General features: G+C 42.4%; 2 protein-coding genes across 8 annotated transcripts; one reads left to right on the top strand and one right to left on the bottom strand.

The window, feature by feature from the left end:
• The first annotated feature begins 23,736 nt into the window (after positions 1–23,736).
• LOC147603983 (pentatricopeptide repeat-containing protein At3g03580-like) lies at positions 23,737–109,031 on the top strand. 7 transcript variants are annotated; one of them, XM_086795901.1, is made up of 6 exons: positions 23,886–24,161; positions 24,295–24,565; positions 24,658–24,704; positions 70,656–70,718; positions 106,188–106,250; positions 106,427–109,031. In XM_086795901.1, exons 5-6 carry the CDS (start codon positions 106,231–106,233, stop codon positions 108,648–108,650), a joined length of 2,244 nt encoding a protein of 747 aa, XP_086652027.1. In that variant the 5' UTR covers positions 23,886–24,161; positions 24,295–24,565; positions 24,658–24,704; positions 70,656–70,718; positions 106,188–106,230; the 3' UTR covers positions 108,651–109,031. The 7 variants fall into 7 exon arrangements, with proteins under 7 accessions (XP_086652025.1, XP_086652027.1, XP_086652028.1 ...); XM_086795899.1 differs by lacking the exon at positions 106,188–106,250 and adding an exon at positions 23,737–23,876 and having other exon boundaries at positions 24,060–24,161; positions 24,295–24,704; XM_086795902.1 differs by lacking the exon at positions 106,188–106,250.
• On the bottom strand, positions 55,687–56,975 carry LOC147603984 (uncharacterized). The gene has a single exon (XM_086795997.1). It carries the CDS (start codon positions 56,670–56,672, stop codon positions 55,896–55,898), a length of 777 nt encoding a protein of 258 aa, XP_086652123.1. The 5' UTR covers positions 56,673–56,975; the 3' UTR covers positions 55,687–55,895.
• Positions 109,032–144,179: the final 35,148 nt, after the last annotated feature.

Below are 144,179 nucleotides of genomic sequence, written 5' to 3'. Positions count from 1 at the left end.
CAGGAGTGAATATGGACCAATGGGTAGGAAAACAACAAGGAAAGCCACCACCAGAGGTGATGGGTGACAACATCACAATGACTTATCAAGATGGTGATAGGCAAGAATTTCGAGCTAGAATAGAAGCAGAAACCAAAACAGTGGGCAGAGCTATAGAGAGTCCATGAGAAAATCACCAACAAGTTTGTTCAAAGTGCGCAAGGGAAGTATGGACAATGCAGGAAAGTCCGCTCCTGGGAGAGCATGCTAATGAGAATTTGGATAGGACAAGCGTGGTCAAGAAGAGGGAAGAAATTACAGCAGGCAAGAAGCCGCTATACAATGATAAAGCAACCAAAGAAAGGATGCTGAAGTGCCAACTTGGGCCCATTATAGCCCAGAGCAGTGGAAGTTTACCGAAAAAGGAAATGGAAAGAAATCTGGAGGAAGTCTAGACATGAAAATTGACAAGGGAAGGTCAAGAAAATGAAAGATAAGAAAAGGAGGAAGAATGTACAAAGGCCAAAGTACGCCCACTGACAAAGGAGAAAAGTAGTAACTCCATGAAGGAATATGACATGTGGGATCTCAACAAGATGAAGCTGAACCTCACACTGGACAAAGTGCTAAATCCGATTCCCAATTACAGGCAAAAGCTTCTCCAGGCCATAGTGCCAAATGAAAGACCATATCCATTTGAGAGGTGACCATAAAGATCACAGGAGAAATAGTGTGAAGGGTCATTATGGATGGAGGATTAGGAGTAAACATAATATCAGACAGCCTGGCCAAAAATGTACGAATCATGAATATGTAGCCTGCTCCATTCCAGATCTGGACAGCTAACCAAAGAAGAGTCCGACCAATTCGAATCATCAGGGGAGAACAAATAGAGGTGGGAAGGATGCATGTTCGTTGCCATGTTCAGAGTCCTAAAAATGTGACTGAAATAGCAGGTGCATATCCCATGTTGTTAGGAAGTCAATGGCTTAGAAGTGGAAGAATCAAGCACAAATGGGATACGGATAGAATAATGATCCGCAGGGGGAAAATAAGGTATGTATCTTGGTTGTAGGAAAAGATGTTAAATCTGGCCAGTAGATCATTGTTGAAATCTAGATCTGTTGTCACTCTTTGAGGTGCACATTACAGAGATACAATCCATAAGTCATGGTCGCTCATCCTGAGGTGTCATGAATAAAAAAAGTACAAAGGAAGATGAGCAGGCCACTCAAGACAGTATAGTAGAATTAATGGCCGAGCAAGAGAAGGCCATGGTTTCTCTCACAAGAAGGAGGAAGACTAACTGAGGAGGCAGAACGTTAGAGTCTCGTTAGAGTTCAGAAAGATGAGCTTGAGGAAGTAAACCTAGGAGATGATCAAGAGCCCAGAAAAGTCAGAGTCAGCGCAAAACTGAATCAAGAATTCAGAGAAAGACTCATGGAGCTGTTGAGATCATACAAGGATGTGTTCGTATGGAACTACTCAGACATGAAAGAAATTGATCCTAGCTTTTAACAGCGCAAGATCATCCTAACGAAGGATGAAATTCCTATGAAGCATAGCATGTATAGAATGAACCCTAGCTACGCCAAACAGGTTAAAGAAGAGATTGATAAGCTATTAAGGGTGGGGTTCATCTATCCAATGGACAGAGCAGAATGGCTATCACCCATAGTCATTGTCCCAAAGAAGAATAGGAAGCTCAGAGTCTATATAGACTACCACAGACTGAACGCATCCACTATATCGGATATGTTCCTGCTACCATATATATTCTCTACTGGATGCGGTAGTCGGGCATGATACATACTCCTTTCTGGATGGGTTCAGTGGGTACAACTAGGTGTAGATGGGTCCAAAGGACAAGGATAGAATAGCCTTTGTGACAGAATGGGGGGATTTTGCCTCCAATGTAATGACTTTTGGGCTAAAGAATGCTCTAGCCACGTTCCAAAGGATGGTTCAAGAAATATTCTACAAATATTGACCACCTTCATGAGGGCCTTCATGGATGATTTCAGTGTGTTCGAAAAGAAAGAAGACCACATGACGCACCTCATGCCTAGAGAATTTCAAAAAAGCTAGGCTGAGCCTCAATCCAACCAAGTGCACCTTTGTTGTATCACGATTAGATCCCTAGAGAATTTCAAAAAATCTAGGTTGCCAACCAAGTGCACCTTTGCTGTATCATGAGTAGATCCCTATTGGGGCACATAGTATTTGTGCAGGACTAGTAGCAGTAGATCCGGCCAAGGTCGAGATTATTATAAAACTACAGCCCATCAAAGAACACTAAAGAACTTGCCAAATTCCTGGACTGATCAAACAGCATATCAGATTCATGAGGTTCTTGGCAAATGTGGCAATACCCCTGTATAGCCTGATTGTGAAAGATGTAGAAAATGTCTATTCAGGAACCTGTCAGGAGGCATTCTGGAATCTAAAGCGGAAACTATCATCGACACCAATTTTTCAACGCCGAATTTTGATTTGGTGTTCCATGTATTCTTATTGATGCTTCCAATTTCACCATTGGAAGTGCCTTGTTTTATTCAAGAAGTTGTCTACTTTTCAAGTAACATTTTGTAAAAAAATCTCAAAATTTTGAGTTTATTTATCATTTTGTATCATGTCAAATTTGTAAATGCCCAAAATTTTGTCATTTTTTTGACATGCTTTACTTATGAGTATAATGTTTTCAAAAAAAAGGGCCTTTTTTGGAAGGAATCTTTGGAAGATGCCAAATGTTTTTTTAAGAAAATATTACCTATTTTACTCACAAACGTGTTATACACCAAAATACCATGTGACATTGGGGATACGAGCATCCGGTCTTTAAGTTTATAGCCAACTTAGTGTGAACAGCCTCTTAGCTAGAGTCAAAAGATAGGGTTTAATGCCTATAAAAGTGTATTGTACATGGTGGTTCATTCATCTCTCATATCATTCATAATACAATCACCTTCTGCTCTATGCCCAACTTGCTCTCTCTTTTCTCTAATCTTCTTCCTGCACAACCATGGAGATATTTTCATCCTCCATAGCTCCATGGTTGGACCTATGAGATTTCCGACACACACTACAGAAACGTGTTACTACAATACTCGAAATAGGAACTCAAGCGTGATGGAAAGGCAAAAGAAGTAAGCTCTGCATTGACTACCACAAGCTGAACACCTCCACCATATTGAATTTGTTCCCGCCCGCTGCCATTCATAGATTCCTTACTAGATGCAGTAGCCCTGGACACGAGACATACTCCTTCCTAGATGGGTTCAGCAAGTACAACTAGGTACCGATGGCCACATGAAAGATAAAGACAAAATAGAGTTTGTGATAGAATGGGAGGCATGTAATGATGTTTGGGCTAAAAAATGCTCCTTCTACATTCTAAAGGATGGTTTAGGAAATATTATATGAATATCTGACCACCTTCATAAGGGTGTTTGTGGATGATTTTAATGTGTTTGGAAAGAAACAAGACCACATAACACACCTCATAATGTGCCTGGAGAATTGCAGGAAGGCCAGATTTAGCATGAATGTAGCAAAGTGTGCCTTTGTTGTAGCAAATGGATTCCTTTTAAGGCATATAGTGTCTGCAAAAGGGCTAGCTGTGGATTCGACCAAGGTTGCAATCATTGTAAAGATGCAGCCGCCTAAGAATGCCAAAGAACTTGCAAGATTCCTCGGGCTTATCAAGTAGCATAGCAAATTCATGAGGTTCCTGGCGAATGTGGCAGTGCCCCTGTACAATTTGACAGGTGAAAGATGCAAAATATGTCTGGTTCGGATCCTCTCATGAGACATTCAGGAATCTCAAGAGAATACTGTCAGCAGCACACATTCTTCAGCAGAGCAACCAAACTACGACCTGGTATTTCATGTATTTTTGGATGCCTCTAATGTTGCCATTGATAGTGCTCTAATACAGGAAGCATAAGAAGGCTGGTATATACCAATTTACTAAGCAAGCAGGAGGTTGTCCAGACTAGAGAAGAACTACTCCACTACAGAAAAGGATCGCTTGGAATGATCTACTCCATCAAGAAGTTTAGGCACTACCTATTGGGGAAAATGTTTGAATTTCATGTAGATCACAAAGCTCTCTTGTACCTAATAACTAAACCAGACCTGGCAAGAAAATTGGCCAGATGGATGCTATTTACAAGAGTTTGAGTTCAACATAAAGGACACCCCTGGGAACAAGCACGCAGTAGTAGACTTCTTATCAAGAGTGGAATCAGGAGAGAAGAACCAAAGGGGGTGGTGGAAGATGATTTCCTGGATGCGCAGTTATTCCCCAAGGGATTCACTCTTAGAAAACTTATGATAACACATGAGTGTACAAGAAGGAGGGGGGGGTTTGAATGAGGCATAAGCGTATAAAGTAGGGGTAAGGCCATGTATTTAGATGAATACTAAATCTTAAATTTAAGTTAGGGAGAGAGGTATAGCAACATTAAGGATATGTCATAAGTACTTTTGATGAACATAGTTGTACAAAATTCTTGCAATGCTCTAGTATACTTTTAGCAATGAAATTCTTTGAGAACAACCATTCACTCTAGAGAAAAAACATAGTTATACAAAATGCTTGCAATGTTTTGGTAGCATTCAACAATACTTTTAGCAATGCAGTTCTTTGAGAACAACCATTCACTCTAGAGAAAAAACATAGATATAAGGGGGGTGACATAGTCATGTTTAAAGGTATCCTTGTTATAAGCTTTAATAGGGGGGTGTTATCATATTATGAGCATCATATATAGGGGGTATCCTTATTATTATAAGGATAGGTATCCTTTAAATTACCGCGGTGTTAAAATAAAGCTTCGCCACTCTATTTCGAATCGTCGAGATAATTTCCTTTACTATTATCAGCTTAAATAGGGCGGTGTTATCATATTATGAGCATCATATATAGAGGGTTTTCTTGAGGTTCATGCATGCAAGTGGCATCCCCCTTTATTTTGAGTAAATACACTAGAGCTATTCCTCACTAACGGAGAATAACCCAACTGCTTCTGGTATGACGAAATGATGCAATTCCTGTCTGACTTGTCATTTCCGACTGGAGTACATGTCCAAAGATCAGAGAAAGAAGCTGACTCTCCGAAGCAAGTCATTCATAGTGGTAGCTCAACATCTCTACAAGATGGAAATTGATCAGATATTGAGAATATGCATCCTCGAACATGAGCAACAAGCTATGTTGTCAAAAGCGCACCAAGGGATATGCAGTGGGTACTTTTCCTCCGGAGAAGTCACGGCATGGGAGGTGTTCCAGATAGGATTGTGGTGGCCAATTGCATTAAAATATGCACACAAGTTTGCAAAGGAGTGCCATATGTGCCAGAGGCTAGGGAAACCAAACAATGCAGATAGAATGCCATACACCCCAATGTTGCCCCTAGAGCCATTCAAAAATTGGAGTTTGGATTTTGTCAGCCCATTCAAGCCAACAATGCAAAGAACAAGAAACAAATACATCTTCATGGCCATGGGGATTAATGCACTAAATGGGTAGAGGCCAAGGCCCTGAAAGACTGTAAGGAATCATCAGTGGTGGCGAAGTTTCTCTATAAGACCATAATGATAAGGTTTGGATGCCCAATTGAGATAGGCAGTGACCAAGGGACCCACTTCCTTAATGAAGTGATCAGGAGGAAACTAACAGAACAACACATGATAATACATAACAAGTCAACAGTCTACTACCCACAAGAAAATGGTCAAGAAAAATCCACAAATGAAATCTTGAAGGGAATACTTGTGAAGAAAGTGAATGAGAATAGGACCGATTGGGACACAACGTTGCACTCAGCATTGTGGGATTTCAGAAGCATATAAGAATGCAACAAGACTTACACCTTTTAACATGGTGGTATGGACTGGAGACAGTGGTGCCCATGGAGTTCCTAACAGAAAACCTCAAGATAGCTATAACAGAAAGGCTCTCTCCGAAAGAATCAAAGGTGCACAAGATCGAACAGCTCCTTAAGCTAGATGAAAGGAGACTACACATTGCATGGATAGCTGATTGTGTAGAAAAAGAGAAAGTTACAAGTGGACAGGAATGCTAAATTCAAGATCTTCAAAGAAGGAGATGCAGTTTTGCTGTTCTCATCAAGAATGGGACCCCACCCACGAAAACTAAAAATGAGATGGACGGGCCCATTCAGAATTATCAAGAAAATGGGGATAGGAACATTCGAGCTTGCAAGTCTGGATGGAGAAAGCCTAAGGAAACTAGAGAATGGGTACATGCTAAATCCTTATTATGGAAAAATGCCAGAAATAGCAAGATAAGTATGTCCTGAAGGAAAATTGTATCCAGATCCAGATCCAAATCTAGAGAACCTAAGGAAAGTGTGTCAAAATCTAGATTCAGATCTAGATCGTGTCCAACAAGCAAAAGATTATCCAGATTAAGATTCAAATTTAGAAAACCCAAGGAAAGTATGTCAAAATCCAGATCCAGATCTAGAGAATGTCCAACAAATAGAAGCGTCCAATCAGGATCTACCCAACAAGAAGAGTATGAGCCCTGTGTGAGGATTGGAAATCAAAATAGGATTCTGGAGTAAACAAAAATAGAAGAAAACAAAATCCAAAATTAGGATGTACATATGTAAACATGATTTCAGTATGCATAGAAATAGAGGAGCCAGTTGGTACTGGTGTGGAGGTGGCGAGAAAATCAAAGTTGCCATCCCAAAAAAGGTCACATGAATCGAAAGGGACACATGTCGTGTCACCCCGTTGCCTATTCCTAGCCTAGTCATTAATGACCTTGCAAAGGGGCTACAGGCACTCATGGCCAGATTGTGAAAGTGATCTGAGGAAATCATGGAGGTGTCGAGCAGTTATGGCCATACCCAAGGAAGGCGTGCAACGACAATGGTCGGCTACCTCTCGAGCGAAAGCCTAATTCGAAAATCACTATGTAAAACTTTCTCACTACCCTATGCTCTAAGTTATTCTATTTCTAAGCTTTGTTTCTACCCTTGCCTTCTGTTTGGACCCTGTCAAGGCTTGACAACACATTTACTACTTCCCCGTCATTTTATTATTTCTGACAAAAAACATAAAAGTACATGAAAATGGTTAAAAATTATGCCATATGTCCTAAAAATAGGGAAACATTACCTAAATTATAAGAAAGAGAGAGAAATACCTTATTTTGCTAATTTTTCCTCCCAAAATAGCTAAAATAACCCATTTTTGCTCAAAAAATAGGCAAATTAAGTTCTAAAATAAGGTGTTATCAAGCTGTGCCAACAAGTTGAGCATTTACATGTACAAAGTGTGGAGTGGACAACCTAATTAAACATTGTCCATATAAAACAAAGCATTTACGTGTACAAAGTGTGGACTGGACCACGTAATCAAAGATTGTCCATATAAAACAAAGCATTTACGTGTACAAAGTGTGGACTGGACCATGTAATCAAAGATTGTCCATATACAACAAGCATCGAGGAGTGACAGCTTCCACCAATCCATATACAACAAGCATCGAGGAGTGACAGCTTCCACCAATCCAACAAGCCTCCTCTTGATTAATGTACAAGAAGGTCGTATATTTTAGCACCATTAAATGTGCTAATACGTGCCCAAACCCACCAGATGAATAAAGATAAGGTGGATGTCACCAATCATTGGTTCCTAGCTCTTCAAAAGGTAGGAGAAGATGACAAAAAATGGTAGGCAAGGGTGAGTCAATGGTCCTGATCTAGGATGGTTTTAACAAAGGGAAAATATAGACAAAGTTATTCTCGAGTCTCAAAAGAGCATCCCTATACAAATAGTCCCTAAACAAACCACTCTAGAAACCCCCAAAGGCATGTGAGTCAAAGAGCATCCCTATACAAACAATCCCTAAACAAACCACCGTAGAAACCCCCAAAGGCATGTGAGAATATCATAATACAAAAAAAAAACAACCAAGGGCTTGCTAAGAAAAGCCCAATGAAAAATTGAGCAAAAGCTAAAAGTAATAAAAACCCTGAGAGAGTGTACCCCAGAGAAGATTTGAGACTGAAAAGAGAATTGAACATGTTAGTGCCAATTTGAAAGTAGGGGAATCTCGACTCCATGAATAATGAGTCGAAGAATGACCTCATAAACATAATTTTTGAAACAACAAAAGAGGTGTATACTTCTAGATCCAAACATGGGATCGAATACCTGGTAAGGGATAGCAAGGTAGTATACAGACCATTAGATGTAGCCCCCAGCATGAAAGCATTCTTGTCATTAGAGGTAAAAATACCTATTGGAGCCTTGCTTTGTAGCATCCTACCATGCGGAGAGATATAAAAGAATGGGTTGAAGGAAATAGATATGAACCAATGATCAAAAATGGTTCCTTGGGGTGTAATTTTAGAAACTCTATATAGACCTTTTCTAGTATATTTGAGATTTTTCTTTCATTGTGCACCCTATACATGGGCACTTTATCCCCAACATGAATGTTTTTCTCTTTTAAATGGTTATCAAACCATTTTGTCCTTCGATCTTTCTCAACTAGGGTGAATTGCACTGCTAGTTACCGCTCTTCCCGTAATCTTTCCAAGATTGCTAATTGTTTGGCCAACAAGTTACCATCCAAATCTTCATTTACAGCCACGGGAAGACTAGGGATTACAAAATCCCAAGGCATTACTGCTTCGTGACCATACACCATCTTGAAAGTGTGCAATTGTTAGCAAATTTGTATGCGGTGCAGTAGGCCCACGATGGGCCCATAAAGCTGCAGTTAGCTTTAAATCCTAGTCTGTGCAATGACCTCAACAGTCTTAGTCAAGATGTTGATCAAAACCTTGTTAGTTCTCTTGGCTTGGCCATTTTCCTATGGGGATAGTAAGGTGTTGACTTTCGATGAGAAATCATAAAAGATGTGAGCTCTCTGATGATATCATTTATAAAAGATGTGAGCTCTCTGATGATATCATTTATAAAAGGAGTCCCATTGTCACTCAAAATTTCAAAGGGACATCCAAAGGGGGAGATTATGTTTTCATAAAGAAATTGAGCTATTGTTAAGGCATATGCCTTTCTCGTGGCCTTTACTTTTGCCCACTTGATCATCAGTGGGCAACAATAATGAATCCTGATTGAGATTTCCTAGCAGCTAGGCTAATTGGTCCTACAAAATCAACTCCCTACTTTTCAAAAGGTTGGTCAACTCAAACAAGATGCAAGGGCATCATGTCCTTTCTTTGTGGTTTGGCACAGCACTGACATTCATCACAACCTCTTACAAAGATTGATGCATCCTTGAAGAGTGTAGGCCACTCGTACCTTGATTGAAGTACCTTGCATGGTATGGTCTCTCTTGAAAAGTGTCCTCTTGCAACCCCCATGTGTGCCTCTTGTAAAATAAAAAGATATTCATCTGCACAAGCGAAGAGTCTTAAAGAATGTCATCCTTACCCCTTCTATAAAGAGTTCCAATAATCAATTAGTAATGTTCACATTTTTTCACAAGTTTTCGAGCTAGATCTTTTCTTAGCTCCTTTTTCGAAAAGCGGTTAACTAAAAAGTTAACAATACTGTAAACAGTGAAGCGTCAAGTAAACCATGATCAACTCCGATAGGAGCGTCACCATTTGGTATGCGTGATAGTTGATCAACCACCATGACATTTTTTTTCTGCCAAGCCTCACATCAACTGGAAAGTCAAATTCTAGAAGGCTTCACAACCAACGTGATATCCTTCCAGTGGAGCATGGTTTGTTGACAAGATATAACAAGGCTTAATGATCCACATAAAACACAAATAACCATCATGCCAAAAACTTAGAAAATGAAGGTTCTTTATGAGTCTTCTAGCCTTGCCTTTCCATGGGGAGTCCATGGGCTTGTTAGTAAAGGAGGAAATCTTAACTTCATTACTTTTCCTCAATCTTCCCACTTTTGGCGACTTGAACATCTGAATCATGTAAAATCTCAACCCTCAATGTATGGACCCTAGTCAATTTTCTCAATTTCTTACCCCAAAAATTATACAAAGGGTAAATATTTTGAAACAAATTTCTAGTGGAGTCTTTGGTTAATGGCCCAATGCTATTATTTGTATTTCTGTAGACATGTGGATTGGCTTTGTGAGGGTGTCGAATAAAAACATCTATGACTCCTTAATGCCAGCTTAATGTGACCTTGGGGAGTGGGTGTCATAGGCATGTAAATGCCTATTGTAGTCTCTCTACAGGGCTACATAAATTGAGATTCTAGGAATTGATCATCCTATGAATAGTTTAGTGTATTCCTTGCAAACCTTAAGGAGCTTAATGTCCGTGACTTTTTAGGTTTAAAACTTGTTATCGCAGTAAGCGACTGGCCACATTGGCTCCCTCTCCCAGACACTGGTGGACACCCATCAGACTCATACCCAAGACCGCCCAGCTTAGACCCTAGACACACCCTATGCTTAGACCCTAGACACACCCTATGCTTAGGACTATTGACCCTATAACGTGGACGTAACACACTTCTCCCCCCCTTTAGGATCATTGATGTCCTCATCAATGAAATGGGGAAATTAAGACTTCAAGTTTTTGACAGATTCCCATGTTGTGAACCTTTATGGTGTGCCCTTCTGCTTGATTAAGTTCTCGCCATAGGCACACTACCTGGAATGACAAGTGCATTGATCCAATACAATTTTTGGTTCCCAAGGAATGTAGTGAGTTTGAACTTCTTCCCAAACATCTTCCTCAATAAAAACTATATCATCAAAGTCGCCTAATTTTTCTTTAAGGTGGCACTAATATGGAAAACTAGATGTACACTCACATATCCAAAGGAAGAGCTAGCTAATAAGCAATGGAACCTAAAGATAATTTATATTGTTACCGGTTCACATTGTTTGAAATCTTTAGGTATCTTCATTGTCCAACTTCAAGAGTCCTGGGAGATATATTTTAATTGGCATAAGTCGTAACTCGATCACAAGCATTCTTTACGCTATCTTTTGCCAATTCAAGCATCTCTTGCAGATCATACAAGAAATCACGAGCTTGGTGATCCTAGACTTTTTCCAAGCCCACAGCAAATCACATATTTTGGCTTAAATCCATAAATCAGCATGAATGGACTAAATCTAATTGTAGCCAAATGCTTACTACTATTATAGGCAAATTCCAAGTGTGGGGAAGGTATTGTTCCCAATTAGATTGCCTATGAAAGACATATGCTCTCAACATGTCTTCCAAGGTTTGGTTTGTCCTCTCACTTTCTCCATTGGACTCTGGATGATCAGAAGAGGACATTCTCAACATGGTCCCAAGCTGAGCAAAAGACATCATGCCAAAAATGTGCAGTGAACTTAGAGTGTCGTTCACTAACAATATCTTTTTGGCAATCCATATAATCTACATAGATTATCAACAAATAAGACTGCCAACTCTAGGTTATTCACTGTTAATTTGGTTAATTTGGTGGGTATAAATTTTGCCATCTTGGTAAGTCTATCCAATGACTACCCAAATGGCATCATTCCCACGATTAATACGTGGTAAACCAACAATAAAATCCATTGAGATACTTTACCACTTGGCATCACGGATCTCAAATGGGTGAAGTAAACCAACCTTTCTAAGGCATGCTACCTTATTCACTTGGCATTGGCTATAGTTTTTTACAAAGTTCTTTATATGTATGCTTGCATCTTTTGCCAATAGAAAAATATTTTAGCCAATACGAGGGTTCTTTGGATGCTTGGGTCCAGTGCTAGGAATGTTGTGGCATTTGAACAAAATATTTTGTCGAACTTCATCGACTTCCAACACATAGACTTTCCCATTATGAAACAGTAATCCCCCATAAATGGAATAATGGCTCTGTCTCATCTCTTCTGCATGGCTCACTAGGGTTCATGGACTACCCAATCCTGTGCAAGTCACATCCATTTTTGACCTCGTTCCAAATCTTGCCAAATTGGTGATCAGAACAACATAGCCCCCACAGAGAGAGAGAGAGAGAGAGAGAGAGAGAGAGAGAGAGAGAGAGAGAGAGAGAGAGAGAAATCCATCGAGAAGGCATTTACTTTATGAATCCGACTAAGTGCATCATCAACTCTATTGCGTGATCCTTTCATGTATCGGATCTCAAAGTCAAACTCTTGCATAAGTTTAACCCATCTGAATTTTCAACCTTTGAGATCATCTTTATCATAGTAATCCCCCATAAATGGAATAGTGGCTCTGTCTCATCTCTTCTACATGGCTCACTAGGGTTCACGGACTACCCAAGCTTGTATGCAAGTCACATCCATTTTTGACCTCGTTCCAAATCTTGCCAAATTGGTGATCAGAACAACATAGCCCCCAAAGAGAGAGAGAGAGAGAGAGAGAGAGAGAGAGAGAAATCCATCGAGAAGGCATTTACTTTATGAATCTGACTAAGTGCATCAGCAACTCTATTGCTTGATCCTTTCATGTATCGGATCTCAAAGTCAAACTCTTGCATAAGTTTAACCCACCTGGATTTTTAACCTTTGAGATCATCTTGATCACACAGATATAATGCAACAAATGGTCATCCGTCCATGCCACAAATTTAGAGCCATACAAATAGTGCCTCCACTTTCTCAAAGCGTGGACTATTGCTAAAAGCTCCTTCTCGTATGTGGGTGGCGCATTTCCACATCGAAGAGCCTGTTGCTCTCAAACACAATAGGACATCCATCCTAGTAGAGCACTGCACCAATTGCATAATCACTAGCATCCATCTCAACCACAAACGGCTTACTAGGATCTACAAGATGTAGCCTAGGTGCAGGCTAAGGGTGCTCTAGTAACCAAGTGTTTTAGCACCTTGAAACTCTTATCAAGATGCTCATTCCACTCAACAGGAGGACTAGCCTTCCAGCACGAGGACTCAACCCTTCGGACCTTTCTTCCCCCCTTGTAAAAGTTGCATAAGTGGGGCTATAACTATGGAATACTTTTTAATAAACTTATGAAAAAAACCTATGAAGCCCAACAAAGACTTCACCTAGTGCACATTCTTCAAAGTAGACCAATTCCATACTTTGTCTAGTTTTCAGGGTCAAGTCGAATACCATCTCGAGTAATGATATGACCCAAATACAAGAGTTCTTTCTTGAAAAATTTGCACTTGCAAGGCTTAGCATAAAGCTTCTCTGTTCTTAATACCTTGAGAACCATGCAAATATGTCGTGCATGTTATAAAGTGCGTCTATAAATCAAGATATCATTGAAAAATACAACAAATTTATCCAAAAACGATCTCAACAAATCATTCATCATTTGTTAAAACATCATGGGAGCATTGGTCAAACCAAAAGGTAAGACCACAAACTCATAGTGATAGTGACCATATCGTGTATGAAATCGTGTCTTACGGATATCTTCCGGCTTGATTCTAATTTGGTGATAGCCCGATCTCATAGGTAAATCTTAGAGAAGTACCTCGCACCCTGGAGTCAATCTATCAAATCGTCTATATGAGAAAGTGAATATCTATTCTTGATCGTCGTCAATTTAAACCCTTGTAATCCATGCTATCTTTCTTTCTTGAAAGTAACACTGCCCCCCCCCCCCCACACGGAGGCTTACTTGGCCTCACAAACCCACACTCAAGATAATCAATCAATTGTCTCTGAATTTCATCCTCTTTGGTCTTACTAAATCGATAAGGTTGCTTAGAGAATGGTTGACTTCCCACTGCCATTTTAATGGCATGGTCCACACCCCTTGATGGTGGTAAATCAAGAGGCAAGTTATCAAGGAAAACATCCTTGAAATCAGTCATGATTTCTTGGAGCAACTAAAGAACAGCAGACACTTTGTCGAAATTCAGTAACAATAGTACCAAAACTAATAGAATCATCTAATGAATGCAGAAGATACTGATATAAATCATCTAGAGATTTCACATTTTGAAACACTTCAAGAGCGGAAACAACAGGAATAGCATACCCATTGCTGATAGAAAGATTATTACAAGAGAAATCGATACATGTGGGTAATCCTATTTAACAAAAACAAGAGAGTGACGTATATAAAAGGAATCTTGTTTATCATAAAACTAGGAAACTCCCAGGATTACATAGGCCCTATCAAGGTGCATGATATGAAAATCTAACTTCTCTTTGTACTCTACAAGTTTGAGCTCAAGGTCTGGACTCTGGAACCATCCGATCCCACACGTCTGGATCCTCTCCTGGGAGCCATCTTGACACGGTACTTGTGGTCACATGGTACTGTTGGCAGCCTCAACATCTGGACCAATTTTGCATCCACAAAATTGTGTGTGTCACCTGGTATGTCATCGCGTCAGGTAGTTGCCGAGAGAGAAAAATCATTCCCGAAGCTTTATGAGAAAGCCAGTGGTTGCGAAAACCGTCTTTGCACTGCCTCGACAGAGCGTGGCGTGGGCTTCAATTGTGGGTGCGCAAGTTTGCAAGCTCTCGTGTGTACTTTTTTGAGCAAAAATCAGAGGTTTATGGTGAATGTTAAGCTCTCTAGAAGAATTTTATGCATGTTTTATAATATATTAATATGTAGGATTTTGACTAGGATGGCCAATTTTTTAAAACATTTGGACCAAGACCATGGGCCAAAATTTGAACAAAGGTCCACCTTAAAAAGGTTGATAAAAAAAGTTGTAGCCCAAACCCATGCACATCAACATAGAAGGAGAAGAAAGCGTGCAATCAAGAGGTGCTCAGTGCTCACATGCATCAACATGTGGCCTGTTTGTGTGCTCATGTGTGTTAGCAAAACGGCTCGACTCTCTAACACGCATCACAAAGAGAAAGTTTCTTCTCTCTCTCTTTGTCTCTCTCTATTGACATGGTAGCTAAGAGGGGTGCGTTAGCAGCGAAAAGACTCTCTCTCTCTCTCTCTCCATGGCAACCGAGAGGGGTGCATTCTTTGTATGCACATGAGTTGGTCCCTTGTGTGCCAACATGGACCGTGGTTGTCAACAAAAAAGTGTAGATACTGTTCCTTTTTTGCTACCCATAAGTTCCTCTTTAGCTTCCTGCAGTACAAGGTCCTGCACGCACCATTCACATATGCCTGCAATATCTTTGCAACATACTTTACACACATCAAAATCAAATATTTTTTAACAAATGATAGATTTTATCTCGGGTGTCACCTCTGAAAAGCTTCCATTGAACTTAGTGACACTTAAAATGATTTAACCCTTTGAGAGACGATACCCTATTCTCTCAAAATCTTGTTTCATATTTGAGAGATCTTTTCTTGATTTCCTAACAATAGGATTCACAATGCAACAACACAATGGAATCAAAGGTGTTCAAGAATTAGGTTTAATAATCAATGAGTTGAGAGTTTATGCACCTTTTTGCCCCTACCACACAGACTCAAGAATCACCTCCTCCAAATCATCATCCAACTTGTTTACTTTTGGAGGATCTTCGTGGGTTGGAATCTCCTCATGTTCTCCAAGCGGCATAAGTTGCTGCAAGTCAGAAGTCATCGCCACTACCTCCAGCAACGAGGGTACAACAGCAGAGGTAGTCGCACCTTCCAAGACAACAGAAGTCTTAACATCACCCTCCACATCTCGCTTTGCATTTTTTCTCTTACGGCCTCTTGAGGGCTAGGAACCTCTTTTGGCACCTCATTTCATCTTCACAACTACAAGGCACTTTGAAATATCAGAAATGAAGAACAAAGTAATTTTACACAAAAACTCTAATGTTGCACATTATCCAGTGCATAATAAAAACCTTGACCCCAACTATATTACTTGGTAAAATTGATAAAGGTTGAAGTTAATTGAAAAAAGTCACTGAATTTTTAAGCAAAGAAACAAAAGTCATTGAATTTTTAAGCAAAGAAACAAAAGCTATGAGCAAGGGAAAAAAAACAATTCCCTCATCATGGACTAACTATATGCCTTTTAAACAACAGTCTACTCCTCTCTCACCATATTTAGCTACAAAATTTGTACGCAAGCCTCCTTAATTTATTGAGAGGTGGTGGTCCAATTTGATACACTCACAAGATAGCCATGTAAAAATGCACAAGGTGACTGTGCAAGTCACAAAATAGCGAAGGAGGATAAGCCCATCTGAGGGTTTCGCTGGCGAAACACCTTGGGGGAGAGTTCATCTATCCTAAAAACAAGATGATATATGAAAGCAACCACATGAATTAGTTAAGAGCGTTATGAAGGAAAAACCTTAAATTATTAGTCAAGTAGGAGATGGAAAAATTATCACCCCTCATAACATGACAAATTATCACCCCTCATAACATGATAAATTAGCACCCCTAGTTGGTCTTGGAAAGTGCATGAGAGAAGGTCCTACGAGTAGCTTCTACCGTTGCATCTCAAGATTCTTAATCTTTATGTATATACTATATCCCCATGTTGATAGGCACATGCTTTGTGATGAAGTTGGTGATCTGGAATCAAGCAAAGATTACAATGGGCACTATAAAATCAGTTTACTTGCTAACCTGATGAACAAATACACAATTAATTATTCACACATATCTATTCACCTTAAACCACCTCTAGCCCTCTCCCCAAGGGGTTTCCCAAGCGAAACTCCTTTGGAAAGGGTTTAGTTAGAGCACCCACACAAAGATATCAAGAGCAAACACATGCAACATATGCATTAAGCATGATAAATAACACCTCACAAAGGGGTTTCGCTAGGGAAACCCCTTGGGAGGAAAGAGTCCATCTAGGTTTTGCACAACATATCCTTTTCAAAATTATCCATTGAAAAATTATAGGCTGAAGGCTTGTGCATTCATTGAAAAACATACACACACAAACACACTAATATGCATACATTCATAAACAAATGCACAACTAATTCTTCACACTTCACACATACCTATTCACCTTAAAACCCTCCCTTCCTCGGGGGTTTCCCCCGGGGGTTTCCCCCCAGTGAAACCCCTTTGGAGAGGGTTCAACTAGAGCATCCACACAGAGATATCAAGAGCTAACACATGCAACAGATGCATTAAGCAAGACAAATAACACCCCACAAAGGGGTTTCACTGGGGAAACCCTTGGGAGGAAAGAGTCCCTCTAGGTTTTTGCACGGCATATCCTTTGAAAAAGTATTCAAAATTATCCATTGAAAAATTATGGAGTGAAGGCTTGTGCATTAATTGAAAAACATACACACACAAACACACTATTATGCACACATTCATAAACAATTGTACAACTCATTCTTCACACTTCACACATATCTATTCATCTTAAACAACCTCAAGCCCTCTCCCCGGGGGGTTTCCCCAGTGAAACCCCTTTGGAGAGGGTTCAACTAGGGCACCCACATAAATTTCAAATTGAATTAGGCAGTACATAAAACTAATTGAATTAAGCAGAACATAGTTTTTTGCCAATGGACTTACCTCAAACTTGGTGTGCTCAGAGAGCTACCCTATAAATGTCTCTGGCCACCATTGCTTTGTTAAGAACCCATCCAAATTGATTGAGGAGCCTTACCTTAATCATTTCATAAATGAAAATTATCAGAATCATGCACAAAATTAATCAAGTATCAAAATTAAGCCATAACAAGTTTAAAAGCTTTGCGCTACACAAAAAGAAAAACTCAGTCATAAAACATCTCTCCCTAGGGGGTTTTGCTGGCAAAACCGTCCAGGGAAATGCTTTGTAAAACGTACACTCAAGGTGGGATTGCAAGCATCGTGATGTAAGAGAAGGAGAGAATTGCTTGCATGCCTATGAGAAATTTGGTTGTCTATGTGCAACAGGTCTTGAAAGAATTTATTAGAGCAAGTGTAGTGTAGAAGGTAAGAACATAAACTAAAGATTTCTTTGGCCAGTCCACACCTACGAAATTGGTTGGTACAAAATTACTAACCAAGGTTTTAAGAGAATTTAAGGTAATAATGTAGCATGTATTTAAGGTTTTGAAATTCAAAAATGGAATTATTACATACATGTACCGATTAAAATTTCAAAAAATCAGGTACATATTCGCTTTGGCTCTAAGAAAATCACGAGTAAAAATGGTTCACATTTAAAGTTGCTCGTATTTTGATAGGTTTTAAAAAGCGTTTTCTTCTGGCCTTGTTGAAGGTATTGGGGCATTTAAGGTATATAAATTATTTAAGGCATTAAGGTATTCATGAATTTAAAGTATTAATGTATTTAAAGTATCAAGGTAATAAGGTAAAGTATTTAAGGTGGTAATGTATATAAATTATTTAAGGTTTTAACTGTAGCAAGTATTTAAGTTATTGAAGGTATTAAGTGTAGTAAGTATTTAAGGTTCCTTCTTGAGCAGGTAATTTTCAAAGTCTCCAAAGATGGTGGTATATCTTTGGAATTTTAAGCTTGTCCAAATACAAATGATTCAAAGGTGACATTTTTCATAAGTGAACATGAAGAAGCTCCTCATCAACCCAACCTTGCACGCCTCTTAGCCTTTCTTTCCTCCCAAATCCAAATGCCTATTGGAACCTTGTTAAAAGGTAATCCACATTTATGGAATGACCTTAGGGATTGGATGGAATGAAAACTACAGGCTTCTGTGGTGGAGCAAAGAGATAACTCACATTCCTCAGATGAATCTAAGCCCCCTCATCCTGACCTACTCCATCACCACAACCCACAACCCAAAGGCACACCAACAATTTGAGTAAATGCGCTGGGCCACTACTTTGAAGGTAATAACACAAACATAGCCCTGCCCATTTCCTATAAATATGTGGTTAGAGGCATCCTAGATGGAGGTGCAGGCGTAAGCATCCTCACAAGAATGTGCTGGGAAAACAACCACACCTTGATCCCACCACATTGTTGATATAAAGCTTGCGGACGGGACATCTGCACGAGCCCTTGGCCTCGCGCATAACCTCAAGATCTGAGTCAGTGACATGACATTCAAACTAACATTTTGTAGTCATGGACGTTCGTCAACGGTGGCTATGATAGCATCCTCTAAAGGCCCTTCATGTGACAAACACGATTGGTCCATGACTGGGACACAAATCATGTCTACCTCCGCAAAGGGACTCAAATACTTAAAGGGGATTTACATACGTGGCACATACATCATCCCATGGTCAAAGGGCCCTTCGCCGCCGAAGATTCTGTGAGACCACCGCCAGGACCGACAATCTCTTTGTTTGCGATGTTGTCATCAAAATCTTGATGACGTGCGGGTGCCATACGTAGTCGCTTCTATCAATAAGATCACAAACTTGGCACGCAATTTGTGCTCCCAACTGGCCAGTACCTTCATGAACCCTACAAGGCCATTGCCTCGCTTAACACCCTGAGTGTAAGCATAGCTCCCCAACACGAAACAACCACCCTTCGGGTATGGCTAGATTTCCCCTTTGGTAGAAATATGCAACGCAAACGTGCCTTGTTGTCTCCCACAGGTAGCCACAATCTTTTGCCATGGGAAACATGGGTCTCCCTAGGCAAACCATCTCTTAATAGTGCCCATGCCAAAATTCAACTGCCTAGTGGACAATGTATACAAAGCCATGGGTCTTCTACACAAACTATACATAACTGTCTCTAACCCATTGGCTTGTAAGTTTTATATGGTTCCCACAGGTGAGATACAAGAAGCAGTCATCCTTGGCAGAAGTTGGATCCATAATGCTACAAGAACAACCAACCCAGCTGATAATACAGCTACCCTCAAGCTTCCCTAGGGCAAGGTAACAATGATTCTCTGGGGGGATGGGGAGTGCATTGAATCTGATCCTCAAGGGTACTCTTTCCCCCCCAACAATAACTGGTAAGTGTTCCACTGCCCCTCAACCTCCACTAGAACTAAATCCACCAAGAATATGGATTGGACTCTCCATAGAGAATGGTCTACAACGGTGGCAAGCCCACATCTACCCTATGGTCCACACCAATCTCATATTCTTGGAGGCGTGGAAAACTCTTGGAAAGCCCACACTTACACAAGAAAACATTTACATTCAAATTTCACATAAAATGCGATTAATGAGTGTTGGGTATTTCATTCCTAAAATTCTATAGGAAATAACTAGTTGGAGTGCAGACTTCATGTCATAGATGTAGGAGCACTGCAAGGCTGGATCATCATTGGCAAAGAGTGGCTTGATACCACTCACTACTAAATCAATTGGTGTAAAGAATGGCCTCCATGGAAGTCAATAGAAAATAGGCAACTGTCCTCTTTTGTCCCCAAGAGGATATCATACACACATACTCACCCTTGATTGCCCTTCCCCCTTAAGTCAAATCCTCATCACACCGGCCGTCTCCCCTGTTACCACACCTCGTGCCTCACCAAAGTTGGTCAAAAGGACACTGTCGACACCATCCGACATTAACAATCAAGCTTTGTCATCGACAATTCCCCTCAACTCTACATCCTCGACCACCCACACCCCGCACACCTTGACCTCTTACCTTTGTCATGACAATCAATGGTGGGTGCCCAAGAATCTTCTTGCCGCTCAAGTTTTCTACGATGGCTACATAGAACTCTAAATCCCAAAACAGCCATCTCAGAACCCCAAGTACCAAGCCAACAAAAACCAAACATAAGCCAAAGCTTCAATGTTGGCTAGTTCCCGACCGCCGACTCAGAGTACAAGGCTACTATATGAAGGAAACACTTGCCTCTGGCTACCCAAGAACACCGCCCATGCTCATCCACCACCCCAACTCCCTAAGGAGCCGTGACGACAAAAGGCCCTATGGCCTAAGGTTAGGCAACCCCAAACACAACAAAGCCAACAACGATGGGTGCCTACCTCGTGCCTACCAACGTGCTCAAAGCTCAAGGCTTCTATAATGGCAACACACACCTATGGCTCCTAAAGCCACAATCAAAAGCATGTCCTTAGCGTCGACAACGATGGGTGCCTACCAACGTGCTCAAAGCTCAAGGCTTCCATAATGGCAACACACACCTATGGCTCCTAAAGCCACAATCAAAAGCATGTCCTTAGCGTCGACAACCTATGATCACTCAAAGCCTCGTCGACCACCAACAACCAAGAAGCCTCGTCAACCGCTGCCAGCCTTCATCACTCGGCAAACGATGGGTGCCTAAACGTCTCTTAGAAGCCCAAGGCTTCCGTGATGGCAACTCCATCATTTGGATCCCACGGCATACCCTTAACAGTTGGCCCAAACCACCCCAAGCAAGCCAGTACCTACCCAATCGACAAATCTAGTTTGGCGACCAATGGGAAAGCAAGTCCCCTCTTCATCAACTAAATCCTACGGACTTGCCCCCACCCAACCCATGGGCACTCAAAAGCTAAATGCACCCAGCCCTTTCAACCAAAGGAGTCTCATCCACAACGCTCCACCTCGCCCCTTGACTCCGTCTCACGGAACCAAGGGGCAGCACTACAAATGTCAGAGCTTATCCAACCACTAAAAGATAAACTTCATGGTAAGCTCACAAATCTAGCCAAATGGGCTACTTAGTACAAAACCCTCTTTAGGGGTGTTGACCAATAAACACATGTAAGTTCTCACCCACATGAGGACATTTAAAAAAAGAAAGTTTTTAGGTGATTAGAACATCTAGGTGAATAGGACCATGGGCACAACTTTTTCCCTCGCCCATGCACAACACCTGCAATTCTCACTGGGCTCTATTCTATGCGTATGCACCCACAAAGCCTCATCATCAACAGTCATCCAAGTACATCTTTGGATGGAGGGACCATGGTAGGCACAAGCCTAGTCAACGGTACGACCCATCACCTGCTCTTCTTAATCACCCCTGCTTCACCCCAATAACTATGCTTCATGTCTAATCCATCCTACCCATCACTTCTTCTTCGGCGACTCAACACCTCTGGATCCTCACCCCATCAACTACCATTCCTATCAACACAGGATTCCAGTTCCTTGAGCTACAATGACAAAAGACGACACAACACAAAAAGAAAAAGAGAGAACATTGCACCTTGATATTTCAACACCCTCCTTGTCTCTCCTAAATTCCCCCCTTTGCCACTTGCTTGCTAACACCATTCTTTTACTAACCTCTCCTTAATACCACCACCTATAACTTGGATACTTGTCATTAAGTATTCCGTGCTAGTCCACTCATACAAGTACTCTGACTCCTCTAATGAGGATGTCCAGCTGCAAAGGCGACAAAAAAAGAAAAACACATCAAAAATAAAATAAAGAGTACTACTCAGCCCATACAAGCAAGCAAACTCATTAAAGCCCATATGACTAGCTACGCCAGTACTCCACTAACTTCTTTCCATCTTACTAACTCTCCCACCCCCTCTCATTTTCGGAGAGACATGAGAACTAACCAAGTGTGACACTTCCTAGCGGCCTCGATAACCTCTTATCGATCACGAGGATGCAATTGAGTTTAGGAAGGGGAGTATGTTAAGCACATGTTGGTTAACACATTCCTACGACAACTATGCCCACACACTTATGGAATGGGCACCCGCACTATATTGTAAATCCTATCATTTGATGAGGGCAACGCCCTAAAGACGCACTATATTGTAAATCCTATCATTTGATGAGGGCAACGCCCTAAAGACGCTCCCAAGTATTGAGCTTTGAAGGAAAAACAACAGGATCTTGGTTAGTTGGCCAAACCATAGAGAAAAGCCTTGTAACTATGTCTTGGTGGGCGCCTCGGGTCAAGCGGCCTAATGGGGAAAGGCTTGGAACTATAAAAGCGAATTTCTCTTGTTTGTAACTCATTCTCCCATTTGTGCAATAGAAGTTTAGTGTTCTCTCTCTCCCTCTCTCTTGCAACTCTAATATAGCATGTGTGGTGTGCTTAGGGTTAGGGTTTGGGAGTGATTAGTGCTAATCACTCGTTCTCTCATGCTTCCCTCTTGCTTGAGTGATTAGGCTACCAATGGGGCCATCTTCCACGGAGATCCCACATGATCTTCACGGGAGAGGCTGCACCACCCGTTGGATTAGAGCAATCGCCTCGGTGTGACAACGAGTGCGGGAGGATGGTGGTGACGAGCGACTATGCTAGAGCTCTTGAGCATTGCTCGAGCTTGTTGATGGATCAGTAACTTCCCACGAAACGTTAAGGTGAGCTTAACAGCCGGGTGAAGCTTCCAAATGTGTGAAATTGGTCAGGAAGCCAAAAATGGTCCAAAACTAGAATGCAATTATGGCAACCACGCTTGAAATGGAGAAGCGTAGGCAGATTATGGCTCTCCATGTGATAGTAATTAGGCTTCTGTCAGGAGGCTCAATAAAGGAGGATTGCACATTGTTGATTATCACTCCAATTAAGGATGCGGGGTCTATGTGACCATATGACCACTACGGATAGCTACCTGGAACTGTAATGGCACACTATGGTTAAATTTCAAGAGCGTTTATAGAAAGAAAGAAAGAAAATTTAACATCAACAAAAGACCCAAGGGGTTTACGAGACCAAAAGTAATATATGTGATCTACGGGGCTAAGTGTATACATGAAAGGAAGGAAACTATCTACCCAAAGAATAGGACTCACGTACCCAAAGAATAGGACTCACTTACTACATGAGTCATGCATTCCTCCACCTTGTCAACACGCAATGGTAGTGTGTTGAGCTAAAGATGCAACTTTCTATATTTTCTCTCCATATGTTTCTTCCTACAAGCTCATCCATGATTTTGCTTTTTTATGTAGAAAGATAGAGAAGAGGCTAGTTGTTCCTTTCTGGAGAAGGGTTGGCTGTCATGCATGAAATGCATAATCCAATCCAAAGATGGTCAACAAACTAGCATTTATTGAGGCTACTGCTGGAAGAATTGTGTGATGTATTATGCCCTTAGGTATACCATAAACTGGCATTTTTTGAGGGTCCTATGAGGCTAGGTCTGCTACTTTAGGGTGGCGGATGTCCCTTTGAAAATGAAGATTTATATTCAGTGAATTATAAGGTACGGAAAGTTGGTCTTTTTTAGAGGGATTAAAAGAGGAGTCCATCTGTATTCTTGTTTGGAAGGATTTCCAGGACTGGACCTATGATTAGGCTATAGCCTAATTTATAGAATGCTTGAATGGGACACCAGAGCTTGGCTGCTTGCCGCTCGGCTTGACTAAGAGGCTCTGGTGTGCTGTAGGAATGGAGCTATGGCTGGAGAGACTTGCCAATTCCCCTGCTTTATGTCCATCTCTAACTCTGCGTCGTGGCAGATCAGCCTTGTGTACATCTTTGATTCTTGGTAAGCATTCATTATTTTCCGACGATATAATTCTGTAAGGAAATTATAGTTTTACAAGTGTGCTCTTTAATAATCTTAGCAAACTGTACTTGTGGCTTTTATTAGTGCCTATCTGAAGTTATTTGAAAAACAGGTTTTATGAGGCAGTCGTTGAGTTGCCATTGCGTAACGCAAAGGCGTCAGATCTGAATGAAGATGCCTTTAATGATCATATTGAATAGGCGTGAAATGGCCCTTCTAGCTCGACAACAATGTTATGAAATAGTTGGAAATCCCCGAAGGCATCTGAAAGAGGAAGGTGCCCAAACAGGTCTCCAGTCAGGGTTTGGATCTTTGCAGCATCCGGTTTCAGAAGTGGCTTTACGGGGCAAGTATATAAGGCAGATAGTTCAGCTGAGTGTAAGGTGGCCTGATCGAGGAGCCTTTCACAAGTTCCTTTATCAAACAATGATTGAGAGTGGTTTGGAGTCTGAGCTGCTGGAAATTGCTGGTCCAGATTTGGTTCCATTCTTACAGAATGCTGGCAGCAAGGAAATACTGAAGGTATGCCGAAAACATCCATTTCAGTAAATATTTTTCTTGAATCGAGTTCAGGTTAATCTGTAAAGGAAGTCTCTTGTTCGATGCAAATATGTTTTTTTGATGAGAGCTGTTTAAAATGCTTCCAATATACAGACATCTTTTTCAGCATATGTGGTAAATTCTCATTGTGTATCATTCGGCTTCGGGTGGGCTTTGGGAGGGGGGGTTGGGGGTGGATATCGATGCTTCACACTCATTATGTAATACCTAGGCTCCGACTATCTCATTTATGTAGTAGCACGGTTAAGCAGTCTAGTATTCTGGTACAAAAAACCTGATGGTTGCAGAATAGATGGTTTGTAGATGGCTTAGTGTCACGTGCATCCCGAACTTGGATGCCACGTAGACATATTTGTACAGAAGGTGCAGGACCTGGGATGGAAAACTGGTCCCATGTGAGCCCAGTCTGGGACCAGCCAGGGATCTATCTCAGTCGTCCGAGGTCAGGTGTGCATTGTCCTGCACAGGAGTCCAAGGTCAGGTATGCACTGTCCTGCACATGAAACAGTACCAGTCCGCGCTGTGAGTCTCCCTCTGGAATGATGTCAGTGATTCTGTGTACCTGGTATGGTACTGGATGCCAGATCACTGTGTAGTTAGTTAGGGTTTGCTTTTAAAACAAGAGGCCAGCCCATAGGGCTACCCCAAGTCTTAGTGTGGGCATGGGGATGGTGTGAAACCACCCCCATGAGGGCCAAGAAGGCCCTGGCTGAACCCACCAGCCATGGAGGGCTGTAGGACAGCCCTAGGGGCAGACTAGGGGAAGCATACAGGCTGTACAGCCTGGTTATGGCTGTAAGGGCAAGTATGGGGCAGCCCATACAGGCTGCCCAGTCCCCAAACAGCCTATATGCCCCAGCCCCTAAGGAATCATGCGCATAAAGCCCAGCCAACAAGGGAAGAAAAGTGCAGCTTTTATTGAATTTTTCTAGCATTTAATGCTAATATTCAATCGTGGGACAAAATTAGAACTGACTGCTTGGATTAATGCTGGTCGACTGCTCATCTTGGAGTAGTATAAATAGAAGAGCCACAATCCCATTGTTTTATCTCATTTTTCACCAAGAGCCAAGGCAAACAGGGGCTAGACAAGCGCTAAAGCAAAGGGTTGAAGGACTGCAGGTCAAGAGCAGAGTTTTCTCAGCCAAGAAAGGTCAAGATTTTTGTATTTTCTTTTCAGATTTACATGATTCTAATAAAGCAAATACACCATCCGTGGTGGGGGCTCTACAGAGGGTATTTGGGACCCAATACTGTGTCCTCTCCATCTCTCCCTCTCTCTCTCTATTTTTTGCACATCTTCATTCAGTTTGTGCGTTAATTCCGTCGTGAAAAGAGTGTTGATTTCTAAGCATTGAAGTTACCGATCTTCTCCGAAGCTTCTGCATGTTACATTGGTATCAGAGCATCAGGCTCAGCAAAGCTAAACACAGAATCAGTCCCATATGATGGTGTACAGGCCCAAGGTACAGGAAAGTACACGGATACGAAGCCCAAGGCAAGGAACACAGAATCGGGAAGAGCTCCCAGGAGGTTTGTTGGTGGTGTTCCACAGAGCTAGAGGGGATGGCAGTCCTGTGAGCTAGATAGGTTCTTGGGTAACGGTCCCAAGGGAGGTTTATCCTCCAAGGGGTGATGTGAGTGCTAGAGTCATTTCTCAGGAATGAAGACCAAGACAGTGTTCAGAGTCAGGGCAGGAATGGATTGTGGACTAGATGGAACAGATGCATAGATCTTATTCTGAGACAGAGTGGTTTTGGAGAACGGGCCGGGCTTTCAGAGAAAAGGGTTGCCAATAACTTTAGTACTAAATTGAATTTTTCCAGTGCATTCTTCCACCCACAGACGGACGGCCAGACAGAGATATACAACCAGTTGGCCTTTGATGTGCTGAAGTGTTATGTCCACGATGAGCAAGGTAAGTGGGAATTTTATTTGCCTTTAGTTCAAGCTGTTTTGAATGATTCTTTTTCTTCAGCTATTGGCAGGACTCCATATGAGGCAGCATTTGGAAGACCTTTCCAGTCATTGTTGACCAGGACCTCGTCTTCAGTACCTGAAGCGAATAGAGTGACGGAGTCTTACCAGGAGATTTTAGAGTCAGTGAAAGACAGGTTGGCTAAAGCGCAAGAGGCCTACACTCGACAAGCCAATAAAGACCGAAGGGATATGAAGTTTTCGGAAGGGGATTGGGTTTATCTTCGGATTATAAAGTAAAGGTTGAAATAGGTGGGCAAGCGATGCCCAAAGTTGTCTTTCAGGAGCTTCGGACCTTTTCCTATCAGGAAAAAGATTAATGAGGTGTCTATGCAGTAAAAGCTACCTCCAAGTTGGACTATGCAGGATGTGTTTCACGTCAGTTGGTTAAAGCCATATGCAGGTCCTATCCCTTCAGAAGTCAAAGACGAAGCGGAACCAGATATTGTTGATGAAGCAGAAGTTATGGTTCCAAAACAGATCCTTCTGCACCGCTTCAAGCATGGCTCAGGTCGAAGACTAAGACAATTTCTCACGAAGTTTCAGGACCGAGGGACCCACGAAGCGGTATGGCTGGACTGAGAGTTTTTCGAAGACTATCCGGCGTTATTGACGGATTATTTGGAGGCTATGGAGCTTCCGTCAAGTTAAGCAGAAGGGGATGTCACGTGCATCCCGCACTTGGATGCCAAGTAGACATCTCTGTACAGAAGGTGCAGGACCTGGGATGGAAAACTGGTCCCATGTAAGCCCAGTCCGGAACGAGTCAGCCACGGATCTATCTCAGTCGTCCGAGGTCAGGTGTGCATTGTCCTGCACAGGAGTCCAAGGTCAGGTGTGCAATGTCCTGCACATGAAACAGTGCCAGTCCGCGCTGTGAGTCTCCCTCTGGAATGATGTCAGTGATTCTGTGTACCTGGTATGGTACTGGATGCCAGATCACTGTGTGGTTAGTTAGGGTTTGCTTTTAGAAGAAGGGGCCAGTCCATAGGGCTACCCCAAGTCTTAGTGTGGGCATGGGGATGGTGTGAAACCACCCCCATGAGGGCCAGGAAGGCCCTGGCTGAACCCACCAGCCATGGAGGACTGTAGGACAGCCCTAGGGGCAGACTAGGGGAAGCATACAGGCTGTATAGCCTGGTTATGGCTGTAAGGGCAAGTATGGGGCAGCCCATACAGGCTGCCCAGTCCCCAAACAGCCTATATGCCCCAGCCCCTAAGGAATCATGCGCATAAAGCCCAGCCAACAAGGGAAGAAAAGTGCAGCTTTTATTGAATTTTTCTAGCATTTAATGCTAATATTCAATCGTGGGACAAAATTAGAATTGACTGCTTGGATTAATGCTGGTCGACTGGTCATCTTGGAGTAGTATAAATAGAAGAGCCACAATCCTATTGTTTTATCTCATTTTTCACCAAGAGCCAAGGCAAACAGGGGCTAGACAAGCCAAGGAGTTGCTAAAGCAAAGGGGTGAAGGACTGCAGGTCAAGAGCAGAGTTTTCTCAGCCAAGAAAGGTCAAGATTTTTGTATTTTCTTTTCAGATTTACATGATTCTAATAAAGCAAATACACCATCCGTGGTGGGGGCTCTACAGAGGGTATTTGGGACCCAATACTGTGTCCTCTCCATCTCTCCCTCTCTCTCTCTATTTTTTGCACATCTTCATTCAGTTTGTGCGTTGATTCCGTCGTGAAAAGAGTGTTGATTTCTCTGCATTGAAGTTACCGATCTTCTCCGAAGCTTCTGCATGTTACATTGGTATCAGAGCATCAGGCTCAGCAAAGCTAAACACAGAATCAGTCCCATATGATGGTGTACAGGCCCAAGGTACAGGAAAGTACACGGATACGAAGCCCAAGGCAAGGAACACAGAATCGGGAAGAGCTCCCAGGAGGTTTGTTGGTGGTGTTCCACAGAGCTAGAGGTGATGGCAGTCCTGTGAGCCAGATAGGTTCTCGGGCAACGGTCCCAAGGGAGGTTTATCCTCCAAGGGGTGATGTGAGAGTGCCAGAGTCATTTCTCAGGAATGAAGACCAAGACAGTGTTCAGAGTCAGGGCAGGAATGGATTGTGGACTAGATGGAACAGATGCATAGATCTTATTCTGAGACAGAGTGGTTTTGGAGAACGGGCCGAGCTTTCAGAGAAAAGGGTTGCCACGGATGGATGGATGATAGAGGGACTTCGGGAAAAGATTGGGATGATGACAGTCATCCAAGAACAGTTTGGAATCCCGTCATCAAGTTTAGCAGAGGGGGATGTCATGTGCATGAAAGATGCCATGGACATTCTGAGGTGTTGGTCCAGAAGAGGCAGCCAGATAAAGAGTATGAACCAGAATTTAGAAGCACTAGGGTGCAAATGAGGTAGTAGCTTGGACTTGGAGCCAGGGCAGGGATTATGTGCTGTCGGCTGAACCAAGAAGGAACACATGAGCTGTCGGCTGCTTACAGAAGGTGGGCGGCTGGACCAAACAGAGGCGGCTAACCAACCAGAGGTGGCACTGTGTTTTATTGATTGAAAGCCAAGACTGCTGGCCAAGACTGTTGCCAGTTCTCCAAGGAATCAAAAGGCCTATAAATAGGCAAGGTAGCTCATCATTGTACTCATTCAGTCCTTTAGGGATTGGATCCTTAGGGTCCAGATTTAGGACCAGATTTTGGGTGTTTATCACCTTTTGTTTGAGGCAGCCTAGGGCTGTAGAAGAGTACCCTTTTTGTACTATATGAATATACTGAATTTCCAGCATATATCTCTCTCTCTCTCTCTACTCTCTCTCCATATCTGCGTTTTGCATCAGCATGTTTCCAGGATTGTTTAGGGCTGAAAGAAGATTCCCAGAGCTTCCGCGTGTTACATTGGTACCCGATTGGCGGGATTCCTAGGACCATAGTGTTAGACCGAGATGCCAAGTTTACCAGTCATTTTTGGAGGGCATTACCAGTCATTTTTGGAGGGCATTGTTTGATAACTTTAGTACTAAATTGAATTTTTCCAGTGCATTCTTCCACCCACAGACAGACGGCCAGATAGAGATATACAACCAGTTGGCCTTTGATGTGTTGAAGTGTTATGTCCACGATGAGCAAGGTAAGTGGGAATCTTATTTGCCTTTAGTTCAAGCTGTTTTGAATGATTCTTTTTCTTCAGCTATTGGCAGGACTCCATATGAGGGAGCATTTGGAAGACCTTTCCAGTCATTGTTGACCAGGACCTCGTCTTCAGTACCTGAAGCGACAGAGTGACGGAGTCTTACCAGGAGATTTTAGAGTCAGTGAAAGACAGGTTGGCTAAAGCGCAAGAGGCCTACACTCGACAGGCCAATAAAGACCGAAGGGATATGAAGTTTTCGGAAGGGATTGGGTTTATCTTCGGATTATAAAGCAAAGGTTGAAACAGGTGGGCAAGCGATGCCCAAAGTTGTCTTTCAGGAGCTTCGGACCTTTTCCCATCAGAAAAAAGATTAATGAGGTGTCTATGCAGTAAAAGCTACCTCCAAGTTGGACTATGCAGGATGTGTTTCACGTCAGTTGGTTAAAGCCATATGCAGGTCCTATCCCTTCAGAAGTCAAAGACGAAGCGGAACCAGATATTGTTGATGAAGCAGAAGTTATGGTTCCAGAACAGATCCTTCTGCACCGCTTCAAGCATGGCTCAGGTCGAAGACTAAGACAATTTCTCACGAAGTTTCAGGACCGAGGGACCCACGAAGCGGTATGGCTGGACAGAGAGTTTTTCGAAGACTATCCGGCGTTATTGACGGATTATTTGGAGGCTATGGAGCTTCCGTCAAGTTAAGCAGAAGGGGATGTCACGTGCATCCCGCACTTGGATGCCAAGTAGACATCTCTGTACAGAAGGTGCAGGACCTGGGATGGAAAACTGGTCCCATGTAAGCCCAGTCCGGAACGAGTCAGCCACGGATCCATCTCAGTCGTCCGAGGTCAGGTGTGCATTGTCCTGCACAGGAGTCCAAGGTCAGGTGTGCAATGTCCTGCACATGAAACAGTGCCAGTCTGCGCTGTGAGTCTCCCTCTGGAATGATGTCAGTGATTCTGTGTACCTGGTATGGTACTGGATGCCAGATCACTGTGTGGTTAGTTAGGGTTTGCTTTTAGAAGAAGGGGCCAGCCCATAGGGCTACCCCAAGTCTTAGTGTGGGCATGGGGATGGTGTGAAACCACCCCCATGAGGGCCAGGAAGGCCCTGGCTGAACCCACCAGCCATGGAGGGCTGTAGGACAGCCCTAGGGGCAGACTAGGGGAAGCATACAGGCTGTACAGCCTGGTTATGGCTGTAAGGGCAAGTATGGGGCAGTCCATACAGGCTGCCCAGTCCCCAAACAGCCTAAAGACTATGCCCCAGCCACTAAGGAATCATGCGCATAAAGCCCAGCCAACAAGGGAAGAAAAGCGCAGCTTTTATTGAATTTTTCTAGCATTTAATGCTAATATTCAATCGTGGGACAAAATTAGAACTGACTGCTTGGATTAATGCTGGTCGACTGCTCATCCTGGAGTAGTATAAATTCCCTCTCTCTCTCTCTATTTTCTGCACATCTTCATTCAGTTTGTGCGTTAATTCCGTCGTGAAAAGAGTGTTGATTTCTAAGCATTGAAGTTACCGATCTTCTCCGAAGCTTCCGCATGTTACATTGGTATCAGAGCATCAGGCTCAGCAAAGCTAAACACAGAATCAGTCCCATATGATGGTGTACAGGTCCAAGGTACAGGAAAAGCGTAGCTTTTATTGAGTTCTTCTAGCATTTAATGCTAGAAGAATTGTGGTGGCCGACTGCTCATCCTGGAGTAGTATAAATAGAAGAGCCACAATCCCATTGTTTTATCTCATTTTTCACCAAGAGCCAAGGCAAACAAGGGCGAGACAAGCCAAGGAGTTGCTAAAGCAAAGGGGTGAAGGACTGTAGGTCAAGGGTAGAGTTTTCTCAGCCAAGAAAGGTCAAGATTTATGTATTTTCTTTTCAGATTTACATCATTCTAATAAAGCAAATACACCATCCGTGGTGGGGGTCCTACAATACTTATGCCGCGTTTACTTGCAAGGAAAAGAGAATAATTAACCCAAGGGAAGAGAATCAAAATCTCTTAAGAAGGTACTTCTAGTGATGATACAAAGAGAGGAATGAGCGTTCTTAGTAAGAATGATTTATTAATGTCCATGAAACACCCAAAGTGTCTATGAGACCAATTAGTAGGGTTGGGTTCTGAGAAACGCTAATGTTCAGTAGAAATACACCGAATACACCAAAATGTTTAGTAGTGTTGGGTTCTGAGAAACGCTAATGTTTAGTAGAAATACATCGAAAACAGCAAGAACACACAGTAGAGAGCAATAGAGAGCTTGAAAGTGTGGATATACTAGAATGAAGTGATAAAATGTGTACAACCACAAGTACCCTAAGTACAAGCCCGAAATGTAAAACTATAGGTGTCCGGACACACAAAATGTCTAGGGGAAAAAAACTCTATAATGTGTAGAGATTTAAGTGTCCTACATATGTATAATCCTACAAATCCCCCCCCCACCTCCCCCACCCCCCAACGCGGGCACCCGTGCCACCTGTAGTGATAGTGTGAACATGTATAGGGTAGCAGATGACTCTCCAGATGGGAGTGGGCCTAAAGCGTTGCAGAAAGCTTCAAACTTCTCTCGAGGCAACACCTTCGTAAACAGATATGCAATGTTGTCATGTGTAGGAGGATAGATCAAGCTGATCTCTCTTGCATGTAACCTCTCTTTGACATAGTGATAATGAATCTCTATATGCTTGGTGCGAGAATGGAAAAATGGATTCCTTGCCACAACCTTAGCACTGTCAAGGAGAATGGGAGTGGGTGTCTGCTGGCACCTACAAAGATCTGCCATGAATCTCCTCAACCATACACACTGAACTGTAGTAGTGAAAGTTGACACCCACGAAGATCTACCATCAACCATAGACACTCAACTGTAGTAGTGAAAGCTGCCCTGCACTCAGCTTCACAAGATGATGTGGCCATAGTTGGTTGCTTTTTGCTCAACTAGGAATACATGAGCTGCCAAGGAAGAATCAATTCCCACTTGTGGACACTCTGGTGTCATAATCACTAGCCCAATCTGAATCACAATAAGCAAGTAAATGACAATCACCCCCCTAGGATAAAATATTCCAAGATCTTGGGTGCCCTGTAAGTACCGAAACACTCGCTTCACAGCTTGCCAATGCTTTGACCCTAGGTTGTGCATAACTTACCCAAATTTGACACCCCATACTGCATATCTGGCTTTGTATTACACAAATATATGAGGCAGCCCATAGCTTGGTTGGAATATGTGCTATCAAAAGGATTTCTTGCATCATACATGCTCAGCCTAAGTCCAGGTTCTATTGGAGTAGGATTAGAAAGACTTGCAATCTTGAAATTTAAACATTTCTAACACTCTTTATGTACCTAGGCTGAAGTAGCACAATGCCTTCATTTGTCTGCATAAATTGTATGCGCAAATAAAAGTGCAATAGGCCAAGATCTGACATCTCAACCAAACCATCCTTGAATGCTGCGTTTTTATCCGCCTTTGTCCCAATGAGTATCATGTCATCCACATAGAGGATGACCACAATCAAATCCTCTTCATCCACCTTGACATAGAGGGTACTTTCAGTCGGACTGTTTTGATAGCCTTGGCTGGTCAAATAGGCATGTATCTTCTCATACCAAGCTTGGGGAGCTTGTTTAGGGCCATACAATGCCTTTTGCAATCTACATACTTTTCTTTCTCGACCTTGGTGGAAATCAGGGCTTACACATACAATGCCTTTTTCAATCTACATACTTTTCTTTGTTGACCTTGATGGAAATTAGGGCTTACACAGGTAAAAGCTTGAGATAGGCTATGGAGGCTTGAAAAGAAACATGGCTCAGGCATTTATGCAGAGAGAGAGAGAGAGAGAGAGAGAGAGAGAGAGAGAGAGAGAGAGAGAAGAAAAGGTATGATTGTCAAAGTCACGCAGTAGTAGCATGCATGCCATCCTAGGGCACTGAGCAACGTCAGTGGCTCGGCTCCCATCTCCTAGCTGTTGCTGCCTTTGAAAAACTTAAATGACCTATGAGACCAAAAAGGTTACAACAATTGGTGGATCTGATACAATATCTGTGTAAGAAAAGCTAAAACAACTAAACAACTAACTGAAACTGAAACTGAAACAACAACTATAAGGAAAAGTAAGGTACTAGGAGCTCCTAATGGATAACATCTGGAAAGGAAAACTCCAGCAGCAAAGGTAAGCATCATATACATCACTATCCAAAGATGTCTCTCATTGGTCGATGTCGGATATCCTCAATATCCTCCATGGTGAGTACTCTGACTGGACGTCTCCCATGCCGTGCTAGTATGGTCCTGATCCTCTGTTGTAGTCTCCGTCGGTGTTGGGACTCTCATCTTGGGACGCTTGGACCGTCCCAGTTCTATAGCCCGATCAATCAGTGTACCTCTGGTGCGGCTATACTCTGGGGCTAGCTACAATGCCTGCTGGCTTGACTGCTCAATCTCTTGTCGAAAGAAGTCTGTAATCTGCCTCTGTAGGTGTCTCTCCCTCTCTGATCCCCTCCCTCTCAAGAGACCCTCTCTATGTCTACGCAGCTCCAGCAAGTATAATCCGAGGCATCTCTGATCCTGGTATCTCATGACTCTAGAAAGTGGTCCGAAACCCTCTCTGAACAGGCAGTGAAAACGGCCTCGTATCTCATAATATACTGGACAGTGATATATGTAATGTAACTCTGTCTCTGGCTCCATCTGGCACAACTGACAAATCCTGGCCTCAGTTGGTACTCCTTTGAATCTGCCAGTCTCAATCTCTAGCTGGTGTGAGGATGTGCGCATCTGACCAATAGCACACCGTACCCCATGAGAAAGATGAGTATCCATGTAGCTGGGTCTAATCACAAACCCATCCTCCGTGAGCTGGAGAAGATGATCTCTATAGAAAGCCATCTTCGTACCAAGCTCGTGTGTCGGCTGTATCCATGTCCTCCTAGTGTCCAGCTGAATCAAGTCCTGCCTGATAAGTCTGGTAATCTCTGCCCGTGTGAGAGAGAGGGAGGGTGCATTCAGGGAGTACTGAAATGGAGGTAGCCTGTCCATACTAAAGCCATGCAGTTGGATCCAAGCTGTCATCTGTGCATACCAACATGATCCATCTCCTTGTGATGCCAACTGTCGTGAAGACTCCAGGGCTAAGCGAGCATATCTGTCTCTAGGGAGAGCCCAAGTGCTATGTATAAAGGAGACTGATCGAGTGAGTGCCTCTACTACCAATGGGGGGGCAGCCATCTCTGCACGGATAATATCATGTGGTACGGAGGCCTTGGTCCTAATCATCTAGGAAATCATAGAAACCAAGGGCATATCTCCACTCCATACAGCATGGCTGAAGTGACCAAAGTGTCAAAGAGCAAGAGCTTTGTTCGAGGTTCCTGAAACTGAACCTGCGAACACCATCCTCTCTAGTCTCCTGAATGCTGCATAAGCTCTGGTCAATCTGGTCTCCGCTGCTCTCCTCAAGGAAAATAGTGGGCCACTAAAAACCACACCAAGGTAAGTATATGCATCTGTATACTCCACTGTCTCTCCTGACCATATGTAAAGGTGGGTATTGACCTCCTAACCCACTGTGCTGTGGTGTTAAACACCATCACCTTGGTTTTACCAAGGTTAATAGACAATCCACTGTCCTGTGCAAACGTGTGCAATGCATCCAAATGACGCTACATCCCCTCTGGAGAATCTGAGATCAGCACAATATCATCAGCATACAATAACAGCGGAATCCATGTCCCTGCTAGCTGTGCTCCTCTGTCACCCTCCCGCTCTACATAGTCCGAAATCTCATGCACATACATCCCAAATAAGGTGGGAGAAAGGGGGCAGCCCTGTTTCACCCCAATAGTGGAGTGAACCATCTCAGATATACCCTGAGTAGTACGTACCTGCCCCTCAATTTTGACAAATGTTGAGAAATGAGGGTTTAATGCTGTGATTAAGCAAGATTTGCAGAAAAATGAAAAAGCCCCAAATTGATTTTTTTGTACCTTTCTTGATGTGATTTTTTGTTTGTTGATTTGTGGAGACTCCCCCTTGTGTGCTGATATGTTTGTATGCACCTTTATGCTCTTTCTTCCTCTAATATGTTGGTCTGCATTGCATCTGTAAGCCTAGCGGGTCGTGCCGTGATAGATTCCACCACGTATCCAAGAGATAGGAATATAGAGAGAGAAGGGTTTAGGGAACTTTGCACAGTACACACACACACACTGAGTGGGGAACATGGCTCGCCCCCTTTCAAGAATTTATTCAGGAACAATCCAGGGCTCGCAAGCCAAGATCAATACAACAATGAATACAAAACTAAACAAATATGCTGATGTAGAATATCCAAGTTGAAATCGATGTCGATGTCAAGGCACAAGATTTTTGATGCCGAGCACACCAGAGGGATGACCCACAAGAATCTCTCACCGCGCTAGTACTAGATCCAATATCCAAATCCAAGTCCAAATCCAAATCCAAGTCCAAATCCATATCCAAATCCAAGTCGAAAATCCAAGTCCCCTAGCTTGCACACAGGGTGCACAAGAGAAGGGTGTAGATGATGAAGCTGGGCCAATCCACATGGCAATACGATATCCATTGGACGACGTGGTGTGGTAAACGTTTACAGATCCAGTCGGCAGCGGCGGCCAAGTAGGTGGCAACAGTGGTTTAGTTGGCAACGTTGGCCGGGCACTGGAGGTGTAAGGCGGTGGTGACTAGGCGATGATGATTGCCGCTTGTGTTGAACAGATGGCACATGTGGTGGTTGGGTAGCAGGTCAGGTAGCTTAGCCAAACAAAGGGCAGCGCTGGCAGCAGTAACAATGCTCGGCGGTGGTATAGGTAGCACAGCCTGCACAAGGCGGTTACAGGCGGTGCTGGGCAATAGATGGAGGCTAACGCCGGCTGGTTCAGGTGGTGCAGCCTAGTGGAAAATAGCGCAGAGCAGTAGCTCAGTAGTGCATAGGCGACAAACAGTCTGCAGACTGCACAGGGCAGGCAACAGAATTTGCCAGGTGTCCGTACAGTTCCGCACGGTTGTACGGATCTGTATAGTCGTAAGGACAGTGATGACGTGGCACAGTAGTCGATGGAGGTGCTATGAATCAGCGCGGGCAGCGATGATAAACTCCACAATTTTATTGATGATCAAGAGACGTTCATGCTTCTTTTATAGTTGAGGAGGAGTCTTGCTTGTAGCTAGAAAAGCTAGCTAAGCTTTTGCTTTGCCTTCTACACTTTGCTTTCCTCTTTTGCTTTGCTTTTTGTCTTTTTCACTTTAAGCAATAAAATATTTACTCAAATAAGACCAGCTTTTCAAAGTTCTTTTATGCTTTGCTTTTCTGGCTTTAGGGCCTTGCTTTTTGGCCCTAGAGCTGCTTTAAAGTAGCTTTTGGTGTTTTGGTCCGGCTTAGTCTCCTCTTGCGAGTGGTGCTCTTGCCTCGTGGTCAACACAGTTTGACTTTTTGCTTTTCTCTGCTTTTTGATCAAGATTGGTGCTTTTCCATGTGCAAACTTCATGGTCCCTGTTCCCATGCCTTCTTCTACTTGTCCGGTGTCCAGGCAAAAGTTCTATCATGTGAATAGAGCTAGGAGGGCCAAATAGTTACATTCCCTTCCCCTTATATCGCAGTTGTCCTCAACTGCGGATTGCAAGTGTTCCAGGCACATTCATATGTTCAAAATACATGCATATGTTTCAAGTATATGCATATGTTCGAAGTATATCCAAGTACTAGCCCCATCTGGGGAGCTTGTGTATCTAGTCTTTCTCCATATCTGTGGTATCATCTGCTTATCTGGCAACATCTCTATGCCTTTTCTTTAACCAATGGCTTTGTTCTTGATGGTACTTCTTCATGGCCTGTCAAAACTAAAATAAATGCATACGTACCTTGTTGGGTTTTATGCTGTGTATGCACCCAGGGGAGTGCTAGTGATCATCAGTAGATTACTGGGGCACTTTTTACTTCAGTTAGTGGAGGTTTTTTCCCCCAGTTTAGCTTAGTTTCACTTTTAAAGGTTTATAAGTGGTTTTGGTCCACCTGGCACTATTTACGGCCGGACCATGTGAACACACTATTAGGTCACATCTTTATGTGGCTATTGTACTTCACTTTATAATTAATCAATATATGAGCAGTCGTGTTCCTCTGTCTCACTCTCACGTTTTCTGTTAGTGTGCCTTCCAAACCCTAACCCTAACAGCTCAACCCCACATTTGGTATCAGAGCAGGTTCGCCTAGCTGTCCGTACAGGCCTGCCATCAGTTCGCCTGCTTTCAGTTCAGCTGCAGCCACTCAGTCACTCGCCATCCTTGCCCGTACAGACAGTCGCCATCAGCTGCAATCACTCCAAAGCTAACAGCTCAACCCCACATTTGGTATCAGAGCAGGTTCGCCTAGCTGTCCGTATAGGCCTGCCATCAGTTCGCCTGCTTTCAGTTCAGCTGCAGCCACTCAGTCACTCGCCATCAGTGCCCGTACAGACAGTCGCCATCAGCTGCAGCCACTCCAGCGCAGACAGCCGTACAGCTGTCCGTACAGGCCCACGCCACCAGCTGCTCGTACGGTCACACGCCATCAGCTGTCCTCGCCGTCAACTGCCGGTAGAGTCTTGCAGCAGACCAGCACGTGCCCTGCTCCGTACAGACGCCTGCCCTGTTCCGTATAGCTATTCAGTACACAGTCTGCTCCGTATAGCAGACAACAGTTGACCTGTACCTGACAGCTGTTCCGTACAGCCTACAGCAGCACAGTACCTGCAGCTCTGTACAGTCGCCCAATACACTGCTACTGTTCCGTACAGCCTACAACCGAGTGTACCTGCAAAATCATATTTTGGTAAGCTTTACATGTTTTGAAATTTGGGCATTTTCTCTGTGAAAGTTTTCTAGTAGATACAGGGAGGTTTTCTTGCAAAGAAATCTCTACAGGCTTTTGCAAGGCTTTGGGTGCAGAAATTTTGGGCATTTTCTGGGCATTTTGGCATTGTGTGAGCCACTTTTGTTGCTCTACTCAGTCAGTGGTGCATTGTGTTGCACATTCAGAGGATTGAGAGTGCAGGCATATTTGGGTTAGCTGTATTCAGTGGAGTACAGTTGCTTTCAGGGTTGTTGCTTTTGGGTTTTTTGATACACAGGTACAACATTGTGCACTGGCATAATGGCAAATCAACAGCAGAGTGATGTGTTCACGTACTTGTCTAAGGAAGACAAGCTGGATGGCATGAATTACTCCTTGTGGAGTTTTATGCTGAGAAATGTGCTCGTGGCAAAAGGTCTTTGGGATTTTGTTAGTGGTGATGAACCACATCCAGGTCCATTGGCTCCAGAGACTCCTCCCCAAGGGGGTGCTCGTGGAAGAGGACAACAGGCACAGGCACCAGGTCAGCCACTGCCTGTTCAAAGAACAAATGCTCAGAAGACATGGGATGCCAAAGATGCAAAAGCCTTATCACTTATTGCATTGTCAGTACAGAGGTCTATTATACCTCATATTCGTTCAGCTGGCTATTCACGGAATGCATGGGTGACTTTGGAGCAGATGTATGCTGCTCGTAATGAGGCACAGATCTCATTTTTGAGAAGAGAGCTGGAAAATCAGAAGATGCATGAAGGAGATGATATGTCTAGCCACTTGAACAAGCTGCAGGATTTGAGAGAGCAACTCATCAATGTGGATGAGATTATTCCTGAGACACAGCTTGTATCCACCATCTTAAACTCTTTGCCAAGATCCTACTTGGCTTTTCATACCTCTTTGAACCTCAGCATGAGGAATGCTATTGAGCCCCTAAAGTATTAGGAACTTGTTGCTCTTTTGTTACAGGAAGAGCAAATCAGGAAGAACATGAACATGAACACAAGTGCTGAACAAGCATTTGTGACAGGTCAAAAAGGGAAAGGCAAGTCTCAGCCAAAGAGTTCAAATCAGAATTCAGGTGATGGTGGTTCATCTCAGGATACCATGAAAGGTGATGGACAGCCCAGGAAGAAGGGCAAATGCCATTACTGTAAGAAGCCAGGTCACTACATCACAGAGTGTAGGAAGAGGATTGCCAAAGAGAAGGCAAAGGGATCTGGGATGTCTGTAAATGATGCCTCTAAAGTTCCTCCGGAGACTGCTTCCTTTGTTGAAGACAGGGATTACTGTTTCTACATCAGTTATGATGCCTCTTGGTCTTCACAGGCACTCAGTGTGACAGAGCATGCATGTACTTGGTGTTTTGATAGTGGTGCTTCAAAGCATATTACATCTCGCAGGGATTTGTTTTGTAATATATGCCCTGCCCCTGTTGGCAAGACCGTTCAGTGTGCCAATAATGCTTCATATCCAGTTCATGGCATTGGGGAGATTCAGCTCACAGCCATTGATGGCTCTATTCTTCGCCTTACAGATGCCTTATATGTACCAGGGATAAAGAAGAATCTGTTGTCCATTTCTTCTTTAGCACAGTGTGGTATGCAAGTCAACTTTGATGATGACAAATGCATGGTCAGAGACAAAGCTAATGCTTTGACCTTGATGCTTACTGGTACATTATGTCATGGACTCTATCAGTTGGATGCATTTCAGCCAGTGGGGATCAGTCTGCTTATAATGCATTCACTCTTACTCCAGCTATGGTTGATGCGGAGTTATGGCATGCTCGCATGGGGCATGTAAATTTTGGTAGTCTTATGCTTATGCAGCGACATAACATGTTGACAGACCTACCTCTTATGGAGAAGGCTCCAAATCACATATTTGAAGGATGTATTTTGGGAAAAATGCATCGGTTTTCCTTTCCACGTGATCAGGCTCTACGAGCAACTGCAAAGTTGCAGCTTATACACAGTGATCTTTGTGGTCCCATGCAGACGAAGTCATTAGGAGGTTGCTTCTATTTTGCTACATTTATTGATGACTTCTCTTGTATATGCTGGGTCTATCCGTTGACACAGAAATCACAGGTATATGATGCATTTTTGGCCTTTGTAGCACTTGCTGAAGTAGAGTCAGGATGCAAGGTTAAGACTCTCCGTTTTGATCGAGGGGGGGAATATGTGTCACACATGTTGAATTCCTTTCTTGAGAGTAGAGGTATCAAGCATCAGCTTACTACTCCTAATACTCCATAGCAAAATGGGGTTGCAGAAAGGAAGAATCGGTCACTCATGGAGATGGCCAGATGTATGTTAAAGGCAAAGAAGCTACCACATATCTTTTGGGTGGAAGTTGTTATGTGTGCTTGTCATATTTTGAATCGATGTCCCACAAAGGCATTGGTTTCCATTACTCCTTTTGAGGCTTGGCATGGCCGCAAGCCTTCGGTATCACACTTTTGTACTTTTGGGTGTCTTGCATATGCACACATACCCAAAGAGTTGAAAAAAATGGATGATAAAGCCACAAAATGTATTTTTGTTGGGTATAGCCGTGAGAGCAAGGGCTACCGGTTATATGACCCACTGTCCAAGAAGATATTCACTAGTCGGGATGTGATTTTTGATGAAAAATCAGAATTATCCATGGCTAGTTATGATGCAAATCAAGCTGAAAATGATGTGTTTGAAGGCCTACTACCTATGGAGTTTCATTCCACAGTTGGTGATCCAACCCATGAGGGGGCAGGACAGCCAGCTAATCATGAAGGTGGTGCAGAAATTCAAAAGGAGATTGAGCCAAAAGTTGAGCCAAATATGGGGCAACAGGCTCCACAGGTCAGACATATACCTAGATGGTATTTGAGGACATTACCGGACAGCCATCTAGAGACTCCTCTTGCTGGCCGTACTCGTAGGGAGTCACGGACCAATGAGCATGCACACATCATGGATTTAAATATGGTTATGGCAGCCAGTTTATAGGATCATGATGAGCCTGATTAATTTGTGGATGCACGAGACAATGATCATTGGAACAAAGCCATGCAGGATGAACTTGATTCTATTAAAAAGAATCAAACATGGGATTTGGTTGATTTGCCCAAAGGCAAGAAAGGGCTATGCACAGAAGAAGGGCATTGATTATGAGGAGACATTTGCTCCTACATCCCGTATGTCGACACTTAGGAGTGTCATTGCATTGGCTGCACATCGTGGTTGGGTTGTTCATCAGTTGGACATCAAGACTGCTTTCCTACATGGGGACCTCGAGGAGGAAGTTTATGTACATCAGCCCATAGGTTTTGCAGAACATGGTCATGAAGGGAAAGTATGCAGGCTGAAAAAGGCCTTGTATTGTTTGAAACAAGCTCCACGAGCTTGGTATGCAAAGATAGATGCTTTCCTGCTCACTCAAGGCTTTGTGAACAGTCCATTAGAAGCCACTTTATATGTAAAGAAAGAAGAGAAAGATTGCTGGTCATCAGTCTTTATGTAGATGATCTTTTGCTCATGGGATCAAATGATGACAAAATTGCAGCTTTTAAAGAGATACTGCAACAGACATTTGCCATGTCTGATTTGGACTATTTGGGCATATAGTTTGTGCAGGATAACAGAGGCATTGGGTTGTTGCAATCTCGGTATGTTGCTGAACTTCTGGAGAAGTTTAAATTTCAGGATTGCAAGCCTATCAGCACTCCTATGGAGCCTGGGATGAAACTGTCACTACAAGATGACAGTATTTTATTTGATGCCACTGAAAATGTGCAAGAAATGGGTGCTGAAATGTGCATTAGGATCACACGTGAGAGAGAGAAGGAAGAGAGAGAGAAATGTGAGAATGGAGGGGGCGTGGTGAATCCCACGATCAGCCCCCTTTATTCATGTTAATAAAATTAAAAATATACATGTCCTTTGGTTACATCATTATTTGTACCTTAATGTTTGGTACATACTTTGTTCATCATCTAAATAAATGTCCTTGTGCTCAAATGTGCACCTAGATTGATTTCATTATTTCTAACACTCCCCCTTAATGATCAATCTATTTTCTTTTACATTCATCATATTTCTAAATCTTTCCAACTTATCTCTAGACAATGCTTTAGTAAGCATGTCTGCTGCTTGATCTTCAGTAGAGCAATAAACAAGCTCTATCTCCTTTGCTTGCATCTTCTCACGAACAAAATGATAATGGATTTCAAGTGCTTTGTCCTTGCATGGAATACTGGATTCTTGGCAATCTGAATACAGCTTTGATTATCACAATAAATCATTGTTGCATTTGCCTGTACATGATGTATTTCAGCCAATAAAGATCTCAGCCATACTGCTTCACAAACGGCACTCTTTGCTGCAATATATTCAGCTTCTGTTGAGGATAAAGCAACCGTAGGCTGCTTCTTACTTTTCCATGAAATAACTCCGGAACCAAGGGAGAAACAAAATCCTGAAGTAGATCTTCTGTCATCAATACTGCTGGCCCAATCAGCATCACAATAACCAGCCAGCAATAAATCACAAGATGCAACATATTCGAGACCATAATTATAAGTACTCTTCATATATCTCAATAACCGCTTTGCTGCCTTCATGTGGCTTTCCTTTGGATCAGCCATATACTGACTTAGAGCACTCACAGCATATGAAATATCTGGCCTCGTGATAGTAGCATAAATAAGACTGCCAATTAGCTTTCTATAACCTGTGCCATCCACTTTCTTTTCATCTCCACGTGAGGTTAGCTTTTCATTCAATTCCATGGGGGTATGCATTACTTTTGAATCTGCCATTTCAAATTTTTCAAGTACATCTTTCACATACTTGGATTGGGTCAGGAACATACTATTTTCCTGCCTCCAAACTTCAATACCAAGACAGTAATGAAGCTGTCCCAAATCCTTCATGTCAAATTCAATTGACAAACTCCTCTTTATGCGCTCAATCACTGAGGCACTGCTTCCTGTGATTACCAAATCATCCACATAGACAATAATCAACAATAAATCTGCATTTTCATGAAAGATATACAAGTTGGAGTCATTCTTACTCCTCATAAAGCCATTCTTTGTAAGATACTCATCAATTCTTGAGTACCATGCCCTGGGAGCTTGCTTTAAGCCATATAACGCCTTTTTAAGCTTGCACACAAGCTTTTCCTTGCCTTTGATTTCAAAGCCTTGTGGCTGTTGCACATACACCTCCTCTTCAAGGATGCCATTGAGAAATGCAGACTTGACATCCATTTGTGCGACAGACCACCCATGATGAGTAGCCACCGCCAAAACCAATCGTATGGTTGTCATCTTTGCAACTGGAGCAAATGTCTCCTCATAATCAATTCCTTCTTGTTGCACATAACCTTTTGCAACTAGCCTTGCCTTGTACTTGTCCAAGGTTCCATCTGCCTTGTACTTTATCCTGTAAACCCACTTAGTACCAATGGTCTGCTTCCCATGAGGTAACTCAACAAGAGTCCAAGTGTTATTCTTCATAATAGAAGAGTATTCTTCTTCCATTGCTTCTTTCCATTTGCTGTTTTTTATTGCTTCAGAAAATGAAGTGGGTTCGTCATTAGAAAGAACTTTTGCCATCAAAGAAAAGTTCACATGAGTCATACCTTTGTCTTTGATTCTTTGTGATCTCCGCAGCCCATCATTGCTACTTTCAGCTGATTCCAAAGTACTACCATCTTCAATGGTTTTAATGTACCATCTAGGCAATTTCTTCACACTTTGTGAATTGTCTGCATCAACATCTTCCATGGGAACTACATGTGGACTGTTTGGGGCTGATTCATGCACATCTGGAGGCTGAATACCATCATTCATACCTGCTGGTCTGTTTTGGACAGCCTTGAATCCTTCATCTTTCATGTCTCCTGTCTCTTCATTAACCTCAAAGAAGATAAGAGGATCTTCATCCTCTTCCACCAAATGAAAATCAGCACTATTCTTTGTCTCATCAAACAATACATCTCGTGTGAGTAGAACTTTCTGACTCACAGGATCATAAAGTTTATAAGCCTTTGAACATGTTGCATATCCAATAAAGATACACTTAATTGATTTATCATCCAATTTCTGCCTGTTTTGCTTGTGCACATGAGCATATGCCAAGCATCCAAACACACGAAGATGAGACACATTTGGTTTCTTACCATAATAAACTTCCTCTGGAGTCATACCATCAAGTGCTTTTGTTGGAGATCTATTTTGCAAATACATGGCTGTGTGAACAGCCTCTGCCCAAAACTTACGTCCCAATCCTGAATCTTTGAGCATACATCTTGCTCCTTCCACCACAGTGCGGTTCTTTCTTTCCGCTACTCCATTTTGTTGAGGGCTATAAGCTGTAGTAAGTTGATGAAACATACCACTTTCATTGCATAACAAATCAAACTCATTTGACATAAACTAACCTCCTCTGTCTGTGCGGAGGGTCTTCACTTTCATACCGGTTTCATCTCCCACATGAGATTTCCATTGCTTGAACACCTCAAGAGTTTCACTCTTACTTGTGAGAAAGTACAGCCAGCACTTGCGTGAATAATCATCAATAAGAGACATAAAATAACGTGATCCACCAAGTGAATTCACTTGAGCCGGTCCCCATAAATCACAATGTATCAATTCAAGAATATGAGTTGCTCTCCATGAGCTTGCTTTTGGAAATGGAGTCCTTGCATGCTTGCCCAAGGCACAAGGCTCACATATACCCGGAATCTCACCAATCTTTGGAATTCCTGTGACCAAGCCATTGTCAAATAAATACTTAAGTGCTTTCATATTTAGATGACCATACCTCCTATGCCAAAGCTGAGAGGTTTGCTCCGTTTGAGACATCAATACTTGCTGGTCACACATTGTAATGAGCTTGTACAGCCTGTCATTGCTTCGTATGCCACGAGCAACTTCTTTTCCCTCATTCTTGAGGTCTTTAATGATGAAGTACTCCTTGAAAAACTCAACACTCATGTGCTGATCTGTTATGCAGCCCACAGAAAGCAAATTTCTTGCCAAATTAGGAATCCATAAGACATTTTTGAGAGTACCAATCTCACCATTTTTGAGCTTGATAGGTATGTCGCCATATCCTTGAATGTTTTGAGTGGAATCATCACCCAAAACTACTTTATTACTGCCTTCTTCATCAACATATTGAGAAAACCAATCACCATTGCCGGTCATATGAGCCGTGGCACCCGAATCAACATACCATTCCCCACGATAGTGAGACTGATTTGTATGACCAGCCATCAACAAAAACTCATCCTTGCTTTTTCTTTCATCGTTCTGATTTCCTTCACCCACAAAGTTGTTGCTATTTTGCCTTTGCCAATTTGAGAAGCCTCTGCCTCTCCCTCTTGTTTGTTGTGCATGCTGTTTTATGCGACATTCACTCTCCACATGACCATCTTTTCCACAATAGTAACACGGGCCTCTTCTTGAAGTATAGGAGCTGCGTCCTCTTCCACGAAAGTTGCCTCTATATCCTCCTCTTCCTCGAGGGGTAAATGGCCTTCTTTCTTGATAGGAGGAGTTTGAATCTCCCCCTTCTTCATGGCTGCCCTGATTTTGCCTTTCATTATTCCGATTCCATCCACCTCTTCCACGGCCACGCCATGGTCTTCCTCTCACGGTGAATGCTTCATCTTTATTCTTGGAACTCTTCATTCCGCTTCCTTGTCTTCTTAACTCTTCTTGTAACAAGAGAGCACTCAACTCCTCAAAGCTAGGAGTAGTCTCCCTCACCATAAGTGAAGTCACCAAGTGTTGCCATGGTGAATTGCTTTCATTCATGGTAAGCCCATTCATGGCTATGCTTACCATATCCACATCTGTTACCACTTCATCCACTGAGAGCAATTGGTCAGTGATATCCTTCAAACGAGTCAAATAAGCAGTGATTTGCTCATTTGGTTCCTTCTTAAAAGCATGCAACTTTTGTTTAAGAAACAACAACCTTGTTGTATTTACCGATTCAAAGAGAGTTTGAAGGATTGTCCATGCTTCATCTGGAGTTGTAGCACCACTTATTTGAGGAATGATGCTGTCCTTCACATTCATGTTGATATAACAAAGAGCTTGTTGAGCCCTTTTATCAAATTTTGCTTGAACTTCAAGTTCATCTTCATACCTTTTGTCCTCAGCCCTTTTCTCTTGAGATGTCATACTAGGCACCATAACTGGCTTCATCACATCAGGTCTCCCATCTTTGCCTTCTACAATCTCCCACAAGTCTTTCAACTTCAAGAGATTCTTCATCTTAAACTTCCAAATTGGATAGTTTTTGCCATCAAGCTTTCCACTTTCTGGGAGCACAAAATCAACCTTGCTGTCCGCCATTTTTACTGAATTTCAGCAAGCAACAAATTAGAATAATCACCCCAAAAAATGCACTTCAAACACACAGCAAATACCTTGCTGTTTTGGGGTCTTCAAATCCTCAATTTAGAGGTCTTTGGCTGGTCTTTTGGGCTGTAAATCTTGTACACTTTCATGCCTTCTTCATTGCTGGTCATGCATGCCATTGGTCCTCTTCCCGGGCATTCTTTTACATGCAAAATTCTTCAAACCTTCAAGATGCTTGTCTTGCACAAGCACATGGATTGTGGACAGCAGCACATTGCTTCCATCTTTGACCTAAAATCAGGTCCCATCTTCAAGAATTCATTCAATGGACACTTTCTAGTTGAAGTGCCTCCTCTTGCCTTGAAAAATCAGCAATTAATTGACCAATTTGTCAACATAGGCATGGCTGGAGCAGCAATCTTCTCTTGGACAGCAACTTGGGCATCATTTGCCTCAACATTCTCCATGTTTTGGAAACCCATTGATAGGGCCATCAATTAATCATTCATTTGCCCCGATTTGGGCAAGTTTTCCATCAATTTTGGAAGACAAAACAGGGCTGAAACCCTAATTTTAGATTTTTCATACCTTCAATTGAGAAATTGGCATTGTTTTTGGGGCTGATTTGCAGATTTTTGAGGGCTGAATCATCTCCAAGCAGGCCTTCATGAAATCGCCTCTTTATGGGGCTGATTTCTCCATTTTTCTGCATCAAATCTGGTCGCCCCTCTTCTCTGGTGCAGGCTGGTTCAAATCGCCTCTTCACTGGGCATCCTATGGGCTTGAATTAGGGTTTTTAACCCTCTAATTCATTGCTGGTCTCTCCTGGGCAGAAATCGATTGCATCATGGCTCTCCAATTCCCACGAATATGCTGTCTCTAGACTCCCCTTCTTCTCCTCTACACGATTTGCTCTGATACCATGAAAATGTGCAAGAAATGGGTGCTGAAATGTGCATTAGGATCACACGTGAGAGAGAGAAGGAAGAGAGAGAGAAATGTGAGAATGGAGGGGGCGTGGTGAATCCCACGATCAGCCCCCTTTATTCATGTTAATAAAATTAAAAATATACATGTCCTTTGGTTACATCATTATTTGTACCTTAATGTTTGGTACATACTTTGTTCATCATCTAAATAAATGTCCTTGTGCTCAAATGTGCACCTAGATTGATTTCATTATTTCTAACAGCCACTACATATGCTCAGGCTGTTGGGTGCCTTATTTACTTGTGTACTACACGGCCAGATATTCAGTATGCCGTATCTCAGTTGAGCAGATTCATGCACAGCCCGCGATTGTCACATTGGCAAGCTGTGAAGCGTGTATTTCGGTATTTGCAGGGTACCTTGTCTCTTGGATTGCTTTATCCTGAGGGGAGTGACATGCAGCTATATGCTTACAGCGATTCAGATTGGGCTGGTGATTTTGATACCAGACATTCCACTAGTGGAAATTGTTTCTTTCTTGGCTCTTCATGTATTTCTTAGCTAAGTAAGAAACAGACCACAGTGGCCACTTCGTCTTGTGAGGCAGAGTATAGAGCAGCCTACACTACTACCGTTGAGTGTGTTTGGCTGCGTCGTCTTATGACTGATATGGATATTTCAGTGGAGGAGCCTACACCTATCTATACTGATAGTCAGAGTGCCATTGCCGTGGCCAGGAATCCTGTGTTTCATGCTCGCACGAAACACATTGAGATTCACTATCACTTTGTTCGGGAAAGACTCCAGGCAGGTGATATCAGTCTGATTTACTGCCCTACAGATTAGAATGTGGCAGACATCTTCACCAAGGCATTACCACGTCCGAAATTCAAAGCATTCCGCAGTGCTTTGAATTTGTTTCCTTTTGGTGGATGATGTATTGTGATCACATATCACTCCAGGGGGGTTTGTTGGGTTTTATGCTGTGTATGCACCCAGGGGAGTGCTAGTGATCATCAGTAGATTACTGGGGCACTTTTTACTTCAGTTAGTGGAGGTTTTTTCCCCCAGTTTAGCTTAGTTTCACTTATAAAGGTTTATAAGTGGTTTTGGTCCACCTCGCACTATTTATGGCCGGACCATGTGAACACACTATCAGGTCACATCTTTATGTGGCTATTGTACTTCACTTTATAATTAATCAATATATGAGCAGTCGTGTTTCTCTCTCACTCTCACGTTTTCTGTTAGTGTGCCTTCCAAACCCTAACCCTAACAGCTCAACCCCACATACCTCCTGCCAAAACTAGACAGAAGCTAGTCAACAAACAAGTATGCATCGTTCGCGTCTATTGGGTATTCCAGGTACTGGCCAGGTAGTTTGGAGCCTAGTGGACTATCACATGCCATAAATCCAAGCATTGTCCACACATAAAAAATAGTACACAAAGTCAAAGAAGTTAAAACATACATCAGTATGCAGTGTACAAGTAAAGATCCTCTTGTTCATGGATTGGCCTGTCTAGTTTCATCGGAAACTGCTCAATCTATCCTCAAGGCTATCTCGTCACTAGGACTGCGCGAGAGTTCATCGATAGTCATCTGGGCCATATGGTCGCATTGACTACTCGACTATGAAATCCAATACAGTCATTTGGGCTATCTGATTGAAATGACCGCTTGACTATGAAATCCAATACAATCATTTGGGCTATCTGGTTGCAATGACCGCTCGACTGTGGAATCCAAGATATTTGGCACAAAGTCCATCCAATGGGTCATCTGGTATCATTGCCACTCGAATACAAATCTTGCTCCTTGGGCTATCTGGCATTGTTGCCACCCAAACTAGAGCATGTCCAAGTAACCATTACATAAGCAAGATAACGATCAATTCCATTCCAATATATATACAATGAAGAGGTCTAGAGGTATAATCCCTCCCTCTTGAATTTGTCTTGTTCGCAAGATGTCTATGCTTGGACTTCAAATATATCTGGACCAACCGGTTTCTCATAAGCTCGAAGTATATCTGGATCGTCCTTGAAGAACTCCTCTTGCATCCATATTGCATCCAATAGCAAATAATTCTCACAGAATGAAACACAATTTGTTCTGGCTCTTCCACCTCTGGTGGATCCTCCAATACAGGCTCCTCTGGGGGTAATCCTTGAAGAACTCCTCTTTCATCCATATTGCATCCAATAGCAAATAATTCTCACAGAATGAAACACAATTTGTTCTGGCTCTTCCACCTCTGGTGGATCCTCCAATACAGGCTCCTCTGGGGGTAATCCTGTGTATGGTTTCAATAAACTGACATGGAAGGAATTATGTATCCTCCAATGATCTGGAAGGCCCAAGTGATAACATACATGGTTGATCTTCATAGTAATCTAGAAAAGGTCCATATACCATCATTCCCATATCCTGACTTTGGTAAACGAAAGATAAAATCCATAGCAATACTCTCCCATAGAACATTCAATGGGTGCAATAATCTTGTTGGCTTTTGTCAATCAAACTTGACCTTTTGACAAACCAAACATTCTGGAACATATAGCTCAATGTCCATTCTCACGCTAGGCCAAATAGGAGTAGCTCTACAAAGCTTGAGTTGCAATCAAGATGCCATGTAGGGTGAAGCATAGCATTCTTTGATCACTTTTGGCCTCAAATCCTTTGTCTCACATAAATGGGTTTGCATCATAAGAAAACCCTCTTTGATGACATAAGAAGTCACCAAATCTTCATTCTGCAACATCTTTGAAATCCTTGTTGGTAGCATAAAGATCTTTCATCAAAGTAAAATCCATAAACCGTAGAAACTGCATGGCTCATGGGTCTTCGAGATAGTGTATTTGCTACCTTGTTGTCTTTAACTTTCATAGGCCACAGCAGGGCCCTCATGGTACAAGACTGCTTCAATGCAATCTCCTCTCGACAAACTTCCTAGCAGGATGTCAATCTGATGATCTTCCGATCTCTTTGTCTCCTTGCTTTGGCTTGTCGGGACAATTTGCAGCCAAGTGTCCCTTCTTTCCACATTGACACATTGAAAACACTTTCCACATTGACACATTGAAAACACTTCCTTTTCTTTGGCGTGTTCTTCACGTTGCTCGAGGGACAATTTTCTTCGAAAGAGTGGAGGTTTGTCCCCACTCATATCCTTCTTCTCTTGAGGCTCGGCTCTAGATGGGGATCAATCTTTAAACTTCTTCTTTTGAGGTGGATCCTGATTTTCGTTCTTTGTCTTGTCCTCCATCCAAGGCATGTACAAAGCCTTGGCTTGCAAAGCTTATTCTTGGGCTTCCTCCAAAGTACTTGCATAAGCTTTGGTTGTAGTCCATTCACAAACTTCCGCATTTCCATTAGCGATGGAATTGGAGTATATGAAGTAAACTTCAATGAAACAACAGAAAATTTGTTAAGGTAAGTAGCCACATTCTCACCGACTTTCTGTTTTACCTCATCCCATTTTTTTTGCACATTTGCTTCAAAATTTGCGGGTAAGAACTGTTTATTGAATATAACCTTGAAGTCGGTCCATATCTTTGGCTCGGTCCCTTCTTGTACCACTTTTAGCCACCAATTCAAGGCGGCATCCTTCAAATGCATGCGAACCATACGAAGTTTGGACTTTCCAAAGAAGTGCTCTCCTCCAAAAGTGGCATCGAATTGCTTGATAAAGCATAAAGGATTTTGTGTATCCGGCTCTCATAGATACCACGAACTTGACACTCTTCTCTCCTGGCTTGAAGTCCATTTTACCCATTCATGTGGGCTCCTTAGCTTTCCTTTCTCTTGCTTGTCTTGAGGAGGCTGTATCCGAGAGAGGAGGCCTATGGGTAGCCTCCTTGATTCTTGCGCGGGAAGTAGACCTAGTGGCTCTAGATCCTTCTACCATAGAGACTCCTTTGGCTTGAAGTAAGATTTGGCGACTTCAAACTCTTTCGGCTTCGGTGGCTCTATCTTTGATGAAATCTTCAAACATTTGAGTCCTCTTGTCATGTTCCCTTTTTGTTCTCCAAGCTAGGAATTCCTCATCCCTTAGCAAATGCCTGAATTGCTAAAAATCATGGTACTCTTTTGATGACATGGCCGCGGTCTCATGAGTAATGGATCGACGACCCTGGTTCCCATCCTAAAGTCCTGGATCAGCCTCACAGTTGTTCCCTTCATTAGGCCTTTGGTTTCCCTCTACTCTCGACATGGTTGTCACCCCAAGAAAGATTCCTTGAAGGAAGTCCTCCTTTGATTCCACTATAAGCCTAGCGGGGCGTGCCGTGACAGATTCCACCATGTATCCAAGAGATAGAAATATAGAGAGATAAGATAGAGACAGGGAGAGAGAGAAGGGTTTAGGGAACTTTGCACGGTGCACACACACTGAGCGGGGAACAAGCCCAGTCCCCTTTCAGGAATTTATTCAAGAGCAATCCACGGGCTCGCAAGCTAGGATAAATACAACAATGAACACAAAACTAAACAAATATGCCGATGTAAGTCAAAATCAATGTCGATGTCTAGGTACAAGATTTATGATGCCGAGCACACCACGAGGATGACCCACAAGAATCTCTTAACCGCGCTAGTACCAGATCCAATATCCAAGTCCAAATGCAAGTCCACATCCAAATCCAAGTCCGGATTTAGAAGACAAGTTATCCCACAAAAAGAGGCATAGACATGTCAATGCTTCATCTTCAGACTCCGAAACCGTACAAGCGACTCTCAGAGCTCAAGAATCTACAAAAGAAAAGAAGATTAGCCGCAAAGCTTTTACTTTCCATAATTTTGATGGCAAGAAGGACACTTGCACCATACTTTCTTTGGCTCAGTCAACTAGATGATTATTTTTCAGGGGCGAAATTATTTGAGAAAGACAAAATCAAATGTGCTACTAATCACTTGGTGGGCAATGTAGCATTATGGTGGAACGTCATTAGAACCAGCAAATGCAAACCAAAATCTTGGAAGAGATTTTAGAAGCTCATCAAGAAAGATTTCCTACCTTCACAACACAAAGCTAAGGCTCGACAATGATGGTCTACATTGAGATAGCTTAACAAAGAGAATATATCAACTTATGTGGACAGGTTTTGGCAAACTTTGTTACAACTACAGGTAATCGAGAAGGTTGCACACAAGGTGCACAGGAGACAGGTGTAGATGATGAAGCTGGACCAATCCACGTGGTAACACGATATCCATTGGATGACGTGGTGTGGTAATAGGCAATGGTGGCCAAGTAGGTGGCAACAGTGGTCAGCTGGCAGCGTTGGCCGGGCACAGGAGGAGTAAGGCGGGTGGTGACTAGGTGACGATGGCTGGCGGCTGCGTTGAACAGATGGCACAGGTGGCGTCGGTTGGGCAGCGGTTCAGGTGGCTCAACCAAACAAAGGGCGGCACTGGCAGCAATAGCACAACAGTGCTCGGCGGTGGTATAAGCAACGCAGCCAGCACAGGGCGGTTGCACGCGGCACTGGGCAGTAGATGGAGACAGTAGCTCAGTACCGCACAGGCGATAGCAGATCGGACGTTGGCAGCAGAACTGCAGTAGGCATGGCATAGGGCAAGCGACAAATTTTCCAGGTGTCCGTACAGTCGTACGGACAGATGATGATGTGGCATAGTAGTCGATGGAGGTGCTCTGAATCAGCGCAGGCAACGATGATAAACTCCACGATTTGGTTGACGATCAAGAGGAGATGTTCACGCTTGTTTTATAGTTGAGGAGGGGTCTTGCTTTTAGCTAGAAAAGCTAGCCAAGCTTTTGCTTTGCCTTCTACACTTTGCTTTCCATTTTGCTTTGCTTTATGTCTTTCACTTGAAGCAATAAAATATTGCTCAAATAAGACCAGCTTTTCGAAGTTCTTTTATGCTTTGTTTTTCTGGCTTTAGGGCCTTGCCTTTTGGCCCTAGAGTTGCTTTTTTTGAAAAATTAGCTTTTGGCTTTTTGGTCCGGCTTAGTCTCCTCTTACTAGTGGCGCTCCTGGCTCGCGGTCAACACAGTTTGACTTTTTGCTTTTCTCCGCTTTTTGATCAAGATTGGAGCTTTTCCATGTGCAAACTTTATTGTCCCTGTTCCCATGCCTTCTTCTATCTCAGGAAAAGGTTCCATCATGTGAATAGAGCTAGGAGGGCCAAATAGTTACAGCATCTTTAGCGGGTGCATGAGATGGGAAAGGTGGCTACATTAGTAGCATCAGATGGCGATTTTGCTTGCTCGTTTTTACTTGCAGCTAAATGCTTAGCTTAGCTTAGTAAGGTGATGCACATGTACCACAATTGGCGAGCAAGAGAAAAACGACAACAATACGTCGAAGATAGCGTCGGCAAGCAAATAATGGACAGCTAATGAAGTACATGTACCTTTTACAAGTACAAAGGTTCTCCTCCTATCAACATTGCTTATGTCACATCACACAAATATCTAGATATTAGTAATACCCCTCTAAGAGGTGGTTCACACACACATACTTCCTCAGTGATAAGAGTGGGTTCACACACGCCTTGTCTTTGTAGTTGGAAAACCAGAGTATTAGGCCACAAATCTAGTCTTTTCCTCACGAAAGTTAGGTCTCTGTCATGTAATTGAAATTGTTCCTTCACCTCTCCCCATACTCTCCAATTTGCTTTCCTTTCATCCTATAGATCACTCCAACTTTTTTGTATATTTGCCTAGCCCACTTCACATCATCTATGATTGGTAAGGCGGTGGTTCCCAATAGACCCTTTGCCTCAAATCCAATGGGCTGAGATATATACACTTCTTCCTGCAAATCCCCAATAAGAACGGTTGTCTTAATATCCAACTGAACCATGATGGGCAGCAATCACACATCTAATGGTGGTCATTTTGGAAGTAGGTGCAAAAGTTTCATCATAGTCCATGCCCTTTTGCTAAGCATATCCTTTGGCCACAAGCCTTGTCTTGTACCTGCCAACAATACCATAAGCTTTCCTCTTCACTTTGTATACCCGCTTAGTGCCAATTGCCTTCTTGCTAGGAGGTAAAGCCATCAAATCCCAAGTGCCATTTTTATATATGGCATTCATCTCATCCTACATAGCTTCCATCCAATGCTCATGTTCTTGAGCTTCTTCAAATGAGCTTGGCTCATCAACATCACACAAGCTACTCAATCAAGCAACATCGGCATGATGTGTCATTCCTAGAACCAACCCATGTCATGCTACTGAGAGGAGTTGAGAGAGTTCTCTTGCAAAGTTCAGACCAGCCATCTAGGGATTGATCTGTTCAAAACATATGTAGCACACACGATTGCCTCATCCAGAATTTATGAGGCAAACCCTTGTCCTTGACCATACATGTGGCCATCTCCATCAAGGACTCGTTCTTCCTTTCTGCAACACCATTCTGCTATGGTGTATATTGCATGGTACACTGGTGCTTAATGCCTTTTTCAGCCAAGTAAGCTTTGAAAGCTCCGGTAGAGCTATCCACTCTTCTCTCACAACCTCTTCTACTACATCATGCATAACAAGCTACTCATTTTGCTGAATTTCAGCATTCACATGATGTCTATTTGGTTGCAACACATGTTCCACTGCGGATTGTTGTTACATGTAGAAGCTCTGGGAGTCTTCCTTCAGCCCTAAACACCATCTTGGAACATGCTGATGCAAAACGCATACATAGGATAGAGAAGAGAGAAAGAAAGAAAGAAAGAAAGATATATTAACGTCCTGTCGAGGCCAAAGCTGACCTATAGGACAGATCAGAATACATCTTTGGTTACAATCCACTTCGGGGTATCGGTTAAAGAAAAGTGCATGTGGGATCAAAAAGAAACTAACTTCAAAGCTCTCATGACTCATGAGAGTTACATGTTACAATGGTAAAATCACCATGTGCTTAATGTGATTAGATATGTATAAGTATCAAGTTCATGTCCTTCAAAAGGAGGGTGGAGCTTTAAAATCTTTGATGATAGCTTTTCCTCCTCTATAGACCGCCCACTTCCCTTGTTTCCTTGCTTCTCTGACTTTGGCCAGTTCCCCCGCTCTATTCTTTAGTTGTAGTGGGGTCAACTCATCAGAAATCCACACCGAGGTACCTTGCAATGATTTAGTCTGCTTCATTACCTTGATCTTATCAATCATATCATAGTATCGAACCCTAGCCTGTTTCCCTTTAATTTGAATGTCAGTTGGGTCACCAAGGTCTATAAAAGGTACCACTTTAGTGAGTCGTTCCTTTATGATATCTACATCCAAGATGTATCCCTCTAGCTGTTCATCTGTGTTGGTACCTACTGACCAATCTTCTGGCAAGCCCCCAATTCGAACAAAAGTTTCCAGGCTTTTGACCCTTTCATTTTCTTTCAGGACTGACAGTACTTCACTGACAAAGTTCTCTGATTTTACCTGAGGTTTTGTGCTTTCTTGTTGTGTTTCCTGTATTTTTTGGGTTGCTTCTTGGGCTGCTTCCTGAATCTCCTGCTTGTTCTTGATGTCCTGCAATTGAGCTTCGAGGCCAGCAATCCTTGTTTCTTGACTGGCAATCTTTGTTTCCTTGTGTGTCAGCTCAGTTTTGAGGGTGGAGACCTCCTGCTGCAATTTCTTCAGTTCTCCCATGATGAAGATCTCCCATGGGGATTGAGGTTTGATAAGGGGTGGAAGGGGGGGTGGGTTCGAGGCCATGGTTGCAAATGACTTCAGTTTAGGGGCCATGTTGTATCACGGGGGTGCTGAAAATAGCCCACAGGGAGCCCCCCCCCTCCCCCTCAGGGGGGTACTGAATTTAAACCCTACTCAAGAGAGGGTAAGGGCGAGCAGAGGAGCAGAGGAGGGGGCTGCTACTACAGCGGCGACGGGAGGGGCAGGCCCTGCTGCAGCGGCGACGGGAGAGAGAGAGAGAGAGAGGAAGTGACGGGGAGAGAGAGAGAGAGAGAGAGAGCGGAGAGGGGGGGGGCTGGGTCTGTGGCGGGAAGAGAGAGAGAGGAAGTGACGGGGAGAGAGAGAGGGAGAGAGAGAGCGGGGGGGGGGGGGGGCAGGAGGGCAGGGGCAGCAGCAGGTGACGGGGGGGGCAGCAGGTGCAGGTGACGGGGAGAGAGAGAGAGAGAGAGAGAGAGAGAGAGAGAGAGATGAGTATTTAGTATATTCATATGGTACAAAAAGAATCTACAATCTTGGCTAGCCCATGGTTGCCTCTCAAAAGGTGGTAAAACACCTAATCTATTGCTAATCTAAGACCTAGTCCTAGCTGGACTGAATGAACCACAACAATGAGCAAAGATGCCTTATATAGGCCTTGGAAAACACCTTTGGATTGGCTGTGTCACCATTTGGCCACCCAATTGATCCACCCGTGCTTTCTTATCATGTATGTACATTGGACTGGTGTTCATGATGGCAGTTGTATATGCCGGGGATTGATGCCACTCATGTGATACTGTGGACTTGGCTTTCCGTTGGGACTTGTGCCTTCGTGTACATGCGCGGAAATGCTTGGTGGATTGGTGTTCCATTGGGTCTGGTACCTCGTGTACTTGCCTGGAGCACGTCTATTTTGGTATAGTCTCATGAACGGGGATTGTCCATACCAATGCTGCATTGCATAGCATCTTTATGTGCTTGCTTGCAATTGAAATTGCATGCTGTTTTCATGCTTGCTTGACCAATGTGTAGTTCTGGGTAAGGGGACGCCCGCCCGCGAATTGTGCGTGTGAAACTGTCTGCTGACATGGTTATGTGGCATGTGACAGGTGGTAAGTATTGGTCATAAACTTGGCCTTAGGAGTTAGCACGAATTTAGAAGTGAGTGTGTACACACTTTATTAAGTTTTGGGCGACCAAAACTTGCTTATAAATTATGACCAGCCCGGTGTTCACACACACTGATGTCCCGAGATGGACATAACCCAATGTCCACTGCCCAGACCTTATCTCCTTTGTACAAAGGGAGTAACCAGCCATGTGTCCACTCTAGCTTGCTCCACAAAGCACCTACCTGCCACCTACACTAGACAACTCACCATGTCACTCCTCCTCCTCTCTCTAGAGTTTGGCGCCTCCTTCATGAGGGCTATTGGGCTGCAATTTTCTGCACATTCTCCTTCCCAACTCCATTTCCAAGCTTGCTAAGGTGATTTTCAAGCTTCCAAGAGTGATTCCGGATGCTAATCACTCTCCTACACACTCCCAATGACTGAAATTCAGCAAAACAGCTCTCTTTATTGCTGTAATTTCTGGTCTTTTTGCTGAAAACCCTAATTTCAGCCCTTCTTTCTCAAGTTGAACCATAGGGGAAGCTTTCCCAAGGTTTCCTTCATCCTCTTGAAGACTTTTGTCATGAAGAAAGGAGACAAATCAAAGATCACAACACTCCAAGGGCTTCTATCGCGAAGACTTCCGCTGTCATCGACTCTACTTGCAATTGGTAAGCTTTAATGCTTAAATATGGAAGCAAGTAGCAGGAGGGAGGAACCAGATTACAAAATCACATACCCTGTGTAGTGTTCTCTTGTCCTACGTGCTCTCTTGCAGATTGTTGCTACCATGTGTTGGTGGAACAATAGAGAGCAGATGGTAGGGAACATGGGCACTTGAGAGGGTAGTGTGGATTGCAAGTCTACAACGACAACCACTTGTTTGCAATATTGTATTCATATGCATTGGTATGGAAATCTGGTCAGAAATGCCCATGACACTATGTACTTGATTCTCCCAAGATCAAGTACGGGAGAAGCTATGGCTGAAAATGTATCAATGCATGTTGAAGGGCCAGCCATGCCTCATGCTTACAGGTCACATGTATCTATGCCTTATGCATCACCTTTTGGTCCTAAAATGATGCCAGTCACAGGGCTGTCCCAATGGACAAATATGATGGAAAACATGTTGAGATGCAGGCACATGCATCAAAGTCTCGTGACTTCAAAGCCGGAGACAAATCTATGAAGTTTGACATATATCATGGGGAATATGATGCATCAAAGGCACTTGCTTTTATTGCCCAGTTTGATATTGCTTTCAGTGATGAGGATTTCACTCAAAAATCCATGATCCGGCATGTAAGCATGTTCATGAAAGGCATTGCTGCCCATTGGTGGCTCACGGAGAAGCTCTCACCGAATCCTGTTAGATCATGGGAAGAGTTCAAGGAGAGGTTCTATGCTTAATTCTTGCCTCCCAATGCATTGAATGAGATAACAATGAAGTGGGATTGGGTGAAGCAAAATGAGGGGGAATCGATAAATGCATCAAAAGTTTTGGAAAGTGCTTTTGGAGGTGTCTCCATTTATGCATGTCACCGAGGTGGAAAGGAAGAGAAGGTTTCAATCGGGATTGCAACCCATGTACAAAGCGGGACTACAAATGTATCCTGGTCATACCTTACACCAACTAATCGCAGTCGCAGCTGTGCCACCGCCACCGAGCAATTGGGACTCAAATTGAGTCGATCCAATAAGGCTAAACCCTCATTTCAAGGCAAAGAGAGGGCTGTCCAAAACCTGCAAAATGATGGACAGCCACCTAAAAAGGACCAAAACCAAGATAAACATGGTCCAAAGGCTGAAAATAACACTACCAAGAAGTGTCCCTTCAAACTGAGAGACTATGGTCTCACTCCGGAGCAGAAAAAGCAGTATATGAGTGAGGGGAAATGCTTTACTTGTGGTAGCACCGAGCATATTGCAAAGGCATGCCCAAACAAGAAGAAGCGTGATAATGCAAATGCATCAAAGCCTAATGTGCATATGGTTCCAGATGTGCAGGGCAACACTTCACATGATAGCAAAGACAGGGTTGTATGTAAAGCTTAGGGACAACTCAAGGATCAGCCTGCTTTGTTCATGTTTGATGATTATGCATCTGAAAATTTCATATCCACACAGATGGCAACTGCTTTGGGTATTGAAGTGGAGGACATGGGTCCTCAAATTGAAGCAGGGACTGCCTTTGTTGATAGAGAGGTGCAGGTCATGCCTATTTTTGGCAAGTTGCGCATACACATTCAAGGCTATGTTATGAGGATTTTCTTGTGGCGCCTTTGAATGGCTGTGATGTATTGCTTGGAAAGCCTTGGCATACACGTATTGATCCGTGCAAGGCTTACAAGACCAACATGATCACCTTCATGCATAAAGGCCGAGAGCATGTAATTGATGTTGGTGAAGAGGGTGATACCATTCCCCCTTGTATCTCATGTACAAATTAAGAAAGTAATGAAAAAGAGTGTTTTTGTGTACTTGATTTTTGTACGAGATCATGTTGAGGAAAATAATATACATATAAACACTCTTTGTAATGATAGGCTGAAAGTTTTGCAAGAGCACAATGATTGTTTTGCTGATGAGTTACCAAATGAGTTGCCACCCGTATGACCTGAAGATCATCGCATTGATCTTGTGCCGGGTAGAGGGAACGTGGGAGAGAGGGATAGTGGAAAGTGAAGGGGAATGTGCATTGAATGCATGGGAACTCGTTTTTGGGCCTCTATCACTTTGGAGGCCTTAGTTAATGATGGCTGCAGGCTGCTGGCAGGCTGCAGCTATCTTTTTCTATATAAAATAGCGGAAAAATGCATATACGTTTTGAATTTTTGAGTTTTAGTTGATTTTGAAAATTTAAAAAGAGCCTATTTAGCCTATTATTCTAAGTTTGACCACTACCTTCTAGGCTCTTACAAACCATTGGTGTCAGTCCACATGTAATCTCCCTATTTGTCTATTTCTTAATCACCTCCATTAGGCAATGGCAAATTAAAGGGCCCAAAAAGACTCCATTGAGTTCCTAATGGATGAGCTTTCCTTGGTAAAATTTTTGAAAAATAAACACATAAATCATTCTCATTTATATTATGAAAAGAGGACTTCTTATCATATTCTAGGAGCCAGCCTATTGTGTAAGTGCATCCCAAAAAGAGGAGATCATGAAGCAAGTGAATGAGCTTCTTGAGAAGGGTTTCAACCAAGCTCTTTTCCATATTGTTCACCCGTCCTCTTGGCTTAAAAGAAGGATGGATTCTTTCGTATGTGTGGATTATAGAGCTTTGAATAAGCTTACCATCAAGAATCGGTTTCCGATTCCACGCATAGACGACATCCTTGACAAGTTAGATGGATCGGCATGCTTTAGCCGAATTGATCTCAAGAGTGGATATCGTCAAGTGCGTGTAGTGCCTGAGGATGTACACAAAATTGCTTTTAAGACAGTATATGGACTTTATGAGTATCTTGTTATGGCTATTGGTCTTACAAATGCCTCGGCTACATTCAATAGAATGATAGATCGCATATTCCGTGGGTACAGGAAATTTACAGGTGTCTTCTTTGATGACATCCTAGTCTTCTCGAAGACCAAAGAAGAGCATAGAGCTCATTTGGCCATTGTTTTTGAAGAACTCATAAGCATAAACTCTTCATAAATGCAAAGAAGAGTGAGCTCTTCTTGTCAGAGATACATTATCTTGGGCATATTGTGTCCAAAGATGGAGTGCGGATGGATCCTGCAAAGATTGATGCAATTCGGAATTGGCCCGAATTGAGTTCGGTGCATGAGATCCGTAGTTTTCTTAGATTATGCTCTTACTACCGCAGGTTCATTCGGCACTTTGCATGGATTGCTTCTCCTCTGCCTGATTTGACAAAGAAGAAGGCCGTGTTCAAATGGACTAATGTAGAGAGGGATGCATTTCTCAAATTGAAAGATGCAACTACTCATGGTCCAGTGTTGATCATTCCGGATTTGCAAAAGTCTTTTTGTGTGGAATGTGATGCATCTGGAAATTGCATAGGAGCCCAACACTTGGTCTTCAGAGGTCTTGCGTTTGGCTTATCGTCAGTCACACCGTCAGTCTCTTTAAAGATAATAAAGCAAATACTATCTCGGTAACGGGATAGGGGGCCCTTGAGTGGGTAATTCGGGACCCCATACGGTGTACAGTTCTCATCCCTCTCTCATATCTCTTTAAAGTTTGAAGTATTAAAGTGGATTGCTAAACTCACGAAACTCAGGATGATACAGAAGACGGTGTGAACATTTGTGTGACAGGATCCTCCAATACGAAGACTTCGGCTGGATATTATAGTCTTCTTTCTTGAATATTGAGTCTGGCACTCTCACTCAACCGCTCGGAGGATCATCCTCCTCTGGAACCGTTACCTGAAAGCCTTTTCTAGTGTTTCCCAAGTGGCACTCTACTTATAGGACTTCCATTCCCCTTGGGCCTTGTGGAATACCACCAACCAACCTCCTAGGAACTTCTTCCATGTCTTGTGTTCTTTTCCTTGGACCTTGTACCTGTGCACTTTCCTGTACCTTGGACCTGCACACCTTCATTTGGGATTGAATCAGTGTTTAGCCTTGCTGAGCCTAATGCTCTGATACCAATGTTACATGCAGAAGCTCCGGGAGTCTTCTTTCAGCCCTAAACACCATCTTGGAATATGTGATCTAAAACAGTCCTAAACAGCTGGCACTCTCACATCACCCCTTGGAGGATAATCCTTCCTTGGGACCGTTGCCCGGAAACCTATCTGGCTCACAAGACTGCCATCCCCTCTGGCTTTGTGGAACACCACCAACAAACCTCCAGGGAGCTCTTCCCGATCTTGTTGTGTTCCTTGCCTTGGGCTTCGTACTCATGCACTTTCCTGTACCTTGGACCTGTACACCATCATATGGGACTGAATCAGTGTTTAGCTTTGTTGAGCCTGATACTCTGATACCACGCGGAAGCTCTGGGGGTCTTCTTTCAGCCCTAAACACCACTTAGAACATGCTGATGCAAAAACGCAGACAGAAGGAAGAGTAGAGAGAGAGAGGAAATTCAATATATTGATATAGTTACATCTACAGCCATAGGCTACCTTTCATAAAAGGTGGAATACACCAAAACAATCCTACTCTAAGGACCCACTCCAAAAGGGAGTGAATGACCACAACAATGAGCAAACAGGCCTATTTATAGGCTCTTGGACTCTTGGAGTACTGGCCAACAGCTGGTCTACTAGCCGACTAGACTATATCTCATAAAGCTTTGATGCACCTGTGCAGCCGACAGTCCTTCCTTGTCCCCTTCTCCTAGTCCACACTAGCCAAAACAGCAGCAAATGCTTCAAATCCCTGGTTCTAGTCATCTTTTTATGGCAACCCCTTCTCGACTAGCTTCAGGACGTGTCCATGGGCAAACTTGCGAAGGATGGGTGGCAAAACCACCTTACCATAAACAATCTCAAACGTATGGGGTGCTGTAAGATAGAGAAACTAAAGTGGCGGGGCAGTCGTCTCCTGTGGTGGGTGATGATGGCTCTAATCCATTGGTGATGAAATGGCTGTGGGCAAGGTCTTGGTAAGCGTGGGCGTCTCGCTCGACAAAGTGTTATGGCTCTGTCAAGGGTGACTCCTCCTGAAGGAGGTCTATGGGACGTTTGGCTCGCCGAGGGGGTAGTGGAGGTCCTGGTCGTATCCGCCGGGGTGGTCCTGGCCCTGAAAAAATCTATCATGGCTCGCTGACACCAGTATCTCCCTCGTATCTCATAGTACACAGTACATCGGCATATGTAGTGCTCCTCTGACTCCACTTCCTGGTTGAAAGAATGTGCACAAGCGGAAGCAAATAAACATGAGAGAGAAAGATTGCAAGCAAGAACAAGAGCTTTATTGTGCATGAACGAGGTCGGTTGTAGAAACAGGCCAACAGGACCTCCATGACAGCATAAGAAGATGCAATATTTTAACACCCCCTTTGCATCTTGAAGTGTGCAAAAAAGTCAGAAGAAAACTGATGATGAAGGTGTGACCATGGACACCTTAGCATGGCGAGTAGTGAGTACACCTCGGAAAATGCACATGTCAGCTTGTTGTCTTCAAAAAACATAATGCCACTGTAAAAAGCAAAAGAAAATTTGCTTGGCTCCAAACTCAAAGTAGAACTGTGAACACATCACATCTTATAACCTCGAACAAATGAACATGGAACACATCCTGTCCGTAGTCTCTATTGACCAATAGTTCTGGAACTCATCCGAACCATGAAGGAAACTTGGTTGATCCTGGAACTCATCCGGACCATCAAGTGAACTTGCCTGTCTTTATACTTGGAACTCCGACACACGGGTCCCATGCTCCAGATTTAATATAAGAGAGCTTTTGAAAGCCCCCTCTCCTGCCCACAAGCCGTTTCTGGAAGACAGCACGCGGGGGGATGCCCTTAGAATCAGAGCAGGACACCAGTCATGTTCTCTCCAGTCTGTAAGGCCTTGGGAGAGCTGGGGTTATCACTAGACGAGTCTGTGTCAGTGTCCTGTGACTTGTCTTTGCCCTTCTTTGAAGACTTGCCCTTGTCCTTGGCTTTGCCTTTGTCCTTTGATTGACAATCCTTTGACAGGTGGCCTTTCTTACCACACTTGTAACACCGACTCCGAACTTTCTTATGCACCGTCGCAAGTGCCTGATCACGTCCAATAAACGATGAAACTGTCAACTTCCCTTGTGAAACTAGGATGGATTCCTCTTCCAAGAGAAGAGTACACAGATCATCAAACTTGAGGGAACATGTTGTGATCTGAACCCACAAAGCTCAAGAAACCATGTCATAATCTGCAGAGTTTGAACAATTGAGCTTGTCCTCCTTGTTCGTGCAGGGGGGACCCATATCTGTCGTCTCAAAGAGCTGTCTCAAACAACCTCAGTAGCTAAGCAATCCACGTGCTCTCTCAAGCACCTTTCCACAGGATCCAATTAGGGACTCGTAGCCCCCTTTGAAGATGTAGGCTGGACAGCAGCAAAAGAAACCCAAAACACACCACCTGGAACCTCCTATTGAAAGGGGGAGGGGATCTTGGAGGGAGAAGAGCTGATGTGCCACTTGTCTACAGCCTGGAGAATCTAGGGAAGCAGAAAACGCAAGGCATAGTTGAAGAAGGAGAGAAGCAGATTGTGCAACAGCCAGAGCCTAAGCATATGATACCATGAAAGAATGTGCACAAGCGGAAGCAAATTAACATGAGAGAGAGAAAGATTGCAAGCAAGAACAAGAGCTTTATTAGCTTGAGGTTACAGAGTACAAGAGCCAGCAAATAGGGCACTGTAAGATGATTGAACGAATAAAAGAGAGAAACTCTTATATACTTGTGCATGAACCAGGTCGGCTGTAGAAACAGGCCGATAGGACCTCCACGACAGCATAAGAAGATGCAATATTTTAACACTGGTGACATAGCTAACAAATGGCGGTCTTTTGGCTTCATCCCCTCGTATCTGCCAGTCTCTACCCTCAGCTGATGTGATGAAGTGCGGATTTGTCCAATGGTACTGGGAATGCCATGTGAGAGATGGGTGTCCATGCATGTATACCGTGTCACAAAGCCATCTGGGGAGAGATGTAGAAAATGGTCCCGATAGTGGGCCATCTTCGTGCCTAGTGGTAGGGGGGGGCTGGACCATGTCCTTTCTGCATCTAGCCTCACGATGTCCATCCTGATCACCCTATTCTACTCAGAGCGACTAAGGTCCAAGAAGGGGCAGTCCATGCTGTAGTCAAATGGAGGGAGTGCATCAATCGTCATGCCATGTAATCTCAACCAGGTACACAACTGGGTGTACCAACATCGTGTATCGCCGTCTGTTGCTAACTGCCTGGAAGAGATAAGTGCTAGGTGTGGGTATCTCTGTCTGGGGATCTCCCATATGCTCTACAAAAATGTCACTAACTGGAACATGGCTTCGGTAACCACTGGTGCGGCTCCTATCTTTGCTCTGACAATCTCATGAGGTACTGATGGTTTGCTCCGAATCATGCGTGCGATCATAGTCACCAGTGGTTTCTCTAGTACTTGCCATCCATCATAGAAATCTCTCTCTGGTTTGACCTGGTCGACAAGCGGCTCCCTGCTCGTGTGGTAGAGGTTGGGTCCCCATATGGGAGAGCCATATAAGAGTGTAGGTGTGACCAATGTGTTAAACAACCAGAGTTTGGTGCGTGGCTCTTGAAACTAAATGTAGGCACATTTTTTCTCTAGTGCCACTAGGGCTGCATATCCACGTGCCAATCTAGCCTCTGCTACCTGCCTCATAGAGAACTGTGGTCCGCTGAATGTGACTCCCAGGTACACATGACCTGGTGTACTCCACTGATTCACCTCTAAAAGTGAACTGATGGTCGGATCTAGTCACCTAGGCCTGTGCGGTATTGAAGACCATAATCTTAGTCTTCCCAAGGTTCACTATGAGGTCCCTATCTGCACAAAACAATTGCAAAGCATCCAAATGCTGTTGCAAACCCTCAAGGGAGTCTGCAATAAGTACAATGTCATCGGCATATAGTAGTATGGGTATCCAAACCCCTGCCAGACTGGTCCCTTGCCCCCCCAACTTGTCAATGTAGTCGGATATCTCATCAATGTAAAGTCCAAAAAGGTGGGTGACAGTAGGCATCCTTGCTTCACCCCAATGGTGCTAGTCATTGTATCCAACATGCCTCCGGGAGTTCGTACTCTGCCTATCACCGCCTCATATAATGCATAAATGCCCCACTGCATCTCCTCGGGAACACCAATGTCATGCAATCTCCTCACGAGTTTGGCATGTGGCATCGTGTCAAAGGCTTTGCGGAAGTGCATATATCCTCTTCCCCCTTGCTTGTCCCTCCTCAATGAGAGCCCTGAGGGTAAATATGTGATCCAAAGTCGTGAAACCTCATCTGAAACCTGCTTGCCCAGGTGCTTTGAGTCCATGTGTCTCAGCCCATCTACTCAGCTCTCGATCCAAAATAGATCCGAATATCTTGGCCAAGCAATGGCCAATCATGATGGTCCTGTAGTTCCCTGGTATCATGGGGTCACCACTCTTAAATAGAGGTACAATAGTATGTGCCGACCAACTGTCTGGGAAACCTTCGCAAATGGCCTTGTTAAACATGTGTACTAACAGTGATGCCAATACATCTCTGGCATGTGAAAATTGTTTTGCCACCAGACCATCTTGGTCTTGGGCTCTTCCATTACGTAGTCTGTCAATAGTATCCAAAACCATCCGAATGGTGACAAAAGTACTATGATCAAGGCGAGTTGCGTGACGGATGAGGGGCTGCCCTAATACTTCATATAAAGTTCTTGCATATTCATGCCATGCCTCAAGTGTTGTGATAGGTGTGGGTGGTTGTTGCTCATGGAACATCTTCCACGCCCTCTTGCTGTCCTGCCCTAAAAACAGTTGGTATATCTCCATCTCAAGCTTGGCCAGGTAATCCCGCTTCTTCTTCCGCACAAGGCGTTTGAAGAGCGTTCTAGCCTGTCTATGTGTGTGGATGCCAAGGGTGATCTCCCGCTGCAAGCGGTCACGAGTCTCGCGACATTCATCATCATACCAACCATTCCGTGGGGCCGTATGGCGAGGAGGGGTAGAAAGAGGGGGGGTATACGGGAAAGCATATGCTGCTGAACCATGTAATACATCTGCCAACTCTTTCGTAAGCTCACTAAGTGGACTGCTCGGGTCAAGAGCGAATAGACCATCATATACCGCACTGCCATACACCCTAGAGGTCTCCCGAGTAAAGTGATATCTTGGGTATCTGGTATGACTAGAGGGTTGTGTGCCTCTAACATATCCACAAGTCACAAAAAATGTCAAATATGCATGGTCTGCTGCTATCCCAATGGGTCTGCCCGAAATGGAGAGATCCTGTATATCATGTATCAAGGTAGGTGAGCCCATCAGGTAATCCATTGTACTAGCTCCTCCCTTTTTGTTCTAGCACGTGAGAGCATCTGAACTTGGCCAACGGGATAGGCCGTTATAGATAACTAGCCCATGTGCACTCCCCAAAGCTAGGAAGTGTCTCCCATATTCTGTCACCTCTCCTGTGTCCTGGGCAGATCTCTGCATCCCTATCTCATCCGCTGCTAGCTCGTGGTACATGGGCTCATCCGTAGCATAGAGAGCTGATTGTTCCCAGCCTGTACGTGCATTAAAGTCCCCCGTTAGTAGTACATCTCCCTCTCCCAAGCTCGCAAATCTCATGATGTCCTTGTACAACGGCATATATATGGTGATTCTCCCGGCGTAGCGTATCTGGAATGTGCTGGTGGGAAGTAGCATACTGCAATGTAAATGTCCCGTGGTCTATTTGTGCTCACTTTGAGCCACATGTAGCGTGCGTCTGCACCTCTACGCATCACATGTACTGCCTCCCGTAAATCTTCCCTTAACAGTACTGCTACCCCCCCACTTCCTCTAGTCCCCCCTGCTATGCATACAAAAAGGATCTACAATCTGAGTATTCAGTATATTCATATGGTACAAAAAGGATCTACAATCTTGGCTAGCCCATGGCTGCCCTCAAAAGGTGGTAAAACACTTAATCTATTGCTAATCTAAGACCCAGTCCTGGCTGGGCTGAATACTTCAAAACGATGAGCATCATTGTCTTTTATAGGTCTTGGGATTTACTGGTGAACTGGCCGACTGTTGGTCGGCCAAGTCGGCCAAGTCTTGGAAAAATCCTCATGAAATTGCTGCAGCCGACAGGTGTCTTTTCTCTTTCAAGTGCTAACCGACAGCCTCACTTGTCCACCACTAGTTCCTTCCCTGCCAATTTCAACAACTGCTCCAAAATGAGGTTTAAGTCTGGTTCTTTATGTGTTGCCCCTTCAGGGATCAGCCCTGGGATCAGCCTGCACATGTCTTGCACACGACAATCGTACTGCCGTACCATCAATTGCAAGTGGAAGTAGCCCTTTAAACATGTCTTGTTGATCCCCGTACAATTGTCTACCAAATCCAGCCATAGGCTGATTTACATTTTCAGCAAAGACCACATCTCTACTCCTTTGGTTGGACAGTAGCTTTTGCCACCACCACTGTCCCACGAAAATACATTTTGTTCATCAAGCTTGCTTCTCATCTATTGAGGTGTAACTCGCCCGGGAAGTGCGGGAGTGGGTGTGCATCGCTTGACCATGAGCACAATTAAACATTTCGGCATCCATTAAACAAACCACAAAGCTAAAAATAAAGGTTGCACATATAACACCGCATAGAGGCCGGAATGGGGCGATCCCCCCCCCCCCCCCCGCCCCCCCCCCCCCCCCCCCTGGAGTACTTCATTATCCAAGGAGAAATATAACATGTACAAGGTTTGAGGGTCTCTCTCTCCCCATGGGAGATGCCGGATTATCCATATACAATCATAAACCTGTCCTTCATCCAATATGGCTATCCAACATGTCCTTCCATAGGCACAAACATGTATAACAACCCACATGGCTCTTCCATATGTGCATAAACTTGTATGACAGCCCATATGGCTCTTCCACGACCTCATAAACTTATAAACTAGCCCATGTGGCTCATTCATGAACTCATAAATGTGTAAACCAGCCCATGTGGCTCATTCATGAGCTCAAAAAACCTGTATAACAGCCTGTATGTTGCATCCATGAGTGCCAAAACTGTAAACCAGCTCATGTGGCTCATCCATGAGGGCATAAATCTGTATAACAGTCTATATGTCGCATCCATGAGTGCCCAAACCTGAGAAACAGCATGTATATTGCATAAAACCAGAAATTTCAGCAAGCTTTAGGATTGTTTTTTTGAAATTCAGCCATCCGGGGTGTGCAAGATGGTGTAGAGTAGTGAAAATCATCTTTCCCAAGCTGGACGGCTACGGTGGGCTTGGAAATGGTGAAAAATCAGAGTTTTCAGCCTCCAAAAATCTGCTTGAAGCTCAAACTCGCCCAAGAGATAACTCTCTCATATTCAAAATAAGCAAGAAAATGCTACAATGCCATGTGTAGAGCTGAATTGACAAGTGTGAGGACACTTGTCTCACTTCTATCCTCTTATCTGCCACATGTCCCAAATCCAAAGGCCAAAAATTCCACAATCTTCAGCTCTAAAAATATCCCAGATGATGGCTAATTTCACAACGGCGCTTTGGCAATCCTCGATCTCTGCCAAATTTTGGAGATAATCACGCAAGCGGAAATTCCATCGGAGATTGCTAAAAATAGCAACTTCCCTAAAATTTAGGAGATGATCTCTTTGTGTTCCACCACATGAGAAATACATGTAAGTACCACGTAGAAACCTGTTTCATTGCTTGATCTCTCCCAAATCCTCAAGAGTTCGCCATATACATACTTTCCACTCGACACTTGAGCTCCAAAGCCGATTTTTGTGTCCAAGAAACCATCTCGAGTGCTTGGACCATGCTACGAACACTTGGTCTTTTGTACTGGATAATCTCCCATTCCCAAAGCTTGTACATTCTTGATCTTTTGGGCATCCAAAGCCCTTCCACACACATGAATTCTAGAGATGCCCAAAATGGTGACATTCCCCCCGGGTTCTCAAAAGTTGTGCTCAACTGTAAAGCTTCAAACCATATATCAAGATATAATCACTTCCCATCAATTGCGCGAGACGAGATAGTCTCAAAAATTCAATATAACTGAAATTCTAAGCATGGGTTCTACAAGTAAATGCATAAAATGATCTATTCTACATTATTTAAAAATTTTCTCATTGCAAAAGTGTCAGCAAATTTCCTATAGATAAATATATCAGCAATGGGATGACTAGGACACAGGAGCAATATAGGATAATGCTTAGAATAATGCATGCAGTTGCTCATATTTTACAATCTGACCTAAAGGTTTGGTTTTCATGTCCTGTTTTTGATCTGTACTCCCTTCTTTATAGGTTTGAGATGGAACAGCATGCTGGGGAATAATAGAGGTGTCTGATGAGGGCAGGCTTGAAGAGGTATACTTCAAAAGGGAAATTATATTCTCTACAGATGTTACGTACTCTATCTTCGAGAATAAGGTTTTGATTGCAGGAATACAGTATTGCTTTTTCATCCTGTTGTTGTGGCCTACATATTCACATTTCTAGAGTACATGTTGTTGACCTAAAGGGTAACTGTTTATGCAGGCTTGGGCCATAATAGTTTTGGCGTTCACTCTCTTGACCTTGTTAAGAAGCTATGTGAAGAGGGCCATCTTGATAGAGCTATTCAAGCTGTTGATAGCATGCACCATGGGGGGCTTATCCCATCAACCGACATCTTGTACTATCTTTTGCAAGGATGTATCAATAGTAAAGATCTTAAATCAGGAAGAAGAGTGTGGTTTCATTGACAATGTGTTTCTAGGAAGCCACCTGATACGCATGTTCACCCTATGTGGGAGTTTGTGGGAAGCAACTCATGTTTTTGATAAAATACTTGAGCCCACAGTGTTTACATGGAATGCTCTCATCTCAGCATACACTATGCATGGAAAAGCTATTCAAGCTATTAAAGTGTATCAAGTTATGCAAATGTCTGATGTCAAACCAGACCAGCATATATTTGTTGCTGTACTCAAAGCATGCGCTATGACAGAGGCCCTTGGAGAGGGCAAGCTGATTCATGGCCACATTGCAGCCAGCATATCCGAGTCAAATGCTTATGTTGGTAATACAGTCATTGATATGTATGTGAAATGCCACAGCCTTGAGGATGCACAGAGTGTGTTTCCATGCTTATATATGCAAACACTAGGTCGAGAAATAGAAGACCGATTGATCGTGCACGTGGATGTAGATCAGCGTACTAGATTCTAGTCTATTGACACTTGGCGTAGACATAGTCCCGTGCCAACAAGGTGTCAGTCCACATGACCCTTGGCGTAGAAATAAGTTTCTTGCCAACCAGGTGTCAGTCCACATGACCCTTGGCGCGTAGACATAGTCCTTTGCCAATCAGGCGTCATGTCCACTCTACCACTTGCACTCCATGTTGGTACTCTGACCACACACCTTGGAGGAGAGGTGGGCTCAAGCGTGTAACATAAGATAAGAATCACTCGTAGGCATAGATATCCTGCTGCTCCATAAACATTTCTGCTACACATGTGACATAGTTTATAGGCTTTTGGCCACTAATAGTTTTACAACATTTTGTCTGCCATTAGAAATCCTCGATCCATGAGGTAATCATGAGTTCCATAAGTCCAATGCATCCCAAAGAAAGGAAGCCAAAAACATAATCCATCCCAATAAAGGGAGCCATGATAAGAATTCATCCCATTAAAGGGAGCCATAAGGCGGTAAAGCCATTAAACTAAAGAATGCAAGATGACCATATATATATATATATATATATATATATATATATATATATATATATATATATATATATATATATATATATATATATATATATATATATATATATATATATATATATATATATATATATATATATATATATATATATATATTGCAGTCCTTGAGCATCATGCGCACAATCGAGATGACCTCTAGATTCTAGGCTTCTTACCCATGAAAAGAATTTTTCTTGAAACACATTCAAGAAAAACATACAACACTTCTCCTTGCATTTACACACAAGGGTTAGGTGTTCAAAACACATAAACCATGAAGAATCAAAAAGTAATAGCTTTGTAACCTCAAAGAATACTTAGCTCTTCTTCTTTGGCGAAAACACCATGAAGCCATGAGACAAATAGAACTGCATTATAGCTTGCTTTGAGCTTGAGAAGGAGCTTCCATAATACAAAGATAGAAGATAGACGCCTCCTCACAATCTTTAAGAAACCATAATGTTCACTTCCCATTATGCGTGGTACTGCAATGTATAATCCTATCAATGGCCATAGTATGCACCTTAATAAGATCGTTCTCACATAAGAATGATAAAAACCCTTATGCTTGTTGGAGAATGCACAGGTGGAAGCATAAACAAGACAAGAGAGAGCTTGTGGACAAGGTCACCTTTTATATTAGCTTGAAGCTTTACAATGGCAATTGGCTAGCAAGAGAATGTTGAACTTGTGCAAGGGATTGGATGAGAAAGTGAGAAATGGGAGGCCTCCTTATGTAGTGCATGAGTGAGAACTGGCCGACTGTCCACGACCCATAAATGAAGGGGAAAAATACATAAAATGCCCAATAAAGTAGGCATAGCCCAAACACACTGAGATGAATAAATTCTAACAATGCTCTGATACCAATGTAACTCGCCCGGGAAGCCCGTGAGGAGTGGGTGCGCATCGCTTGACCATGAGCACAGTTAAACATTTCGGCATTTAATCACAACCATTAAACAAACCACAAAGCTGAAAATAAAAGTTGCACATATAACGCTGCATAGAGGCCAGAATGGGCCGACCCCCCCTTTGGAGTATTTCATTATCCAAGGAGAAATATAGCATGTACAAGCTTTGAGGGCCTTACACTCCCCATGGGAGATGCCAGATTATCCATATACAATCATAAACTTATCCTTCATCAATATGGCTATCCAACATGTCCTTCCATAGGCGCATAAACATGTATAATAGTCCACATGGCTCTTCCATACATGCATAAACTTGTATGACAGCCCAGATGGCTCTTCCACGGGCTCATAAACCTGTAAACCAGTCCATGTGGTTCATTCATGAACTCATAAACGTGTAAACTAGCCCATGTGGCTCATCCATGAGGGCATAAATGTGTATAACAGCCTACATGTTGCATCCATGAGTGCCAAAACCTGAAAAACAGCATGTATATTGCATAAAACCAGAAATTTCAGCAAGCTTTAGGACAGTTTTACTGAAATTCAGCCACCGGGGTGTGCAAGATGGTGTAGAACAAGGAAAATCATCTTCCCCAAGCTGGATGGCTTAGAAATGAGGAGAAATGGTGAGTTTTCAGCCTCCAAAAGCCTGCTTGAAGCTCAGACTCGCCCAAGAGATAACTCTCTCATATTCAAAATGCTACAATGCCGTGTGTAGAGCTGAATTGACGAGTCTGAGGACACTTGTCTCACTTCTATCCTCTTATCTGCCATATGTCCCAAATCCAAAGGCCAAAAATTCCACAATCCTCAGCTCTAAAAATATCCCAGATTATAGCTAATTTCACAACGGTGCTTTGGTAACCCTTGATCTTTGCCAAGTTTCGGAGGTAATCATGCGAATGGAAATTCCATCGGAGATTGCTAAAAATAGCAACTTTCCTAAAATTTAGGAGATGATCTCTTTGTGTTCCACCACATGAGAAATACATGTAAGCACCACGTAGAAACTTGTTTCATTGCTTGATCTCTCCCAAATCCTCAAGAGTTCGCCATATACATACTTTCCACTTGACACTTGAGCTCCAAAGCCGATTTTTGTGTCCAAGAAACTGTCTCGAGTGCTCGGACCATGCTAACGAACACTTGGTCCTTTGTACTGGATAATCCCCCATTCCTAAAGCTTGTACATTCTTGATCTTTTGGGCATCCAAAGCCCTTCCACACACATGAATTCTGGAGATACTCAAAATGGTGACATGAGGCACATGGGCATATGCAAGACAACCAAAAACCCTGAAGTAATCAACTTTAGCTTTTTATCATACGAGGGCTCATACGGAGTGATGGTTTCATTGCTTTTGTAGGGCATGTGTTCAAACCATATGTAGCACACATGATTGCCTCGATCCAGAATTTATGAGGCAAACCCTTGTCCTTGAACATGCATCTGGCCATCTTCATCAAGGACCTATTCTTCCTTTCTGCAACAGCATTCTGTTGTGGTGTTTATGGCATGGTACAATGGTGCTTAATACCTTTTTTAGCCTTGTATGCTTTGACAGCATCAGACATATACTCTCGCCCTCGATCTATACGGAGGGTTTGCATTTTGCAACCTATTTCATTTTCATCCCTTGCAACATAATGTTGAAAACACATAAAAACCTTCGATTTTGCTTTCAAAGGGTATACACAAGCAAATTTGGAGTAATCATCTATGAATGTTACAAAGTACATATGCTTTCCATGTGACGGTGTCCTCATAGACCCACATCCATCACTGTGTATGAGTTGGAATTTTCGATTAGCTCTCACCGAACGATCCTTTGGGAAAGCATTACGATGCATTTTGCCAAGAATGTATCCCTCACAGACATGTATGGGAGGTAGTTCAACATGTGGCATGTCATGCACCATTTGTTGCTTTTGCAAGAGCATCAGATTGCCATAATTCACATGCCCAAACTTGGCATACCACAACTTTGCCTCTTGCATGGTAGGAGTAGATGTAGTAACCACACAAGCATCATGTGATCTTTTTTCAAAGCTATCAAGATGATAGAGTCCATGGTATAGTGTCTCAGAAGTGACTATCACATAGTCCTTCTCTTTGGTCGCATTCGTTCCCCTTCGCTCCCCCCCCTTTTCGCCTGCGCCCACAACCCCCGCTGCCTGCTCGCCTTCGCTCCCCCCCCTTTCGCCTGTGCCCACCACCCCCGCTGCCTGCTCGCATTCGTTCCCCTTCGCTCCCCCCCCTTTCGCCTGGGCCCACAACCCCCGCTGCCTGCTCGCATTCGCCCCCTTTCCCCACCCACCCCTGCTCAGGCCCCCAAGGCAGCAACATAATGGGGACTTGAATTTCATTTCATCCACTTCTTCTCTCTTGCTGCCTGTTCTTTGCCTGCTCCTTTCAAACATTCCCTCCCTCTACAATGGGAGGGTCTGTAGATGACAAAATCAGCCAGCTTGATCATATCCTTAGGGATCTTATCAAGGACCAAAAGAAGACATTGGACAGCACCATCACCGCCATCAAGAAGGACTTATTGACGCGCATGGGGAAGCTGGAGGCCGAAGCAGAAATATGGAAGGAAGAGAAGCTTACCATGCAAGAGGAGTGGGAGAAGGAAAAGCCCGCCATGCAGGAGGAAATCAACCTTTTGAAGGGCGAAGTGGCATCCTTACGCGATCGTCCACGGGAGGAAGGAGAGACTCTTGAGGTGGACAAAGAGGCGATCAAAGAAGAGATCACCAAAACCCTCACCCACACAATCGAGGGGAAAATGGAGGCGGCCCGCGAAGGATGGGTAGAAGTGATGAAGAAGAACATCAAAAAGGAGGTGCAAGAAGATGTACAAGTGATGAAGAAGAACATTAAGAAGGAGGTACAAGAAGATGTACACATGATGCAGTCTACTCTTGATGAAGAGAAGATGCGACGGATCCGGCGCCTCAACATCCGAGTCACGGGGATACCAGAGAGCACTACCTCCACGCCCGAGATGGACGGGCGGAACCTATGTACCAAGCTAGGACTAAAGGAGGATGAGCCGCTCCCATTCACTAGAGTATGGAGGACAACCCCAAAGGACTCCACCAAAGGCAAGGCCTTAGTGCTACAGTTCCCGGACGAGGAGAGTAGGATGAGCTTTATGAGAAGACGGGCTATCTTGAGGAGCTTGCCAGGGGACCCCATCTACTTCGATGATGACCTCACATGGATGCAACTGGAGCATAGAAGATTATGCATGCCGAAGATCAAGGCGGCACGCAAAGAAGGGAAGAAGGCACATTATAGGGATGGTCACATCTACATTGATGGGAAGAGGGTCGAATAGCGCCATCTGGCCTATGAGACACGGAGGAAACAACATGAAGACAAAGAGATACACATAGCAATCTGGAACTGTAATGGAGTCCTATGGACACATCCAGGGAGACTTGAGGAGGTGATGGAGGGCCGGGATATCATCTTGCTAACAGAGACACATGAGAGCCCGGAGAGGGGCTTACCACGGGTTGAGGGTTATCAGTGGGAGTCAGCTCACCGACAGGGGATGAGACAGGCCACCTCCCGAGGTTCAGGAGGTATTGCAGTGCTTTTCAGGCATGGGTTACATGAGCATGTTCGAGTCGTAGCACGAGACTCGGAGGCGAGATACATGTGGATTAGCTTACGCCTCTCAGCGACCAAATGGATTTATATCGCCCTTTGCTACTTTCCTCCAAAGGGGTCGCGGTTTGCCACCACCGAGGAACCGGGTGGAGGAGAGGCTAGTGAGTCTCCATACTCTGTCTTATCTGAGGAGATCTTACACTATTCAACATTGGGAGAAGTCTTCTTGATGGGGGACTTCAATGCACGGACTCAGAGCAGACAGTGCGAGATCTATGACTTTGAGGATCCCCTGAGACTAGAGCCGCTAGCTACAGAGGATACAGGGACCACTCGGATCTCCGCTGATGGAGGAGCTGACAGCACTGGATATGGGCAACATCTGCTGGAGCTTGGGGGCCGACACCATCTCGTTATTTATAATGGGATGACTCAGTGGCCAGATTCAGGTGGGTTGACTTGCTTTCCAGTGGGAGGCGGCAGTAGTACAGTGGATTATGTGATGGGATCCCAGGAGGCAGTAGATATGGTGTCTCACTTCACCGTACCACCATGCCCCATTGGGGCGGATCATACATACCTATCCCTCACTTTTAGGAGCTTATTGGAGACCCACCCACCCATCATACAGCCACCACGCACTATTTTTCACTTCACTCAGGACCTAGCCGAGGTGTACGACTATCATGTTCATGATCAGCTATTTGCCTTAGATTCGTCGGCACCCATGGCCATGCTTACCTCCCAGCTCTCACATGTACTTCACTCCGCAGCCGCGAGGAGTTTCCCATACCACATACAGACAGGACGGCCACCTACATCTGGGAGCATGCCCCAGAACCGATGGTACGATGATGAGTGCAGAAACCTTTACCGCAGTCTCCGAGTGCAGAGGGCTCGCGGGGAGATCACCCAGAGGCAGGTAGGCAGGAGGATGCATACTCTCACCCGCCGTAAGCGGCGAGCTTATGAGGAGGCTCAGTACTGGGACACATATCACATGCTCATGAGCAGAGATGCTGCTGCTGCTTGGAGGAGACTCAGAGAGCCCCGTCCTCCCACACCTATTGCCGATCCTCAGACCTGGCAGACATATGCAGAGAGACTTTATGATGTGCCTGCACAGCCCCCTATACCACAGCCCACAGAGCCATGCCCCACAGTCTCCACCTTCTTCACCCCACCTATGGTTAGGAGGGCCATAGGCCGACTCCAACATGGACGGGCGACAGATCATACAGGATTACAGGGAGAGCATCTCATCTATGCTATTGATACATTGGCACCATTTCTTGCTCATCTCTTCAACAGAGCTCTGTCAGAGGGTTTTCGGCTGAGTGGACGATGCACACTATTGTGCCGATCCATAAAGCAGGAGATGTACTAGACCCCGGGAACTACAGGACCATCATGATTGGCCATATATTGGCCAAACTATACGGGGCAGTTTTGGAGGCAGAGCTGAGCACTCATGCAGAGGTTGGAGGATTGAGAGCAGCAGGCCAGGCAGGCTTCCGTCGAGCCTTCTCGACCATCGACCACATTTTTACATTGAGGTGCTTGATTGATCAGGCCAAGGCACGGAGGCAACGGCTCTATTGTTGCTTTGTGGATTTCCGCAAGGCATTTGATACTGTGCCCAGAGAGCGCCTCTTTCGGCGACTACAGACACTACGCATACCTTCAGACATGATGTGGGGCATATACAGGCTATATGAGCAGGTCTTTGGGAGAGTCCGATGCCCAGGAGGCTTGTCCGACACAGTTGCTAGCACCATTGGTGTGAAGCAGGGGTGCCCGCTCTCCCCCACGCTCTTTGGGCTCTATATTGATGAGGTGGTCGACTACATCACACAGGGAGGAGGCTCTGGGGTTGAGCTATCAGGTATTACTGTCCATGTTATGCTTTATGCTGATGACATCATCTTGGTATCTGACACGCAGGTTGGGCTTCAAAGACACCTTGTGGCTCTTGATGACTTCTGCGCACAGCAGGGGCTCACAGTGAACCTTGGGAAAACCAAGGTTATGATCTTCCACACTTCACCCGCAGTCAGGAGCCACACTACTCTCACATTAGCAGGAGGGCGGGTCGAGGTGGTGAGCTCTTATGTTTACCTTGGCATCACATTTACTAGCTCAGCTGGACGCTTCTCCATGGCTCAGGCAGTCCGAGACAGAGTGACCCGGGGGTATGCAGCTCTTGCTGGCCTTGAGCGTCAGTGTTATCAGGCACATTTTCAGGAACCCCGCACGAAGGGGTGGCTCTTTGATACATTAGTGACACCAGCCTTGATGTATGCAGCAGCGGTTTGGGCACCAGGGCTTGCAGCCTCCACATGGGTACAGCTGGAGAGACCACAGATCTTGATGCTCTCGAGGATGATACGCAGCAAACCATCCGTCCCGCACGACATTGTTCGAGCTGAGTTTGCTGCACCACCTATGGCAGTGGAGGCATTGTTCCAGACGATCTCCTTTATATACAGGATGAGGGAGATGCCCATGGAGAGATTATCCCGCCGAGCTTTTGAGGCATCCAGACAGCTGGCCGAGGCCGGACACACTGGATCTTGGTATGCACAGATGCTACAGTGGTTCTCACATCATGGTATAGACATTGAGCGGTTGCCACCTTTTCAGTATGATCAGTCTGCTCCACGGGGTTACCTCTCTCTCAATGAGAGGAACAGAGTGATGAGACACGACATATGGCAGCACTACATACAGGAGACATGGACAGCACCAGAGAGCCCACTACCACCGAAGATGCTGTACTACAGAGACCACTTTATGAGCATCTCAGGGGATGGGTTTATACATCGACCGCGGTACATGGATGTATACATGCCACACAGCTCTCGCGTTGCTATTGGACAGCTACGAGTCTCATCACATCAGCTAGAGATAGAGGCTGGGAGAGCGGCACGGGTTCCTAGAGCTGAGCGGATATGCAGATTGTGCCGCGAGGAGGTGGAGACTGAGGATCACTTTGTATGTAGATGTAGAGCCCACCAGGGGGTCAGAGATAGATATGCAGGATTGTTTGAGGAGCACTCTTCACTACATCAGTTGATGGAGGCCTCGGACCAGCGACAGCTTGGCAGACTACTACTAGAGCTTCATAGTTCTCGAGAGAGACTCCTCCAGACACCCGCTCCCACTAGGGGTGGGAGACAGTCCCAGCTCACAGATTTCTTCCAGAGAGCTATGCCAGTGCCAGCTGATGTACCACGTGGGGTGACCGCACAGAGAGTAGAGGAATTGAGAGCCAGGAGGAGACCTAGACAGACTGGACATAGAGCACCCCGACTCCGTCACCGAGAGATAGCAGCTATCCGAATGAGACACCAGATGGAGACACAGGAGAGGCTAGCTCGCTTTCATTCAGACTCAGGGTACATGTTCATGCCATTCACAGCCTCAGCATCGGCGATGTATGATATCTTATATCCCTCTTATGGCACTGGATGGAGTTAGACATAGATCTGCATAGCATGCTTGTACCACCCCTTCAGCATATAGAGATGCATCTTGCCTTAGCACTCTATCCACATCCCCACCCCCCCTTACATTGTTTGTATATGGGCTCCACCGATCCATGATGATTCACAGTTGTATCCAGACACATGCACACTTTTTCTTTTGTTTCTTTTCTTCCGATGACCGGAAGAACAGAGTTGTATTATTTTTTGTCTCATAGGCCGACTTTGGCCTCTCGTAGACGTTAATATATCTTTCTTTCTTTCTTTCTTTTCTCACTATGCATCTGCCATCCTCGAAATCGACAACAAACCCTCTTTGAGCAAAAGAGGACATTGACAACAAATTCTTCTTAATCTGAGGCACATAAAGTACTGGCAAGCGTAATTCTGTACCATCGGCTAGTGTGAGTACAATCTCACCGATGCCTTTCACATGATAATAATGATTATTTGCACATGAGACCCTCTTACCTTCCGGGGTAGCTGATGTGTCTAGGGGCCCCGCTATCAAAATGCCATACAACCTGTTTCTCATCCTTATTGAGAGACATAATTTGTTGATGCATCATCTTTATCTACATGAGTAGTAGAAGAGTCACCAACAACCATACCAGATTCTTTCTTCTTCTCTTTGGCTATCATCTTTCTGCATTCGTTAATATAACGCCATGGCTTCTTGCATTAATGACACTTTGTGTTTTTCTTGGCCTTGCGTGCAACATCCTTCTTCTTGTTTGATGGCTCTTCGTAATAAGCCCTTGGCTGATAGCCGCTTGTTTTGCCTTTGCCTAACTCCAAGATAAGCAGCATTCCTATTGTGTCCAAGGCTTGCCTTGTCTGCTGGTTCTCAAGTGCCAGCTTCGTGCACTCTGGTGTCGGCACATAGCAGACATAGTTGAGTTGGGTGAGGGGGGATCCAAGGATGCTACCCCAAGCTCTTTTTGTATGTATAGCTCTCCTTGGCTTCATTGAGGTCCATAATGGCATATGGTTTTGCATTGGTTTCTTGGACCTCCTTTTTTCCCTTGGGGTGTAGGCTGGATCTCGAGGCCATAGAGCCTATTCAACAACTTGTGCTTCCAGGAAATTTTGCAAACCTCAAACATTGATCTAGCTACAAAGCAATTACTACATTAATGGCCAATGTTAAGCTCTTAGCTTAATTAAACGTGATTAAAATATCTTAATGCTTAAATGCTTGAGTAAACATGAGGCAAAGAGCAGAAAGCTATGTTGTTTACATTGAGACACAAGGTCTTGTTAAATAGGGGCTGAAGAGGTACAAATGAAGAGGCACATCCCTGCTGAAAGGGTGTGACTCTTGAATAAATAGTTGTGTCCTTTGGATGTAGAGATGTGTCCTTTAATCAATAGATGTGTCCCTTTGAAGAGACGTGTCCTTTGGTGATGATCCATGTGACAGGGTGTGACTCTTCACTGGTGTCCTTTCAGTAATTAAGTATAATTAAGGATAATTAAGAGAGATTAAGTCACAATTGTGACATTCCCTCCCACTTAAAATAAGACTTTGGCTAAATAAGAGACTTTTGTTGAAGATCTTCGTCATTAGGCCATTTATGCTTGTGGTGAAGCTTGCATTGAGAAATATTGAAAAAGTTTCCTCTATTGCCGAAGTAGACATGCTGGAATAATCCTCGATGTTGTCATCAACTGACATATTTGTGTCAAGGTTAGGATAGCATGAGCTACTGTATGTTTTTCTTTTGAATTATCGGAGTAGCCTTCTGAAGTTGAAGATTCCACATTACGGTTTTGAGGAGCATTGGGTCATTTAGGACATTCAAACCATCTATGGTTGCCATTACAAATTGTGCACAATCCTGTCTTTTGTTTTTCATGAGAAGGCGAAGCTATTGTAGGATGAGGAGTGCGAGATTGGTCACGTCCAGAGTTCTTCTATCCACGATCAGACGCAAGTGGTTGAAGGAATTGAACGTTGAGAATGATGAAAAGATGACACTTCTTGTCGGCGAGGTTGCTGCGAATGTTGCCAAGGGGAGTTGGGTCAGAATTGAAAGTTGTCCGATGAGGATTGTTGATAACCTTCACGAGCCATTTGCCGTAATAACCTTGAGAGGCTAATGTTTGAGAATTTGGATTCACATCCGCTACATGCTTGGCAAGGTCGATAGGGTTGTACTTTTGCACATCGGTACGAAGTGTGGGGTTTAAACTTTCAATGAAGACATGAAGCTTGTCCACTGGGGACAAAGAATCAATCTCCAATATTAGATTAGTGAACTGCGAGATATCAGAAGCCAAAGAACCAATTTGGTCTAAGTGGCGTAAATGAGTTCAGGCTTGAAAATCCGCATTGGCAAGAATGAAGTGCTTACGAATGACCCGCTCAATTTTTTCCCATGTCCTAATGGTTTTTCCAACATGTTGTCGCCGTTGCCACCAAAGTGAGGCAGTATCTTTAAGTAAGGATGCGGCAAATGTAATCTTCTTGGCATCGGTAAGGACCATCGAGTCAAAATACAGACGAATTTTGTATAGCCATTGTTCAAGTGTACACTTATTGCATTGTCCTCCATAGGACTCGGAGGGTTTAACTTCCAATTTCTTTGTTTTACTAGCTTGCAAAAGACGATAAAGAGTCTTAAGATCGTTACCTTCCACCTCAGGGGGAATGTTGTCTTCATTGTCTAGTACTGATGCTGTAATGTCGACTGCTGGTACAAAACTGGTATGAGAATGGCGATCCGTTTGCAACTGTTGGATTTGAGAAGCCAATGCTGCATCATTTGCTCATGTGCCTTGAGTGTTCACTCTCCACGGGAGGCCCAGCCCATGCCTTTTTCATGCATCTTTGCTACTCAGCTCCATCAAGGCTAGCTGTAAAATTCTAAGCGCATGCTACTATGGTTCTCTTGTCAAGCCATTTTTGGAGCTCAATCATTTTTCCCTTGAAAATTTTACTAACGTCTACTAAAGGCCTATGTGGGTCCTACATGTGTTACCTGGTGTGGGCACCTTGTTGTGGGAACCCTAACTATATTGTCGGATGCTATGGGCACTTTGTTTATGGAGCACAATGTGTGTACTAAGTGTGGGAACTCTTTATTTGATGCCCAGCACCACCAGGCGGAAATATCTACATGCTAATTGCCCCTTGTATCATTTGGAAATATGTACATGCTAACTGCGCCTTCTATCAGTTGGTAGGCACCTTGAATCTGTTAGTCCGGAGGTGCCCGTGTGATTGTTGCTAAATTCGTGCACTTTGTGGGTAGTTGGCCCAGTGGGAGGACACAGGTTGACAGATTATCTTTGAAAATACAGGATTTGACTTGGTAGTTTTATTGTTTAGAGGGGTTTTTGTTTTGAAAGTGTCATGTGCACATCTTAATCTGGTGTGCAGCCACCTTTAGGCAAGATCCTAGGGTGATTGTGGACCAATTGGGACAATTTTAATAGCCTTGTAGGTGCTCGGAGGGCATAGTTGTTACATTGTAAACAAGGCATAGCTCTTTGATGCATAGCCCTTTGTAATCATTGTGAATAAAGCATAGCCAAAGAATGGCATGGCCCTTTGATGAAAAGAAGGCCCCCAGGACATGCACCAATGGTAGGGATATCTATTGGGTGCAATATGAACATGTTTGGTGACCTTTTTGATGATGTTTAGTGACTTGGAAACTCATGGCCTTCCTGCAGTCAGATCCAAGGCATGCAACCAAGGCATCTTGATCAGCGGAAGAAACTGTGAATCATCAAGAACCAGAAGCCCTCATGGAACCTTTTGGTATGCATTGGTAGGTAGGCATGCATGAGTAGGATCTAAGCTCAAATCCAAGCACGATTGTATGAATGATCAACTTTTGCAATATAGGGATATATCTCTTGTCACTCTTCTCCTTTGTGTTTGCCAGATAAATAAGATTAGCATTAATCTAGTTTGCTTAGTGTTAATCATGTGTTTAAGTCTTCCACTGTTAGCACTCATGTTTTTCCAACAAGGAGTAGATCTGTAGTTTCTTAACCCAAGAAATGAATATTCTCTGAAATGCGGCAGCAGCCGTGCTCTGAGGATTCTCTCGTGAATCTCTCTGATTCCAGTTTGGAGGAGGATGTGTGCCACAATTCCCATGACAGTCCAGTTTGGAGGAGGATGAGACTCTTTAAGTGTGCCACAATGCCCATGACAGTCAATCCAGTAGCAAATTTATTGGTGATTGAGTTAGAGCATTTGGAGAAAAACCAAATCCTACCGTTGGATAGGATTGCCGTTTGTACTAGGCTGTCCACTCTTCATATTGCTGAAATTACTGTGGCAATTTCCATTCATATTGAGCTAGGCGTTCTTTACCTTCATGACAGTACTGTTGTTGCTGGATCTCTGACTCTTGAAGATGCCTCTCCTTTTATGTCTTCAAGGCTCTTCATCAGTGTCTGATGTGGCCGGAAAGATACCGAAGAAGATTATGCCTACCCAAACATGCAATACGTATGCATAGAACCCATGCATACAAAGTTGACTTGCTTATTTACAGCTTTTGCGGTGATCTCTAGATGATTGCGTTTGGGAGTTGAAGACTGCCTTCTAGCCAGTGGTGTCAACACCTTGGTGTGCAAGAATGAGATGCCTATGAATGACCCTTGACTTACCTTTATATAGGGAATTGATTGCAAGTCATATTCAGGTTGGCTATGGCTCTTCTGTGCCCAAAAAGTCATCAAAAAGTCTGGGGGATCACTAAAAAATATGTAAGATAGCGCGTGACTTACAGAATATATACATACATAAAGGGCTTTTTAATTAAAAAAGTAGGAAAATTGATATAAAGTAGGAAAATTGATATAAAAGGGATGCTTTTATACTAAATTGATATAAAAGGGATGCTTTTATACTTTTATCATCTTAAAGTTTACAAAAGGAGTGTATTTGACTTAAAAAAATCTGTAGATAGGGGTTCTTAAAACCACCCCTTGAATGCACGTGCTACATGTGGTTCTTGCTAGTTCCAATTCTTGGGTGCAGACTGTCCTTTTTTTCACATGCTTGGCTACCACTTGCTTATAATTTTGGACATTATGAAACAATTATAACATGCACACATGACACCATGCGGGGGGTCCCAATGGCCTGAACGTGCCCCCTCCCCTTTCCTTGTAGAGTATTTGCTTTGATATGAGAATGAGAAGTACAAGATTGAAATCTGCAAAGTACTGTTACCTTTGCAGGCTCTCGTGCATTTCTTACCAAACTAGGAAATTAGTTGCTACTGTGGGAGCATAGTTTCTGGATTTCTGTCTGTTGTAGGAAGGCACCTTTGTGTTTGTAGTTTCCGGGCTGATTCGAGCTGTTGAAGAAAGGCAGAGGGTTGCTGTCACTTGCACTCTCCTGAGTGTGATGTGGACATGCTTCTACCCATTAGCCAACTTAGAGGTTGAGTACGTGGCCGGATTCATGTGTTTGTAAGATCTATTGTGCCAGTTCATCGTAATATTGTCCAAGCACCCAATGAGCAGCGCAATGTGGATAGAGTTATTGGGTAGAGGCCATAGTTGTTACGAGGCGCGCCTCTAACGGTTAGAGGCGTTCGAGGCGCACGACTCCCTGATCGAGGTGTCCACAAAAAATAAATAAATAAAAATTGTTTTTGTTTTTGTTTTTGTTTTGTTTTTGCTGGTTTGAGTCTTTAGACGGGGGCTTTAAGGGCCCAAGGCAGCCCCTCTCACACACTCTCTCTCTCTCCCTCATTCTCTCCCTCCCTCCCTTAAGCCTTTCTCAAGACCCAAAGTTCAAAGTTCAAACTTCAAACACACTAGGATGATGATGTTTTTTATACCCACTTTTGGAGCTCTCTCTATACTCTACCGGTTCATTTCATTTTACTTTGTACCCTTGAATCTTGATGATGATGGACTATTTTGGTCTCATAGGTCATTTTGACCTTTTGCAGATGTTTAATACAGCTTTCTTTCTTTCACACACACACAACTTTCACTATATATATTATATCTATCTATCACTATATATATATATATATATACATATATATATATATATACATATATATATATATATACATATATATATATATATATATATAAAACAGATGCCTCTAACACGCCTCTAACGTCTCTAAAAAATACAAGTCTTTCGAGGTGCGTACCATACCCGCCTCGTACCAAACGCCTCTGACGCCTCTAACAACCTTTGTAGAGGCCAAGCCTAAAAAGATGCCTAAGGAGAAGGCCGCCAAGGAGGGAATTACTCAAGGTTATTTTGAGTCAGATGAGCAAAAGTGGTGCCAAGCAGAGGACCGTTGTTTCTTTTGCCACCAAGTAGGCCATGGTAAGAAGGATTGCAGTAAATGCCAGGCTAAGAAAGCCACCAAAGAATCATCCTCTATAGTGGTGGTGGCTGCTGAGGCTACATTCACCCCTCCACCCTCAAACATGAATGCCGTAGAGCTATTACCCTCTTTGAATCTAGTACCTTCAATGGTATTTGACAATAAGTAGGAGGCCGAGGTTGAAGAGCAGACGAAAGCTCTCATCTGTGCTTATGGCACAACAAAAGGACAACGGTTCTTGTCCTATTCGACATGGGCAGTTCAGGACGCCATATCTCTGCAATTGACTACGAAGATGAGCTATATACATTAGTGTCTCATAATTTAGTCGTGGACGGGTTTACACGTGGTCTCCGTGCACACATTACTTATAAAGCTCACAACAGTTTGACTTTAGTGGTCAAAAGGCCACATTCAAGAGAGATTTCATTGTTTCACCACTTTGGTGGTGTGATGTGATTCTCGGTTTCGAGAGAATGAGCCCACTCTTGATTGGCGGCATGACATCTTCACAATTGTTGACGGTTTACTTGAGTTCGTCATAATTTGTGGAGATAGGAGCATTCAAGGAATTCCACTCATTTCACATGTCCAGGCCCGGAGAGCTCTCAGAAAAGGAGTTTGAGTGTGCGTTGATTTATGTCCACGCCCAACAGTTTGTTGTTCAACCAGCAACACCCTTAGAAAAGAAGTTGGCAGGTCTTGTTCCAAAGTTCCAAGACATTATGTTAAGGGATGACCTCCCACCCATTTGCCCTGAGGATCATCGCATTGAGTTGGTTCCCGTGACAAAGCTACCCAGGAAGTTTTCCTATTGCCTTTCTAAGGCATTGGAGGGCCAATTGGAACAACAGTTATCTCAGTTACTCTGGGTTGGATTTATCCGTCCATCATCCTCACCGTTCATTGCACCCATCTCATTTGTGCAAAAGAAAGAATAAGTTCCCAATGCAAAGAATTGAGTACATTGTAGAGCGTCTAAATGGTGCTAAGTAGACCTCAAGTGTGGCTATTACGAGGTTTGGATTTTTAGAGCCGACATCCCAAATATGGCTTTTCGGACTAAACGTGGTCGCTATGAGTTCATAGTGATGCCATTTGGCATCACCAATTCACCAACGATGTTCAATAAGATGATGTCTTAGGTATTTATTGAGCTAACTGGAAAGTGTGTATTCATCTTCTTGGATGATATACTAATATTTTCTACCACTGTAGAGTAGCATGAGTAGGATGTGGAGAAGGTCTTAAATCTTGCAACACCTCTTATAGATCTGCTCAAGGGCATGAAGATGCATCACCAAAAAGTGTCCATTATAGGCAAAGCTCTTGAAGCCTTCCAATATAACCATTCAGACTTTACACAGGTTGATTGTGTGCTAGAAATTCAAGGAAAACATTTGGATAGCATGAAGGCACAGAATGCAAATTTGGTAGAATTCGGGGCTCGGTACATTTTGGCCCTCAGTTCAGCACCGGGTCATTATACAGTCCTAAATGGCTGGTTACTCTACAAAAACCAGCTATGTGTACTAAGGGAGAAAGATGGAAACTTCTTCATGATGCCAGTGATTCTCTTGTTGGGGGCCATCGAGTTATCAATAGTACCTCGGAGAAGTTAGAGCGTTTATTCTATGGGCCAAAAAGATCAGAAGAGATGTCTACTAGTATGTTCGGGCATGTTAGACTCGCCAAAAAGTGAAGGTTCCACACTTGAAGCAGGCTGGGTTGCTACAACCTTTGCCTATTCTTGAGGGACCTTTTTAGGACATCAGCATGGACTTCGTAGGTTCTCTCCCAGCAGCTATGGGAACCAGGAATACATAATGTTTGACCATTGTTAATTGGTTTAGTAAGTTTTGCATGCTCATTCGTGCAAGAAAACGGCCACAACAAAAGACATTGATCACTTGTTCATCTACCTTTGGTACCTAGTTTGTGGTTTGGTGCGGACAATACTTTAGATAGAGATCCCAAGTTTACTTCTCAATTTTAGAGAGCATTGTTCAATAACTTTGGGACTAAATTGTAGTTGTCCAGTGCATTTTATCCATAGATAGATGGTCAGACAAAAATATGCAATCAACTGGCCTTTGATGTTCTCAAATCGTGTTGCTATGACAAGTTGTCAAAATGGGAACACCATCTTCCTTTGGTGCAAGCAATCCTCAACGACACTTATTCATCTAGCATTGGTAGGACTCCATATGAGGAAACATTTGGTCGCTGTTTATGGTTTCTTCTTACGAGGATGGTGTCGCCCATTATTGGAGGCCAACAAGACCACAAAGACACTCTTAGAGATTATTGAGTCTGTGAAGGAGTGCCTAACCAAAGCACATGAAGCATACGCCAGGTAAGCCAACAAGTCTAGACGAGATGTCAACTATGAGGAGGGAGATTGGGCATTTCTCTGCATCGTGAAGCAATGGTTAAAGCAAGTGGGCAAGTGTGTCCCAAGCTATCTTTTCGAAGCTTTGGTCCATTTTCTATTGTAAAGAAGCTCAGTGATGTCTCCATGAAGTTGAAGTTGCTAGAGAGTTGGACTATGCATGATGTCTGTCTCATGGTTAAAGCCGTATGTTGGACCATCCTAACAAGAGGTTCGAATGAGCATCAGCCTCAAGTGGTCAACAAATCAGAAATCATCGAGCCTGATTCTCCTCCATAAGTGGAAGCATGGTTGCGGTTGAAGAATCAAACGGTTCTACACAACTGTTTGGCTTTGACGAGGAAGTCTTCCAAGCGTACACATAGTTATTGGCTTGGAGGCCATGCAACTACCGCCAAGCTAAGCAAGAGGGAATGTCACATGCACCCATGCTTTGAGGTGTTGTGTGACACATTGGCTCATCATTAGTGCTATACTTATACAGAAGTAGTACCTTTTTAGGAACATTTGTTGTACGCCGTGACCCCATTGTGAGCCCTAGTCCAGGGACATGTCAGGCATGAGCTACGTAGTAGGTCATTCCAAGCCGTAGGTGTCAGTGTCAATCACTTAACCCAGTTGGAGAACAATCAAGCATATAGGCTACCCTAGCATAAATGGAGGAGCATGTCTAGCAAAGGGATTAAGGCTCTAGGCCAGTCTAAAACACGTGCAAAAGAACTGAAGTAGAAAACTTGTTATCTGCTGAAGTAGAGCACGAGGGCTGCCTGTAGGTGCATACAACCAACAGCAATAGCTGAATAATGATGTGCTAATGATGCAAACCCAAGCCACTTATTTATAGGTTGGACAAGAGCTGGTCGGCCAGTATAAAAACAGTGGGCTGGCCAACTATGCAAAAAATACTAGAATAATGTCTAAAAAATAGCAGAAAAATATCTAAAATAAGATGAATGCATGGCCTCATAAATTTGGCCAGATACAGCATGAAATATGCACATATATGCCCAATCTGGAGATGATAATGCCAACACCTCCTCTTCAGCGCCAGATGGGTGGACCGACTCCAGCACGCTGAAGAAAGACCTCCAAAGAGTTTGAAGGAACAACCTCCTCATAAAAGGCACAAAGCTCGCGAAGATATGGTACATCTGAATACCGAGAAGGTCTTCGGAAGAAGCCACGAGAAGATCGAGAAGATATCGAAGACGAAACAATAGGATCAATCAGCCCTCAGGAGATGGAACCATAGATGGTACCTCCTCTGCACATGCAACAAGTATCGGGACCGAAGTAGACTCCTCCTTTGAAGAAGAAGGAAATGAAACAACCACTGGAACAAACTGATCACATCAGTGATAGTAGAAGTTGCCAGGTTCAAAGTAGAGACAGGCTCCAAGATAGTGGAAGATGCCTCCTCTGAAACATAGGAAGGAGAAGCAACTGCCAAAGTAGGAAGCTCGAGAATATGTGAGGATATCTCGGCAAAATTATCTACCTGCCCAGTAGAAGAACCACTATCCTCCTCTGAAAGAGACGAGAGAAAATCTGCAATAATAGCATTAGCATGAAACAACACAAGGGAAGGGAGATACTCATCCAAAGGGATTAGAGGAACTGATAAGGTCTCTATCAGAAACTCTTGTAAATAATCCTCTGTTGCGGATAGGGCACTGACTTCTAAATCAGAAGTCTCCTTTGTGACCACTGGGATGGACTCATCCTGCTCCTGTGAAGATGAAAGAACAGGGGGATCATAGACAGCAAGAAAAGCCATCTTAGCATGAGACTTCGTACCCTCCTCTGTCGTTGGCAAAGTATCTGAACCATCTGTCGTGGGTGAAGTGTCTGAGCCATCGGCGGAGGACTCCTATTTTGCTTTAGCTTTGCGGTAAGCAGCTTGTCTGGCAAAAAATTTGGCCTCAGAATGACCAAGTCGGCCACAAAACTCACAAGATTCCTTAATCCTGGAATCCTTGTTGCTGTCAAAATCGTCGTCTCATCAGAGGATGATTTGTGGTGACTTTCTGCTTGTTGTTGTTGGAGTTCCCTTTTCCGCCTTTGCCTTTGTCCTTGCCCTTGTTAGAGGCAACAAAAGCAGACTCTGACTTGCCTTTTCCGCGAAGCATGCACTTGTCATGGAGATAACTTACGACTTCCTCAAAAGGGGGGAGAGGATCACGGAAATAGATGTGATCTTTGAAAGAGTCAAAGGATGATGGCAGCTTACCAAGCAGTTTATGGATCGGGTTGTTGATTGAGCTCCCATACTCCTTAAGCTGCCTCTCGATCCTTGTGAATTCCCCAATCTTATCAATGATATTATCTGAGTTACTGATGGTAATCTTCTCAAGATCCGCCTCCAACTTAGCAATCTTCACGGAAGATACTCTCCCGAACCTCCTCTGAATCTCATCATCACTCCAGGAAGATATAAATTGTGCTTGGATAGATGGTGTCATACAATGGATGATGATGAGACAGGCCCGTGCATCCAGACCTCCACGAAACGCGGGATCCACCAAGTGAGGAGTGGTGACAGAGGGCCACACACCTGCTCCTTCAAGAAGCAATTGCGTACAAAACGACCAAGTATGGTAGTTGGTAGCAGTCAGCTTCATGGAATCACTCACTTGAGGGGGTGAATAGGATGGCACATGGGAAGGGGTTGGGATGAGGGTTTGTGGGACGGGAGAAACAAGAGAAGTGGTGGTGGTGGGGAATATGGAAGGAAAAGAAGTAGGAATCTGGGAATAAGGTAGAGAAACAGGAAGCTGGGAAGAAGAAGCCTGTGAATTTGGGGCTTGGGAGCGGGGAGAAGAAAAGAGAATCCCCGAGAGAGAAGAATGACTATGACCAGAAGCCATATCCTCTGATAACGCAGCAAAATCCTCCTCTTCAACAAAGCTGATCAGAAAATCAGCAAACTCCTCCTCGAAAGCTGAGTGCAGCCAAGAGAAAGGAAGGAGAAGAAGGGATGGGAGGGTGGGAAACCAAAAGGAGAGGTAACAAATGACTCCCCTGGGTTAAAACCTTGTTGTAGCACCAAAATACGGGGCTGAGATTTGAAAACGCAGCACCTTTGTGGAAAACGCAGCACCTCTGTGGAAAACGCAGCTCCTCAACAGAAAATGCAGCTCCTCAGTGGAAAAATGCAGCTCCTCAATGGAAAACGCAGGTCCACAGCAGAAAGCGCAGGTCCACAGCAGAAAGCGCAGCTCCACAGATGTAGATGCGGTGGATCTTTGCCTACAGCAGTAGATGTAGAAAACGCAGGTCCCTTTGCAACACTGGGCTCTGATACCATGAAAGAATGGCTGTAAATCAGAAAAACAGCAAATAGATCTTGCAAAGAAACACACGTGCAAAAGAACTGAAGTAGAAAACTTGTTATCTGCTGAAGTAGAGCATGAGGGTTGCCTGTAGGTGCATACAACCAACAGCAATAGCTGAATAATGATGTGCTAATGATGCAAACCCAAGCCACCTATTTATAGGTTGGACAAGAGTTGGTCGGCCAGAATAAAAATAGTGGGCTGGCCGACTATGCAAAAATACTAGAATAATGTCTAAAAAATAGGAGAAAAATATCTAAAATAAGATGAATGCATGGCCTCATAAATGTGGCTAGATACAGCATGAAATATGCACATATATGCCCAATCTGGAGATGATAATGCCAACAAACAAATACTCTTGCTTTCGGGAGGGGACCTTGCAGCACCAATCATCCTAGGAAGTCACGGCGTGGTGCCTAAGCTGGTTTCCCACGACAAGAAAGTGGCACCTGTTAAACCCGTACGCATCAAATGGAGCTGAAAAATATTTAAAACACCTGTTGTTGCCAACGTGGCAACCATATCGTGGATCCAATTGGTGATAGTTTCTCCGCCCATCTTCTCATTGAACTCGAGAGGCTTCAAAAGCTTCAATAATTGAGCTCATTTCTCATGAGGCATGAAGGAAGAACTTGGCAAACCGGTAGTCCCTCGATATCAAGCTGGTGAAGCTGAGTGGGAACTGTATAGAGAATCCGATGGAGGGGGGTTCCATGAGGCATGAAGGAAGAACTCGACAAACCGGTAGTCCCTCGATATCAAGCCGGTGAAGGCGAGTGAGAACTGTATGGAGAATCCGATGGAGAGGGACTCCACGAAGGAGACCGTCGGTGATGCGAATGGCCTCTCTCCCGCTGACTACATGCAGGTGTAGAATGGTGACTATCAGACTAGGAGAAAAGCTCATCTAGTACATCCTTGCCTGCATCAAAAGGAGTAAAAAATCCTCCTCCAGAAAGTTTTCCCATTTTGTCCTCAGAATCGTCCAACACTTGCTCTGAAGCACAGGCACTTGTGGATTCCAAATCCGGAATACTAGGTGCTCGAGGTGCTGACCCCATCTTGTTGAGGTGAGCATACATAGCCTCCATTTTAGCCACCTACGCTTCCATGTGTGCCTTAATGCCAAGAAGCAAATCAATGAGTTGTGAATCCATGACAAATATCAAGTGATCAAGGACCAGGTGAGGGATTTCAGCCATGCGCGATGATGTAAGGGTTTGGTGGGGCAAGTAAGCACAATATACTCCAATTAACTCACGTGCAATGAAGAGAACCCAAATATTCACTTTTCCCAAACTCGAACTTGTGTGCTCTTGGAATCTAGGTGCTCTACCCTATCCAAGCACTCAACGCACGCGGGTACCAAAAAAGAAAAGAAATTTGCATGTTCCCTAGGCTCTAATACCAATTGTAGAACACTTGTGCCTATCTGCTAGGGTTTTCTAGAGATAAAAAGAAGAGTGCGGCGGAATCACAAATACGCACACACGAGTCCTAACTACTGCTCTGTATTATGTACAAGACAGAAGTAACACAACTGAAATTCAAGTACAAGATGTGGCTGAGAATGAAGATGTCAAATCACAGCCCTGTGACCTATTGTACACTCTTGGCTAACACTTTGCCTACAAAGAAACGCTTTGTGAAGTTCAACACTGAGAAAAGCACATGAATATGACCCATATATATATATATGCACCAATGCTCGTAGTTGGCGCCTAGTAGTATTGCTGTCGGCCAACTGTACCCGACTGCCACATCATAAACACCACATCAACATTGCTACATCACCACCACCACATCATCACTACCACGTGTCACCTTCGTTGTCCGACCCTGCCCGTCGGCTACTATTTGATGTCTGGCTCTGCCTTGCATAGTGCATACTCATAGGTGTGCAGGTGAAGTCACTGCCCTTGCCACATGCATGAGGCCTCAGATGCACATGCCAAGTCTAGCGAGGCATACACAATAATTTTTAAGAGCTAACAGCCATTGTGAGCCCTACTTGACACAAAGACAAGGCCACTAAGTGTACAGAAAGGTCCCTGGAGACACACTAGGGTAGAAGTAGATGTAGGTCTATGATGGAAAATTTCAGTGACCACCAAGGCCCTATCTTAATTGACTTGAAAATTGTAGAGGTGTAGCAATAAATCAATAAAACTGGGCAGGTCTCGAACAACCTTAGTCAATTACTTGCACAACACAAAAAGAACAACCTAAGCAATATGAACTTCGAGCACCTCCTTAAAGTTAAAGTGGGGCATTATCCTTGAGCTGTTGTCACACATCAATCCTCAGATGCATGTATCATGACTTCATGAGGAGATGTACATGGTAGTTTAGGGTGGTTTTGCCGTTTAGCATACCTTTGTGAGCCCTTATAGAAGGGATGTGCTCAATGAGTGTCTCGCAGTGTAGATTGGATTTGGACAAAGGTAGGGGCATGCCTATGGGAGGTTGTAGTTGTAACATACAATAGAGCTCAAGAGAGAGAATGCAGAGATGACACTAGATTGGGTCACTTATGGGTCATTGATTACGAGCGTGAATTGATGAAACAATGGGAGCGTTTTATGCAGAAACATGGCAAATCGATAATGGACTATCTCGCTTGTTTATGGAAGCTTTTGCCAATGCTTCCTAGGACTGTCCGGTGGTTGGAGCAGGAGCAAGTTGATTGATTTGTTGATGGTTTGAAACCATCTTTGCGTTCATGCACTTTCAAATGCGGTTCTTCTTGCTGCAACCCTCGAGACGTGGGAGAGTTACAAGTTTGGGACTCAACAATAGGGGAAACAGAAAGGCAAAGACAAGGGTAGCTTGTCCAAGGCCAACGATGGTAAGGACAAGGCAAGTGGGGGAGCCTCGGGATCTCGCCTCACCCTTGAAGAGAATCGTGCCAAGATGGCTGCTGGACAGTGCTTTTATTGTGACTCAGAGTTGATGTGTACGTACTGTACGTATTTGTACGTTGTTCCGTACAGATAAAATTTTTGTGTACGTAAAAATACAGGCAGCTTCTTCAGAACCGGAGGAGCAGTTCGAGGAGGCGGCTTCTTCAGAAATGGAGGATGAGTGTGAAGGTGCTGCATGTGTGTGCATCTCAGCTTTTTTCATTTCTCGGGTTGAGCACACACCCAAGGTGCTTCATTGCATCAAGCCATAGATACGAACATAGGAAGTTTTCATCTAGGTCTTTGAGGGAGAGTCTTCACAATTGCCGTTTACATTGAGGTGGAGAATCTTCGGCTTCAGTGGCAGTCGCTTCAGTTTTTGGGGTAGTTCAGGAGGACTCTTCTTGCCTGTTGTTTGCATTGGGTGGAATATCTTCTAGCACTGTAATGGTGTGATCTCCAACAAGGCTTGTAGCATTAATTTTGGTTTTAGCAAGGGGTTACCTGTGCGTAGTGACTAGAGCTGGAAGGAGCCGAGTTGGCAGGTGAAGTGGCAGGTAGAGGTAGGGTGAGAGTCGAGACAAGGGCAGGATGGGAAGCTATAGGGTCCATTATGGACTGCATGAAAGTCTATTCACAAAGCTTTGGACTATCAACTTCAACATGGTGCATTATTGTAGCATGCAACCAGTATGATCATGTAACACACAACAAGGCCTTCTTTATACCTCTATGTTGGAGTGAGCTTAAGCAATCCACTTTATTCTTTATACAAGGAGATAGAGCTGTAGAGAGAGAGGATGGAAAGTTGATACTAGATTGGGTCCCAGCTACCCACTAAAGGGCCCCCTTCTGCAAAGCAGGCGTATTTGCTTTTATTACCTTGGAGAACTTCTTTACAATGCAGAGTTTACCAACAACATACTGACGACAGTTGTCTGAGGAATGCCAAACATAAGAACGAGGTAGACCAACCATCGGCTGAACCATCAAGCGGTCTGTAGAAAACTAAGAAGCCACTTCGGAAGCCAATGTGCACACCCAGATCTGCTGAGGGGATGCGGGACCAAGGCTGAATGCCGAAGATGACTTCTTCTACTGGCTTGGGCTGTAGGAGAATGAAGTGCTCTTGCTGAAGATGTATGCACAACCACATGTGAGTGTAGCTTACATGCCATGATCCTCCTGTTTGAACCATCAGCCTCCAAGGGTAGATCGAGATTTCTTTTTAAAGACATGTCCACCCTAGCAGCCACACTGTTGAGTTTTTACGATGTCACTGGTGACAAATTGCAGTTTACTGAGAGTCTTAGATCATTCACCAGGTCTAAGTGTGTCTATGAAATACGTGGTACAAAGGCTTCCTTGATAACCCTTGTAGACCTCCTGAAATTGAGCTAAATGATAGAATGATGAAACCAATCCCGTCAAGTGGGAAAGACTCCGTTGGACACCCACACGCTTAATAGCACAACTTTAAAACCACAGATTTGAAATGGACAACTTAATACAACTTGAAATTGAAATGAAATGAAATGGAAAGATGGACACCAGCATTGGGGCCGGAACGGGCCGACCCCCCCCTCAATATATGATATATTTATTGGTTAAATACAATGCTCCATGGGTTCCAAGAACCAGATAATGTCCATGTACATATGAAAACAGTACCAAACAAATATGCTCGAAGTCGAAACTTGATGTAGAAGCTCGAAGCAGAACGACCACTAGTGTGGTCCAATTTCTACGGTCCTGTGCTTTCACTGGACTCCGCGGAGAGCGCCTCACTGGTGTTCCGAGACCACGCACAAACAGGCGCTCTCGTACTAACGCCTGGCTCTCCCGATCTCAGCACCTTTGGACCGAGGTTCGCCAATATAGCTTGGACAACCCGGCACCGAACGGGTGTTGGCCGAGTGGAATGAATCCTTTATCAGATTTAAACATTAAATACTTTATTCAAATCTGAAAATCACTTACTTGTAGATGGTTGATAGAAAACCAATACTCGTGGTGTTTGTATAGAAGATGAAGCCACCCTTGTTGAAGAAATAGTTGCTTTGTGTAGATCTAACAAGACAAGTACCACCACAAGAAACCACAGCCGCCTGCTGTGAGAGAAGGAGCACAACTTACTGGTGGTGGACAATGTCCTAGAAGCAAGAGGCCACTTGTTGGTGATGCACACGCAGCCTGTGAATGATGGACACACAGCCAGTTGCTTTGGTGGGCTGCGTAGAAGGAAGGGGATGCAGTCGCCTGAGGGTAGAGGAAAGGGCAGCCTGTCAGTAGCCGCTTGTGAGAGCAGCCACAACAGTGCCTTGTGGAGGTGGCCCACGTCTGAGAGCAGAGGAGAAAGGCAGCGCAGCCTGTAGGAGCAGCCGCCTGAGAGCAGCCACAGCAGTACCTTGTGGAGGTGGCCCACGTCTGAGAGCAGTGGAGAAAGGCAGCGCAGCCTCCCGTAGGAGCAGCAGTACATCAGCTGCCTGTAGGAGCAGCAGTACATCAGCCGCCTGGTAGGGAAGGGAGAAGCAGCCGTACAGCAGCATGCACAGCTTGTATGGAGGAGGCAGCAACGAAGAGGTGGTCGCCTGTTCCTTCACGCAAGCAAGTTGATCGCCGGATGGTTCCACGTAAAAAGGGTGGAAGCGATTGCTCTTTCACGCTTCATGGATGAAGCCTTTTTTAATAAGATTAATGTGGAGTTTACTCCACGCTTGCATGTGGGTGGGGGAGTTTGGGTAGGTGCCCATGCCCACCCCCACACTCACTTAAAGTGGGGCTCCCCACCTTGGCCCCTAAGTGGGTGCCCACTTTTAAATAAATGTGAACACCTAACCTTATAAATTAAAAGGTTAGAATAAAATATTAAAAACTACATGTGCAACATACTTACCACCTGTTCACATGCACTAAAACTCGTCAGAATATAGAGCAGACTTCACGACTCACTGGCAGGCGTCCCTGCACAGTAAGTAACACGTCAAACAGGCAAACACACAAATACATGTCATGCGAAAACAGTTTCAAACATGCAAAATATGTGTGTATGTGCAAATAGTAACATGGACATATCTCCCGTTCATGGAACAAGTACAAAATATCTGTCGGCACAAAACTGGCACGACATAAAAACATAAAAAACCTGGTCTTCCTATGGAGTGACAGTCCCATAGGTAAGACACAGTTCCAGGCACGAGTTTCCCTATGGCGTGACAATCCCATAGGCAAAACACGGCACGAATACTGGCTCTTCCATGGCGTGACAATCCCATGGATCGAACACAGTCCAAGTCATACATGGGTGGCACTGGTCTGGCTCCCGAGTCCCGTCCATACGACACCATCCTGCTAACACAGGGGTGGCACCAGTCTGGCTCCCGTCCATGTCAGCAAAATACTGGCCTCTTCACACGAGACACTGGCCTGGCCTCAAGTGAACGAGACGCAAAAACTAGAGATGGACCAAATGGTCGGCCAATTGGTGACATCCCCCCGGGCTTCTAAAGAGTTGACCTCAACTGAAAAGCGTCAAGATATGCCTGTAACAATTGCGGATAATCTGCAAAATAATCCTCATTTACCCACTTGGCATCAATAGGCAAATAATTCTTAAACTTCACAAGGTATCTCCTGGAAAGCTTTCCTGCAGGTAGCTTTCTCTCCTTGTGAAAAACAATCTGTTCTGGCTGGAGGATCTCCTCAAGCTCTTCAATTTCTGGCGGATCTTCTGTGACAGGCTCATTAGGATCTGGCCCCACATATTTCCGAAATAGACTTACATGAAAAGCATTGTGAATCTTCCAATGACTAGGTAAAGCAAGCCTGTAGGACACTTCATTGATCTTCTGAATCACCTTGAAGGGTCCATAATAGCGAGGAGAAAGCTTAGGATATGATCCTTCTCGTCGTGGCCTCTTCCGAAGCCTAGCCTTCTCAAATTTCAGCAATATCCAATCACCCTCTTTGACTTCCATGTCCCTTCTATGCTTGTCAGCAGCCATTTTATGCTTATCCTGAGATCTTGCAATGGCTGTTCGCACCTGACCAAAGGCAACATCCAAGTCACGAACATATTCATCAGCTGCAAAAATCTCATCCTTAGTACGAAGGATGGGTGGCAAGACCACTCTGGCATAAATAATCTCAAACGGAGCCTTTCCTGTGGAAGCATGGATTGTATTGTTGTAGACAAACTCAACAAGTGGAAGATACTTCTCCCATGCACTCTTTTGATCGGCCACATAACACTTCAATAAATCCAACACGGCTGAATTTGCAGCTTCACTTTGGCCATCCGTTTGGGGATGATAAGCTGATGAAAACTCAAGCTTAGTACCCATATTATCAAATAAAGCCCTCCAAAATAGGCTTGTAGTCCTGGGATCTCTATCCCCAACAATGGATTTAGGCATACCATGATGCTTGAAAATATTAGCAAGAAAAAGCTTTACCATATGATCAGCTTTGATGGTTTTCTTGACGGGCAAGAAATGAGCTTGCTTGCTAAACCTGTCCACAATAGTCCAAATAGCATCATTCCCATGCTGGGATCTAGGCAAATCCATAATAAAATCCATCGTGATACTTTCCCAAGGTTGCGAGGGAATAGGCAATGGCTGAAGCAAACCTGGAGGCTTTTGCCTATCAAATTTCACCTTTTGGCAAGTAATACATGCACGCACATAAGCCTCAATGTCTTTACGCATGCTCGGCCAAAAGAAATACCTCTGAATCATACGAGTAGTAGGCATAATACCTCTATGACCAGCATATGGTGGAGCGTGACATTCGTCCATAACCTTTGGACGCAAACCCTTCACCACACATAGGCAATTATCCTTCATGAGATAACCCTCGTTGATAACATAAGAGGCATGTGAATGACCAGCCATCAAATCAGTCCATATATGGCAAAAATCAGCATCCAAATGATACAAATCTCTCATAGCAGATAAGTCTCCATGAGAGGCCACTGAGACTGCAGCAACATAAGGTCTCCTAGATAGTGCATCGGCCACCACATTTTTCTTTCCTGGAGTATGCACAATCTGAAAATGAAACATGGAAAGAAAGTTTGCCATTCTCATCTGCATCTCTGAAAGCTTTGTTTGAGATAGAAAGTATCTCAAGCTTTGATGATTTGTCTTGACTACAAATTCAGCCCCAAGAAGGTAGTGTTTCCAAATCTTTAAGGCATGAATTACAGCCAAGAGCTCTTTCTCATAGATATCCATATGAAGCTCAGCATCATGCAAACGACGGCTCTCGTATGCAACTGCATGCCCTTCTTGATTTAGGACAGCTCCTATGCAATCACCACAAGCATCACATTCAACTACGAATGACTTGTGCAAGTCAGGAACAATCAATACTGGACCACATATGATCGCATGCTTGAGCTGCAAGAAAGCATCCTGTTCCTTTGAAGTCCATTTGAAAGCAGTTTTCTTCTTCGTGAGATCATGTAGAGGAGTGGCAATCATAGCAAAATGCCTTATGAAACGCCTGTAGTACGAACATAATCCCAGAAAACTACGTACTTGATGTATGTTTTGCAATTCGGGCCAATTCCGAATAGTCTCGATCTTTGCAGGATCCATTGTAACTCCATCTTTGGATACAATATGTCCCAGATAATGAATCTCTGAAAGGAAAAACTCACTTTTCTTGGCATTGACGAAAAGTTTATGCTTCCGCAACTCTTCGAACACTGTGACCAAATGAGTTCTGTGTTCCTGCTCATTCTTGGAGAAAACCAAGATATCATCAAAGAAGACTCTTGTGAACTTGCGATGGGGTCGGAATATCCTATCCATCATTCGATTAAAAGTAGCAGGAGCATTGGTGAGACCAAAAGGCATTACCAAGAATTCATATAATCCGAAGGCTGTCCTGAATGCCGTCTTATGGACATCTTGTGGCACCACGCGTATCTGGTGATAACCACTCTTCAAATCAAGTCTGCTAAAGCAAGCCGAATCATCAAGCTTATCCAAGATATCATCAATACGTGGAATAGGAAATCTGTTCTTGATGGTAAGCTTGTTCAAAGCTCTATAGTCCACACACATACGGAATGATCCGTCCTTCTTTTGAACAAGAAGCACAGGAGAGCAGTAAGGTGAGGAACTGGGCTGAACCAAACCTTTCTCTAAAAGCTCGTTTACCTGCTTCATGATTTCTTCTTGTTGTGCAGCACTCACTCGGTATGCGGGTTTGTTAGGTGGAGAACTACTTGGCACAAGATCTATGCGGTGATCTTCAAGCCTTTGGGGAGGTAATTCACCTGGCAACGAGTCAGCAAAACAGTCTTTGAATGCATTAAGAAAATTCAGCCTATCATTCGACATAGCATCCACATTTTGATGATTTGGCACAAGACTATCACGCACAAAAACCAAGTACGCAGAAAGACTCTTTTTCATTGCTTTATTAATTTGGATGTGTGATACAACTGGGATGGAATCCCCTTCTTTGCCAGCATCAATAAAATGCATGCGGCCTTTATGCATGAAAGAAATCATATTGGACTTGTAGTCTTTGCGGGGCTCAAGCCTATGGTGCCACGGCTTGCCTAACAATACATCACATCCATTCAGTGGAGCAACTAGGAAATGCTCATTATCAAGGTAGCCCTGGATATGAATACGCAACTTCCCAATCAAAGGGGTAACCTGCACCTCTTTACCAATAAATGCAGCTTCGGCTTCAATCTGAGGTCCCATGTTTTCAACCTCAATACCCAATGCAGCTGCCATTTGCATACAGATGAAATTGTCAGTTGCACAGTCATCAAACATGAATAGTGCGGGCTGATCCTTGATTTGCCCCCAAGCCTTGCAAACCATACGCTCTTTTGCATCATGACCTGTATTACCTTGCACATCAGGAACTACATGAACATTTGCTTTGGTATGCTTGTCCTCGTGCTTTGATTTGCGATCTGGGCATTGTCGGAACATGTGGTCTTTGCTACCACAAGAAAAGCATTTTCCATCCTTAGCATATTGCTCTCTTTGCTCCGGGGTTAAGCCGAATTTGTTCTTTCTTGGGCCCTGTTCTTTAGATGTGTTATTTTCAGCTTTACCACCTTTGTAGGACTCCCGGAAGTTCTTTTTAGGTGGCTGTCCACCCTTTTGCTGATTTGGGACAGCCTTGTCCTTCCCCTTGGAACCTCCTTGATCCTGTTTAATCTTGAGCACCAATTGCTCCGTAGCAAGAGCAGAAGCTGTGAGTTGTTGCAACGTATGTTTCGGGTGCAATTCAATACCCGATCTATATGCTGGTTGCAGTCCAGAACGAAACTTCCTCTTTCTTTCATCTTCTGTGATTTGCATGAAGGGAGTCACTTCCAGCAACACTTTCCAAAATTTGTTAACATACTGTTGCACACTCTCATTGTCTCTTTGTTCCAGCCTGTCCCACTTTTGAGTGAGAGTTTGCTCTGCATTGGGTGGTAAGAACTGAGCATAAAATCTATCCTTGAATTCCTTCCACGTAGAAATGGGATCCTTGGTGATCTTTTCAGTGATCCACCAATGGGCAGCAGTCCCTTTCAAAAACATGCTAGCATGGCGCACCTTTGACTTTTCTGTGAAATCCTCATCGCTAAAAGCAATGTCGAACTGTGCCACGAATGCTAACACCTTAGAAGCATCATGTTCACCATGAAAAGCATCAAATTTGACAGATTTGTCACCTGCTTTGAATTCCTTGAGCTTCCTGGCATGAGGCTCATGGTCTTCTCTTTTTCTTTTCCCCTAATCCAACGGGGTAGCCCTATCTGCATGGGCTCCATGGGCCGTCATAGAAGCTTCATGGGGCACGGTGGCATGTGCTCCACGAACTCGAAACTCAGATGCATGTGACTTACCTGCATATGGCATTGTCTCTCCATGAGACAACTCAGAAGGCAAAATTTTTCTGGAAGCAGACCTGTCACCATGAGATACATGTCTTGCATGCATGTGACTTTCATGCCCTCCATGAGCACTGGCATACATATATCTATCAGGCTTAGTGCCTTGTGGAGAGGATGCATGACGAGAGGTGACAGTCACCTCTTCCTTTTGCATAAAAGATTTCAGCCTTTGGGATGCGGGATCTCCATGCTTCAAACGGGGTGGATTTCTGAATTTCAGCTCTCCGTCATCCCCCTCTTTGATATCACCTTTGCGGAGGAGACAGGCAAGTGCCAACTCCCTTGGTTTCTTGCCCACTTCACGAGCCATTGATTCAAAAGTTACATCAACCATAGCATCAGCCTTCCGGGTTTCAATAGCACTTTGCAGATAGGGATCTTCATGCAAAAACTTTAACTCTTGCTCTTGAGTCTGCAAAAGTTTTCTCATATGTTCCATTTCAGCCCTCATAGCATCAGGCTCTTGTTCAAGCATAACTGTCTTTCCTGGAGACAGTTGACCCTTGGATTCACTATCAATAACCCTTTCAAGGGGCTTGTGTCTACCTCGCAGGGCATCAGACCCACGAGAGGCACTAGATGGACCCCTCGAATTTGGTACTTCCAAAGGGTTGCCTTGGCTGTCCATTGTGTTTTAAGTTTGCTAAAAGCGGAATGTCCAGTACACAGGTTCGTTTCCCCACTAGGAAGAGGGAAACAACCGGGCTCTGATACCAATGAAACCGATCCCGTCAAGTGGGAAAGACTCCGTTGGACACCCACACGCTTAATAGCACAACTTTAAAACCACAGATTTGAAATGGACAACTTAATACAACTTGAAATTGAAATGAAATGAAATGGAAAGATGGACACCAGCACTGGGGCCGGAACGGGCCGACCCCCCCTCAATATATGATATATTTATTGGGAGTATTTAATAAATACAATGCTCCATGGGTTCCAAGAACCAGATAATGTCCATGTACATATGAAAACAGTACCAAACAAATATGCTCGAAGTCGAAACTTGATGTAGAAGCTCGAAGCAGAACGACCACTAGTGTGGTCCAATCTCTACGGTCCTGTGCTTTCACTGGACTCCGCGGAGAGCGCCTCACTGGTGTTCCGAGACCACGCACAAACAGGCGCTCTCGTACTAATGCCTGGCTCTCCCGATCTCAGCACCTTTGGACCGAGGTTCGCCAATATAGCTTGGACAACCCGGCACCGAACGGGTGTTGGCCGAGTGGAATGAATCCTTTATCAGATTTAAACATTAAATACTTTATTCAAATCTGAAAATCACTTACTTGTAGATGGTTGATAGAAAACCAATACTCGTGGTGTTTGTATAGAAGATGAAGCCACCCTTGTTGAAGAAATAGTTGCTTTGTGTAGATCTAACAAGACAAGTACCACCACAAGAAACCACAGTCGCCTGCTGTGAGAGAAGGAGCACAACTTACTGGTGGTGGACAATGTCCTAGAAGCAAGAGGCCACTTGTTGGTGATGCACACGCAGCCTGTGAATGATGGACACACAGCCAGTTGCTTTGGTGGGCTGCGTAGAAGGAAGGGGATGCAGTCGCCTGAGGGTAGAGGAAAGGGCAGCCTGTCAGTAGCCGCCTGTGAGAGCAGCCACAGCAGTGCCTTGTGGAGGTGGCCCACGTCTGAGAGCAGAGGAGAAAGGCAGCGCAGCCTGTAGGAGCAGCCGCCTGAGAGCAGCCACAGCAGTACCTTGTGGAGGTGGCCCACGTCTGAGAGCAGTGGAGAAAGGCAGCGCAGCCTGTAGGAGCAGCCGCCTGTAGGAGCAGCAGTACATCAGCCGCCTGGTAGGGAAGGGAGAAGCAGCCGTACAGCAGCATGCACAGCTTGTATGGAGGAGGCAGCAGCGAAGAGGTGGTCGCCTGTTCCTTCACGCAAGCAAGTTGATCGCCGGATGGTTCCACGTAAAAAGTGTGAAAGCGATTGCTCTTTCACGCTTCATGGGTGAAGCCTTTTTTAATAAGATTAATGTGGAGTTTACTCCACGCTTGCATGTGGGTGGGGGAGTTTGGGTAGGTGCCCATGCCCACCCCCACACTCACTTAAAGTGGGGCTCCCCACCTTGGCCCCTAAGTGGGTGCCCACTTTTAAATAAATGTGAACACCTAACCTTATAAATTAAAAGGTTAGAATAAAATATTAAAAACTACATGTGCAACATACTTACCACCTGTTCACATGCACTAAAACTCGTCAGAATACAGAGCAGACTTCACGACTCACTGGCAGGCGTCCCTGCGCAGTAAGTAACACGTCAAACAGGCAAACACACAAATACATGTCATGCGAAAACAGTTTCAAACATGCAAAATATGTGTGCATGTGCAAATAGTAACATGGACATATCTCCCGTTCATGGAACAAGTACAAAATATCTGTCGGCACAAAACTGGCACGACATAAAAACATAAAAAACCTGGTCTTCCTATGGAGTGACAGTCCCATAGGTAAGACACAGTTCCAGGCACGAGTTTCCCTATGGCGTGACAATCCCATAGGCAAAACACGGCACGAATACTGGCTCTTCCATGGCGTGACAATCCCATGGATCGAACACAGTCCAGGTCATACACGGGTGGCACTGGTCTGGCTCCCGTCCATACGACACCATCCTGCTAACACACGGGTGGCACCAGTCTGGCTCCCGTCCATGTCAGCAAAATACTGGCCTCTTCACACGAGACACTGGCCTGGCCTCAAGTGAACGAGACGCAAAAACTGGAGATGGACCAAATGGTCGGCCAATTGGTGACAGAATGCAGGTCAGCGTGATAATGTGTCAATTATGCATGGTAGCCATGTGCAAGATCACCACTATGATTTCAATCATTGGGTTGACAAGCCATAATGATCTTGTGTACAGCACTTGACTCCTGAGCCATTGAACTACAGTCAGTTGTGGGAATTCTAAGCATGGGTTCTACCAGTAAATGCATAAAATGATCTATTCTACATTATTTAAAAATTTTCTCATTGCAAAAGTGTCAGCAAATTTCCTATAGATAAATATATCAACAATGGGATGACTAGAACACAGGAGCAATATAGGATAATGCTTAGAATAATGCATGCAGTTGCTCATATTTTACAATCTGACCTAAAGGTTTGGTTTTCATGTCCTGTTTTTGATCTGTACTCCCTTCTTTATAGGTTTGAGATGGAACAGCATGCTGGGGAATAATAGAGGTGTCTGATGAGGGCAGGCTTGAAGAGGTATACTTCAAAAGGGAAGTTATATTCTCTACAGATGTTACGTACTCTCTCTTCTAGAATAAGGTTTTGATTGCAGGAATACAGTATTGCTTTTTCATCCTGTTGTTGTGGCCTACATATTCACATTCTAGAGTACATGTTGTTGACCTAAAGGGTAACACGTGTTGTTTATGCAGGCTTGGGCCAGGTAATAGTTTTGGCGTTCACTCTCTTGACCTTGTTAAGAAGCTATGTGAAGAGGGCCATCTTGATAGAGCTATTCAAGCTGTTGATAGCATGCACCATGGGGGGCTTATCCCATCAACCGACATCTTGTACTATCTTTTGCAAGGATGTATCAATAGTAAAGATCTTAAATCAGGAAGAAGAGTGCATCGGCTTATCACAATTTGTGGTTTCATTGACAATGCGTTTCTAGGAAGCCACCTGATACGCATGTTCACCCTATGTGGGAGTTTGTGGGAAGCAACTCATGTTTTTGATAAAATACTTGAGCCTACAGTGTTTACATGGAATGCTCTCATCTCAGCATACACTATGCATGGAAAAGCTATTCAAGCTATTAAAGTGTATCAAGTTATGCAAATGTCTGATGTCAAACCAGACCAGCATATATTTGTTGCTGTACTCAAAGCATGCGCTATGACAGAGGCCCTTGGAGAGGGCAAGCTGATTCATGGCCACATTGCAGCCAGCATATCCGAGTCAAATGCTTATGTTGGTAATACACTCATTGATATGTATGTGAAATGCCACAGCCTTGAGGATGCACAGAGTGTGTTTGATAGAGTGTCTTCCCGAGATGTAGTGACATGGACGGCAATCATCTCAGGATATGGTGAACATGGGGACAGTTTGGAGGCTATTAGACTTTTCCGACAAATGCAGAGGGAGGGCATGGCACCAAACAGTGTCACATATGTTAGCATCTTCAAAGCATGCTCTGATCTAATGATGCTAAATCAAGGCACATTTTTTCATGCCTGTATCACGAAAAGTGAGCTTGAATCCGATCTAACCCTTGGTAACACTCTGGTTGCCATGTATGCCAAATGTAGGAGAATCAAGGATGCACATGTTATCCTCAACCGATTGCCAAACCGAGATATCATTACTTGGAACGTGTTGATTGCAGCTAATGCACAGCATGGACATGGCCATGATGCTCTTCTCATGTTTCAAAAACTACAAAATGAGGGAATAAAACCAGATGATGTGACGTTCATAAGCATCCTGAAAGCATGTGCAGGCATAGTGGCCCTTGACCAAGGGAAGCTCATCCATGCCCACATTGTTAGCAGTGGCTTAGAGTTGGCATTATTTGTCAGCAATACTCTTATAGACATGTATGGGAAGTGTGGGAGCCTCAGAGATGCATATGCAGTGTTCAGAGACCTCCCAAAGCAAGATGTGGTCACTTGGAACACTCTAATTGCTGGCTATGTTCAGCACAATCACAATAGCGAGGCCCTTCAAATTTTTCAGCAAATGCGAGAACATGGTATAGAGCCAGACCAAGTCACATTCATCAGCGCACTGCAAGCATGCTCTTTCTTAGCAGCACTAGATTATGGCAAGCTGATCCATATACACATTATTTCAAATGGTATTGAGACAGATGTGTATTTACATAGCAGTTTGATTGACATGTATACTAAATGTGGGAGTTTTGAAGATGCACATAGTGTATTTTATCAATCACCACTGCAGAATGGGGTGATATGGAATGCAACGCTTCCAAGTCATGCTTGGCACGGGCATGATGAGGGCTCGTCAAAACTTTTGCAACCGGAGGCAATGGCAGCTTACGGTGCCACATTCATCAGTGCCCTGAAAGCTTGTTCCACACTGGTGGCCTTGGATTTAGGCAGGCTATTTCATTCCCGTGTAATTGAAACTTTGTTTGAATTAGATATGTCTATTGGCAATGCCCTCATTGACATGTATGCCAAGTGTGGGAGTCTCGAGGATGCAAGTAGTGTGTTTCACAAGATGCCCAATCGAGATGTGGTTACGTGGACGACAATGATTGGTGCATATGGCCAGCACAGTGATTACAAGTTAGCTTCTCGATATTTTGAGAAAATGCTAAGGGAAGGACTTAGACCAGTTGAGATCACTTATGTTTGTCTCCTGACTGCATGCAGTCGTGCAGGTCTAGTGAAGGAAGGCTGTCATCACTTCAAGTCGATGATAAAAGCACATGGTTTAACACCGACAATTGACCACTATTACTGCATGGTTGATCTTTTCGGTCGATCAGGAAAGCTGGCTGAAGCAGAAGATGTTCTCCAAACCCTTCCGTTTATGGGGCCCAGTATTGTGGGACTAAGAACTCTTCTCAATCACTGCAAACTCCATGGAAATGTGGAGCTGGGTCAACGATGTATCATGTCTTAATATTGTTTGAAAGAAGACATGGAGATATTGAAGTGTGCAAGTATGCCTTACGAATTTGAGACCTTAGACAATTTGCAGATACTTGAGCCTGGGTTCCATCTTTAACAAGACGCCCTTAGATCCCATCGTACATGTGGCACGGGCCATATTACTGTCAGCTTGGTTGGAAAAGATTCTGCTACCCCACACAAAATTCATGGATGTGCAAAAAAGGTGTTTATTTGGCTGAGGAGGGAGAAAAATAGAATGTTAAATTAATGTCTACAAAAGACCGAAGGGTCTATACAACAAAAAGTGTTACATCCATGAAGTAACTGTATCACAAGAAGCTGTCTAGATAAAAACCATCATATGAGAGACTATATTACAAGGATTGTGTTACAAGATTGCAAAGTAGCCCTGGAGTACTTCAGACTTGGTGTGGTAGGAAATAACTCTTGGACACATGTCCTCAGTTTGAGAAGGGGAGGGGTGGTCAATGTGTGGGCCCAGTGTCTGTGACCTCATAAAAGATCTCTATATCCACAATACATGGCAGAGTGTCCTTTTACCTCTGGAGTATCTTTGTAGATCTGCACCTGTGGTGTTGAGGGTTATTTGGACTAGTAGGCCTTGGCCACTGCAACTGCAGTGCTCTCTCTACTGTGGCACCATGGACCACTCTGTTTTCACTCAGTGGGTGTAGTCGTCCGGCCTGCCAGGCCAGTGCTTCATCTGTGGACAGATGGGGCACATTGGATGCACTTGTGGACACCCGTCGAGGCGAGGCAGGCCAGTACCCACCCACACAGGCATCTGCTTTTCGCAGAGCGGCAGTTCTGCCTAAAGCCTTGCCAATGATAGCTTCATCCCCTTCCACTGGCCTCTCCGAGGCCCCAAGAGCAGAGGGGGCGTGAGCCCTCCTATGATACTCCTGCCCAGCCGATGGAGAAGGTTCCGGTTGAGCATCTAGATCTCCCGTCGCACCAGCAGTTGCACCAGCAGTTGCGCCAGCACCATCGTGAGCCGCACCACAGCTGGAATGGGTGGGAGTGTGCATGAGCGTCTCCCACCTATGCCGAGTAGAGAGACCCAGTACCCTGGCCCCCAGATGAGGCCCACTTGCAGCCTTGTGGTCGTTGTCGGGTACATCCATCCTGAGTCGAAAGAAACAAACTGATGTTGAGTTGCTGTGAGATAATTGGGATCTGTGTTTAGGCCTCTTTACATAACCGATCTCTGAGTCAGCCCGACTCCATTTGATAAAGTCCCAAAGAGAACTGGTTTGGAAAGTCAATGAGTTGGGCCAGTAGACCAAATCCGAAGAGAGAGAAATGCGCACCCCCCCCCCCCCCCCCCCCCCCCGCCCAAATCTCATAATACACTGAAGATAGTGCTTCTCTCTTCAGACCTCTAGAGAGCAGAGCCTTCAGATCTCGTCCCCCTTGCAATGTCCACTGCCCTCCTTCTCTCTACTCTAAGACGATCCGATGTGTCTCGAATCTTTCTGAATGCTATCCGGAAGGCATGTGTGACGTATTCATGAAGATGTGAATGAAGCCTTCATTTGTGATCCTCATGTAAATTGATTTCGGTAAAACTACATCTTCATGGGAAGCTGTGGTTGGGTCCCAGCCATGTGACATTTGAGTTTGTAGGTAATATCTTGCTTAATCTCGATCTCATGGGGCGAGAAACAGAGAGATTATTCAGAGTCCCGGGTGACTCCGCGTATACGCGGAGCTAGTGTTGGGCTTACGTATCTCCTTGAAGATCTCTGTCCTCTTTGATGCGATGTCATACCAAAAAAATTCTTTTATTAGGGCTTCTTTATTGTAATTTATGGTACATATGTGTGGTGTTTATCCATGTGGGATCCGACATTTGGTATGCCAATAATGCTCACCGGGAAGGGGCTTGTATAAGAAGCTAATGCTTATGTCAGTACTTTCTCATGAGGTTGATGGCAACTTGGGACGCTTGTATGAGAAGTTGGCATCTTCGTGGCTCAGCTTCAATGGCTCTATGATGATTTGACTCCAAATATCTTGTTTCACATGAGGGATTCTAAGGATTTCTTTGTAATATTATGTATTGGTTGTGAGAATGAGTGGAGTGTTCATTATAAATACATTATATGTTTTACAAATACATTGGTATGGGTTATAGTACTAAATGTATATATAGAATTGGTGAAGCGTAATATTATGTATTATGCAGTGTTCATTGTAAATACCATCATACGTTTTATAAATACATTGGTATGGGTTATGGGGCTAAATGTATATAGAATTAGTGATAAGTCATAAAATAAAAGTGAGCCTTATGTATACATAACATGTTAATTCTAGTAAAATAAGATGCGTAACACATGCCAAGCTTGTGGAGACGTATGGAGCGCATGTGTAATAGAGAAGAATTCTTCTAGAAGTCTAATGTGAATTAGGAGAATTTTTACACGTCAAAACTAGGCAAGAAAGAATGGAGACATTTGTGCCTAGGTAATCCAAAGTTGAATACTTATTCTCTCTCTTAATGTAGTTCTTGTGAAGAGGATAAGAAATCTCCTATATAAGGAGTCCTTTTACTTGTAAGGTATATATTAGTATATTAGTGTATTGAGCTATAGAGTTTTCTTAGATAATAGAGTTAACCTCACTCTCGTAGCTTATTGCTTTCTTACTTGTGATTTAATTATTAGTAATGAAATTCTAGTTTTCTTGGGTATTGATGGTGATGTTATAACTTAGTAAGCTTGTCTAGATCGTATGAAGTGAACTATGCTTGTGGTAATATTCTCTCGTATTGTCTGCTGAGAACCTCTTCTAGTATTTGTCTAATTGAGTCATTCTTCACTTCTCATTGTACTTCAACAATTGTGCACCCAACAAGGTCACAAATGAGGAGTCCTAGCATTTAGATTGGTGAGTGTACATCTTTTGGTTCCGTTTGTTGAGACCTTAGTACATTCAAGGGAGAAGGAGAGAAGCTTTACCTCTAACTCATCGATTTTGGGTTCTTTACCATCACTGATTGAAGAGGACTTCTTTCGAATTAGTGTGGGAGATTTAAAGGAAATATAAAGGCTAAATCACTGCAAGCAAGATCATTCTCAATAAGGGGGTATGATATGAGTAATCTTCTTTACATGTGGAAGGAAAAAGTTGTTATTCAACTTGTTGTTGCCTTGTATATGTGGATAGAGATATGAATTGGGAATCCACTTAAGTTGGGCGGTCGGACAAAGCCCTTTTGTGTATATATAATTTTTGATAATGTGAATGGGAGAATTCTATCATTTCTCATAGAGGAACTTGGCAATCTCGAGTGTCAACCTTGACTGTGGCCTTTGCCTCTTCCCATTTGGTTATATAATTTGTAGCCATGATAATATATTAAACTTGTGTTCTTTTAGTTGTAGGGCTAATGGGTCCAAAGAAGTTCATTTTGCAAATGGTCTGATAGATATTATAGGTTGTAAAGACATTCTATCTTTTTATTATGGTATTGTGAAGCATTGACATTGCATTGATATCCGTTGCTTTTGACGTATTCCGTGGCATCCCCAAAGAGTTCCGAGCACTACAACCTAATGTAGAAGACTTTTTGAGTAGTGATTTTATTCCCAAAATGTTCTAAGACTCTTGTGTGAGCTTGTTTAAGAATATCTATGTACTCATGGTCCTCACACATGCAAAGCCTTAATACATCATTCTTTTCCTTTTTATAGGGCTCCCCCACAATAAGTGGTAAGAGGTTGCTACCTTTGCAAGTTATCTTTTTTTGAAAGGGACATTGATTCCTCCATTGGGAATCCATGGCTTAAGAATTGACCGATTTCATAGCTCCATCATGGCACAAGACTGATTTGCAAGAGAGGAGTGTCAAGAAGATTATCCTCAACTCCTGCCAATTGTTCACCACTCAAGATTCTTGAAAAATGATAATCTCTTACATCCATTTAACCTTTTTCTCACGGAGACAATAAAAGAACACTCAAGAAGAAGCAATAGCCACCTTGTGATTCACCCTTGTGGGTGTACGATTTTTTCACGAGATAGAGCATGGCTTGATGGTTGACATAAAACACGAATTTGTTTACTAATTAATAATCGTAAAATTTCTTCATATCATGTACCATCAATAATCCTTCTCTCAGTGGTCATATAGTTATTTTTAGGTCTGTTTAATTGTCTACTACTTGCACACTAGACTGGAAAATCCACGTTCTTTTCTCCTTGTTAAGCTAGCTAGCATGCATCCTATGACATAAGCTGAAGCCGCCGATGTGTCAATATGCACATGGAAAATGACATCCCACTTTGGTGCTCTCAAATCGGAGATGAGATCAAAAGCTTGTTTCTATCGAAGAATCCCTCGCATTCTTTAGTTTGCACAAAACATACCAACATGGCATATAGAGGCCTTGCAATCTCTGTATACATAAATATGAATCATCTATAGTACATTGTGTGTCTCATAAGTCTTTGTGGTTACACATTTTTGGACACCACATGCTCTAAGATTCTTCCATGCCTAACCATGAATTGCATTTGTCTGGGTTCATACACATCTTGTAATGTTTGCATCTTCCAAACACTTGTTGCTGCAGATGTGGGATATGGTCTCCTCTCTTCATACACATCTCGTAATATCTACATCTTTCAAACACTTTTTGTTACAGATGTGGGATATGCTTTCTTCTCAACTTTGATTTCACATAGAGGTCATTCATGAAAACCTCTAAGAATTTATGTAGGAAATCCTTATAAGCAATGGGCATCAATTGTTAGAATGTAGTTGGTGCATTTGTAAGTCGAAATGGCATTACTCGGTAAGCAAATGTTTCCCACTTGGTTGTTGCGAATGTGGTTTTATGTTGGTCTTTGGGGATCTATAGATACTTGATTGTATCCTAAAAACACATCTAAGAATCTATAAGCTTCTTTTCTCGTTACTCTTTTGAGCACATGCTTAGTGTGTGTGTGGTTGTTGGTAATGTAACAGTCTCTCATTATGGCAACATTAAGTTCACACATACATGGATCTTGGCATTCTTCTTTGGTACTATGACCACTGGTGACACCCACCAATCTATGTGCTCCATCTCATATATGAAACCTATAGAGATAAGCTATGAAATTCTTCCTTAATGGTTCCTTAATGGTTCTGGAATAGGTTGTATATTACCTTTATTTGACCAACCTTGCACCACCCACAAGTGGAATCGTGTGTGCTAGTAGACTTTGAGAGAGGGAGTCTTTTCAACTTTAAATAGCTCCAAGTAAACACTTTCTTCTTTTAGGACTATCTCTTCTTCTGCCATGCTTATCTCCTTTTCGTGTCTTGCTACATTTTTGGCAAGTCTTTTTTTTTTGTAGAATTTTTTCCTATCCGAAATAAGCCTATGGTATGACTTCAGTCTACACCCATTTACCGGCTTCATCAACATCGCACCATCCAATGTTTCCATTTGAAAAGTTCCTATCCCAATTTTCATTTAGATCTTGTATGGTCTTATCCATCTTATCCTAAGGTTTCCTAGATCTTGTCTTATTCTTGAATTGAACATTAGGACTGTGTCTTCTTCTTAAAATATTTTAAACTTGGTATTTCTATCCACTGCAGCTTCCTTCTTTGCTGCACTGCTTTGGTGACCCATATTCTTGAATTGAACATTAGGAATGCATCTCCTCCTTCAAATATTTTAAATATAGTATTTCTCTCCACCTAAAACTTCCTTCTTCTCTGCAACACTTTGGTGACTCATGGACTAATCAGCCTTTTCTCATCTAGTTGTTGCATCCTATGATTACCAGATTCCTCTTTTTGTAATTGCTATTTTGAGACTTGGTACTATAAATTCCATTGGAACGACTATCTCTAGTCCATATACCACATGCTAAAAGGTGTCAGCCATGTGGTGTCCTTGTATAATGTCCTAAAAGCCCATAGTGCAGAGTTTAGCTTTTTGTCCTAGTCAGAGTCCTGTTCTCATTTATTATGTTGCTGAGGATTCCTTTCAAGATTCTGCTGGTTGATTTAGCTTCTCCATTAGCTTGTGGATAATATACAATAATTTTTTTTGGTCTCACCATGTGCTATTCTGTTAATCTCTTGATCACTTTATTCAGGAAGCGTGTGCCTTGATCGCTCATCACTAGTTTAATCGGGCATCCATTTCTAGTCATGTTTGATTCATATAAAAATTTGGCAACTGAAGACGCTTTGCAATCTCTCATTATCTTTTCTTCCACCCACGTGATATGTCGTAGTCCGTATATACTTATTTCTAATTCTTTGGGTTGCTAGCTTGAACAGGCTACAAAGTCTAGACCATGTTTCTAGAATGGTTCTAATGGTAGCACAAGGTTGTGGGGCATGCTATCGGGCCATATGTGAATGTCCCATTCTTCGACACATGTCGTATTATTTTGTAAACACATGGGCATCCTTAAGTGATGTTGGCCAACCAATAACCTGGATTTGGAAGATCTTCATTCCAAACTTGTCTCCGAAGAAATGTCCTCCATCAATTCCTTGGTGTGCTATCAATACAGCCTGATCCCAGTACACATTTTCTCAGGATTTGATTTACACCCATTTCATATAGTTGTCCTATAATCATCATGAATGATTTGCTCTCCTTAAAGATAATCCTGAGTGTGATTTTGCCAGCATAGCCTATATCACTAGACATTTCCTTAGGATTTGATTTACACCCATTTTACATAGTTGTCTTGTTGTCATCATGAAGGATCTGCTCCTTAAAGATAATCTCTTCTTGTGATCTGTTCATTCCTTTCGAAAATGATAGGTTGGTCAAGAACTACATCATCTTGTCAAATCATTGACTCTTGTCTTGATTAATCACAAATAGGTGTACATCTGGAAAGTTATCTTCTACACCTACTAGTGTCTCTCTTGATTCCAGTCTTGATATCCACAACATGATCTTTTCTTGGGATATGCTTCACCATGAAATTGAATTCCTAGAGTAGGAACATCCATCTTGCTAGCTTTCCTGCTTGATCTGGCTTATTCACCATGTCAGGACCTTTAAGACACTTGGAGAAGGAAACTCTAATTTCTCAACACAAAAATTAGAAAATAACAAATACTTGCACAAATTGAAAGCATAAACCTTAAATAAACCAAATTAAATAAACAAGAGAGAGATAGAGTAGAGATCACTGTTGACACAAGATAGGGTTGAATCTCCTCTGGGTAGGGTGTGGCCCTTGTACCATTCAAATACCTTTTGCAAGCAAGATAAATGCTCCTTCCATGAAGAATGAATGTACAAATCATCTAAGAAAGCTTCAAGAAATAACCTTAGAAAATATTTAAAGACAATGTTCATAAAGTCATTGGAGTGTGGCTGGTGCGTTTGTCAAGCCAAATGGCATAACTCTATTAGCGTAACTCTATGTTCTATAACAAAAGTAAAATTTTCTTCATCCTCCGGAGGAGCAATGAAAATTTGGTTATATCCTAAATACCCATTTAAGAAGCTATATGCTTCCTTGCCAGCCACTTATTTGAGTATGTGTTCTGAATATGATAAGGGGTAATGATCTGCATTGATCTTTTTCAGATTGACACATACTCGCAACTTTCCATTCACATGGGTGACACCTAGATCGAATGTTCAATCTCATAGATAAATCCACATTTGATGAGCTTGTCTATCTGTTCTTTAATAATTTCACATACTTTTGATTCATTGGATAGTCATTGACAGACATGTTTAGTATTTAGCATGGGGATTGTGTGCTGCACAACCACATGGGTGACACCTAGATCGAATGTTCAATCTCATAGATAAATCCACATTTGATGAGCTTGTCTATCTCTTCTTTAATAATTTCACATACTTTTGATTCATTGGATAGTCATTGACAGACATGTTTAGCATTTGGTACCATGGGGATTGTGTGCTGCACAACCTCAGCAAGTTCTCCCATATCATGGTAAGTCCATGCGAAGCAATATTTATATTCTTTGAGGAGATCAATGCATTCAGCTTCCTGATTCAGAGTGAGGTATTTTTCTATGAAGACTGGCTTAGGGTCTTCCCTAGGTTCTCAACCAAATCTACTTCTTTTACTTTACTCAGACCATCATAGACTCCTTCTACCTTACTTTTTGGTTTTTGTGTGGCATTATAAAAAACTAGCTTATGATCCCCAATTGTAAAAGATTTATAGTGCTCTAGGGTAGGGCATAAGTTAGGTATTGGATCTTGATTTTCTTTAGATGCCTTAGCTAAAGAGCTTTTTCTTCCTTCTCTTTTTGGACCAACTCTTTATTTTTCTTCCACCTTAGCTATAAAGCTTTTTCTTTCTTCTCTTTTTGGACCAACTCTTTCTTCTTCTTCTGCATAGTAGAATGATTAAGCTTTGGTTCATTGTGGCATTGATTTTGGCTTTCAACTCAATTGGAGGAGGATTGCAATACATAACTTTTTGTAATTCCTCTCCCCAGTTGTCAATAAACTTGCGATGTGCATCGAATGCACCAACATATTGTAGCCATTGGGTAGTAGTTTTCTTCTCTTGTAGCCTTCTATGTGGTGATTGGCTGCATAGCATTTACGTCTCTACCGTTTTCAGAGATTCTCCTTATTGTTTTGAAGAACTTCATCCTCACTACCAATAGGATGTAGGCAGCCAGTCACAAGATCAACCATGATGATGGAATCATTGAATTGGTGGAGGTAGGCATGGTTCATAGACCAGTCGTGCACCATCTTTGTCTCTCTCATGAAGGGGCATCTTACAATCATTTCATATGATTCGGGTTGTTTGAAAAACTACATATAACAATGAAAGTATGTTTTAACTCGATGTTTAAGAACCTTGATCTTTAAATCTTGTAGCATCGCAATAGGTTTGGCAACATGGAATCATCAAATTGGAGGTAGACATGGTTCTTAGACCAGTCATGCATCATCTTTACCTCTCTCATCAAGGGGCGTCTTAAGATCATTTCATATGATTTGGGTTTTGTTGAAAACTCCATAACAATAAAAGTATGTTTAACCCGATGTTTAGGAATCTTGATCTTTAAATCTCGTAACATCCCAATAGGTTTGGCAATAGTCCCGTCAGCCATCATCTCCTAGCATTTCTTGGTGATTATGCTCACTCCCACACCACCATCTAGGACTCCCATTACTGTGATGCCCAGTGACTAGTAGTAATGCATTAGACTCATCACCTTCAAAGTATTGTCCTAGTTTATTAAGTGGAAATTTAACCATAGATTTGGCATTTTGTTCTTCCAGTGGAATTGTTGATTCTGGCGCAACTTGAGGTGTGTCCATTGTATAGTGGGGATGTGTCTTATGCATGTCAAAAATGGTGGTAGTCCTACATTGAGTTCTCCATTATGCTTCAAAAATTTTAGGATCTCCACTCAATCAGGGGCGGTTATCATTGTACTTGTTTATGAGGTCATAAAATCCAACAATTTGGGGATGTTTAGTGGCAAACCCATGACCTCCTTTCCATAAGAAGGTGTCGGTGAGATTAGAAAATCCATATTCGAGATGTGCTTAGGGTTTCCATACGATAATTGTCCCTTGAACCAATCAGGGATTGAACTAGGAGTGGTGGAGGCCTTAGCCTCTTCCATGATGACACTGGGCACATCTAGGGGTTTATGAATCTCAATAGTAGTCATTAAGGTACTAGGGTGTACAATATTTGAGACGCTCACTTTCTTGGGCTTTGGTTTAAACTCCTCTTGTGTTTTCATAACTAAATCACTAAATTATTGGACTTTCTCAATCTCCTTTTGAGGGTCAGAATAAGAGCCAAGTCTCATCATCATGATTTAATTTCAAGAATTACAGCCTCTTATGGGGTCTCCTTTCCCATGCTCTTAGCTTTGGGTGGTATTTCCCTGCCAAGTTCAGAATCGATCGTTGTGTTTAAAGAGTGCAAATCGTCATCAAGTTCCCTAATGAAGACTGGCTCTCTTGAAGCATTCCTACATTTACCTTTTTGGTCTCTTTTGTTTTCTCATTCTTAATTGACTTTTTTCTCCTATGGCCCTTCTTCTTCGTAAATTCTGCTGCTAGTGAGGCTACATATCATTGCTTGAGAATATGGTTATTTTGGGCTTGTAGTCAGGTGATAGCATCCAAAGATGTGGGATCTAGATTCTTTAAGATCTACCTTTGGGTTTGATTACTTATCCCAATCATGTTTAGGGGTATGATGATGGGTCCCATCTATGAACTTGTCACCACAATCTTGTTAGGGTATTCTTTAATTCAATGATCTATGCCACAACGATTAATAGTAGCTGGTGGCTTGTTTGAGGGCATAACTTGGTTGAGTTGAGGAAACTTTATACGAAATTCTAAAACTTGATGGGGACCTTGATAGTGGTAACATTGAAGAGGAATTCTCCTTTTTTCCATTGCATTAATAGAAGCTAGTGGAAAATTTGAGGGCACAACTTGGTTGAGTTGAGGAAACTTTATAGGGAATTCTGAAACAACTTGATGGGGACCTTGAGAGTGGTAACATTGAAGAGGTATCCTCCTTCCCGTTGCATTAATGTCCCGTCCCCATTTGTAGCCAAGCGTCACCACATATGTGGGATCAGTAAGGCTTAATAATGGTGTCTCCATCTCACTCAAGGTAGGGCCTCATACATTGCTTGTGCCAACCTATGCGACAAGAAGTTGCATGGGTATGGTGATTCCCTATCAAAGCCTTCTTGCACTATAATAGCCTGACAACATTCCACAACCAATCGAAGTTGCTCGTTCTTATTTGTGGAAGTAGAGACAACTTGCTTAATTTCCTCGCATAACTAACAACATAAAATAGGCCCATAGCCAGGTTTGTCAAGGTTTCTTGGGTTGCATCAAATTCTCGGGTCTTGGTTTGTAGGTGTGTTTAAGAATATTACACCTAGATCCACCTTGAATATGAATTCATGTGGTCTTGTTGCACTCTCTAGGCTATCAGTCATCTAGGCAATTGGTGAAGCTTGGGTGGCTGCCTAATTGGTACGGTTTAGGCTGCTAATCACTATTGGGCGTGGCATAAGTTCTCTTCCTCTTTCTCCCTATAGAAGCTTGGATAAGGGCTTCTAGATTACAAGATTGAGACTTGTACTCATATAGAGGATTAAGAGTTCGCTTTATATTTCATTGCTTAAAATGGTCCCCTTTTATATGAGGAGGTATACCTTTTGGTCTGCACATCAATGTGGGATAATTCCCTTTGCTCATGTGGTGTCATATTAGACTTTGCTCTTGCTTGGCTACTTATTCTCACTTCGTACTTCTTCCTTGTGCTCAATGGCACCACATTTCTCAACACCCCCCTTGGTGCCGCTACTTCAAGGTAACAATATATCATCACCCCCTCTCATTTCTAACTTGGCTGGGTAACTCATAGGCTCTTTTGGCTTGGTTATTCTTTAGCTGAGAGGCTATTTTAGAGATGGTCAAGTGAAGTTTCACTCCCCCACGGTGCTACTTTAGCTACCCTCTAGTAGTCAAGTGTTCTCAAAACATATCAAATTTTCTAATCATTTGGTGGCTTTTACAACATATGATTTAGATTAGGTAGTGGTTGGTATCTCCTTTGTTGCTCAATGTTGTTGCTTGCTCGAGATCTCCTTGCTTTTGCTTAATGAAGATCCCTTGTTGCTTCCTTCAACATGCATGGTACCTTGAGGTGTTATTTCATAGACTCAAAGTGGTCCTTTTTTGGTATACTTAAGTTTTTTTTTTTGGTGCTCTGGGTGAAAGCATGATAAGGTGGTGGTACACTTTCTACCAGTTGCATTGGTTGCTAGTATACTTGAAGACAACCAATATTAGTGGATTTAATATCATCATAAGATGTATTTAGAAATTTATCTAGTGCCTTTTAGATATAATAAATGTGAAACAAGATTAAACAACCATGTTTTAATTCTCTAACTCTACATAAAAGTGTTTCACAACCAGTTGTAAACCATTGTCCAAGACAGGTTTTCAGTCCACCTTATCATGATTTCACCCAAGTACAAGGTCTCCCTAATTGATTTCCTTATCCTTGAGAGATAAAACCACTTTTTTCTTTGATCCTTTTCTGTTAACATATTCTATATAGCAATTTTTCTTTCTTCCTCCAATTTTTTAAGAATGAACAATCGACCGGCCAACATATTACCCTCAAGTCTCTCAGCCCATTGCTACCCTTAAGTTGGGTATCGTGAATTCCGACAGCATTGCTGCCTCAACCCCATGTAAAATGGTGTGCAACTGATTGCAACTTTGTAAGAGGTTTGGTAAGCCCATAAAGTTGCTATGAGCTTGAATTCCCAATCATGACGTTGAGCTTCAATAGTTTTTGTAAATATGAAAATGAGGACGTTGTTAGTTCTCTCAACTTGACCATTTGCGCGGGTAGTATGGAGTGGACTTGCGGTGTAAGATCATGAATGTTGAGGTGAGATGTTCAATTACATCATTTATAAAATGTTTCCCTTGGTCACTCACCAGCTCGAAAGGACAATGAAAGTGAGTAATGATATTCTCATAAAACAAAATCTATAGCCACAACATCCACTTTTCTTAAAGCTCTTGCTTCATCCCATTTTGTGCCATAATCTGTAGCTACTAAAATGTACCTTGCTTGGGTGCTATCTGCAACTAGACTTATGGGCCCCACAAAATCAATGCCCCATTTCATAAAGGGTTATAGAACTTTAATAAGGTGTAAGGGCATCATGTTCTTCTTTTGTGGTTTAGCACATTGTTGGGGCACTCATCACATCCTTTGACAAAATAGCACAAAATATTTGAAGAGGGTAGGCCACCAATACCTCGATTGGAGTATTTTTCTTGTAGTTATATCTGTTGAAAAGTTCCCACCAACTAACCCTTGGTGTGCTTGTTCGATGATGTATAAGTATTGTTAAGAATCCTAATATGGGATTGATCATGGTGTTGTGTAACATAGATTAAGCATAAAATATGGTGGGTTATACCACACCAAGAACTCCATGACTGGAGAGAGAGAGAGAGAGAGAGAGAGAGAGAGAGAGAGAGAGAGTAGCACATTCAACACAAGATCTATTGCATATGTTCTCAACCATACAATGAAAGGCTTCTAATATAGATATCCATTGACCCAATCTCCTTACAGATCATCATGCCATGTGGCAATCCCTTTTCCACATTCTTTTATGTGTCTCTCATCACTCACACAATATCTTAGGTGACATTCTTATCTTTCCACAACTCTCGAGATAATATCTTGCACCTCTAGGGTGTCTTCACACACTCAACCAAATAACCCGAGCTTTAGTTTACACTACACATTTCAACACCCCTCCTTAATGTAAACTTAGGTGTGAGAACTAATCATCTCCCTCACCAATTTGACCAACTCACCTCTAACCTCCAATAATTTAGCATTTCCAATCTCAATCTCAATAAACCACCTACTCACGGATAACCACTCCTAACATGGCATAAACAGCATGCTAGATGGCATATAACAATGCCCCATATCTCTATGCATAAACCATAGTGTATGCATAGTCTAAACCATATGCCATGCATAGCCTATGCATACCTTATGCATACGGCCTATGATGATAGGCCGTATGCATTCGATCGTATGCATAGGACATATGCTGTATGCTAGGGCCGTATGCATAGGCCGTATACGTATGCCATTATATGCATAGGCTGTATGCATAGGCCGTATACATAGCCTTATGCGTACGGCCTATGCATACGGCCTATAGGCTCTTGACCTAAACCTAATCCTCAGCACCCAAGGGTGCAAAAACACAAAGAGAAGAAGCATAAACAAAGACGGCTTACCTCTACTAGAGCCGAATCCGTATGAACCGTTGTGTGGCCTCCTATTCCCTTGGTGGTTGTTCGCTTGAATAGACCTACTAAAGATTATCATAATAAATCAAAACACTAGTTCATTAGTTCAGAATCACTATGCATAAGTCCTATACATACCCCCTATGCATAAGCCCTTTGCATAAGGGTATGCATAAGCCCTATGCATAAGAGGGCTATGCATAGGGCCTATGCATAAGCCCTATGCATAAGGGTATGCATAAGCCCCATGCATAAGGCCTATGCATAAGCAAGACAAGAAGCATAAGCTACACACAAGAAGAAAGAGGGCTTACCGTATGAGAGGCTATGCCCAAAACCTTGCTCACTTGAATAATCCTACAAAAAAGAAACATAATAAATAAAAAAGTTAGTCCTCATTAACACATTAGTAAGCAATAAGAACAAGAGAAAAAAGAGGTGAGTACCCTAAACCCTACTCTTAATGCATAAGTGAATGGAAAAACTAGTTTATGTTAAGCCTAAACCCTAACATAATGTATAGAATGCTTAATAGAAAGATTTAATGGAGAGCTCTCCATCAAAGCTCTCTATTAGAGCTCTATGCATTAGGCTAGGGTTAGGGAAAGAGAGAGCAAAGAGAGGGGAAGGGAGAAAAGCTCACATAAAACTATGTCCAAGCTTTCCCTACGACGCTTGGAAGAAGACATGAAACCATGAAGAAAATAAGAAAGTGCTTACCTTGGAGAGGGAGACTTGATTGATGCAAAACCCTTGAGGGATGAGTTGTGGTGGGAGGAATACTTGGGCGCTGCAGGCGTAGGCTGTGCATGTGCAAGATAGGGAAGTAGGTAGGTATTGACACTCGTTTTGGCAACGATTTAGGCGGGAGTCACAATTTCGCAGGTCGTTGTGGTGAGTAGCAAATTTTCGCTGGCTAGCTTCACTGGTGAGCATTGAAATTTCATTGTTGAGCAATGTATTTTCGCTGATGTGAAGCGAAAAAATAGTGGTTTGTAGTTGCTGTTTAGCAGCGAAACCCTAGGTAAGTTTCTGTTTGGGAGGAGTACTAGATGTTGTTGTGTGTTGTGAGATCCCGGTCTCCACCGTGCAACGGATTCGGGGTACTAGCAGCGGAAGTAGCACATCGTGTGCGGGTAGGGGTCTCACACTCGTGGCCTCGCCCACCACGAATATCCGGACAAGAGACTAATCCGTCGATTTATCCAAAACCGAAACCGGAAAAACTTCCTTTACCTGGAAAGCACGGGCGATTCCACCAGGATAACTCTTTACTCTAACGTAGTCAAGATCATTACTGATCAAACTGATCTGACTGCACCTTTAACGGTACTTGGTCAAATCAAGGAAGAAACTTGCACTTGGATCATTGGGATCAACGCTTTTTTCCCCATCAAGAGGCACAGCCGTTGATTCCTATCCATAGAACAATTTCTATCCGGGATTTACTTCATCTATCGTAATAATAGAAATTAAATCTCGATTTACGGATCCATCAGTCCAGCCTAACCCCATCCAGTGTCCCATGGGTTAGCCAACCGCCCAACCACTGTAGTGATGGGATCCAATTAAGAATTTGGTTAGGTTTTGTCCCGGGTACCAAGGAAAAGAGTTCCAAGACCCCCTAGCCGGAAGTTCATGCAAACATAAAACTAGTCACACCACTTACACACCCAATATGAAATTGCCTTTTTCTTAGCATCAACTAGCTTTAAAACAATCCTTTAATAAAACCATTATGTCACTGATGACAATTCTCAAAGTCTCTGGTTGAATCCTTATTTCCAGTTATTCTTTCATCGGTGTACTTATGGCATCATTGGCAACTAGAACGCTCACCACCTGTTCTCTCAGGGGCCTTTTCCATAATTCCTAGCTCATAGTAACCGGCAATATATTCATATAATAGAATGGAATCTCCGTGGAAGATCAGCAAGATCAACCCACAGATCCATATAAAAGAGCCATGGACTCATCCGTTGAGGACCTGCAAGGTCAATCAACCAGATCCATGCTCGGTTTCAGAAAACAACTCTTACTCCTTGTTCCAATATCTTCCACGACGCACGTGTGGGTATCTTCGGCGACCCAGAGCCCGAGCACCATATGGTTAGCACCCTCTAGGATCCTTCGCAGGTGACCTAGCGCTTCACTCATAGGCCGCTTCCTTGGTCCCTCATCCACCGTACCGGAAGCTCACCATTTAAATCGAACCGAGGCTGGTCAAGACCTCGATCGACCTTGCTACGCGAGACGTCCTCCATTGACTCTCCGTCAGCAGTTGCAACTTTATCAGTTCGGTCTTCATGACCTTAATCCTCAAGACGGTCAAAATGCTTCTACAGCATTCTTGACATAAAACAGTCATTTACAAACAGTCACAAAATATAGTTTCTATAACGAACTCTTGTCTTTCCATATTATCCACTCTTGGACCACATTACTTATTCCACATTCCATTCAATGTGTACTCGTTCTTATCCATTCACTCCTATAGACTACACATTATCTCACATACACCTTCATATTCATTATTCTACATACATATCCATGTTTGTATGTCCACATCATACATCCAATTTCACATTCATACATACGCATCTACATGCATACATCCACATCCACATTCATACATCCATACCTCCATTTCCACATCCACACATCCACATTCATATTCATACATCCACATTCACATGCATACATCCATTTTCACATCCTCATTCATACATCCACATTCACATACATACATCCACATCCGTATCTACATCCATACATCCACATCCACCTCTTCATTCACATTCACATCCATACATCCACATCTACATACATACATCCATTTTCACATCCTCATTCATACATCCACATTCACATACATACATCCACATCCGTATCTACATCCATACATCCACATCCACCTCTTCATTCACATTCACATCCATACATCCACATCTACATACATACATCCATTTTCACATCCACATACATACATACACATCCACATACATACATACATATCCGTATCTACATCCATACATCCACATCCACATCCACATTCATACAACCATATTACATCCATTCTCGTCCTAACACATCCCATATACATCTTAACACATCCTAACTCATCTTACACATTCTATCACATCTCATACACATCTCATACACATCTTTTCACATCTCATACACCTCTTATCACATCCTATCACTTCCCATACGCATCTTATCAAATCTTATCACATCTCATACACCTCTTATCACATCTTATCACATTTCATATCTTTTTTAAGAGAATTCTTATATTTGATATAAGATTTCTCTACACATTTATTTATGCATAAATTCCATTTAAGGAGACTAACACTTTCGAAATAAAAATCAATCTTTTATGCATCTTCTTATACATAAATTCAATTTGGTAGGAATTACACTTTTAGAATAAAAGAATTTCTCTTATACATCTAAGTTATGCATAAAATCCATTTATGATGAAAATCACACTTTTAGTATAAAAAGAATATCTTTTATGCATACCTCTATGCATGAAATCCAAATATAATAAAAGTAACACTTTTATAATAAAATAATCAACTTTTATGCATACCTCTATGCATGAAATCCAAATATGATAAAAGTAACACTTTTATAATAAAATAATCAACTTTTATGCATACCTCTATGAATGAAATCCAAATATTATAAAAGTAACACTTTTATAATAAAATAATCAACTTTTATGCATACCTCTATGCATGAAATCCAAATATGATAAAAGTAACACTTTTATAATAAAATAATCATCTTTTATGCATACATCTATGCATGAAATTCAATTATGCTAAAAGTAACACTTTTGTAATAAAATAATCATCTTTTATGCATACCTCTATGCATGAAATTCAATTATGCTAAAAGTAACACTTTTGCAATAAAATAATCATCTTTTATGCATACCTCTATGCATGAAATTCAATTATGCTAAAAGTAACACTTTTGTAATAAAATAATCATCTTTTATGCATACCTCTATGCATGAAATTCAATTATGCTAAAAGTAACACTTTTATAATAAAATAATCATCTTTTATGCATACCTCTATACATAAAATTATAATATGATAAAAGTAACACTTTTACATTAAAATAATAATCTTTTATGCATACCTCTATGCATGAAATCTAATTATGATAAAAGTAACACTTTTATGTTAAAATAATAATCTCTTATGCATACCTCTATGCATGAAAATCAATTATGCATAATATAAAAATCAATTTCTCTATGATTACAATGAATATCTTCAATTAATCTAGGATGATAATTCCTAGAATATGGTAGGAAGTCCTCTTTTCATGCTTTGAATGAAATTATTTTATGCGTAATTTTTATAAAAATTTTGCCATAGCTCCGCTGCTATGACTGATAAATCTTAATTTTTCTAAGGGATAAAGCTTAACATTAAGAAATAATTAGAATGATCCCTAATTGGATCAATATTCCATAATGGATTGAATCATCAATATTCATGAAATACATAAACTAAAAGCATAAAAAAAATCATTAATTTGGTCTCAAGCATAGATTAATCTTGGATTAAGGAAAAGTTTGATGAAAAGCTTCATTTGGATTGAGAATGGGTCATGAGTATGACCATTTCTTGAGTGAGAGAGAAATTACATAAAAACCATTAGAATTTAAACATAAATGGAAATTTATATAATTCTTTACTATCATTAATCAATTAACTTCAATAGCATTCATCAAATTATGTAACTCTTCACTACTATTCCTCAATTAACTTCAATAGCATTTAAATACCAATTAAGCTTCTCAAGCTTGAGAGGGATTGAGAAGAGAGAAACATTGAGAAATTATGAAAAGAGAGAAACATTGAGAAGAGAGAAACATTGAGAAACATTTTTAGGTCAGTTAAGCTAACTTTTTGGAACTAGACTTGAATGAGGAGAGAGGAGAGATGAAATATCTCGATTTTTATGAGTTTAAAACTCATTCAAGCATGTGAAATATGCACCTCCTTTAAAGAACTCCCCTTCCTTACATATGTGTCAAAATGGAATCATTATACCCAAAATATCTCATATTTTTAATATTGCTCATAGTTTTTTACTAATAAACCTTGTACATTTTCAACTCTTCATCTTATGTGAAATATGCACCTCCTTTAAAGAACTCCCCTTCCTTACATATGTGTCAAAATGGAATCATTATACCTAAAATATCTCATATTTTTAATATTGCTCATAGTTTTTTACTAATAAACCTTGTACATTTTCAACTCTTCATCTTATGTGAGCATTTACTCATTTTTGGATACCCAAAATATCTCATATTTTTAATATTGCTCATAGTTTTTTACTAATAAGCCTTGTACATTTTCAACTCTTCATCTTATGTGAGCATTTACTCATTTTTGGGTATCTTCTTTTACAAATTGGATTTATCTCGTCCCTACACATGGATTGATGCTATTGGTCTATAGGAACCTTAATTGGACCATAATCCAAATTTTTTGAAAATCTAGACCCTTAGGCTAAGGTCCTTTATACCTATTTCCAATTAATTCCAATTGTACATTGGAAAGTTCTTTTTGAATTTCTGTTTCAGGGGAACTTATTTTAATAAGATGAGATAATTTTCTATCCAAAAATATTAAAAATCTAAATATTCTCTCTCTAGAATATTTTCTCTCTCTAGGTTAAAACAGTTAGAAACGAGTCTTTTATATTTCTGAAGAGGGATTGATGGGGAAGATGCTGGACATTTTGAGAGGCTGGGGAGGAATCTTACATTCTCTCCCACTTGAAAAACGCGAGATGCCCTCATCTCGCAAACTGGGAGTAATTTCGCAAGATGCACAAGTATGAGACTGAGAGAAAATTTTTAATTAAGATTAATCACCAATTAAAAAAGTCTCAAAGAGAGTAAGGGTCAAGACAAGAACAAGCTTTAAACTTTATTCATTCTTGGAACATATTCAGTAAAGATAGAAGAACTCTTTACACTTCCATAAGCCCGTCCATCATATGATCACAAAAGCAACACTCACAAGCTGCACACGTATAAGGTAACTCATCTATGGGAATGATTCTGTTGGTTATTGCCACACCTATCTCAGTGGTGTAAGGTGATCTAACAAAAGGACCTCTGAGAGGCAAGCCAAAAACGGGGTAAAGGCATATCTTCTGATGAGGAAGAAAACACGCCAGTAAGAAGACCCGCTCAGAAAACCCAAGATGTCTTGATCTCATGACGCAGTAGTATCGGGGACCCAAACCCAAAGCTTCAATAACCATGGCTAAGCGGACATTGTTACGAAAGTGTTGCTGACCCCACGGTGTTACCCTAGTTATGTCTTGATAGGTCCGCCATTTGGTTTGAGCTACAGAAGTTCCTAGGTGAGGAAAAAGTGAGCGCTCATACAGTTCTATAAAATCCTTCTTCACAGACTCGCTTGCGTCTTGAAGGTGAGAAATCATCATGGATAAAACTAATTCCTGTTGCCAAGCCATGAAGGAGATTAAGAAGAAGGAGATCGATGGAAGTAAGATTACTGTGAGCGATAAGTAAAAGTTACGACTTATATAAAGGAAGGAGTTAGCGTAACCTAGAAGCCAACAGTATCTTGCCACTGAAGTTTTATTTGAAGGAACCTGGTTGAATCCTATGAAAAGCCTTGCGAACATCAAGGTCAAGCTCGTCATCTTGAGAGACAGGGTCTGGCTGACGACCACGGTTTCCTCGTCTCATGATTCTGCCAAAATTTATATATTATTAAATTTTTATTTTGATATTATTCACGAGATCCTAAGACTTAAGAGTTCGGAAAACAATTTCTTATACAAGACAAGATCTTAATGGAGATCTATGACATATGTCCGATAACAGATTTTTTTTTTAAAATCAGCAGAGCAGATCGTCCGCCCCATAAACAATCATTTATCCAACATGAATTTTGTCACCGGAAAACGTTTCTTTATTTATATAAAAGTTGTAATATGTACATAGAGCAACTCGGCTCTGAGTTCAAAATCTCCTCGAAAGACATATAAGAGGACCGTACTGGGCCATAGTCATGCGCTGTTACATAAGTTCTCTAACTGCGAAGGGGGCTATTATTTTCTCCTTAGGGATAAATCGACTAAGGAGTCTATAAATTCGACATGAAAGTCTGAAATTTCGAGGCGTCGAATGATATAGAATGACACCGCGCACCATTTTCAGCTTTAACAGGATCATAGTCAATGAGAGATTCTGCCACAGCATTGTACGGCGGTCGCAAGGGGCGTGGACATATTGCCCTGCAAACCACTTATGTTGTATTCTCTCCGCTGGGGTAGGAAAATATAAATCCGCGAAATGGCGTGCGAGTCTTGCTCGACTTGTTTGAGTTGAAGCGGAAGAGATGAGATGGTCGAAGGCAAATGCAATCATATCTTGAGACTGGGTGAGGTCGAGAATACCAGATAAATGGGAAACTTCCATCTATAAAAATAATTTCTTTGATTAAAATTTCTTCATTAAAGAAGCTTACGGAATGAAAATACATTATGAAAATGTTGTTTCTGAATTCTTATTACCAATTTCAGATAAGAATTTAATTATCTTTATTAGCTTTCAATTTCGCTCTGATACCAACTGTGAGATCCCGGTCTCCACCGCGCAACGGATTCGGGGTACTAGCAGCGGAAGTAGCACATTGTGCACGGGTAGGGGTCTCACACTCGCGGGGCCTCGCCCACGGATATTCGGACAAGAGACTAATCCGTCGATTTATCCAAAACCGAAACCGGAAAAACTTCCTTTACCCGGAAAGCACGGGCGATTCCACCAGGATAACTCTTTACTCTAACGTAGTCAAGATCATTACTGATCAAACTGATCTGACTGCACCTTTAACGGTACTTGGTCAAATCAAGGAAGAAACTTGCACTTGGATCATTGGGATCAACGCTTTTTTCCCCATCAAGAGGCACAGCCGTTGATTCCTATCCATAGAACAATTTCTATCCGGGATTTACTTCATCTATCGTAATAATAGAAATTAAATCTCGATTTACGGATCCATCAGTCCAACCTAACCCCATCCAGTGTCCCATGGGTTAGCCAACTGCCCAACCACTGTAGTGATGGGATCCAATTAAGAATTTGGTTAGGTTTTGTCCCGGGTACCAAGGAAAAGAGTTCCAAGGCCCCCTAGCCGGAAGTTCATGCAAACATAAAACTAGTCACACCACTTACACACCCAATATGAAATTGCCTTTTTCTTAGAATCAACTAGCTTTAAAACAATCCTTTAATAAAACCATTATGTCACTGATGATAATCATCAAAGTCTCTGGTTGAATCCTTATTTCCAGTCATTCTTTCACCGGTGTACTTATGGCATCATTGGCAACCAGAACGCTCACCACCTGTTCTCTCAGGGGCCTTTTCCATAATTCCTAGCTCATAGTAACCGGCAATATATTCATATAATAGAATGGAATCTCCGTGGAAGATTAGCAAGATCAACCCACAGATCCATATAAAAGAGCCATGGACTCATCCGTTGAGGACCAGCAAGGTCAATCAACCAGATCCATGCCTGGTTTCAGAAAACAACTCTTACTCCTTGTTCCAATATCTTCCACGACGCACGTGTGGGTATCTTCGGCGACCCAGAGCCCGAGCCCCATATGGTCAGCACCCTCTAGGATCCTTCGCAGGTGACCTAGCGCTTCACTCATAGGCCGCTTCCTTGGTCCCTCATCCACCGTACCGGAAGCTCACCATTTAAATCGAACCGAGGCTGGTCAAGACCTCGATCGACCTTGCTACGTGAGACGTCCTCCATTGACTCTCCGTCAGCAGTTGCAACTTTATCAGTTCGGTCTTCATGACCTTAATCCTCAAGACGATCAAAATGCTTCTACAGCATTCTTGACATAAAACAGTCATTTACAAACAATCACAAAATATAGTTTCTATAACGAACTCTTGTCTTTCCATATTATCCACTCTCGAACCACATTACTTATTCCACATTCCATTCAATGTGTACTCGTTCTCATCCATTCACTCCTATAGACTACACATTATCTCACATACACCTTCATATTCATTATTCTACATACATATCCATGTTCGTACGTCCACATCATATATCCAATTTCACATTCATACATACGCATCTACATGCATACATCCACATCCACATTCATACATCCATACCTCCATTTCCACATCCACACATCCACATTCATATTCATACATCCACATTCACATGCATACATCCATTTTCACATCCTCATTCATACATCCACATTCACATACATACATCCACATCCGTATCTACATCCATACATCCACAATAATAGAAATTAAATCTCGATTTACGGATCCATCAATCCAGCCTAACCCCATCCAGTGTCCCATGGGTTAGAGCTAACCGTCCAACCACTGTAGTGATGGGATCCAATTAAGAATTTGGTTAGGTTTTGTCCCGGGTACCAAGGAAAAGAGTTCCAAGGCCCCCTAGCCGGAAGTTCATGCAAACATAAAACTAGTCACACCACTTACACACCCAATATGAAATTGCCTTTTTCTTAGCATCAACTAGCTTTAAAACAATCCTTTAATAAAACCATTATGTGACTGATGATAATCCTCAAAGTCTCTGGTTGAATCCTTATTTCCAGTCATTCTTTCATCGGTGTACTTATGGCATCATTGGCAACCAGAACGTTCACCACCTATTCTCTCAGGGACCTTTTCCATAATTCCTAGCTCATAGTAACCGGCAATATATTCATATAATAGAATGGAATCTCCGTGGAAGATCAGCAAGATCAACCCATAGATCCATATAAAAGAGCCATGGACTCATCCGTTGAGGACCAGCAAGGTCAATCAACCAGATCCATGCCCGGTTTCAGAAAACAACTCTTACTCCTTGTTCCAATATCTTCCACGACGCACGTGTGGGTATCTTCGGCGACCCAGAGCCCGAGCACCATATGGTCAACACCCTCTAGGATCCTTCGCAGGTGAGCTAGCGCTTCACTGATAGGCCGCTTCCTTGGTCCCTCATCCACCGTACCGGAAGCTCACCATTTAAATTGAACCGAGGCTCGTCAAGACCTCGATCGACCTTGCTACGCGAGACGTTCTCCATTGACTCTCCGTCAGCAGTTGCAACTTTATCAGTTCGGTCTTCATGACCTTAATCCTCAAGACGGTCAAAATGCTTCTACAGCATTCTTGACATAAAACAATCATTTACAAACAGTCACAAAATATAGTTTCTATAATAACGAACTCTTGTCTTTCCATATTATCCACTCTCGGACCACATTACTTATTCCACATTCCATTCAATGTGTACTCGTTCTCATCCATTCACTCCTATAGACTACACATTATCTCACATACACCTTCATATTCATTATTCTACATACATATCCATGTTCGTACGTCCACATCATACATCCAATTTCACATTCATATATACGCATCTACATGCATACATCCACATCCACATTCATACATCCATACCTCCATTTCCACATCCACACATCCACATTCATATTTACACATCCACATTCACATGCATACATCCATTTTCACATCCTCATTCATACATCCACATTCACATACATACACCCACATCCGTATCTACATCCATACATCCACATCCACCTCTTCATTCACATTCACATCCATACATCCACATCTACATACATACATCCATTTTTACATCTACATACATACATCCATTTTCACATCCTCATTCATACATCCATATTCACATACATACATCCACATCCGTATCTACATCCATACATCCACATCCACCTCTTCATTCACATTCACATCCATACATTCACATCCGTATCTACATCCATACATCCACATCTACATACATACATCCATTTTCACATCCTCATTCATACATACACATCCACATACATACATACACATCCGTATCTACATCCATACATCCACATCCACATTCACATTCATACATATACATCTACATGTATACATCCACATCACATTCATACAACCATATTACATCGATTCTCATCCTAACACATCCCATATACATCTTAACACATCCTAACTTATCTTACACATTCTATCACATCTCATACACATCTTATCACATCTTTTCACATCTCATACACCTCTTATCACATCCTATTACTTCCCATACGCATCTTATCAAATCTTATCACATCTCATACACCTCTTATCACATCTTATCACATTTCATATCTTTTTTAAGAGAATTCTTATATTTGATATAAGATTTCTCTACACATTTATTTATGCATAAATTCCATTTAAGGAGACTAACACTTTCAAAATAAAAATCAATCTTTTATGCATCTTCTTATACATAAATTCAATTTGGTAGGAATTACACTTTTAGAATAAAAGAATTTCTCTTATACATCTAAGTTATGCATAAAATCCATTTATGATGAAAATCACACTTTTAGTATAAAAAGAATATCTTTTATGCATACCTCTATGCATGAAATCCAAATATAATAAAAGTAACACTTTTATAATAAAATAATCAACTTTTATGCATACCTCTATGCATGAAATCCAAATATGATAAAAGTAACACTTTCATAATAAAATAATCAACTTTTATGCATACCTCTATGAATGAAATCCAAATATGATAAAAGTAACACTTTTATAATAAAGTAATCAACTTTTATGCATACCTCTATGCATGAAATCCAAATATGATAAAAGTAATACTTTTATAATAAAATAATCATCTTTTATGCATACATCTATGCATGAACTTCAATTATGCTAAAAGTAACACTTTTGTAATAAAATAATTATCTTTTATGCATACCTCTATGCATGAAATTCAATTATGCTAAAAGTAACACTTTTGTAATAAAATAATCATCTTTTATGCATACCTCTATGCATGAAATTCAATTATGCTAAAAGTAACACTTTTGTAATAAAATAATCATCTTTTATGCATACCTCTATGCATGAAATTCAATTATGCTAAAAGTAACACTTTTATAATAAAATAATCATCTTTTATGCATACCTCTATACATAAAATTATAATATGATAAAAGTAACACTTTTACATTAAAATAATAATCTTTTATGCATACCTCTATGCATGAAATCTAATTATGATAAAAGTAACACTTTTATGTTAAAATAATAATCTTTTATGCATACCTCTATGCATGAAAATCAATTATGCATAATATAAAAAATATTTTCTCTATGATTACAATGAATATCTTCAATTAATCTAGGATGATAATTCCTAGAATATGGTAGGAAGTCCTCTTTTCATGCTTTGAATGAAATTATTTTATGCGTAATTTTTATAAAAAATTTGCCATAGCTCCGCTGCTATGACTGATAAATCTCAATTTTTCTAAGGGATAAAGCTTAACATTAAGAAATAATTCGAATGATCCCTAATTGGATCAATATTCCATAATGGATTGAATCATCAATATTCATGAAATACATAAACTAAAAGCATAGAAAAAAAAACCATTAATTTAGTCTCAAGCATAGATTAATCTTGGATTAAGGAAAAGCTTTATGAAAAGCTTCATTTGGATTGAGAATGGGTCATGAGTATGACCATTTCTTGAGTGAGAGAGAGAAATTACATAAAAACCATTAGAATTTAAACATAAATGGAAATTTATATAATTCTTTACTATCATTAATCAATTAACTTCAATAGCATTCATCAAATTATGTAACTCTTCACTACTATTTCTCAATTAACTTCAATAGCATTTAAATACCAATTAAGCTTCTCAAGCTTGAGAGGGATTGAGAAGAGAGAAACATTGTGAAATTATAGAAAAGATCAATATTCACTATTTACCTTACAAATTGCTTGATTCTTTGTTCACGGTAGAGGCCCCCAACCAATCAATTGGTTAAGTATGTTGATGGAGCCACCAATGGGGATTGAAGAAAGAGGGAAGCTCCAAAAACAAGTGAATTATTAATGAATTCATAGTTCTTGGCTTAAGTGGAGTAGAGTAACGATGCATAAACACTATATATTTTTCAACAAGGGGGAGGCTTCTATTTATAGGAAAAATTGAGCTCCTAACCAAACAAACTGATTCTAGAATTTTCTAAATCAGTTTGGTCAATATTTGACCATTTTTAGGTAAGTTAAGCTAACTTTTTGGAACTAGACTTGAATGAGGAGAGAGGAGAGATGAAATATCTCGATTTTTATGAGTTTAAAACTCATTCAAGCATGTGAAATATGCACCTCCTTTAAAGAACTCCCCTTCCTTACATATGTGTCAAAATGGAATCCTTATACCCAAAATATCTCATATTTTTAATATTGCTCATAGTTTTTTACTAATAAACCTTGTACATTTTCAACTCTTCATCTTATGTGAAATATGCATCTCCTTTAAAGAACTCCCCTTCCTTACATATGTGTCAAAATGGAATCATTATACCCAAAATATCTCATATTTTTAATATTGCTTATAGTTTTTTACTAATAAACCTTGTACATTTTCAACTCTTCATCTTATGTGAGCATTTACTCATTTTTGAATACCCAAAATATCTCATATTTTTAATATTGCTCATAGTTTTTTACTAATAAGCCTTGTACATTTTCAACTCTTCATCTTATGTGAGCATTTACTCATTTTTGGGTATCTTCTTTTACAAATTGGATTTATCTCGTCCCTACACATGGATTGATGCTATTGGTCCATAGGAACCTTAATTGGACCATAATCCAAAAATTTCTGAAAATCTAGACCCTTAGGCTAAGGTCCTTTATACCCATTTCCAATTAATTCCAATTGTACATTGGAAAGTTCTTTTTGAATTTCTGTTTCAGGGGAACTTATTTTAATAAGATGAGATAATTTTCTATCCAAAAATATTAAAAATCTGAATATTCTCTCCCTAGAATATTTTCTCTCTCTAGGTTAAAACAGTTAGAAACGAGTCTTTTATATTTCTAAAGAGGGATTGATTACAGGGGAAGATGCTGGACATTTTGAGAGGCTAGGGAGGAATCTTACATGTGTTTTAAATGAACCCTAAATCAGTTTTGGCTAGGTTAAAGATGCCTGACAGTGATCAATATTGAGGGCCGGAAGTTAGATCCGAGACATAGTTGAGAGAAAAAATTCGATGTGTGTGTAATTGATGCAAGGGCCAGTATATACGACAATGTCATATAACAATTGAGCATGTCTGGACGTATGGTCTTCATGAGGCAGTGGCACGACCAAGTGCAAATGATGACATGGAGAAGAACCATAGGAGAGTTCTAGGTAACATGCCACACCATTCGGTGACAATGGGTAGAGTGCGGAAGGTGGCGAGGCTTCATATGGAAAGCATGGTTGATACTCATCTTCCCCAACCAATGAATGAGGTGCCTCCACCATTGCCACATGAGGAGGAAGAGAATCTCATCATGGATGACATGGTGAATGACTTCTTTGGAGGACGGGAGGTCATAGATGATAGTGAGCAAGCTCCAATGTCATAAGAGGAGGAAACCTTGCATAGAGAGGCAATCACGGGATGTTCATACTCCACACTGTGAGCAAACTTGGAGCTATCGAGCTTGTAAACAACTTATGGATGGAGTCATGCAAGTGTCACAAGTCTTCTTCGGTAAGACTACCTCATTCTATTCTCTCAAATAGAAAATATTTCATGTTCTATATACTCTCCTTGCTAATATTTTGACATATGATTTCTTACCCTATGTTGTAGGCTTCTTAAGAAGATTCTTCCCCCTCAAAATCTATTATTGAACTTATGAGATGGGTGTCATAAAATTCTCTCTATGCTAGGTATAGATTACACAAAAATACATGCATGTCTCAATGATTGCATGCTATTTAGAGGGGTTAATAAAGATGCAACACAATGTCTACAATGTGGGGAGAGCCGCTAAAGGGATGATTTGCAAGGAGATAAAGTTCTCCAAAAGGTTTGAGACACTTTCCTATCATTCCTCACATCCAACACATGTTTAAATGTAAGGGAATTGTAGAACTCATGACGTGGAATGCTACTCATCGCTCGACTGATAACATCATGAGGATCGTAGGTTAATTCACTGGCATGGCAACATGTGAAGCATCAATGGCCAGAGTTTAAAGATGAGCCTCGCCACTTATGTCTTGGCTTGGGCATGGATGGTGTTAACCCATTTGGCTTCAAGTCCACATCATGGTCTACTTGGCCTATTGTATTAGTGAATTAAAATCTCCCACCATGGGTGGCAATCAAGAAAGGTCATATCATGCTTGCTCTCCTTATACCAGGTAAGTATAAGGTGGCAAACATGGATGTGTACCTCGAGCCTTTGATTGAGGAGCTTGAGACACTATGGTGGTGAGGTATCAAAGTACATGACATTTCAAGGCTAATAAATAGGCATGAGGTGGAGGTGAAAGGAGTTTTGCTTTAAACGATACATAACTATCTCGGGTTCTCGGAGTGCACAGGTGCCTACTTGAACCTTATATGCATAAGGTTTTAGCCTTTAAACTTTAAGTTTATATCTCTATCTTAATCATCTCAATTTTAAAATAGGTTTGGCAACCTCCAGACATCATGCATGTTCGATTTGTGGACTATCTCTTGTTTTGGAAAGATGCTCTATACTTAAGAAGGTGGTGTATGACAAACATCATCGATTTCTTCCTCCTTCACATGCCAAGTATGTGCCACATGATGTCTCATCACTTGTGATGAGAGGTAGAGATTGGTTTGAGGCATGGAGAAGCACTCCAAATCCACCACCAAATGGGATATCTACTCAATCTTCTTCGACTTCCATATTGGTGTGACATAAAAATCATCTCTTAGATCCCATGCATATCTTCAAGAATGTGGTAACAAATATTTGGGACCATTTAATTGGTAAAAGAGATACAAAGGGTGCAAGGGATGACTTACAAAACATTGGACGCCTTCAAAGTGCATGGCCAATTGAAAGTGAGAGTGGCAAAATAGTTTTACCAAAGGGAACCATGGGTATTAACCAAGAGGGAGCACAATAAGGTGAAATGTGTGATTGCCTCTTTTTGTACACCAAACCGGAGTAATGCATTCATTAAAGGGTGCCTTCACAAAGACCCAAAAGAAAGGAGAGGAAAAATTTTATGGCCTCAAGACACATGATTGGCATAAGATATTACAGGTATATAAATATTCGCTTATTCATTTTCTCTTTGTGGTACATAATTTGTAAGCTCATATACTAACCTCCATTTTTTTCTATGCATAGTTTATTCTTCCACCAATTTCTATAGTTGGTTGTGGAGACAAGAAGGTGAGAGAGGCTATTTACAAAATGGGAAGCTTGGTGAGGTATGAATCTTCTCTTTAATTCACTAAGTTATATTGCTTATTTGGAATTCTCATGCGCTCACAAGTTATATATTGTAAATAGTACACATAATTTCTATGTATGTAGATACATATCCTTAAAGGAGATAGATCCTACATCCATTGAGATGGCTCATCTCAATGCTATTGAGGGAGTGTGTGTGATCAAGGACAACTTTCCTAGAACAATTCTCACTAGCCAATTGCATCTTGTGGTGCATTTGGTTGATGAAGTGGCGTTGTGTGGTTTTGTTCATGTTCGATGGATGTTTTTTCTTGAAAGGTTCATGAAAACCTTAAAGGAATTTTTGAGACAAAGAGCAAGGCTAGAAGCAAGCATGGCAGAGGGATGGTTGATGCAAGAGTCAATTGTGTATATCTCAAAACATCTATCTCACATAGATCCTTCCATGCCACAATTGTGGAGCAATGAAGAGGATAAACGACTAATCACTAATGTGCCTCAGGAAAAAGGAAGGCAACGAAGACTGGATGAAGCATTATGCCAAGGTGAATACATTCTGCATTCTAAATAGTCCCATCATGGAGAAGTGGATTGGGAGATACAAGGATGCAATCAATAGATGAAAGGATGAGAGAAGAGCTTTCAGAAGAGCAAATAGACGCTTGCCATTCCCGCCTAGTTTGGAACCTCTACCAAATGTGATCAATATAGAATGGATTCGTATCACAAAATGGAGAGATGATCACAAGAGAAGAGCATGAATATGCAAGAGGATGTGACCCTCAAGTAAGTACATTCTTCATCTCTATCTCACGTATATACCTTTTTTAATGCACTTAGACTAAATGTCATGCTTTTGTTTAATGTTAGTACAAACTATATAATGCAATATGGTCAGAGGTAAGGCACTTTCGCACGGAGTGTGTGGATTCTAAAAGAAACACATTTGATTATGGTGTGATGGCAACTTTTGAGGAAGAAAATCGAGCCAGTAGACATGATACCAATGTCATAGAGGACAATCTTGAGTATTGTGGAAATGTTTAGGATATTCTTAAGGTTGGATTTACAGCATTTAGTCTATTCATCTTTGATGTCAAATGGTTCAAGGTGATATATAGAGGTGCTCGAGAAACCATGAAGAAACATCCAAATGGGTTCTTTCAAATTGATTCCACCAAGTTTTAGAATGATGAGAAAGATATCTTCGTACTACCTCAACACTGTCAACTAGTTAGTAACCCAACCAATCCTAAATTAAATCTTGATGTAGTATAATAAAAGTGTAATCCCTTTGCTTTGTGATATTAGGTTGTGTTTCACGCTGATCCAAAGTAGTGGTATATTATACAAGTTTTCCCTTATTTAAAACATATCTTTCAAGATCAAGATGTGGAGGCCGAATCTTTGGATGAGGTGCAAGTACTACCTCAAATCGTCTCATTGAAAGAAGATGATGAAGAAAACATTTTGGATAGGACCGATGAAGAGTATGAGGAACATAAAATTGGAAGAAGATGATGAGTCACCTATCAATGACAATGCTTCATTGGATCATAATAGTGATATTGATATTGATATGGAATCCCATCTTTTCATTAAGCTTCTATTAGATATAGACACTGATGAAGCAACACATATGGATTTATTACAAGATGGGATAGATTCATGATCTTGACATTGTTTCGCTTCTCAACAATTTTCAACTATCTTTTTTTTTTTTGTTCGAAACATGGCTCCAAAGGTTTTAAACGATGTTTTTTTAAAACTATATATCATTTTCTATATGTATGTGAAATGTATTTTTTGAATTCATTATCCAACAACTCTCTGGAATTTCATGCAGCGAAAATAGTAGCATAATTTCGTTGCTATTTTGCTATTCAATAGTGAAATCATAGTATAGCAACGAAATTTTGCTATTATAAATGTTGTGGAGTAGTGAAATTTCGCTGTTAAGAGCACTACTTTAGCAGGAACGGAATCCTTGACATCTTGACAAAAAAAGCACTACTAGAAAATGTTGTTGTGCCCCCGTCGTATTGTAGTGATAGGCATCGTGTAGTAGTGTTGGTGGGTCTAGTACATCGGTCTCTCTCCCCGGAGGATTGCACTTGGAAGGAGAGGCCTATTTGTGGGGATGAGTGACTTGAATCTTTGAGAAGGATGGAGAAAGACATGGTTGCTAGCTTGGATGGGCTCAATGTTGAGTTCTTCTTGGCCTTTTGGGATCTTTTGTAGCCTATGAAGGTCATCTTGGTGAATAGGGCATTTCTCCAAGGTGAGATGGAATTAGCTATAAAAGGTGGGCTCATTAGACTTATCCTTAAGTAGACTGCATGTCCTTCTCTTAAACATTGGAGGCCAATTACCATGCTCGCTATGGTTTACAAAATCTTGTAAAAATTCATGACAAACAGAATTGCATCGGTGCTATAGAAATGTATATCTACCCACCATCAACATGGCTGCTTGGAATATGCTCAGGTAGCTACTTAGAAATGTATCCTCCTACAACTAAGCTTGGAATATGCTCAGGTAGCTTCTTAGAGATGTATATTCCTACAACTAGGCTTGGAATATGCTCAGGTAGCTGCTTAGAAATGTATACTCCTACAACTAGACTTGAAAAAAGCATATGACAAAATTCAATAGTCTTGTGCATGCGGTTATCGTGAAGTTAGGTATTGAGCCAAGATTTGTTGGTTTGATTTTTTTACTTTGCAAGAGTGCCTATTCCTCTCTGACTATTAATGGTATCAATGTTGGTAGTTTTCCCTTGGCTATAGCAATAAGGTATGGCTATCCCATTGCACCAAATCTCTTTGTAGTTAGTTTTTATTCTCTAATCTTGGCTTTGGAGGATGCAGCCAGGTGTCACAGGAGTGTTGGGTTAAGAAATCCTCCCACTTTAACATGTTGATTAAATATTTTGCAGATGGCTCCTTACTTTTTTTGCATGCCTCTGAAGAGGTTCTAAGGGCTACCCTACAGGTGGTTGAGAAATTTGTAATAGCATCTAGGTCAAAGTGTAATATTGAAAAATCAAGATTGATCTCATTAACTGAAGATGAGAGTTTTAACCCTTCCTATTGGGATGGGGAGATAATAAAGAAGGGCACTATATTTAGGAATTTGGGCTACCTAGTGGTGGGTGTTGGGGTTACAAATAAGCAACACATGGAGTGAAAACTAGAAAATGCCACATGCACTATTGCCTCTCTCTGATGGGTAGGATTAGAGTGGTTAAAGCAATTCTTATCCCCTATTCTCAATTCTTCTACCCTATCTTGGACATGAGGAAAGGACATTGGTGTAAAGCTCTCGATCCCATCAAGGCATTCTTGTGGAGAAATAATGTTTATAAGAGGCCAATGCCTTGTGTTAAATGGTCTATATGTTCTAGACTAGTAGCACTAAGATGCCTAGGAATCATTGATCCTCAAAAGTAAGTAACTGCAATGATAGCAAAGATGTTGGCTAAATGCTTGATGCGCAGGAAGAGATCTGAGCTATCATGTTCAAGAAGGAGGTGGTAACTAGAGGAAATATTATCACAAGGGGGGGATGGCTCCCTTTGGATTGGGTTAGTAGGATTTTCTCTAGTTAGGTGTAGAGGTGCCCCTTTTTCTCAATCTTTCTTAACTTACTAGAAGTCTGCCTTTTCTGTCCTCACATGGATGGCTCAATTAGGTTTACTGGAAACTCTAGGTTATATTGGAATGTAGGGTGATCCCCCCACTAGTCAAAGAGATTTTCACTGTGATGAGGATTTATTGGTGGCAAGAAGGCTTCATAACAAGGGTATGAAGGTCTTGGTAGATGTTTGGGATGGCCCATTGCTGGGCTGGATGTCCAGGCAACAGGTCAAGGTAATATCTAATGTCAACTCTAGAGATTTAAACCTCGTAAATAAGGTGCTTCAAGGGGTTGAGAAACTTTATTTAAATACACAAAGTACTTGGGCTTCATGGTCAATCGACTAGCCATGGCCTAGTGAGGCAAAGTTGTTACAACCGTGCTCGAAGAGTATTTATGATGGCCTTATGTTGGGACCCCTGTTGGTTTCAAGAACTTAATATGTTGTGGTGTAGAAAGTGAACCGAGTATGGAAGGGAAGGTTCACTTGCCTGTGGCAGTGCAAAATTGGTGGGGAAGGTTCTGTGGGGCGCTCTCCCAACTAGGGCTTAAGTGTTCAGGAGGGTTATGGGCTCAGGCTTATGCCAAAGGCGTAGGGCAACAGTGGAATATCCCAAACATCTGTTTTGGGTCTGTCCACCTATTAGGGATCTCTTGATGCGTTTGATCAAATGGGTTTGGGAGGTACTCATGTTTATATGGCATATATGTGCTTGGCTTTTTTGAGTGTACCCTAATATGTCTGATGTGATGGCTACTGTGTTGGGTCTCTGGTGTTTTTATGGTCTATGGGCTATCTAGTGCTCAAGAAAGAAGTTGGTCTTTGAGCAAGATGGGGTGCAATTTGTTAATGTTTTTGAGGTTAAGGGGATGTGTTTACAGGCCTTGCTAAAATATATGGGGGCAAATGCATGATAGTTATGTGATGAGAATAGAAGTAATGAGAATGAGAGGTAAATAGATGTGATGATATGTGATATGAATCAGATAGATGAGAATGAATAGAGAATGGATGTGATGAGAATAGAAGTAATGAGAATGGATGTGATATGAATCAGATAGATGAGAATGAATAGAGAATGGATGTGATGAGAATAGAAGTAATGAGAATGAGGGGTAGATAGATGTGATGATATGTGATGTGAATCAAGATGTGAATGAATGATATAGGATGTGAATGAATGTGATAGCATGTGAATCGAGATGTGAATGAATGATAAGGGATGTGAATAGATGTGATGTGATGTGAATCGGGATGTGAATGAAGGATAAGAGATATAAATGAATGTGTTAGCTTGTGAATCATGATGTGAATGAATGAGATGTGATGTGAAATGAATGTGATAAGATGCGATGTAAACTGGATAGATGTTAATGTATGTGAAATGAATGTGATAAGATGCGATGTAAACTGGATAGATGTTAATGTATGTGAAGTGATGAGATATATGGGTAGATGCAAGTGGATGAGATCTGATGAGGATAAATGAGGAGATAAGTGATGAGATGGAAAAAGATGTGATTAGAAGAGAATGGGAATACTTATGAAATGAATGTGGATTGATGTATGGATAATGTGGATTGATGTAGATGGATGTATGGATGATGTGGATTGATGTGTAGATAATGTGGATTGACGTAGATGGATGTATGGATGATGTGGATCGACGT

Source organism: Cibotium barometz, chromosome 63, assembly GCF_041138505.1.
Source record: "Cibotium barometz isolate CiBa-2024 chromosome 63, ASM4113850v1, whole genome shotgun sequence".
NCBI classification, from domain to species: Eukaryota; Viridiplantae; Streptophyta; class Polypodiopsida; order Cyatheales; family Cibotiaceae; genus Cibotium; species Cibotium barometz.
This window is presented reverse-complemented; position numbering and strand designations above follow the sequence as displayed.

Bases quoted from the DNA above. Each gene is read 5' to 3' on its own strand.
- LOC147603984 (XM_086795997.1), bottom strand. From the start codon at position 56,672: ATGGCCCCTAAACTGAAGTCATTTGCAACCATGGCCTCGAACCCACCC.
- LOC147603983 (XM_086795899.1), top strand. From the start codon at position 70,699: ATGAGGGCAGGCTTGAAGAG. The intron at 70,719-106,426 runs GTATACTTCAAA...TTGTTTATGCAG, and splicing joins ATGAGGGCAGGCTTGAAGAG to GCTTGGGCCAGGTAATAGTT.